The sequence below is a fragment of the Mytilus galloprovincialis genome, chromosome 12 (assembly GCF_965363235.1).
Source record: "Mytilus galloprovincialis chromosome 12, xbMytGall1.hap1.1, whole genome shotgun sequence".
Taxonomy (NCBI): Eukaryota; Metazoa; Mollusca; class Bivalvia; order Mytilida; family Mytilidae; genus Mytilus; species Mytilus galloprovincialis.
Window position 1 is genome coordinate 40,714,689 of NC_134849.1, and position 126,085 is coordinate 40,840,773.

Below are 126,085 nucleotides of genomic sequence, written 5' to 3' on the forward strand. Positions count from 1 at the left end.
AAATATTGGGGCCCTACTTCGAAGATAAATGTATTCTAAAATATTTGTTTTCCTTGTGGTTACTTTGTGAACAAATCATGCATGCACACTGCACTAGCCAATACATAAACACTTTAAAAACCTAATCTTGGTATTACCTCAGAAGCCATTTCATATGTTCATTAAACATGTGTAATATTATTCGGTATAGCTGGATTCTTCACAATACATTGATATGTGCTACAAATTTGTCAGGCATTGATGTATAAATCATGACATGTGTCTCTGCAAAACATATAATGGCTTCGTTTACAATTTCAGGTTTTCGTTTGACTGATTTTGAAATATTCATCTATAATCCGAGCATAAGTGATTGGACGAATTTTGATCAAGAGCAAGAACAACTATGTTTCTTTCACAAAGGAGCGGCTACAAGTATACTCAGTATCGCTTGCAATCGGATTTGTCGTGCAAGATATCTCAAAATATATAAGAAACGTCATTACTCTATTTATACAGACGCCTTAACTTTGTGTGAAGTGGAAGTTTTTGCTGATCAAAATCCTAATGAAGGTATTTTTAGCTTCTTTCTTAAATTCAGTTATTTAATTTTGCATTTAGCAAGAATCCGTTTTTTTTTGTTTAACTTTCAGATTGTAACAATTTGTATGTTTATTTTTTTAACATCTCCGGTTGTATTGCAATTCTGTTTTTACAACTAAAATACAGTCCTTGAATGCTGTAAACTATCCACTAAAACCATACACTATTACACCAAACACCCTGTGCCATTACACCATGCACTACACCATTAACCATACACCATTACACCATACAACCTGTGCCATTACACCATACACCATACACCATACACCATTCACCATACACCATTACACCATACAACCTGTGCCATTACACCATACACCATACACCATACACCATTCACCATACACCATTACACCATTCAACCTGTGCCATTGTACCATACGCGTTATACCTTAACACCATACACCTCACAAATTACACCATAATGCAATGTAAGTTCAAATTAAGAGTGCGACTACAAAACTATTTATTAATTTTAAAAAACTAATTTTTATCACAATATTGTAAATTAATGTATAAACACCATCCATTTAAGGGCATACGATACAGTTTTGATCCCGCATTTACATTTTGATACAAATTTCCATATAGACTATTTTTTACCTCATTAAACCAAATATGTAATAAAAAATATACCTCCATGTGCTACTTTTTGAGTAAAATGAGGTTGAAATTTTGTAGATTTGCTCAAAATTCGGATTTGTGGCCGTATTTTACCTTTCGAAAAAAAGACATAACTGTTTTGTTTTAAAAGATAAACACAAATTGTTTTTTTTTTTTAATAATTTGTAATTTCTGTATTTTATAAGTATTCTAAAAAAGTATGCATTTTTTATTCAGAAATAACTCATATTTATCAAATGGTCATGAATAAGGAAAACACGTAATTTTTTGCTGTAGATTTATCAAAATAAAAAAAATTGCACTTTTTACAGTTTTGTTAAATTTGGTCTACATAATCTCCCTGCAAAATGAAACAAAATGTCGTTTTAAAGAATAGGGGTCCATGCACTCCTTTTCAAATTAAATCACGTTGAATGATAAAAATCAGTCGAAAAATGCATCGTTTCCCGATATGTCACAGTTTGACGTCACGAAAATAACATTTTACGTTAGCAACTTAATTACTTCCCCTGTAACTGTATCGTATGCCCTTAAACCATTATCGATCACGTGCACGTTACACTATTACACAATACACCATAACGCCATTTGCCTTACACCATTACGTATACACCATACATGGTGCATTTTTGGAAGTTTACACCATCAAGGGCTGTAAGTATAGCATACTCCAAAACATTTATGAATTCCTCTGAAGCATCAACTTACCATTCCCAAAACAAACAAAAATAAATTTGAAAATAACGTTGGTAATCATTCGAAATATAAGCAAGTCACATTAATCAGCCTTTAAAAAACACTTTAAGTCTATTTTGTTTGATGTGTTTGAACATATATAAAACAACTATTTAAACAGTTCAGTCCGAGTTCGCGTCAACTAGGAGCATTGAATAGTATTTGCAAAAAATAATAGAATTATAAATCTGATTGAACAGCAACCTGAAAACTCTACGTCCCCAGTCTAACTCGCTAAAACAGACTACGGCTGGCGGTCCAAAGAATCAACACCAAAAAACAAATAACTTAATGTTGTAAAAATTAGACAAAAATTCTCTACAAACAATATAATTTACCTAGTATGTGTACTAGATATATAATTTGTTTTGGGTCATTCATTTTACGTTGGAATTGTCCTCATTTAAGCAACAACGATAACTATGCTTCATCATGAAGATACGAAGAGGTGACTTGATTGCCATTGAGACATGTATCAAAGTAAAGATGTTAGTAAGTTGTTCATGAAGACGCTTAACACATTTTATCTAATTAATGAAAAGTCATTAAAGTAACAAGCTGAAAATATGGTACCCTTAGATCTTAGATCTAAATTGTATGGCTGTCAGTGATGTTTTAATTAACATAAATATAAAACTAAATCAACAATTTTTGCACCTGTCATAAGTCAGGAATCTGATGTACAGTGGTTGTCCTCTGTTTATGTAGTTCATACGTCTTTCTCGTTTCTCGTTTTTATATAGATTAGACCGTTGTTTTCCCCGTTTGAATGGTTAATTGCTAGTAAATTTTTGGGGCCCTTTATAACTTGCTGTTCGGTGTGAGCCAATGCTCCATGTTAAAGAACGTTTCTTGACCTATAACGGTTTACTTTTTATAAATTGTAACTTGGATGGAGGGTTGTCTCATTGGCACTCATACCACATCTTCCTGTATCTAGTAAAGTCAATAAAGATATAAAAGGGGAAATCTGAAATAGTTCTGCCAAATTTGTTTTCGCTACATTGAAGACCTGTTGGTGACCTTCTGCTGTTCTTTTTTTCTATGGTCGGGTTGTTGTCTCTTTGGCACATTCCCCATTTCCATTCTTAATTTTATTGGTTATGCCTATATATGCCTTTGGAAGGAAAGCTAATTCACAATCAGCAAATTTAATTTAATAAACAATCAACTAATAGTAAAAATGAATGTTTGAAAGTGCATTAAGTACAAAAGTGCTTACTATTAGTCTAGTGATACTCAGGATGAAACATCAAATATCAATGCCTTTAACTCAGTGGTTGTAAAAACTCGTAAAAGATACCAGAATTACATTGTTGTACGCAATACATGCGTTTTGTCTGTAGCATTCTCATCATTGGCGCTCGAATCAAAATGATTGGAAAAAATCTAATGAATTAGTTAGTCTTTGGGCGAGGACAGTAAAAATTACTAGGCCATGCTAAAATCTCGCTTTGTCAATCTTTTTATTTTGCATATCGTAACAGACTATTTCGGTACATTTAAAATGAATGTGAAGTTAGCAGCCGGTTCGTTATTCGTTATTCTATATGCAATATCCAACCCGCTGCTAGCAGTCGGTTGGATATTAAAATTTATTTGAAAATCATTAAAAAATATAATATTTGATAACATTAAAAGCATGATTTTTATAGTTGAAAGGAGCGAAAAGAAACATAGGAAATCGTCTTATGACCCCATCAAGTTGTTTTAAACTCTCGTTGTCCTCGAATATAAACCATTATCAATGATTAAGTAAGTTCCATATTTGTCTTTATGATATATAGTTTTTTATCAATGAAACGACGCCCAAAATATTATTTTATACTTAATATTTCTTAAAAAAAAATCAAAAACCGATCACTCTAGAAACACATAGAACTATAAATAGAAAAAAATATGGAAAGCCCAAAAGACAGAAATATATAGTGAAAACCTATCTGAGACCTTTTCAATAACGGTCAAACCTCCCTGTTATTTCAATGTACATAAAATTAGACGAATATATAGACTCTGCATATATGAAGGTTGTGTCAAAAGGATTTCCCAGAATAATGTCATCTTCGATATCTACGGAAGGCTTAGATTGTCACTTTTTCGCTAAACAATTGTCAAAATTTCAAGACAAAGGGCACAGGGCAATGGTGAGAGCCCCCTGATATCTTAATCTTTCTAATATTATGCAGACAATTAGATAATAGGCAGATACAAACGTGACTAACAGGAACTTGGGTACACTTTCTGTCTTCCATGTTTACGGACCGCCCAAAGTGCCAGTTGGATATTCAAAATTTAAAGTGAAAATCTTTCTGAGACCGCTTAATTGAGGGTGAGACCCCCATGGTCTTTCAATGTTCATAAAATTCAACTCTATCATAAACTCTGTATATTTAAAGGTTGTATCAGAAGGATTTCCCAGAATAATGTCATCTTCGATATCTACGGAGGGCTTAGATTGTCACTTTTCAGCTGAAAATTGTCAAAATTTTAAATCAAAAGGGCACAGGGCAATGGTGAGATCCCCCTGATCTCTCAATCTTTCTAATATTATGCAGACATTTAGATAATTAGTAGATACAAACGTGACTAAACTGACTTTTGGTACACGTCCTGTCTTCTATGTTTAGGGAGCGCCCAAAGTGCCAGTTGGATATTCAAAATTTATAGTGAAAATCTACCTGAGACCGCTTAAATGAGAGTGAGACCCCCCTGGTCTTTCAAAGTCCATAAAATTCAATTAAATCCGTATATATGGAAGACAGGAAGACAACCCAAATTATACATAATATTAGAAAGATTGAGAGATCATGAGGATCTCACCATTGCCCTGTGCCCTCTGTCCTAAAATTTTGACAATTTTTACCTAAAAAGTGACAATCTAAGCCCTCCGTAGATATCGAAGATGACATTATTCTAGGGAATTCTTTTGACACAACCTTTATATATACAGAATCTATGATTTAGTTGAATTTTATGGACTTTGAAAGACCAGGGGGGTCTCACCCTCAATTAAGCCGTCTCAGGTAGATCTTCACAATAAATTTTGAATATCCAACTGGCACTTTGAGCGCTCCGTATAAATGGAAAACATGAATTGTACCCAAATTCCTATCGTCACGTTTGTATCCACCTATTAACTAAATGTCTGTATTATATAAGAAAGATTAATTGATCAGGGCTCTCATCATTGCCCTGTGCCCTTTGTCCTAAAATTTTGACATTTTATGGCTGAAAATTTGGGTTTTTTTATAGCTTTCCATATATATTTCTAACTATAATTAATAGATACAGTCATCGGTTTTTCTTCTGTCTTAAGAAATATTATATACAAAAGTACGTCTCTGAAGTAGTTTTATTGACAAAAATCTATATAACATAAAGACAAAATGTTTCTTAGAAAAGAGTTTATATTCGAGGACAACGAGAAATTACGACAGCTTGAAGAAGTCATTTACCGATTTTCTACGTATCTTATCAGTCCTTTTAACTATGAAAATCATGCTTTTAATGTTACATGCATCATGTATTTAGTTTTCTTATAATTTTTAACTAAATTTTGAATATCGAACCGACTGCTTGCAGCCTCTTGGATATTGAATATCGAATATCGAATAACGAACCGGCTGCTAACTTCACAAAAACTGAGTTAAACAGTATTTGCTTACTGATTTTATACATCGTTACAGGATTTTACTGCAAGCAGATAAACAAACAACCAATGATGAGAGTTCAAACGAATTTGACAAATTTCACAAATGTACAATGCGCCATTAGCTGCAGGAATATTGATAGCTGCCTTGGTTTCACGATGGCGTCAAATGGAACATGTTCTCTGTTTCAAACAAGCAAATATCTCCCCAGTGGTAGTAGTGACAGTAAATACTTTGAAAAATGCTAAAAATAAGTCACTGTTGGTACCTAAAGTGAAAGGAGACAGGTTTCAATGATTTAAAAAAAAAGAAACAGTAAATAGTAGAAATTAAAGAAACTGCTAGACAATAATATTTGGTTTAACTTTCTGGTCTGATGAATGGTTGTTTCATTAGAAATCATACGACATCTTTCAAGATTTGTTTAAACCTTTTAGAAAGTGATCTCAATTAAATATTTAATATTCTAAATTCCTCTCTTTGTTTCTGTAATTGAAAAATACATGGAGCCTCAATGTTGAAGTTCACAAATCAATTACTATTGTTTTCATATTCGGAGGACACACAGAAACATTTAAGTAAATCGAACATAGTCTTGTAACTGTCAAAATCGCATTTGTTCAATCGCATATGACGGCAAAAAGATCACATTCATCTAAAAGTTTTTGTTCATTGTCAACTTTTGATATGTTTGTAGGTTGTGCACAAATGTTTGAGGCTGGCAATCCATAATGTATGTCTTCGTTGAATATTTTTCTCTGATTTAGATTTATGTAGCTGCAACTAAGTTCTCAATGTTTGACATCGTTTTCCCCCGTTTAATTGCCGATAGTAAAGTTTTGTGTTAGTGTTTCATACTAATAAGATGATAAAAGCTTTTCTCAACTTATTTTTTCAGTTTAATCACATTTTAATGCATGTCATTATATGAGGGGATATTTGGGTTCAATGAACATTTTGAACCCCATCATATTAGTTATGTCTTTATCAAAAGTCAAGAGTCTATAGTCCAGCTGTTTTCAATCGATCGATTTTCGATATTATTGTTGTTGTTTTTTGGGGGTTTTTTTATGTTTATTTTTGGTTAATTTGACTAGTTTTGCATAATTCAGCCCGATGGCTATGATTTTGAATTAATATAACATTGTGTTATTCAAAGTGTTTATCTATAGTTTTCATTACGAAATGTTTCACGTTTTCATTCTTGTCCTCTTGTTCTCTAATTGATACTTTTGTATTCATCAATCATACCATATCTACTTTTTATCCAAATTTGAAATTTTGAACTCACTAAAAACTCAATGGTGATTTAAAAATGAAATATATAAACATTACCTTCGTTTTTTGTTTTTTTTTTGCAATTTCATCACACATGATTTGTCTTTCATGTTAGGTTTTAAACCAATAATCATTACTTCTCTGCTGACATGAATTATCATTGATAAAGTAAAAACCATAAATTAGCTGTTTACAAAACTTTGAATTTTTCAAGTTACTAAGGACTCTTTACCCCAGAAAGACTATATTACCTTGACTGTATATAGAAAGACCTTTCGCCATTGTTGCTCATTATGTCTTCAGTTTCGAACTTTATTTTTTTCCTTTTTTTATTCGTGCGTCACTGGTGAGTCTAATGTGGACAACACGTGCCTCGGACGAGCAAAATGTAATGTTTATAATCATGATAAATCTATTTTTATTAGTTTGTATAAAAATATTTAGCAGAAAAGTTATTCATATACTAGTAACACTTTCGCTGTTTGACTGAATTTCACGAAAAATGTTACCCAATGGCATCAACAATTAGAAGATGTATTGGTCTCACATGATAACCATCATTAAATACATACAAACCTTTTAAACTATATTTATAACTTGAATTAAGCCATATTTGTTTGCTGAATATAAATTTCATATCATTAGAATTTAGAATTTTAGATTATATATATTATAAATGTTTTGATTTTGTATAGCCTTATTCGTAATAATATTTTATTATGTGATTGTATGTATTCACTTGTACAGTTGCCGTTTTTGATTCAAATAAACATCTTATCTTAAAAAATAGTCAGTTTTGTTTCTTTGTAAATATTTATTTTGTCAAATAGTAGGATTTACTTAAATAAACGATCATTTATCCTTATCAGGAGTCGATAGTTAAATAACATATAGTCACACAACATCCCACATTGATACAACAGCAAAATAGACAAAACCATTTGAGAATGGACATTTGGAATTTCTCAAAGAGACAACAACCCGACAGAAGAGAAGAAAACAAAAAAAATAAGTAAGAGGGAATGATCATTCATTGATATTGAATTTAAACAATGATTTTTTAACATGAAAAACGAAGGAATCACATGTACATGATCGTTTAGTGGACAAATCGATATGGTCTTATTTATAAATTAACTGTTTACAAAATTTTAGAATTTTTAAAATAATAAGGCATTTCTACCTCAGAAAGAGATTATCTTAGCTGTATTTGGCAAAACTTTTAGGAATTTTGGTCCTCCAATCCCTTTAACTTTGTACTTTGTTTGGCCTTTTTTATTAATCGAACGTCACTGATAAATCTTTTGTTGACGAAACGTACGTCTGTCGTAAACACAAAATTTAATCCTGGTATCTATGATGAGTTTAATTTGTAGTCTGTAACTAGGTTTCCATGGTAATTGTTTGTCCGACAAAGGCAAAGTATGATTACCTCTAGATATCGTTTTGTGTCGTTGAGTTGCTGCGTATACTCCTTAGTTCTCTTAGTAACAGTTGTAAGTTGTTGTGTAATAACGATTTGTATTCATGGTTTCGTCTGTAAATGCACTAGTTTGGAATGCCTAACGGTGACTTTTTCATGTTAGAGTAGGGTTTTGCGCCCGTAAACATGTTTAGCCACGTCTCATTCTGTATTGGCTTGTAACCAAACAGGAGGCTGTTAGTAAGGAGTTATAGTTGAATCGTGTCTGTCGTATTTTTTTTTGTTATAAATTGTTTGACAATGTGCTTATGTCTCTTTTGGAGAGTGGTCTCATTGGCAGTCATACCACATCTTCTTTTTTTTTATATAAACAGTATTAAATATCATCACTACAAACTGTTCAGAGTCTGAAAAGTTCAGATTTCGTGCTCGACCAGTCAAGTCAATCACACATTTTACTCGACTAGTCTCGACATTATATCGACAGTACTTAACTGTACTTAACAGTTCTCGACTAGGTTACGACTTTACTAAATTAGTCTGATTCAGTACTTGATGATCTTGGTGTAGTCCGAAATGGTCTCCACCACGGCTTGACCAGTCTCGACCTGTCTCGACTAATCTCGACTCAGTCTCAACCAGTATCGACCTGTCTTGACTAGTCTGGACCTTCAAATTTAGTCTTGACTGGTGTCAATCATCCTATCTAACTGAATTAAATATAGATCTACCAAAATCTAGTTAATTTGGTAGTTTGTTCATTGCTGTGAACTTAAAGAAACTAATTAATAGGTAAAAAAACATTAGATTAAGGTAGGCATCTTTTATTATTTTTATAACTTATTCAAATCATCTTGGATTTTTCATCAAACTATGCAGCTATCTTAGTAATATATTGATCCCAGGTTGTTATGTAGTTTAGTATATTGCTGTCAAATTTAAGAATTAACTTAATCTAGGTCAAAAAAGCTAGAATTTGCAGTTTGGACAATTTTTAGATAGTACACTTCAAATCAACTTGGATTTTCATCAAACTATACAGCAATCTTAGTAATACAGTGATCTTACTGAATCACAGGTCGTGTTGTGATTTGGTCAATTGATGTTAAATTTAAGGATTAAATTAATCTAGGTAAAAAAAATTAGAATTTGCAGTTCTTACTATATTCAGATAGTACACTTTATTTCTTTTTATAACTTTTTCAAATAAACTTGGATTTTCATCAAACTATACAGCTACCTGGGTAATATATTGATCTCATGAATAACAGGTCGGTATGTAGTTTGGTGTTTTGCTGTCAAATTTCAGAATTACAGTGTTATATATATTTTTTTAAGTTATTGATTATTTGTATTTAACAGAGAAGACGTTCTACATGCTCTTACATGTATAAGTTTCCAATTCTGTGTCTAATGTCAATGTTTGTGTTTCAATTTTACAATACAGTGTGGTTTAACTAGCTATGTGTTGTTAAATTATGAAAATATAGGATGACAGGCACACTTAAATGCCGCCAGTATATCGATACAAACAGAAACATTCGGATATCTGAAAAATCAAAAACAAGAGCAGGGAATATCATTAGTCGTAATGTCGATAAGTTTTCATTTTTAGCCATGGCGTTGTCAGTTTATTTTCGATTTATGAGTTTGACTGTCCCTCTGGTATCTTTCGTCACTCTTTTAAGCGATCCTTATTCTCACATGAACTTGTATTTTATGAAATTAGTCATGCCCCAAAGAGGAGGATTGAAATACATAAAACAATGTTAAACCCTGATGTCAAATATATATATGTATACTTCAAAGCGTCATCTTCGCTAAACAAGGGTTTAACTAGCTATGTATTGTTAAATTATGAAAGTATAGGAGATGGCATTAACACTTAAATGACAGTATATCGATAAAATTAGAAACATTTGAATATCTGAAAAGTAAAAAACAAGAACAGGGAATATCATAAGTCGTTATGTCGATAAGTTTTTATTTTTAGCCATGGCGTTGTCAGTTTATCTTCGATTTATGAGTTTGGCTGTCCCTCTGGTATCTTTCGTCCCTCTTTTAGGCGATCCTTATTCTCACATGAACTTGTTTGTTATGAAATTAGTTATGCCCCAAAGAGGAGGATTGAAATACATAAATCAATATAAAACCCTGATACATGTGCATCGGGCTGTCAAATATATATATATATATATATATATAAACTTCAAAGCGTCATCTTCGCTAAACAAGGGTTATGATCCAGTTAGCTTCTCTCTTCATAACAATTAATTATGTAATAATTATGTCATAATAAAATTATCACAATTTGAAAGAATAATCTTTTTTCTTGCTTTTGGTACCTCATTTCTAAAATCTTAAGAAGAATGACATAAATGACATCGATTTAAAGTTGTCTGATCGGGAGTGTAAAAAATCATTTTGTATTGTGCTACCTTAAAATGTAAATATCAGATTTTAAAACTCTTTCTAAATGATCGTTGTGTTTGAAAAAAGCCATACTGAATACTTATTAAAGATACATGTAGTTGTTTTCAAATACCTTGATAATATGTCTTGTAAGGGTTGTGACATTGTGCAACATCTGTTCTTGGTTGGGGATTTATTGGAGAATCTTTGAACCTAACAGGAGAAAACAGTAGTGGCGCTGTGTAAGAATATATGGAGTACATATGGTCCATAACTCATACGCAAGCAGGAAAGAGTTTAATGTGAAAACAGTATAAAATGTGGATTTGACATTTAGCTGTGCATCATACATTTATGTTTTACAAGGTTAGGCACTCTAAAGGGGAACATGATGGGTCCAAATTCGACAAAAATCATTGAATATATTATAACACTTGCTAAACCAAAATACTTTTCAAATTTTTAATTTTACAATGAGTACTATAAAATAATTTGAAGAAATCTGGGTTTTTTTCTTTTCCGTAGTTATGTAATTAAGATTTGACAAAAAAAAACAAATGACATAAAAGTATGGTTGCCACTTTAATTAATAAAATTAACGATATCAATTTTCTTGCACCAGATGCGCATTTCGACAATACATGTCTCTTCAGTGTTGCTCGTGGCCAAAATATTTGAAATCCAAAGCTTGTATAAAAGATGAAGAGCTATAATCCATTAATTAAAATAGGATTTTAAATATCAGCAAATTTAATTATTTACGCAGTTTGGGAAAAATGTAGCGAAAAGTTTTAACTTCAGTTAATAACATATTTTGACAGCTGCAATACAGAATTTAAGCATTGTTTTAACAGTCACATTATGATAAACACTGCTATTTTGTAGCTATATTTTGAATATAAATGGCTATATGAAGATGGCGCTTCATAAACACACCATTGAATATTTTTAACCAAAACATATTGTGCAAACAAGTAGTTGCCATAATAGTATAAGGTTTACAAAAGTTCAAGTCAAAATAATAGTATTGCATTTCGACCCATTTGCGTTGGTTTCTGGCAGATTCACTCAAAGTTGTATATATGCAAATCCTAGAAGAAATACTATGGTATTACAAAATTCCTTTTTGATGTGATCGAACATTATTATTCTTTTATCAAGGTTTCTTTGTTTTACCTATACGTTATTGTTAATAGTAAGTGCATAAATATTCCATTCCTAAAATAAGATCTTTACTTTTGTTAGCAGTGCTTTCAAAAATGATTCGTAGACTGTTCAGAGACGTGTTTACATTGTTCTATGACTTTATCTGTTAAGTTATGAATATGAAATCATTTTAGGTCTGTATTACGATGTAATCCTGTCATTATGTAGTGGTTTATTTATTGAATAGATAGATAAAAGACCAGGAAATGCAATTCACTACCAAACCTGTTCATTTGCTGAAACATCAAACATGTTAAAATCTGTGTTCTGTTTTTTAAATCCTGACTGATTGCCGTGTGATAATTGGCTGCTGATCATCAATAAAATGCCAGTATTCATATACTGCCTTCATTATAATATTGCTATTTGCTTTCCTTGAAATTCAGCTATGCGGGTCCTAACCTACTGGATTACACTTTTAGGTCTTGTACACCCTTTTGGTAAGCAAAACGTATCTTAATATTAATTGGTCAAAATTTGAAATCTATAATTTAAATTAAACCAATATCATTTTTTTCAGAAAGAATTCTCAGAAATATCTTTTTACTTGTTTAATTTAGTTCAAATTTACCAGCTGGTTCAAATTGTGATATCTCTATTACATAGACCCTATCAAGAAAGAACAACTTTAAAAAACTGATATGATACATGTTGTATATGGAATTTGATTGATTTGGCTATATTCAATGTCATTTCTGGTTTATAGTTCTTCAATATTTCGGTCCTTACTCATCCCTGACTTTCAAATATTCGGGTTTGGGCGTAATGATGAAGTTAAATCCAGAAAAGAGCTTAGGAGGCATAAACTGCATAACGTGTTTTCAATTTTTTTTTTTCTTTGAGCAGCATTAAAGGAAAACATAGCGCTGTATAAGGACACAAGGCAAAGCTCAAACAAATACTCGTGGCGGGGTTCTTCTCTGGCTAATGATGGTTACATAGAGCAGAAGAACTACGGGATATGTTTGTTTTCACCTTACTGCAACCAAACATTAGAGAATCAAACAGATTATTGGTGGGCAGTGGACCTTGGACAGGTGTATAACATCAACACTATTACAACATACTTATACGAAAAAGAAGACTACTGTGGTATGTAATGTTTGATTTGTGTTTTTATATTTCCGTTATAGTCATTTCGTACACTAACCGTTTCGTACCCCTAATATCGTTTTCTGGCAAAAGTCATAATGTACTCTGAATTTGTAATTCGAGAAAGGTTTGTACAAGTTTTTTTATATACTTGTGAGCTGATCTATGCGAAGTGTTTGCGGGATAGTATAAGAAGAGGTAGCTGATACTCTTATTCAAAAGCATACTTCTGATGCAGTTCCGTTTTCAAAATCAAATGTATGAACGAAAGGCGATTGCTATCAAATATCTGCAATTGATATGTAATACCAAATTTCATCCAACACAAAAAATGTTACAATGTTATACATGAACTAAGCATAAATACCAGGATTGATATTTTGTATTTGCGCCAGACGCGCACTTCGTCTACAAAATATTTTTCAGTGACGCTCGAATAAAAAAGTTAAAAAAAAGTTAAATAAGACTACTGACAAACATACTGACTTTTTCCAGGTACATGAATAATGAAGGGTGTGCACAGGTTTCGTACACAATATTAGGGCGAAAGGGTCTAAATAGGGTCTACTTACTGGAGGTGTGCTGAGATGATTGAACCTGTTAATCTTCTCTTTGATAATGTTTACGTACATTTCGGCAACATAGTTTATCGACTGATTGTTGGTATTCTTATGTACACTAATTGCGCTCTTTTAATATAGACTTGTTTTTTGACTATTATGAATCACAGTTAATGGCCAAACTCAGTAAAGAACCATATAATTCTGTTGTGACGCTATAGATTTTAACGAACGTTATGGATGTATTTATTAAGTCAGGGATTTTGTCACCACACATTTCTTGAAACTTTTACTAAATTCTCCAATACATTTGTTTTTGAAGTTCGGTTGTACTTGTAACAAATTTATTTAAACGAAATAGAACATCATAATTTTTACTGGGATGTTGCTTACCTTGTCCGGAAATTAAGAACAATTCTGGTTAAATCATCAATCCATTAAATATAACTGTTCTAAAAGATTACCGATTCAACATTTTCACTAGCTGTTTGAATATTGTTTTTACTGGCATTAATATTGAATTAATTATCAGTAATTTAAAAGCAAACTAGACATAATTGTCGTATCCATATGCCCATTCATACATCTACAATTTGTCGACTCCCGTATCTTGGCATTGCATAATAAAATTAAGAATGTAAATGGAGAATGTGTCAAAGAGACAACAACCCAACCATAGAACACACAACAGCAGAAGGTCACCAACAGGTCTTCAATGCAGCAAAAAATTACTGCACCCGGGGGCGTCCTTCAGCTTGTCACTAAAAGAATATAGATACTAGTTTCGTGATAATAAATATAAGGTCATAGTATCTCCCAATTGATAAGGTATTCCCGTGATTGCATTTCTTATCATGCTTTTCTTGATAAAGGGTTGCTGATCACAAGGAATCTATTAAACCAAGAGTTCAAAATGGTGAAGTTGAAATCATCCATTCGTAAATTTTACAGACGCTATAACGAGTTGGTCGACCGTTATTGAATAACAGTTTTCACATATGATCGGATATGTTCCTTACGTCGTAACTACAATCCTCTCACATTCCATGAATGTGCACTACCGAATAAGACTATTTACCGGAATTGTTATAACATAAGCAACACGACGGGTGCCACATGTGGAGCAGGATCTGCTTACGCTTCCGGAGCACTTGAGATCAACCCTAGTTTTTTGTGATGTTCGTGTTGCTTATTCTTTAGTTTTCTGTGTTGTGTCACGTGTTTTATTGTTTGTCTATTTGTCTTTTTTCTTTTTTAGCCAGGCGATGCAGTTTATTTTTAACGTATGAGTTTGACTGTCCCTCTGGTGTCTTTTGTCCCTTGTTTTCTCAGAATGTTTCTGAAGTCTTAAACTAAATCAATTAAATGTTGGATGTGTACTGACCAAGCTAGTTGATAATATAGTCTTAAATATAGATGATATTTTTCTTATTAGTTCATGTTGTAATTTCTGTTGTCAGTTGCGAGTACTCTCAGATCTGTACTTAGTGTCTTTTTTGTTGTTGCGATTTACAAGTACCTGGTCACGTGCACTCTGTGTTTTTGGTATATGTATTTCTATGTATATCCATCTGATTAATGAGATAAGCCTTTTTCAACTGATTGAAATAGTTTGTTCTTATGTTGTACTGTGACACATCTGTCCCAGGTTAGAGGAGGACGGATTCTGCTAACAGGTTTAACCCCAATCCGATCTGTATGTATGTGCCTGTCCCTTTTCAGAAGCCTGTAACTCAGTTATTGGCGTTTGTCGCACTGTTACATATTTGTCTTTCGTTAATTGTTTAGTCCATGCATTAATTAGGCTGTTAAATTTCTCGTTCGAATTGTTTTTCATTTGTGAATTCGGGGCATTTTTAAGCTGACTATATTGTATTGGCTGTGTGCACTGTTGATAGCCGTACGGTGACGTATATAACCGTTCATTTCTGTGTCATTTGGTCTCTTTTGGATAGTTGTCTCATGGGCTATCATATCACATCTTTATTTTGACATACTTATATACAAGAAATCTATTTATTTTGTAAGAATATTTCCTTAATCCATGTATTCCTTACAACAAAATTATCATTTAAGGAATGACTGTAATATTTTTTTCTGTCTATGAAGAAATAACATAAAAAATTTGGTGCACACTGAATAACGCGCGTAGCGGGTTATTTAACAGTGTGCACCACATTTTTTATGTTATTTCGAATAGACAGAAAAAATATTACAGTCATTTCTTATAATTTAATTCTAAATTCCATTTTAAACCGTATAAAACCATGAAAAAACGTTGATGACGTCACGGTCATATGACTAAATTATGTCTATGGGCTCATAACAAAATAACGTCAGCCAATCAGAAGACGCGTTACATCCAAAATTAAATTATATTTATTTAACGCCATACGATCTAAGAATATAATTGTGTTTCTGAAATTGATTTACATCGCCAGACTCAATATGTATATGTCTTTTGATTGAGTTAAGCCATTTCAATTTTCACTTATGTTATTGTGTATTTATATGTTGTGATGGTACAATACTATGACAGGTAAGGGTGATTATTGGTGCCTGCTAAAACGTTTAAATCCGCTGCATTTTTTGCACCAGTCCTTAGTTGGGAATATGTTGTTTAGCGTTTGTTTTTTTATTCAAATGGTTCATAAGCGTTTCTTCGTTTTCGGTTTTATATAGATCAGACTGTTTTTTTCCATTATGAATGGTTTTACATTAGTCATTTTAGTGCCCTTTATAACTAGCTGTTCAATGTGATCCAATGCTCAGTATTGAAGGCCGTACTTTTATCTATGATGGTTTACTTTTACAAATAGTGACGTGGATTGAGAGTTGTCTCGATGGTACTTATACCAAATCTTCATAAATCTGTAAAGTCATGTTTTGTTGAAGGTAGCACTGTGTTTCTTTGGTCTTAAGAAACTTGTGCAATCAATACACTAAGATCAATACAGTAAATACGGAAATCCGAATCGACATAATTATGAAAAAAAGTAGGTATGAGTGTACTGAAACAGTAAGCACCAATTTTGACCGCTTGAAATTGGTTCAATGCATTTTAAACTATTTCAAATTTACACTATGCATTTTGAACAAAATTGAACTATGATCATCAGTTTACAAATTGAGTTGTTCAATATTTAAATTGGCAATTAATTGGTAGCAACGAAGCATTTTAGAAATTAAAACACTAAACAAATTATGTAGGTAGGTTAATGCAGGATCTCGGTAACTTTTCAGACATCTGTGGTTTTTTTCTTCTCTTCTTTAAAAAATATAAAATAGTTGATGTCATGGTGTTCATTTTACACATTTTGTCTAAATTGTCACATGATTTTACCATATAATTAAATTATTATCCATATTTTTTAATCTCGCGCCTTGAAAATTTACAATATGGTAAATATACCGTTAAATTGGAAACTGATTGTCGTTCCTTGAAAAATTGATTTCCTTTGTTTTAAAAACCTGACGACCAGAAATGCTGTCAGTTGTTGTGAGTTAGTCATAGGAAATTTAAGTATTCGATGTCTATGTTTATATCCGAATATCCTCAATTGATGTGACAACCAGTGACGAATTTATTAACTAAACGGGTTTTAATTGAAGACATTGAAGTAAAACATTCAAAATTGCGTTTATGTAAAATTCAATATAAAAAATTAAAACAAACCTGCGACTTTGCTTCTTGTTATATCATGTATATATATATATATGTATAAAGAAGATGTGGTATGATAACAAATGAGACTACTCACCACAAAAGACAAACTGACACATAAATTAACAACTATAGATCACCGGAAGGCCATCAACATTGAGCAAAATTTATACCGCACAGTCAGCTATGAAAGACCTCGAAATGACAATCTAAAACAATTAAAACAAGAAAGCTAACGGCTTAATTAATGTGCAAAAACTGAAGTTTGAAAAGGAGTGATTGTTTCATATTTCACACACAATGTGAGTATTCTTTACATTCACATATGATTTTTTTATGTTTTACTTATCCTCAACACATGTCCAGCAACTGCTGAATAAGATCAAATTAAAAAAACTAGAAATAATTTAAATCAAATGTTGTTTACTGGTACAAACGTTTGTTTTTATCTAAAAGTGTACTTGATTTCTAACAGTAATGAAATAAGTACATTGTATTTTCATGCGACTGTCGTACAAGTGAGAGGTTTAGCGGCATAAAACTCGGTTCAGTCCAGTTTTTTCTACATTTGATCATGCCTGTACCAAGTCAGGAATATGAAAGTTGTTGTCCATTCATTTGATGTGTTTTATCATTTGATTTTGCCATGTGATGAGGGACTTTCCTTTTTGAAATTTCCTCGAAGTTCAGGATGTTTGTGATTTTACTTTTTATGTTAAACAAAAATAATGCCATAATTTTTTAAGTTCATACAGAAGCTGTAATGACTGTTTTAAAAAAATATTTTTTCTGATCTAGATATTGTCGAAACATATTTTAAACATATTAGATCCTGCTACACTAATTGTGTATGCTTCCTAATGACTTTCAACGTCCTACATATTCCAAAATCAAATAAGTTTACAGTTCCTTCTTTTGATATTCATTTGTTATAATACTCTCATTTCCATGTTTTTCAATGTTCAAATCTTTTCATGCAACAGATCAGCTTATAACATTGTTACTAAAATATGCACATACCTAAGTCTGTATTGACATTTGAAAAATAATAGTCAAAATATTTTATATTTTTATAGATCAGCTTAATACATTGTTGTTTAACATGCACATCATTAAGTCTGTATTGACATTTGGGTGATAATTCTCACAAGATTTAATTTTTCATAGGTTTTACTTCGGTACAATAACATTCAAAGTTATTTACAATTTACTTTTACATGTTCACAGTCTTTTCCTCTGATTTGATACATTTATTTTCTTGTATACTATGTTTTCATAGATCTTTATTCTGCACAATACTATACGAATTACTTTACAATTTACTTTTATTTGTTAATCCTCAGAACAGTCCTTTCTTCTAATTTAAGACCCATATTTTCTCGTCTTCTGTGTTCTATCATCAATGTTCAGATTAATTCATCATTCATCTTTATCAAATTCATTTGTTGTCATACTGACAATTACTTGATCGGTTTATTTTTAATTACATGTGACATGCTATGAAATATCTTACATAATAGAATTTCAAATTAATAATCTCACATTTATATTTTAACAACCCTTTTTTCATACATAGATTCAAAATCCTCAATGTAATTTCTTTATGAGACACAAGTCCGGAATATTCCAGTTGTACTTAAATAAATCGTATAAATAGTTTTTTCGTGTGTTGGCGTTTTTTTTTTAGTTGCACTTCGATGAGCCTGTTGTTCCTTTGTTTTCTTCTAATAGTTGATGTGTTTCCATCTGATTGGTTAATAAGCCGGATTTGTTTGAAATTTTGAAACAGAGTAGCGAACATCATTAAAACAAACATTCAAACGCCATTGGGATCATTGGATACACGTCCTCAATATTAAAACAATAAATGTATGATCCTTTTGTCGTTGATATGTTTAATATGAGCTGTCAGAGAAAAAAAATTAATAAAGTCTAATTTCTAGTAGGTATGGTTTTCCCATTTAATGGGACCGTTGGCCACAGGAAGATTATTAGCACTGTGCATGTTCTAACTAAATGAAACATATAATTATGATAATAATTATAGAATGAATATCTTATTTCTATATACCCAAGCAAATGATTGTATTATATTTACAAGGAGCACTTTTTATTAACATGTATAACATGTACAAAGTTGTTATCACTTGAACATTAGAGGAAGCAAATACATTGAGTACTAGATTTGGGTTTGTGTCATGTAACATTTTTTATTACAAAGTGTTAATCAAAAATCATCCAATGAAGATAATTGGCCTGATGTTACCACATCGGCATTCAATCACCAGGAAAACGATAATTCACACTGATAAGACAATATCAACAAATGTCATATGTTAACTAAACAATGTAAAGAACTACATATGATCAGAATCCTAATTGTTACCAAATTAGGTCTTTAAAATATTGGGGGCCCTATTTCGAAGATAATTGTATTCTAATCATATTTGTTTTTCTTTTGGTTACTTTGTGAACAAATCATGCATACACACCGCACTAGCCAAAACATTAACACTTTAAAAACCTAATCTTGGTATTACCTCAGAAGCCATTTCATATGTTCATTAAACATGTTTAATACTATTAGTTATAGCTGGATTAATACATTGATTTGTGCTACACATTTGTCTGACATTGATGTATAAATCATAACATGTGTCTCTGCAAAACATATAATGGCTTCGTTTACAATTTCAGGTTTTCGTTTGACTGATTTTGAAATATTCATCTACAATCCGAGCATAAGCAGTTGGACGAATTTTGATCAAGAGCAAGAACAACTATGTTTCTTCCATAAGGGAGCGGCTCCAAGTGTACTCAGTATTGCTTGCAATCGAATTATCCGTGGAAGATATATTAAGTTATATAAGAATTATACTAAAGATTCCTTAACCTTGTGTGAATTGGAAGTTTTTGCTGAAAAAAATCCTAATGAAGGTATTTTTAGCCTCTTTCCTAAACTAGTTTTTTTTTATTTTGCATTTAGCAAACAAACTGTACGGTTACTATCAGATGATGACATTTAGTGTGCTCTTTTATATACTTCAATTATTATATGCTGGTTCATATTCTGGACGCCTATCTTTGCTCCTTTATTATATATTCATTATCACTGGACTAGTATATATTTGTTTAGGGGCCAGCTGAAGGACGCCTCCGGGTGCCGGAATTTCTCGCTACATTGAAGACCTGTTGGTGACCCTCTGCTGTTGTTTTTTGTTTTTTATTTGGGCGGGTTGTTGTCTATTTGACACATTCCCCATTTCCATTCTCAATTTTATTCTTATTTTTTTCTTTAAATCTCCGGTTGTATAACCATGCTTTTATTGCAACTGAAATACTGTCCTTGGAATGTGTAAACTTCCCACTAACACAATAGACAATAACACCATTCACCATACTCCATTTCCCCATACACTCGAGCCATCACACCATACACGTTACATCTTTGCACCATACGTCTCACAAATTACACCATGATGCAATGTAAATTTAAAGTAAGCGTGCGACTACAAAAATATTATTCTATTTTAAAAAACGAATTTTGATCACAATATTGTAAATCGATGTATAAACACCATCCATTTAAACCATTCTCGATCGCGCGCATTACACCGTTCCCTTACACAATACACCATAGCACAATTTGCCATACACCATTACATGTACGTATACACCATACACGTGTTTTGGGAAGTTTACACCATCAACATAATCAAGGGCTGTAAGTATAGCATACTTCAAAAAGCTGAAGCATCAACTTATCATTCCCAAAACAAACAAAAATAAGTTTGTAAATAACGTTGGTAATCATACGACATATTCGAAAATTACATTAATCAGCCTTTAAAAAAAACTAAGTCTATTCTGTTTGCTGTTTTTAAACTTATATAAAACAACTATTTAAACAGTTCAGTCCGAATTTGCCTCGTCTAGAAGCATTGAATATTATTTGCAAAAAGCAATAAAATTATAAATCTGATTAAAGAGCAACCTGAAAACTCTACGTCCCCAGTCTAGCTCGCCAAAACAGACTACGACTGGCGGTCCAAAGAATCAACACCAAACAAAAATTAACTTAAGATAGTAAAATGTAGACAAAATTCTTTACAAACAATATAATTCATCTAGTATGTGTATTAAATATATAATTGGTTTTGGGTCATTCATTTTACGTTGGAATTGTCCTCATTTAACCAACAACGATAACTATGCTTATATCATGAAGATACGAAGATGTGACATGATTTCCATTGAGACATGTCTCCAAGTAAAGGTGTTAGCACAATTCCTCTCTTTAAATCAAGAGTCGTTAAAGTAACAAACTGAAAATGTGGTACCCTTAAATCTTAGTTCTAAACTGTATGGCTGTCAGCGGTGTTTTAATCAACAATTGAGTAAATAAAGATATAAAAACAAAGAAATCTGAAATAGCTCTGCCAAATTTGGGTATGCCTATGTATGCCTTTGGAAGGAAAACTAATTCACAATCTGCAAATATAATTTGATAATAATTAATCAACTAACAGTAAAAACGAATGTCTGAAAGTGCATTTAACCATAAAAGTGCTTACTATTAGTCTGGTGTTACTCAGGACAAAACGTTTAAAACCAATGCCTTCGACTCAGTGGTTGTAAAAAATTGTGATATATACCGGAATAACCGTCAAAAAATTCCAAAAATCTCGCTTTGTTAATCTTTTTATTTTACATATCGAAACAAACTATTTGGGTTGAATTAAACAGGATGTTAACTGATTTTATACATCTTTAAAGGATTTTACTGCAAGCAGTTAAACAAACAGCCAGTGATGAGGGTGCAAACGAATTTGACAAATTTCACAGATGTACGATGCGCCATTAGCTGCAGAAATATTGAAAGCTGCCTTGGTTTCACGATGACGTTAGATGGGATATGTTCTCTGTTTCAAACAAGCAAATATCTACCCAGTGATGCCAGTGATAGTAGTGACAATGAATACTTTGAAAAATGCTGAAAAAAGTCATCGTTTTTATTGAAAAATTGATAGGAGACAGGTTTCAATATTTTAAAACAAAACTGTAAATAGTAAAAATTAAAGAAACGGCTAGACGATACAGTTTGGTTCACTTTGCTGGTATGATGAATAGTTGTTTCATTATAAATCACACCAATCTTTCAAGATTTATCTAAGCCTTTTAAAAAATATCTTAATTACACGTATATGTAGATAAATAACGGAATTTTGATTTAATATTCTATAGTTTTCTCTTTATTTCTGTAGGTGAAACATAAATGGACCCTTAATGTTGAAGTTACTCGTATCACAAATCAATAACTCTTGTTTTCATTTTCCGAGGACACACAGAAACATTTAAATAAATCGAACTTAGTCTTGTAACCGTCAAAAACGCATGTGTTCAATCGCCTATAAAAGCAAAAAGGTTACATTCATTTTAAAGTTTATGTCATCTTTTATGGTGTTTGTAAGTTGTGGACAATTGATTGAGGCTGATGTGCCATAATGTACACGGTGGGTAAATTAAAGTTGTCCTGTGAGTGAACATTCTGTGCTGGTGCTGGTGGGTTCGTATCAAAACGACAATGAACAACCGTTTTGTTGCTTAATGTTCTCCGATACGTCATTCAAACAATATTACACTATTTTTTATTGCAGAATTCGTGTAAATTTGCAAAACGAAATTGTCCTGACAATGTGCTAGTGATTAGAAAAACGGTCCTGGTTCTGTGCTCCTATGTCCTGGTTCTGTGCCTATATATTTCAGTTAAACATGGCAAATATTTAAGAACATTGACGCTTAACTTTTATTGACTAATGAGCGGTTATCTGTTGTTTTGAAGTTGACACTGTTGTGAATCTGTTCACTGTTTTTTCGAGAGAAAAAAAAATACCCCTATTCTTATTTACTGTTGTCTGTTTTCTCATTTAAGATTAATTAAACGCTGTAAACGATTATCAACATTTAAAATCAACTGTGATCTTAATTATTGATCATTAATAGAGCCCCTCTTGTCCCCTTATAAGATAAAACAAAATATGTTTGCGATTTTCGGGATTATGATCCTTTTGCATGATCATCATAATACGGTGTAAAATATACAATACCTATATAAAAAGATGATGGGGTATGTTTATCAATGGACAAATTTCCAATAAGAAACCTCAGGAAGAATGTGATAATACCATACGGCATTTTACGACATTCAACAATGACTCAAGAAATCAAAATAACAAAATGTTTGGAAAAAAAATGGAAAGCATTAATTTAGAACAAAAGACTTTTTTTTAGTAAGATTGAGAATGGGAGCGGGGAGTTGTCAGAGACGATAACCTGATCAAACAGCAGACAACAATCGAAGGCAACCAATGGGTTTTCAACACAGCGAAAAAAAACACCGCATCCAGAGGCGGGCTTCAGCCGGAACTTAAACAAAATGTAATCTAGTTCAATGAATATGGACGCCACACTCAACTTCATAACATATAAATGAACTAAAATAATAATAAAAAAAACACAATATAAAAAGGAAGATATGTGGTATTATTGTCAATGAGACAACTCTCCACAAGAGACCAAAATGACACAGATATTAACAACTATAGGTAACCATACGGCCTTCAAATATGAGCAAAGCCAATACCACATAGTATATAAAACAATTCAAACGAGAAAACTAACGGCCTTATTTATATAAAAAAATGAACGAATAACAAATATGTCACACCTAAACAAACGGCAAACACTGAATTACTGGCTCCTGACTTGGGACAGACACATACATAATTAACAAGAATTTCAAAGCCAATAGACTCCTCAATTTAGCCAGGCTCTACAATGCGTCGAGATTAAACATGTTGTGTAAGAATCATGCAGGCACAACTAAAGTTGATCAAGGCAACAATCAGGTGAGTCAGGACACTTCATACTTATATATAATATAGATGAGTTTAAATAATAAATTCAGTGTAACCTAAGCATCATGAATATTGTGTCTCTTTCAAACTTGTACGAAACTGTGGATAATTTTCTTTTTATTCAACCAAATAAAACTCATCTTTGTTTATCCACGTAAAAATCATGTGTCTTCAGCAGCTAAAATCAGATATCTTTGTGAACAATTTAGTGCTGACTAAAAGGATAACAATAGTATAGTTTTTTTTGGGGAATGGGGTGGGGGTCAAGGAACATAAAGTGGCAGTAAAAGTTTTATTCAATTATAACTTGGTGAAGGGTAAAAATACTTCATAAATTAAAGAAATGTCAAAGTACAAGTGATAAATCAAGTTTTAATATCGGTAAAACCTACTATTATATGTTTACAAAAATAATATATAATCGCTCGCCTTTACTTTTCAAGTTTCGCCTCAAAAATTTTCAAATTAAATATTTTTTTATTAAAATTTTCAAATCGCTCGCTCGCCCCAATTTATGGAGTCCAAAAATTCGTAGAACAAGATATTAAATTGGTGTGGCCTAAATATTAATTTGATGCAGATGTTCAAGAACGATTTTATTACTGCAGATGATAATTATAATGTTATCATAAAAACATTTTCAAAGAGTGGAAGGGAGTTTCAAGTGAGATTTAAAAGTTAAACTATAAAAGAAAACAGTATATAGTAGCTAAAAGCAGTACTTGCTGTATCTTAAAGATTGTTTAAACATAAATTTTGTCGAGATGATTGTCAGTTTTTTTTTTTTGAAACTTCGATGGAACACTAAAAAAAACTTTATTTTATTGAAGGGCAGACTAGAAATTGTCAGAGAATGAAGACGAGATAACCTAGATAACACTAACAGAAATAAGATGTTTTGATTTTTATAATTCAAAATTAAAGTTGAATTAAGGGGGAGGGAGTGAACAATGAGTCCTTTTTTGCTATATTTAAATATGTTTAATGATTAAAATAAAAGATATCTTAATTTTAATTGAAAATGAGTAAAAAATGAGTGAACGGAAAAAAGTACTAGACGAAGAAATACACTTTTATTTAAATATCGGTTATATCACAAAGTTTTTTGTGTGTCAAACACACCTTTTCTGTAGTAATTACTTGTTACTAAGGTATTTTACTTCACTTATTTATATATTTTTTTAAAAACTGTTAATTCTTAATATCATTTTATTAACAATTAACATGTAGCTTTAATTTATATTAAAAAAGTATATAAAAATCGGTTGCTTTTTCTTAAAAGCCATCGCAGTTTAAAACAATCAAAATTTACACAGTTTACAAAACTGGCTTTATTATCAACCCGTTCCACTACCAACTCACTTGTGTTGAGGGGCCGTGTGAGATACATATATTGAAATTACTTGCCAAATGTAACCAAATGATTTTGCAAGAGTGAATCTAGGAAAAACAATATTCTTCTTCAAACGTGACCACTGTCTGTTAAAATGTATTCGAGTTTTTAGTTAATTGAGGAGTTTCGCTACTCAGTTTCAAATAACAAGCTTTTTATAATACTAGATATAGGAAGATGTGGTGTGAGTGCCAATTAGACTACTCTGCATCCAATAACAATTTAAACCATTATAGTCAATAGTATAAATTGATACGGATTAATTAAGGAACCAAAAGAGTAAAAAAATGTATAGGTACTTGTTCTTGTTTTTGAGATGCTAGCCATTGACATTTTGGCCGGAAATTTTTCTCTCTTGCTTTTTCTTAATGAAACAAAGCTAACCACAACTTAAGCCTGAATGTTATGTATAGTAAACAGTTCCTGGTACATTCATGTGGTGGGGTAATAAGTAAATTACAAAACTATGCATACCATTTTAATAATTCTTTATTCTTTCAAAATAAATTTGCAGATTTTCTTAAGTGATATGTTAAAGATTGGTTGTTGATTAACAGACATCAATTAAAGCTACACGAAAAATATTCTACGTCAACGAATTGTTGTGTAAGTTTTAATTATCTACTCAAAGTGTATTCTTGTTAATGCACATGCTTCCGGATTCAATGCGTTTAATAATTTGTTGTATAAGTACAAATTATGCATTAGTTAACTTTTTTACCATACTGTATTACATTGATTCATTAGGGTTTATAACAAAAGATGTATAATTGACAAAAGAAAAACTTTTCACAAGAGTCAAAATGACGTAGAAGTTGGAATCTATAAGTAACATTGAGCAAAATGGATACCACATTGCAAGCGTTTTAAAATCCCAAAAATGACAAATATGAAACAGGTCAAACAAACAAAAACACAACACAACGGCCTGATCTATGTACAGATGCGAAAACAATCGACCACCACATAATAAGATGCATGGAGAATGCACGTTTGGGTTGCTTATTTTTACGCCGGGACGTTGGTATTACAGTCCTACATAACACTGTTATTTGGATGCAGAGTTGTCTCAATAGCACTCACACCACATATTCCTATAGCTACATAACAGCACACTCTATAGATTATTTGAAAATTTATATATGCAGGGAAAAAAAGATTTAAGACGAAATTCTATGGTTTTACAAAATTCCTTTTGATGTGATCGAGCATTTTTATTCTTTTATCAAGGTTTCTTCGTTTTACCTACACGCTATTGTTAATAGTTAGTGCATAAATATTCCATTCCTAAAATAAGATCTTTACTTTTGTTAGCAGTGCTTTCAAAAATGATTCGTAGGCTGTTCATAGACGTTTTACATTGTTTTTTATCTGTTAAGTTATGAATATGAAATCATTTTCGGTCTGTAATACAATGTAATCAAGTCATTATTTTAATGGTTTATTTATTGAAAAGATTGATAAAAGACCAAGAAATGCAATTCACTACCAAACCTGTTCATTCGCTGAAACATTAAACATGTTAAAATCTGTGTTCTGTTTTTTTTAAATCCTGACTAATTGCCGTGTGATAATTGGCTGCTGATCATCAATAAAATGCCAGTATTCAAATACTGCCTTCTTGGTAATATTGCTATTTGCTTTCCTTGAAATTCAGCAATGCGGATCCTAACCTTCTGGATTACACTTTTGAGTCTCGTACACCCTTTTGGTAAGCAAATTTATCTTAATAGCAATTTGTCAGAGTTTGAAATCTATAATTTAAATTTAACCAATATAATTATTTCAGAAAGAATTCTCAGAAATATCTTTTTACTTGTTTAATTAAGTTCAAATTTGCCAGTTGGTTCCAATTGTGTTATCTCTATTACAGAGACCCTATCAAGAGAGAACAACTTTAAAAATCTGATATCCTGCATGTTGTTTTTGGATCCAGATTGATTTGACTATCTTTTATGTCATTTCTGGTTTATAGTTCTTCAATATTGTCGGTCCTTACACATCCCTGATTTTCAAATATTCGGCTTTAAGCTTTTCTAATGATGCTGAATCCAGAGAAGTGCTTTGGAAGCATAAAAGGTATAACGTGTTTTTATTCTTTTTTGTCTTTGAGTAGCATTAAAGGAAAACATAGCGCTGAATAAGGACACAAGGCAAAGCTCGAACAGAAATTCGTTGACAGGTTCTTCTAAGGCTAATGATGGTTTCTGGGAAGATGACGTCTTTACATGTCGAACAGCTTTGTATTTTCCTTTCTGCAGCGAAACGTTGGAGAAGACAGAATATTGGTGGGCAGTAGACCTTGGACAAGTGTTTAATATCAACACTATTACAATTTACTTATACAAAGAAGAAGACTGTGGTAAGTAATGTTTGTTTGATGTTATTATATTTCGGAATTATAGTCATTTCGTACCTTAACAGTTTCGTACCCCTAATATTGTTCCCTGGCAAAAGTCATAATGTACTCCGAAAAAGGTTGGTATAAGTTTTTCATATACTTGTCAGCTGATCTATGCGAAGTGTTTGCGGGATAGTATAAGAAGAGGTAACTACTGATACTCTTATTCAAAGGCATACTTTTCTGATGCAGTTCCGTTTTCAAAATCAATTGTATGAACGAAAGGAGATTGATATAAAAGATCTGCAATAATATGTGATACCAAATTACATACAAGACAAATCATTTTACAATGTCATACATGAATAAAAGGATTGAATTTTTGTATTTGCGCCGGTCACTCGCTTCGTCTACAAAAAGACTCATAAGTGACGCTCGAATAAAAAAAAAGATGAAAAAGTTAAATAAGACAACCACTGACAAACGTACTGACTTTTTGCAGGAACATGAATAAATGAAGGATGTGCACAGGTTTCGTACACAATACAAGGGCGAAGAATATTGTCGAAAAAAGGCTACACTTACTGGAGGTGTGCTGAGATGATTGCAGCTGTTAATCTTCTCTTTGATAATGTTTATGTACATTTCGGCAACATAGTTTATCGACTGATTGTTGGTATTCTTATGTACACTAATTGCGCTCTTTTAATATAGACTTGTTTTTGTACTACTACTACTACAGTTAATGACCAAACTGAGTAAAGAACCGTATAATTCTGCATTTAATTGATAACTTCAACAACACATACCGTTATCTTGATGATATTTTATCGTTAAATAATCAAAAATTTTCTAAATATACTACAACAATTTAACGAAAGGAACTTAATTTAAATAATTCAGTTAAATACGGGAAACTCAACAATGATACAAATTATGACGAAATGAGCGATTTTTCGTTTCATATCGTTAATTATCTTTTTTAAATGGTGATGTTTTGCCACTATATTACGCTGTTTATATAATACAAATCGTTTGTTATGCTCGTGTCTGTTGTAACACTGTAGATTTTAACGAACGTTATCGATATGAATTATTAAGTCAGGAATTTTGTTAACACACATTTCTCCAAACTTTTACTAAACCCTTCAATACATTTGTTTTTGAAATTCGGTTGTACTTGTAATAAATTTTATTTAAACGAAATAGCACATCATTACTTTTACTGGGATGTTGTTTACCGTGTTCCGAATTTAAGAACGATTCTGGTTAAATCATCAATCCTTTAAATATAACTGTTCTAAAAGATTACCAATTCAACACTTTCACTAGCTCTTTGAATATTTTTTTTATTGGCATTAATATTAAATTTATTATGCCCATTCATACATCTACAATTTGTCGACTCCCGTATCTTGGCATTGCATAATAAAATCGGGAATGGAAATGGGGAATGTGTCAAAGAGATAACAACCCGACTATAGAACAGACAACAAAAGAAGGTCACCAACAGGTCTTCAACATGTTCAATACAGCGAAAAATTACCGCACCCGAAGGCGTCCTTCAGCTGGCCCCTAAACAAATATATGTACTATTTCAGTGATAATGAACGCCATACCAAACTCCAAAATGTACACAAGAAACTAAAATTTAAAATAATACAAAACTAACAAAGGCCAGAGGGTCCTGACTTTGGACAGGCGCAAAAATGCGGCAGGGTGAAACATGTTTAGGAGATCTCAACTCTCCCCTTATACCTCTAGCCAATGCAGAAAAGTATAGTCATAACAATAAGCACATTAAAATTCAGTTCTATAATGGTTTACTTTTACAATAGTGGCGTGGATAGAGAGTTGTCTCAATGGTACTTATACCAAATCTTCTTAAATCTATATAATCATGTGTTGTTGAAAGTAGCACTTTGTTTTCTTTGGTCTTTAGAAACTTGTGCAATCAATACACTAAAATCAATACAGTAGATAAGGAAATCTGGATCGACATAGTTATGAGAAAAAGTAGGTATGAGTGCACAGATACAGTAAGCAACAATTTTTACCGTTTGAAATTGGTTCAATGCATTTTAAACCATTTCAAATTTGAACTATGCATTTTGAAAAAAACTGAACTATGATCATCAGTTTACATATTGAGTTTTATCTTCTTAAGGAATAACTGTAATATAATTTTCCGTCTATGAAGAAATAACATAAAAAATGTGGTGCACACTGAATAACCCGCGTAGAGTCGAATAGACAGATACAATATTAGAACTAATTCTTATAATTTAATTCTAAATTGCATTTTAAACCGGAGTAAACTATGAAAAACAAACGATGGCGTCACGGTGACATAGCAAAATTATATCTATCACCTCATAAACAAAACAACGTCAGCCAATCAGAAAACGCTGTACATCCAACATTAAATTATAGTGTTTTAATTGGCAATTTATTTTTAGTAACAAAGCATTTTAATGATAAAAACGCCAATCAAATTACGCAGGTAGGTTATTGAAGGATCTTGTTAACTTTTCAGACATCCGTGTTTTTATTTTTTTTATTTTCTTGATTGATGTCATGGTGTTCAATCGACACACGTAGGTTCTAAGTCGTCACGTGATTTTACGATATAACTAATCATTTATCCATATACTGTCATATCTACAACAATTTGCCATACTGAAAATTTCACCTTTAAAATTTAAAGTATGGTAAAGATACCGTTTAATTAGAAACTGACTTGAAAAATATGATTTCCTTTGCTTCAAAAATCTGACGACAAGAAATACATGTCAGTTGTTGTGAGTTTATCATAGGAAAATAACGTATTCGACGCTTATGTTTGGATAATCTCAATTGGGGTGACAACCTGTGAAAAAATGATTTACTAAACGGGGTTTATTGAGGAAATTTATGTAAAACATTCCAAATTTGCGTTTACGGAAATTTCAATGTAAAAAATAAAAATACTTGTACCTTTGCTTTTGGCAATATCATGTTAATTAAAACAAAAAAAAACAAGATGTAGTATGATTGCCATTGAGACAACTCTCGAAAAGAGACCAAATGACACACAAATTAACTATAGTTCATCGTATGGCCTTCAACAATGTGCAAAACCATACCAGCTATCAGGGGCCCGACGTGAAAAATGTAAAACAATTAAAACGAGAAAACTAACGGCTTAATTTATGCACAAAAAATGAACGAAAAACAAATGTGTAACACATCAACAAACGACACCTACTGAATTACAGGCTCCTTACTTGGCACATACATACATAATACGGTGGGGTTGAACATGTTGGATGGATCCCAAACCCTCCCCGTAAAACAGTTTTTTATACAGATGTTTTAAAATCGTCAATATGTCTGATCTAGATATTGTCGAAACATATTTTGAAAATTTTAAACCCTGCTACACTTATTAATTGTATTCCACCTAATCACTTTCAACATCCTACATATTCCAGAATCGACGATTTTTACAGTTCCTTCTTTTGATATTCATTTGTTTTAATACTATCATCTCCATGGTTTTTTAACTTGTTTATGTTCAAGTCTTTTCATGCCACAGATCAGCTTAATGCATTGTTACTAAAATATGCACATCCCTAAGTCTATAATGACATTTGAAAAATAATAGTCAAAAGATTTCATATTTTCATAGATCAGCTTAATACATTGTAGTTTAACATGCACATCATTAAGTCTGTATTGACATTTGGGTGATAATCGTCACAAGATTACATTTTTTGTAAATCCTAATTCAATGCAATAACATATGGAGTACAGAACAATTTATTTGTGATTTGTTAATCCTCACAAGTAACTTTTTTCAATGTGTTTCCTCTGATTTGATACATTTATTACCTTGTATACTTTGTTTTCATAGATCTTAATTCATCGCAATACTATTTAAATTACCTTACAATTTACTTTTATTTGTTAATCTTCACAAGTTACAAGCATACAGTAATTTCCTCTAATTTAAGACTTCTATTTCCTGGTCTTCTTTGTTCTAAAATCAAAGTATAGATTAAGTCATTATTCATCTTTGTCAAATTCATTTTAATTTTCATAATGGCATGTACTCAGATTGCCATGATGTAATTTAATTAACAATCTCACATGCATATTTTAACAATCCTCTATTCGTACATAGATTCAAAATCCTCGATGTATTTTCTGTATGGGACACAAGTCCGGAATATCGCAGTTGTAATTAAATAAATTATTTCTTCGTGTGTTGGCGTTTGTTTTTGTTGCACTTCGGTTTTCCTGTTGTTCCTTTATTTTCCTCTTATAGATAATGTTGTTCTCTCAGATTTGGTTTATAACCCCGATTTGTTTTTTCTCAATCGATTTTGGAACTTCGTACACCGGTATACAACTGTTGCCTTTTTTCCTTGTGGATTTTTTGTATTGATTTTCTATCTTTCGGTTGTATTGTGCGGTAAAATATCATTATATCCCGTCATTATAACGTCGAAAGGAGTATCATTAACATCAATATTGTCAATTTTCTAATGTATTGCACAAAATGTCAGAAAACATCGGATCTGATTCAAAATAGTCCATTTTTATTTCATATTTTATCTTCCTAAATGGCACGAAAGTAACCTTGTTGAAGGTAGTACAAATGGTTATACTTGCTTAAATTCGCTTCATTTAAACGTTGGTGGATAAAAGACTTATTTGTAATCATACCTTATCTTTTTTTTTTTTGGAATTGAAAATAGTTCAGAATTGACGATTTCTTGATATTTACAAAATGTTTAAACTGCATAATACTAAATCAGCTTCATTTGAACGGGGGCGAATAGATGTCTCATTTGCAGATAAGAAGTTAGCAATATCCTTTAACTCTACTTTCCGCTATATAGATGACGTTCTTTCACTAAACAATTCAAAATTTGGTGACTATGTGGAACGCATCTATCCCATCGAATTGGAGATAAAGGATACTACAGATACAGTTAAGTCGGCTTCATATCTTGACTTACATCTAGAAATTCACAATGAGGGTCGGTTAAAAACAAAACTTTACGACAAAAGAGATGATTTCAGCTTTCCAATTGTGAACTTTCCATTTCTAACTAGCAACATTCCAGCAGCACCTGCATACGGGGTATATATCTCCCAATTGATACGATATCCCCTGTGCTTGTATTTCCTATCATGATTTTCTTGATAGAGGGTTACTGCTCACAAGGAAGCTATTAAACCAAGAGTTCCAAATGGTGAAGTTGAAATCATCCCTACGTAAATTTTACGGACGCCATCACGAGTTGGTTGACCGTTATGGAATAACCGTTTCACAAATGATATCGGATATGTTCCTTACGTCGTAACTACAATCCCCTTCCCTTTCATGAATGTGACCTACCGAATTAGACTATTTACAGGATTTGTAATCATATAAGCAACACGACGGGTGCCACATGTGGAGCAGGATCTGCTTACCCTTCCGGAGCACCTGAGATCACCCCTAGTTTTTGGTGGGGTTCGTGTTGTTTATTCTTTAGATTTCTATGTTGTGTCATGTGTACTGTTGTTTTTCTGTTTGTCTTTTTCATTTTTAGCCATGGCGTTGTCAGTTTGTTTTAGATTTATGAGTTTGACTGTCCCTTTGGTATCTTTCGTCCCTCTTTTGCAATTATAACATATCTATTTTTTTGTATTTAATTAATTCAGAATTTAAGATTTCTTTATATTTACAAAAATTGTAAACTGCATAAAACTAACACTGATACATTCAGAGATCTTATCACTGCCTAGTCAATCTGTTATTTATCGATTCCTAACAAAAACAAGTAATCATACACTGAACTAAATAATTTGATCTATAAAACATATTTCGTCTGAAGGTATAGTTCATTTCATTTTCTTGCGCTGTTTTGTGGTTTCGCAAGTAGTCTCTACGATAGTCGGTATATAATTACAAACAGCTTGTATACTCCTTTGTGATATATACACTGTGTTGTCTTTGCAACCGTAAAAAATAAAATCAACAATATTTCCTTCTTTAGAACATCAGGAATTATCTAAACCAAATCAGTGATTTGTGTACGTTTTCTTTTGTTTATTTGTGTGTTTGATGTGGTTTTTTTTTGGGGGAAGGGCTATTTAAACAAATGCAATCACCAGGAAAACGATATCTCACACTGATAAGACAATATCAACAAATTTCATATTTAATTCAAACAAATTAATGAAATACATATGATCAGATTCATTATTGGTACGAAATCAGGTCTTTAAAATATTGTGGCCATATTTCGAAGATAATTGTATTCTAATATAAAAAAGAAGATTTGGTATGATTGCGAATGAGACAACTCTCCACAAGAGACACAATAACACAGCAATAACGGTTAACAATTTTAGGTCATCGTACGTCCTTCAACAATGAGCACAGCCCATACTGCATAGTCAGCTATAAAAGGCCCCGAAATCAAAAAGTAAAACAATTCAAAAGAGAAAACTAACGGCTTATGTCAAAATAAACCGAAAAACAAATATGTAACACATTAACAAACGACAACCACTGAATTACTAGCACCTGACTTGGGACAGGCACATACATAAACACTCTTTTTTTTTCTTTTGACCACCGTGTGAACAAATCATGCATACACACCGCACTAGTCAAATTTAAACACTTTAGAAGCCTTATATTTGTATTACCTCAGAAGCTATTCTATGTGTTTATTGAACATGTTTTATACTATCATTTATAGCTGAATTAATTATAGTACATTGAGATGTGCTACTAATTTGTCATAAACATTGATGGATAAATCATGGCATTTGTCTCTGCTATACCTATAATGGTTTTGTATACAATTTTAGGGATTCGTTTAACTGATTTTGAAATATTCATCTACAATCCGAGCATAAACAATTGGACGAATTTTGATCAAGAACAAGAACAACTATGTTTCTTTCATGAAGGAGAGGCTCCAAATGTACTCAGTATTGCTTGTAATCGAATAATCCGTGGAAGATATATTAAGTTATATAAGAATTATACTAAAGATGCCTTAACTTTGTGTGAATTGGAAGTTTTTGCTGACCAAAATCCTAATGAAGGTATATTAAGCTTCTTTCTTAATTTTTTTGGGCATTTAATAAGAAACAGTATGGCTACTATCAGATGATAACATTTAGCTGGTTCATAACTTTTTTTACATCTCCGGTTGTATTGCCATGCTGTTATTGCAACTGAAATACAGTCCTTGGATAGTGTAAACTTCCCACTAAAACAATACACCATTACATCATTCACAATACTCCATTACACCTCTGTACCGTTGTACCTTATGGTTTATGAGAATAAAGATTATTATTATCATACACTCGTGCCATTACACCATACACGTTACACCTTTGCACCATATACCTCACAAGTTACATCATAATGCAATGTAATTTCAAAGTAAGCGTGCGACTACAAAATTATTTATTTAAACTTTGATCACAATATTGTAAATAAATGTATAAACACCATCCATTTAAACCATTTTCGATCGCGTGCACGTTACACCATTACACCATTCCCTTACACAATACACCATAGCACCATTTGTCATACACCACTACGTATACACCAAACACGTCTTTTTTGGAAATTTACAACATCAAGGGCTGTAAGTATAGTATACTCCAAAAGCAGATATGTATTCCTCTGAAGCGTCAACTTACCATTCCCAAAACAATCAAACATACATTTGTATATAACGTTGGTATCCATACGAAATATTAGCAAATTACATTAATCAGCCTTTAAAAAACACCTAAGTCTATTCTGTTAGCTGTGTTTAACATATATAAAATAATTATTTAAACAGTTCAGTCCGAATTTGCCTCAACGAGGAGCATTGAGTATTATTTGCTTAAAGTAATAGAATTATAAATATGATTGAACAGAAACCTGAAAACTCTACTTCCCCTGTCTAGCTCGCCAAAACAGACTACGACTGGCGGTCCAAAGAATCAACACCTAAAAAAATTAAACTTAAGGTAGTAAAATGTTGACAAAAATTCTCTACATTTTACAAACAATGTAATTCGTCTAGTATATGTATTAAATATATAATTTGTTTTGGGTCATTCATTTTACGTTGGAATTGTTCTCATTTAACCAACAACGATTAATATGTTTTTATCATGAAGATATGAAGATGTGACATGATTTCCATTGAGACATGTCTCCATGTAAAGGTGTTAGCAAGTTGTTTATAAAAACGCTTAACACAATTCCTCTATTTAATCAAGAGTCATTAAAGTAACAAACTGAAAATTTGGTACCCTTAGATCTTAGTTCTAAACTTTATGGCTGTCAGCGGTGTTTTAATCAACAATTGAGTCAATAAAGATATAAAAAAAAAGAAATCTGAAATAGCTCTGCCAAATTTGGTTATGCCTATATATGCCTTTGGAAGGAAAACTAATTCACAATCAGCAAATTTAATTTAATAAACAATATACTAATAGTAAAAACGAATGTTTGAAAGTGCGTTAAGCACAAAAGTGTTTACTATTAGTCTGGTGATACTCCGGGCGAAACGTTTATCATGTTTATATCAATGCCTTCAACTCAGTGGTTGTAAATCTCGTAAAAATACCGGAATTACATTGTTGTACGCGATACATGCGTTTTGTCTGTAGCATTCTCATCATTGGCGCTCGAATCAAAATGATTGGAAAAAATCAAATGAATTAGTTAGTCTTTGGGCGAGGACAGTAAAAGTTTCAAGACCATACTAAAATATGGCTTTGTCAATCTTTTTATTTTGCATATCGTAACAAACTATTTCGGTTGAATTAAACAGTATTTGCTTACTGATTTTATACATCGTTACAGGATTCTACTGCAAGCAGTTGAACAAACAGCCAATGATGAGGGTTCAAACGAATTTGACAAATTTCACAGATGTACGATGCGCCATTAGCTGCAGAAATATTGATAGCTGCCTTGGTTTCACGATGACGTTAGATGGATCATGTTCTCTGTTTCAAACAAGCAAATATCTACCCAGTGATAGTAGTGAAAGTGATAGTAGTGAAAGTGGTAGTAGTGACAATGAATACTTTGAAAAATGCTAAGAAAAAAGTCATAGTTTTATTGAAAAATTAGAAGGAGTAAGGTTTCAATAATTTAAAAAAAAATGTAAATAGTAAAAATTAAAGAAACGACTAGACGATACAGTTTGGTTCACTTTTCTAGTCTGATGAATGGTTGTTTCATTAGCAATCGCATCAAATCTTTCAAAATTTATCTAAGCCTTTTAAAAAGTTATCTTAATTACAAGTATATATGGAAATAAATAACGGAATTTTGATTTAATATTCTATAGTTTTCTTTTTGTTTCTGTAAATGAAAAATACATCGAGCCTCTATGTTGAAGTTAATTGTATCACAAATCAATTAATCTTGTTTTCATATTCCGAGGACACACAGAAATATTTAAGTAAATCGAAAATAGTCTTGTAACTGTCAAATAAAGGCAACAGTGGTATACCGCTGTTCAAAACTCGTAAATCTATGGACAAAAAACAAAATTGGGGTAACAAACTAAAACTGAGAGAAACACATTAAATATAAGAGGAGAACAACGACACAACATTAAAATGTAACATACACAGAAACGGACTAAGCATTAGACAAAATCCGATGAGAATAACAAATATAACATCAAAACCAAATACATGAATTTGGGATAGAAAGGTACCGTGACACGTCTTATAGTAATGTGAATTCACACTCAAATATAAGAGAAAACAAACGTCACAACGGAAACACAACGTTAAAATGTTACACACACAGAAACAAACTATAATATAACAAAAAACGCATTTGTTTAATTGCATATACAAGCAGAAAGGTCACATTCATTTTAAGACTGTTGATTGTGTACATTATTAACTTTAATTATCTTTGTAAGTTGTGCACAAATGTTTGAGGCTGGCGATCCATAAAGTATGTCTTCGTTGAATATTTTCTTCTGATTTAGATTTATGTAGCTTCAAGTTCTCAATGTTTGACATCATTTTTCCCAGTTTAATTGCTTCATGAATAACTGTTTTCCGACATATTAGTAAATTTTTGTGTTAGTGTTTCATACTAATAAGATGATAAAAGCTTTTCTCAACTGATTTTTACAGTTTAATCACATGTTACTGCATTTCATCATTTATGGGGACATTTGGGTCCAATAAACATTTTGAACCCCGTCATATAACATTTAATTAGTTATGTCGTTATCAAAAGCAAACCGTCTGTAGTCCATCTGTTCTTGTTTGGGTATTTTTGTTGATACTATTAGTTTTGCTTGAAGTAAGGCCGATGGCATCGATATCACATTATTTTACATTGTGTTATTCTAATACCTTTGATAGTTGTAACTACGGTATTGTAACCTGAAGTTGTTTACATTTCATTCTTCCAATTCTCTGATGGATACTTGTCTCCTCGTCAATCAAACCGTATATCTATATTTTTTATGTAACTTTGAAACCTAGAGCTATAAAAACGCAATGGTAAAACTAAAACAGAATATAAACATTAACACTAACTTAAAGGTGTTTTTTTGCAGTATAATCCCACAAATTTGTATAACATGTAAGGTTTTAAACCAATAGTCCTCCTCACTTCCTTGCTGGCAAGAACTATCATTGATAAATTAGATGTTTACCAAACTTGTAGTTTTTCAAATTAATAAGGACGGACTCTTTACCCTAGGAAAAAATGTAATTTTGGTATCTATAAGGAGTATACTAGTTTGTAATTAAGTTTTCCTGTTTTCCTGAAACTCACGGAAACCTTGTCCCTATATATGTCATCTACAATCAGAAGATGCATTGGTGTCAACCAAACCATTTAATAATTACAAGTAACCTTTAAACATGCCATATAATTATTTTTATATTATGTTTATAATTAAGTTGAATTAAGCCATTTTTGTTTACTGAATCTAAATTTCCTAACAATAGAATTTAATACCTTAAAATTCAATTTTATATTATATTCATTTTTTTTTATATTGTATAGCTTTATTCTTGATATTAACGTATTATGTTTCAGTATACATTTGTATAATGACCTGTTTTTGCTTTAAATAAACATCTTATCTTATAAAATAGTTGGTTTTATTTTTTTGTGGATGTTCATATTGTCAAAGAGTAGGATTTTCTTTAATAAACAATCGTTTATCCTTATCAGAAGCCAATCGTCAATAACAGCACAATAGACAAATACAATTGAGGATGGAAATGGAGAATGTGTGAAAGAGACGACAACCCGACCAAAGGGCAGATAACAAACAAATAAGTAAGAGGTAATGATAATCCATTCATATTGAATCAGAACAATGATTTTTGAACACGACAAACGAAGGAATCACACGATCGTTTAAGGACGGAACCCGGATGTATCGACACGGTATGCGTGCCCTTCTGTGCGTGTGTCATCTACATGACAATCTTGACTCACACAAAATGTCACTGTATGGTATATGACAAAGTCGGTACATTTACAAACTCATCTGGTACGTGATCTTATATTTCATAGCATTCGTTTAATAAATGGATATCTGGTGTTCAAGTTCATTCCACAGTTCATAATTCTGTGATACTGTCTTTGTGCATTGTCGTTAATTAATTTCAGGTGTTTGTTGTTATTCTGTGCACGTGATTTATATGTGGAAATGTACTAATATTTAATTTATTTGTGTATTTCTCAATCCTGATTGTTCTTGCATTTATTTGAACTATTTTAAATCATATAAATGGGATGTTTGGCTAGCTATCAAACCAGGTTCAACCCATCATTTTGTCCTGTACCAAGTCAGGAATATTGCAGTTGTTATCAAATACTTCGTTTTTATGTATGTGGCATTGGCAATTGATTTTTTTGAATTTCCATATTTCTGTTCTTCCGTGGTGTGGTCTTGCAGTTGTGTTTCCCTTTTTTTTAGTTTGTTACCCGGATTTGTTTTCTCTTAATCGAGTTATGACTTGTTCACAGCGGTATACTACTGTAGCTTTTATTTATAGTAGATTGTATATATAACTACTCATAATATCATGATATCTTTTGTAAGTAAACTCTTTATTATGCTGGGCAGAACAAACTCCCAATCAATAACATCCCGCACCACATGCTATCCAGTTCAAACTGTTCTTCACCAGCAATTGGTAGTACGCGAAACGAACACTATATGATAAAATTGAGAATGGAAATGGGGAATGTGTCAAAGCGACAACAACCCGACCATAGAGCAGACAACAGCCGAAGGCCACCAATGGGTCTTCAATGCAGCAACCGGAGGCATCCCTCAGCTGGCAATGGTGTATTTAATGAGCAAATTAGAAGGGTATAACTCCATTAATTTTTAAAGCGCTCATCATGATCAATTTATGTGTTATTTAAAGAAGATTGGATGTGATTGCCGATGAGATAACTCTTCACAAGACACCAAATAATACATAAATTAACAACTTTAGGTCACCGTACGGCCTACAACAATGAGAAAAGCCTAGACTGCTAAGGCTCCAAAATTACTTAAACAGCCACTGAGAAAACATTTCATTGTTTAGTAAGCTATACATATGTGGAACAATTGAATAAAGAAATCTAACTTATGCCAAGAATGTTAAACGGAAAACAAATATGGCGGACAGTAACCCACGACAACCACAGAATCACCGACTCCTAACTTGGGACATGAGGTAAAAGAATGCGGCGAAGTATTTGTTTAAATGGTATTTGCCATTCCGTTTTGCACGATTGTATACGTCCTAGAACTCATTATCGATTTATACATGATTGTTATAAGCACCGAAAATGAGAGATCGTTATCCAAATTGTTTACGTTTCTCTAAGATTGATTTACCCAAAGCAACTTTTTCTGTGATGAGAATGAGCTGTTGTTTTTAAAACTAGTTTCATTGGGTTAAGCTGGAGACAAACTGGATATAAGTTATTTTTCAATCAAAATGTGAAGGAAAAAATGCCTCAATTAAAAAGATAACCAAACCCTGGCCTAAACGAATTATAGATAAAAAAAATCAGACATACAATGACTCAATGTTTTGAACACCTAATGTCTCACAGATAATTAGCACAGGTCTGTCATTTAAAGACGTATCAACCGTATCTTATACGTTGACGTATAAGCATCTGCGGATATACCAAAAAACAGTATATGATCCCGAGCTTTAATTTTATGTACTTTCAATATTTAATGCAAATGAGCGACTGATTTATTTCTAATGCATAAATTTACAAAACAGTTAGGAAATATCGAGTTTTTGTGAAATATGTAACCCGACTTTTAAAGATATCCCGGATAGTTTGAACAGTTGACAGGCATGATAGGAGTGAATACGGTAATATCGTTTGTTTGTGTATGAACTTGTTCTCACGTAGAACCAAATTGTTAATTGGCAAATAGAGTAATACTCAGTTCTTCAAGTCTTTTTTACCAGTTATGATAAAATCGCAAATGAACAATATTCAAAGTTTCTTACATGTATATAAGTAGTACATTTGATTTTTGTTTGTGTTTTCATTTATATAAGATCTTGAAATATTTTTTAACTAGATTATCAAAAGATTGTGTACGATATTCGTGTACTTGCCCTACATTGGCTCCTTTTTAAGGGCATGTAAAAGTAGTTGATAGAACCCCTTATTTTTTTTAAATAAACACCTCTATCATACATATTGAAAGTGCATCTTTGATTGTTTCGAAGAGATTCCAATTAGTTTTTTTTAAATGAAGCATGGTCTTATTAATAAGCTCGGGATCACATAATATTTTTTGATATATCTGCAGATGCGGATACGCAACGTATACGATACAGTTGATACGTTTGTAAATGACTGACCTCTACTACCAGTTATCGAAATGGAAGCATATATGTAACTCACCTGGATACATTTGGCAATCTACAGTGCAATTCAACTAGTTATAAATATATGCATGCGTTCTATTTGTAGTTTAATAAGTTTGAACACAACTTGCAACACATTGAATCGGAAATCAATCTCAGATTTCTATGTTTTGAACTAAGGGAGCAATCGTTTAACTTAAAGAGGGGGCTGTTACGTTATTGGTTCCTTAGTCCGATTTTATTTAGTTTTTTAAGCTTTTCAACTCGATCAATCAGATTATTTTTATCAAAATTTATCACTATAAGGTAGGGGGCGGGGGTTAGCATACATTATATTTTTTACATTAAATTGGGGATCAGAATATTTTAGGAAATAAACCATACCCCCCCCCCTCCCAAACTCCTGGAAGTTAAATGGTTGATCCATGTTTTTGGTAAAAAAAAAACAGGTTGTGCGATTATTCACCACAGACCTAATGACGTGAAATTTAGAAACTTTAGGCTAACGTACGGGTGTTGTAGTCAAACTGAAAGTGAAATGAAAATCTCTACCATTGTTACGAGATGTTGTGCCATTTGTACTATTGTTTGTCTGTTTGTCTTTTTCATTTGTAGCCATGGCGTTGTCAGTTTGTTTTCGATATATATGAGTTTGACTGTCCCTCCGGTATCTTTCGCCCCTCTTTTACTTCACTTTTGAACAACAAGGGTTCAAACCTGCAGTTTTTAAAATACTCACATCTCTCAATTGCTATTGTACGCAAGTATAAGTCGTGATCAAAGGTTTTAGATTAGAACTTTTTATCAGAAATTAAAAAGATGCCAAAGGGACACCCAAAGTCATAAGAAGAAACTAAACTGACAACACCATGGCTATAATAGGGTAGGCCCACCACATCAGTAACAGTACATAAAAGCTAACAAAGAAAACTAAAGACTGAACAACAAAAGCCTCACCAAAATATTTATATATAAAAGTACTTCTCACTTTTCATTTTATTTTGTAATATATTCCGGTGGTAGTTTAAATGTCCATCCGTCTACCTTACCGACATCACCCAGGCTACACAATTGCACCCAACTTCCCACACACATACACACTAATTTTATAGATGTACAGTGGAGATCACTTCTAACCTCTCATTAGAACTGTCAGGAGAACTGTAATAGAATTGTTCTAACCTGTCCTAGAACAGTTCTACCTAGAACAGTTCTACCCTAGAACTGTTCTAAGTAGAACTGTCAGAATCAGTTCTAGGTAGAACTGACTAAATCAGTTCTAGGTAGAACTGTCAGGATCAGTTCTAGGGTAGAACTGTCTAAATCAGTTCTAGGTAGAACTGTCCAAATCAGTTCTAACCGTAGAACTGTCAGCAGAACTGACTAAATCAGTCAGGACTGTAGAACAGTTCTAAACTGACGTCACTGCAGTAAGGGCACTTTAGAATTTAGAAGAAATAAATCACTTCCAATTACTTTGCTATATAATAGCAGATTTTCTATATTTCTTTCTGATCATACGTTCTGAGCATACGTTACATGTACAAACATCGAAGTGAATAGGAGGTTATCCAACTCATCGGGGAAATATTTTTATAAGATTGCATAGGAAACATCATTGTTTACGTTTCTTCGTTCCCCGTTTTTAACAGTCTCTTCATACATGTCATAAATATATCTCTGCATTTAATTCATGGAATTTTAATCGTAATTTACCTTGTTTGCCTTGGATTTACATTCATTTAAGATTCTGTTTTGACAAATGTTCATACGAAAATTGTACAGTGAGTGGATGAATTATGGGATGTTAATGATAAAAGTGTTGTATTATAACGTAAAAAAACTATATACATTTGCACCATCTCGTCAATTTAGCCAGACTTATCCATAACGATTATAAATGATATCTGGGAGTCTGAAACTCAGAAAAATATACTCATCTGAACATGAATGAAGCATTTGCCACTGGACGTTCGGCTACAAACAAAATCATGCATTTTTCTTTGCCTTCTTCCACTTGTCTTCAAATTATATTAACAGTATACTATTCCAAGAAGAGAACTTCCCATACATGTACTTTTTATTTTAAAATAAAGTATATGAATCAGTCATGTGAGTGTTGGATGATGCCGTAAAATAGTTTTGTTTAAAAAAAACTTATCACAAACTAACTGACTTAAAAAGTCACTTTAGTGACGGTTTATTATTATGGATACCAAGGATTTGTATAGTTATACAAATCCTTGTGGATACAGAGAGAAAATAAGGGTGCGCTAATTTTTTAGATATGGTATAAATACACATTACCGCTATTTGTCTGCCATTACTGGATATCGCACAGGTTCCCGTAAAAATTTGACATCATAAAACAAAATATCTGACGCCACAATGGAAAAGTGATTGTTGTATGCTTCAAAAGTTCAAGAGGCCGGGTCAGCCAGGATTAGCAATATAGGTGTATTGTGTTCCAAAGTTGGTGTCATTTTTATCATACGATCCGTCCTGACATAGAAATATTATTGGTTTACAATGAGGCCATATATATTTACATGATAAGTGTAAATAAGTTCAGTTTTGGTTGATAGGGTCAAATAATTTTGTTAAAACGACTCAGTCTGATACATGTATATCATGCATATCGAAACTACTAAAATTTGTTTACAATTCAATATTTTGAATAAAAAGAGGACTTGCAGAAAATTGCTGGTACTCTAAATTGATGTGAAAATTTTTTTTTTAGCCAATGTGTTACAATATTGCTGTCAATTGAATTATACCAACCATCGTGATATGTAACTACATGTATAAGTGATTTACTATGCGGCTATATATATATATATATATTAAGATTTACATTATAAAGTGTAAATATGGTCAGTTTTGGTTGATGCTGTCACATATGGTCAGTTTTGGTTGATGCGGTCAAATATGGTCAGTTTTCATGGTTTTGGTTGATGCGGACAAATAATTTTGTTATATCCATGAGTCAGTCTGAGATATCAAAACTACTGAAATTAGTTTACGATTCAAAATTTTGATTAAAAAGAGGACATGCTGGCACTTTAAACTGATGCGAGCATAATTTTGTTTTCCAATGTTGCTTTCCATCCTGATATAAAAATATAAGCTCGCGCAATATAAAATTCTACTCGGAACAATATTCCCCAATATTCATGCAATAACCCTATAATATAGATCATTTGTATTATAATGATTATACACTCCATCCTTACATAAAAATATTACAGATTTACTATGCGACTATAAGAGTTGTATAAAAAAGAGCAAATATGGTCAGTTTTTGTTGATGTGGTCAAATATGGTTAGTTTTGGTTGATGCTGTCAAATATGGTCAGTTTTGATTGATACAGACAAATAATTTTGTAACATGAGTCAGTCTGAGGTATGAAAACTACTGATATTTGTTTCTGATGCGATATTTTGAATAAAAATAGGAAATGCTGGCACCCTCAATTAATTCTAAAAAAAATTTTGTGGTCATTGATTTCCAATATTGCAGTTATTTATATACTACAGTCCCTCTCGAACTAAAATTATAACTGAATCGCTGTGCAGCTATATAGATTTACATAATAAAAAGCAAATATGGTAAGTTTTGGTTGATGCAGTCAAAAGATTTTATTACACGACTCAGTCTGAAGTATAAAAACTACTGATATTTGTTTATGATTCAATATTTTGAATAAAACAAGGACATGCTCATTGGAGGATCAAGGGGAGGGGGTCCAGGGGTTGGAACCCCACTTTTTTTTTTAACATCAATGCATATGAATGGGAGCATATAGTTGGACCCCCAGCCTGGATCTAGCTGCCCCTGCATGCTGGCACTATAAATTGATGTAAACAATTACATTTTTTTCCAAAATTGCTGTTACTTGTATATTACATTCCCTCTAGACCTAAAATTAAAACTGAAGTACTGTGCAGCTATATAGATTTGCAGAAAGAAAAAGCAAATAAAGGCAATTTAGATTGATGCGGTCAAAAGAGTTTTATTAAACAGGTCGTCCGAGGTATGAAAACTACTCGTAAACAGATATTATATTGGTTATTGAGGTCCGATAATTTTGTTATGTGATAAAAAGCCATCCTGACTCCCGGAATAACAAATGTAAAACAATTCAAATAATAATGCCCCCCCCCCTAATCAGGGATGGGGTAATTAAAAATGTAATGGTAATTAAGTGTAATGCATTACAATTTTCCATGTAATTGAATGTAATGTGTAATTGAGCATTTTTTGAATTACATGTAATGGTAATTTAATTAATTACATTGAAAAAAGCATGTAATGCTCAATTACTTTTGAATTACATTTCAATTACATGTACTTTTATGGTTAGCCAGATAAGTTTTTATATCATTTATTTAACCTACAGATTTTTTTTTAATAGTCTAATTATAATCTATAATTTTTAAAAAAAATGTGAGAATCATATGTTAGTGTTTTTCAGTTTTTAAGAAAGATCTTTTAACTAAATAGATTGATAAGTAATTGATCACCTTGTTAAACAAAAGCAAAAAAAAAATGTGTCACTGTGAAACATCTTTTTTTAAATAGACTGTTCATTTAGAATTTAAAATCACTGCATACAATCATTTTGTCAAATAAGTATACACAAAAGGATTATAGAAATAAAAATTAACAGCTGTAAAAACAAACAGCAAGTAATCAGATTAAAATGTCCAGGGGCAATGCCATTGTTACATGTATTTTATCTAATTAGCAAAATATTGCTAATAGTTAGACATTATATACATTGTTTGTAATAAGAATTATTTTCAATATTGTGACAAGCACACTTTTTAATATTTTTAAAGTAAAATAAAAAAATATTTTTAATTTTTTATAATTTCTTTATTCATATTATGTTTAATTCAAATGAGTTCATTTCTGAGATGTCAAAATACCCCTTGGTGTATTGGCAAGTTAATAGAAACAAATTCCCTCCCCTTTCAATATAATGATCTTCTAATCGTAAAACTTCCATGTTCTGATCAAGCAATATTTTGCACATTAGCTCCCATCGAAAGACTATTTTAACAATTGCTGTTTTCAGACCAGACAAATTCAGACTAGTTGACAAAACATTAAAATAAATAAATTAAATGATTATCAAATGCAACGTTTAAACTATGCTTACATATGATTTTAGACATGCATTATATATACATGTAAAATATTGTTAAAAAATATCATGATGAAATGTAATGTGTAATTTAATTAATTACTTTAGTAAAGTAATTGTAATTTAATTAATTACATTTCAAAAACTGTGTAATGTGTAATTAGTGTAATTGATCATTTTTGCAATATAATGTGTAATTTAATTAATTACATTCCAATGTAATTGACCCCAAGTCTGCCCCTAATACTAACGGCCTAATTTATGTACAAATATTGAGAGAAAAACAAAAATTTATGTAACACATCAACAAAATAAAATCACTGAATTACATGCTCCTGACTTGGAACAGGCACATACATGCAGAATATGGCGGGGTTAACAGGTTAAACATGTTCTCTAAGGCAACAACCATTTGATTTTCGGGGGTGGAGCTATGGGGTTTTTTTCTGTACAAACTTTTTTTTTCGACTTCCGCGAAGAACAATCTATTTTTTTAGCGACAAACCGAAAACAAATTTTATTTTTTTCACCAAAAACTGGAAACAAACATTTTTTTCCAAAAAAAAACCAACCCTTTATATTAAGGCAAAGTGTTCTTAAAACTTACAAATCAACTCTAGCCGTAGAATTTATAAATCAATTTTAGCCGCAGAATTTATAAATCAATTTTAGCCGTAGAATTTATAAATCAATTCTGGCCGTAAAATTTATAAAAATCAATTTTAGCCGTAGAATTTATAAGTCAATTTTAGCCGTAGAATTTATAAATCAATTTTAGCCGTAGAATTTATAAATCAATTCTGGCCGTAAAATTTATAAAAATCAATTTTAGCCGTAGAATTTATAAATCAATTTTAGCCGTAGAATTTATAAATCAATTTTAGCCGTAGAATTTATAAATCAATTCTGGCCGTAGAATTTATAAAAATCAATTCTAGCCGTAGAATTAGAAATCAATTCTAACCGTAGAACTGTTCTAGAAGTAGAACTGACCAAATATCTGGTCAGTTCTAGCTAGAACTGTCAGGATCAGTTCTAGGGTAGAACTGTCAGGATCAGTTCTAGGGTAGAACTGTCAGGATCAGTTCTAGGGTAGAACTGTCAGGATCAGTTCTAGGTAGAACTGTCCAAATCAGTTCTAGGTAGAACTGACCAAATCAGTTCTAGCTAGAACAGTTCTAACCTAGAACTGACTAAAAGGTGTCAGGCTGACAGTTCTACGTACTGTTCTAGAACAGTTCTCCTGACAGATTTAATGAGAGGTTAGAAGTGATCTCCACTGTACCTATCATTAATAGCTATTCTTAAAGTTTCTGAATATGTTCGAAATACTTGCCACTGGACATGAATCTTGATTATGCAGAATATTCATGAAATATTTTCCCCTGAATTTTAATGAATATTTTCCACTAGACATTAACAACGATGTAAAGTGAAAGTACATTTCACAGTGTACATGTACGTTTGATTCAAGTACAAATAGCCACAAGGTCGGTGATGACGTAATCGATAGACACTCCCAATTCTTTCTGGACAAAACAGAAGGCATAAGAACCGAGACCTGTAATGAAATATAATGAAATTATCTTTAAGCAATGGTATGATAAGAATATTTATAGCATGGAGATCTTAACGGGGTTTAAGTTCTCATTTGCTGACTATAAAGATTCTACTTTTAATAGCGTAAGTGACATTTAAAAAATTTGTATGTGACGTTTTAAGGCGTGCATAATTAAAAGTTCTTTTCTTATCAATTACATGGATCTTAATTATTTACATTAAATTGTAAACCTGTATAGAACAATATTAAATGCATGAAGAATATCACTTAACTCTAAAAGTTCATGTGATTTTCAAACGAAAGTTCCATCTTTTTCTTATATGAGGGTCAGGAAAGGGTTCATTCATTTATGTTTCTTTGCTTTTTAAGCCTGTTTTTCTGTTCTTTTATATCTTAGCTCCTCATTATTTTCTTTTCTATAAATTTTCGCCTCTCTTCTCTCTTATTTGTTTTTAAGCATTTTATTCTGATTTAATCTTTTTTAACCAATTATTTTCTGTTCTAACAACCCAATCCAGACCCTCTAATACATACGATATCCCGCCAGTAGTATTATCGTTGAATAATTACCTAAATCATGAAACAGCATGTATCTAATTGTATACAACAAACAATTTCGACTTCCCATGTCGTACGAAGTATCGAAAAGAAAATCACTGAGGACAGAAATTAATGGCCTTGAAAAATTATTTTCAAAAAGTTAAAAGAAATTTAATGTAAATTTTGAGTTATTTTAAAGCTTCATTTACATGATCTAATTAGTTGGAATGGTGACTAACTTTTAAATTTGTTAAATTACACTTTATAAAATTACTCGTCTGTGGTCAACCAATAGCGGATACATATGTATATATATAGATACTCTAACATACCACTTTCATCTTGCGTACTTTTAGGCTAGAGTATCAACATGCTAGCTCTGTATCTGAGTTGTTTTTTAATAACATCACTGGCAAATGCTTTGCCATGGAAAGAAGGTAGGAAATGTGTTTAAGTGTGGCACTGCGTTGCAATTTATTTATTTGTTTGTTTGATTATTTTTTTATGTTTTTTTATGTTTAAAAAAAAATAATAATTGATAGATTAATTCATTAATTATTATTTTTTTTTTTTTTTTTTTGTGTTTTTGTTTTATAATACATGTAAAAAAAACAAGGTGCAATAATTTAAAAATCTCAGACAGCAATACCGTTAATCACTATCTCGGAGAAACTAATGGGATTGGAAGTACTTTAAATTTTATCTTGTCCTCGAATTATGTTTCGTGGTTAGTTTAGTTTCTTCGTTTGAGTGCTGTCGGTGATGATTATTTTAAATATTGTATATGTTTAATTGTATATTGTTCAGCTGTTAATCAATACGTGACACTTTAATAATTTATTTGTTATTACATATCCCCATAATTCTGTGATCAAAATGAAAATGTGTACACTGTGTTCGGTTCTGATTCAGAACAATGTGTCAGACAGTATAAATGTGTTTCAGCGCATCGATTATAAAAACCGATGAAACCTGTTGATGTTTTAGTGAGCTACCATTTAGTTTTATATGCGGGGGGAGGGGGATGAGGTAGGGGGGATTGCTAGGATGAAATTTGAAAAAAAGGCAGGACAGGAGTTTTGAGTAAAAAAGGCAGGATGAGACACTTAGCCAAAAATAAAAAGACATGGTGACAATTTATGAAAAAAACGTTAGGATAAACAAAATAAGAGGCAGGACCGAGTAAAGTGAAAAATTAATAGGTAGGACAGAGATTACAACTAAAAAAATGCAGGACAACATTTTTCATTCTAGCCCCCGCCACCCCCTAATCCCCCCCCCCCCAATCCCCAACCCCCCCCCCAATCCCCAAACTCCCCCAATCCCCCATTTCCCCCCCATAATAATTTAATGGTTGCTCCCTTATTAATATCACATTGATACCATGCTAGCGTCTTCCATATTCGCGCTGTACGTTAAACGACCAGTTAATTACCAAGAAATGAAGTGCATTATGTTTCAGTTTTAATTTTACTTTATTTCTAGCAAAATTCGATAGAAGAAACGAGATTAGAAATCTTCTTCGTGATGTCTCAAGACTGAAAGAGCGGGAAGGATACAATGCAGAAAGGGAGGTAAACGACAATGATTATATCATATAATTATAACCTTGACATTCAATAAGGTTTTCTCCTTTATGGTAGTAAAACTTATGTCAGAGTTTGCACTAACATGAGCAACACTAAACGGGTTTCACATGTGGAGCAGGATCTGCTTACCCTTCCCAAACACCTACGGTCATCCCAAGTTTTTGTTGCGGATATTCTTGTTGTTCAGTTTTTAGTTTTCTCTGTTATGTTTTGTGAACGTTTGCTTGTGTGATTCTTTAACCTTTTTTATCTTGTTTAGCCAAGACGTTATCAGGTTTGTTTGAATTATGAGTTTGAATGTCCCTTTGTCACAGAATAGAAGTTCCTTCATAATATAAGTTCCAAAAGGAAGAAATATTCTGAAATATTATTTCCACAGGAATAAATATTACAGTATAAGTTCCTAACGGAATAAATGGTATAGAATATTTGTTCCAACAGGAATAGGTATACTGTATTATGACATTGTTTATAACAAAGTTTCCAGTGGAACTTCTGTAAAGTGAAACAAATATACGTTGACACCTTTTGGTTTCTTTCGTCCCTTTTTTATCTTGACTTTATCAGGTCTGTTTGAATTATGAGTTTGAATGTCCCTTTTGGTTTCTTTCGTCCCTTTTTTATCTTGTTTAGCCAAGACGTTATCAGGTCTGTTTGAATTATGAGTTTGAATGTCCCTTTTGGTTTCTTTCGTCCCTTTTTATATCTTGTTTAGCCAAGACGTTATCAGGTCTGTTTGAATTATGTGTTTGAGTGTCCCTTTTGGTTTCTTTCGTCCCTTTTTTTATCTTGTTTAGCCAAGACGTTATCAGGTCTGTTTGAATTATGTGTTTGAGTGTCCCTTTTGGTTTCTTTCGTCCCTTTTTATATCTTGTTTAGCCAAGACGTTATCAGGTCTGTTTGAATTATGAGTTTGAGTGTCCCTTTTGGTTTCTTTCGTCCCTTTTTTTATCTTGTTTAGCCAAGACGTTATCAGGTCTGTTTGAATTATGAGTTTGAGTGTCCCTTTTGGTTTCTTTCGTCCCTTTTTATATCTTGTTTAGCCAAGACGTTATCATGTCTGTTTGAATTATGAGTTTGAGTGTCCCTTTTGGTTTCTTTCGTCCCTTTTTATATCTTGTTTAGCCAAGACGTTATCAGGTCTGTTTGAATTATGAGTTTGAGTGTCCCTTTTGGTTTCTTTTGCTCCATTTTTATCTTTTTTAGCCAAGACGTTATCAGGTCTGTTTGAATTATGAGTTTGAATGTCCCGTTTGTTTTTTTTCGTCCCTTTTTTATCTTGTTTAGCCAAGACGTTATCAGGTCTGTTTGAATTATGAGTTTGAATGTCCCTTTTGGTTTCTTTCGTCCCTTTTTATATCTTGTTTAGCCAAGACGTTATCAGGTCTGTTTGAATTATGAGTTTGAATGTCCCTTTTGGTTTCTTTCGTCCCTTTTTATATCTTGTTTAGCCAAGACGTTATCAGGTCTGTTTGAATTATGAGTTTGAATGTCCCTTTTGGTTTCTTTCGTCCCTTTTTATATCTTGTTTAGCCAAGACGTTATCATGTCTGTTTGAATTATGAGTTTGAGTGTCCCTTTTGGTTTCTTTCGTCCCTTTTTATATCTTGTTTAGCCAAGACGTTATCATGTCTGTTTGAATTATGAGTTTGAGTGTCCCTTTTGGTTTCTTTCGTCCCTTTTTATATCTTGTTTAGCCAAGACGTTATCATGTCTGTTTGAATTATGAGTTTGAGTGTCCCTTTTGGTTTCTTTCGTCCCTTTTTATATCTTGTTTAGCCAAGACGTTATCATGTCTGTTTGAATTATGAGTTTGAGTGTCCCTTTTGGTTTCTTTCGTCCCTTTTTTTATCTTGTTTAGCCAAGACGTTATCAGGTCTGTTTGAATTATGAGTTTGAGTGTCCCTTTTGGTTTCTTTCGTCCCTTTTTATATCTTGTTTAGCCAAGACGTTATCATGTCTGTTTGAATTATGAGTTTGAGTGTCCCTTTTGGTTTCTTTCGTCCCTTTTTATATCTTGTTTAGCCAAGACGTTATCATGTCTGTTTGAATTATGAGTTTGAGTGTCCCTTTTGGTTTCTTTCGTCCCTTTTTATATCTTGTTTAGCCAAGACGTTATCATGTCTGTTTGAATTATGAGTTTGAGTGTCCCTTTTGGTTTCTTTCGTCCCTTTTTATATCTTGTTTAGCCAAGACGTTATCATGTCTGTTTGAATTATGAGTTTGAGTGTCCCTTTTGGTTTCTTTCGTCCCTTTTTTATCTTGTTTAGCCAAGACGTTATCAGGTCTGTTTGAATTATGAGTTTGAGTGTCCCTTTTGGTTTCTTTCGTCCCTTTTTATATCTTGTTTAGCCAAGACGTTATCAGGTCTGTTTGAATTATGAGTTTGAGTGTCCCTTTTGGTTTCTTTCGTCCCTTTTTATATCTTGTTTAGCCAAGACGTTATCATGTCTGTTTGAATTATGAGTTTGAGTGTCCCTTTTGGTTTCTTTCGTCCCTTTTTATATCTTGTTTAGCCAAGACGTTATCATGTCTGTTTGAATTATGAGTTTGAGTGTCCCTTTTGGTTTCTTTCGTCCCTTTTTTTTTATCTTGTTTAGCCAAGACGTTATCAGGTCTGTTTGAATTATGAGTTTGAGTGTCCCTTTTGGTTTCTTTCGTCCCTTTTTATATCTTGTTTAGCCAAGACGTTATCATGTCTGTTTGAATTATGAGTTTGAGTGTCCCTTTTGGTTTCTTTCGTCCCTTTTTATATCTTGTTTAGCCAAGACGTTATCATGTCTGTTTGAATTATGAGTTTGAGTGTCCCTTTTGGTTTCTTTCGTCCCTTTTTATATCTTGTTTAGCCAAGACGTTATCAGGTCTGTTTGAATTATGAGTTTGAGTGTCCCTTTTGGTTTCTTTCGTCCCTTTTTATATCTTGTTTAGCCAAGACGTTATCATGTCTGTTTGAATTATGAGTTTGAGTGTCCCTTTTGGTTTCTTTCGTCCCTTTTTATATCTTGTTTAGCCAAGACGTTATCATGTCTGTTTGAATTATGAGTTTGAGTGTCCCTTTTGGTTTCTTTCGTCCCTTTTTATATCTTGTTTAGCCAAGACGTTATCAGGTCTGTTTGAATTATGAGTTTGAGTGTCCCTTTTGGTTTCTTTCGTCCCTTTTTATATCTTGTTTAGCCAAGACGTTATCATGTCTGTTTGAATTATGAGTTTGAGTGTCCCTTTTGGTTTCTTTCGTCCCTTTTTATATCTTGTTTAGCCAAGACGTTATCATGTCTGTTTGAATTATGAGTTTGAGTGTCCCTTTTGGTTTCTTTCGTCCCTTTTTATATCTTGTTTAGCCAAGACGTTATCAGGTCTGTTTGAATTATGAGTTTGAGTGTCCCTTTTGGTTTCTTTCGTCCCTTTTTATATCTTGTTTAGCCAAGACGTTATCATGTCTGTTTGAATTATGAGTTTGAGTGTCCCTTTTGGTTTCTTTCGTCCCTTTTTATATCTTGTTTAGCCAAGACGTTATCATGTCTGTTTGAATTATGAGTTTGAGTGTCCCTTTTGGTTTCTTTCGTCCCTTTTTATATCTTGTTTAGCCAAGACGTTATCATGTCTGTTTGAATTATGAGTTTGAGTGTCCCTTTTGGTTTCTTTCGTCCCTTTTTATATCTTGTTTAGCCAAGACGTTATCATGTCTGTTTGAATTATGAGTTTGAGTGTCCCTTTTGGTTTCTTTCGTCCCTTTTTATATCTTGTTTAGCCAAGACGTTATCATGTCTGTTTGAATTATGAGTTTGAATGTCCCTTTTGGTTTCTTTCGTCCCTTTTTATATCTTGTTTAGCCAAGACGTTATCAGGTCTGTTTGAATTATGAGTTTGAGTGTCCCTTTTGGTTTCTTTCGTCCCTTTTTATATCTTGTTTAGCCAAGACGTTATCATGTCTGTTTGAATTATGAGTTTGAGTGTCCCTTTTGGTTTCTTTCGTCCCTTTTTATATCTTGTTTAGCCAAGACGTTATCAGGTCTGTTTGAATTATGAGTTTGAGTGTCCCTTTTGGTTTCTTTCGTCCCTTTTTATATCTTGTTTAGCCAAGACGTTATCATGTCTGTTTGAATTATGAGTTTGAGTGTCCCTTTTGGTTTCTTTCGTCCCTTTTTATATCTTGTTTAGCCAAGACGTTATCAGGTCTGTTTGAATTATGAGTTTGAGTGTCCCTTTTGGTTTCTTTCGTCCCTTTTTATATCTTGTTTAGCCAAGACGTTATCAGGTCTGTTTGAATTATGAGTTTGAGTGTCCCTTTTGGTTTCTTTCGTCCCTTTTTATATCTTGTTTAGCCAAGACGTTATCATGTCTGTTTGAATTATGAGTTTGAGTGTCCCTTTTGGTTTCTTTCGTCCCTTTTTATATCTTGTTTAGCCAAGACGTTATCAGGTCTGTTTGAATTATGAGTTTGAATGTCCCTTTTGGTTTCTTTCGTCCCTTTTTATATCTTGTTTAGCCAAGACGTTATCAGGTCTGTTTGAATTATGAGTTTGAGTGTCCCTTTTGGTTTCTTTCGTCCCTTTTTTTTTATCTTGTTTAGCCAAGACGTTATCAGGTCTGTTTGAATTATGAGTTTGAGTGTCCCTTTTGGTTTCTTTCGTCCCTTTTTATATCTTGTTTAGCCAAGACGTTATCAGGTCTGTTTGAATTTCCCGTTTGATTTCTTTCGCCCCTTTTTTATCTTGTTTAGCCAAGACATTATCAGGTCTGTTAGAATTATGAGTTTGGATGTCCCGTTTGGTTTCTTTCGCCCCCTTTTTCTTATCCTTACATAGTACATTAGGTTTGATTTACTCGGTTTTTTGTGTTGTGTATTGTGAACTGATGTTCGTCGTTTCGTCGTTACTTTTTGGCCAAAGTGGCATCTGTTGTTTTCCCATTTGTGGTTTTTGATTACCCCCTTTTGTTGACTTTTGCTTGTCTGTTTGTCACTATTATTTTTGAAAATTTGTTGTTTTTTCGACTTCTCAGTTATTTTATTCCCCGTTTGTATTCTCTGTATATTTTTTGTACATGTTTTCGTTTAGATTTGAAGATACCTCACAAGTTGCGTTTTCATTTAATGAATGGCTGTCATTTATTTTGAATTTATTGAACCTTTATTATACAATGTGTCACTGAAGAGTCAAAAATTAATTTTATGGTTCAATAAATTCAAAATAAATTATTGCCATTCATTATAAATAAATTTCTATCAAAAATAAGGCTCAAAGATATATATTAATAAGGATAACAATGTACACAGATGTTTGAGTATGAATACACAACGTTAGAGTGGACGTGTCGCCATAAAAATTGATAACATTGAAAATAAACCCAATTCTTTTTACCAATCAGAAGACAGTAAATACACCAAATTTATTTATTGTCAAATGTATGTTTTCTGTATTGATATTAAATTAAAAAAAACTAAAATTCGACAGAAAGTGACACAGTTTCGAATAAGTTTGGATTCTTCAATTCATTAAATATGCGATATTAGTTTAAATTGCACTGAGGGTGCTTTAAAGAGACTAAATATAACTGCTGTTCTAATCCTTCTTAAAATTATATAGATAATTGTTTTTTTTTTTAAATCATTTTTTAGCGAAAATAAAGTAAATAATGAAAACTAATACCTGAGGGTGCAATGTGACTGTAGTTTTATTTTTATTTCTAGTCAGAAAAGCAGACGTCTTTATCAGATCTGGAAAGCGAAGATCTACGAAGATTAAAAGAAGTATTACATAGAGCGGAGTCCGACCTTGAAGAGAAAAATATTAAAGAATTTAACCTTACGCTCCAACAAAGTCCAAAACATAAACGTAGACTTTTAAGAGAAAGAAAAGGTCATCAAAAGCTACAACATAATCAACGCCGAAAACCACCAAAAAAGGATAAAAATAAAGGACGTAAAAGTGAAAAATATTATTTAGAAAACCCAAAGGTAACTATTACTCTTAACATGCAAATTTAAATTTCAAGCTAATTTAACTTCCGGGCCGCTAGCTTCTTTCATAATTTTAAATTGTCTTTGCCTTGAGTCTTTGCAGTCTGTTACTAGGATTCTATATTAACTGTACATGTTTGTCAGATATGAATTCCTTTGTCAGACAAAGTAGTACGTCAAAGGGTACATTTATTGACACATTGTATAGGACCAGCTATAAATGTTGAAAACAGTTTGCTGGCTATCAGAATGTGTTTGTGTATCTGTGCCGATTGGTTGCTATCTCGTGGATGTATAACGCATTTTACATCAAATTAAAGTTTGGTTACAGTTGTAAATTGTTGCTTAAACAGGATGGTCTCGTCTGTAATCGCAGTTTAAGAATCAATTGTATTCTTGGATATATTGTCGAAAAGTGTAAAACGAAGCGCTGTGATTGGCTAACACCACCTTAAACAATGGAGATTCACCACACGATGTGACGACATGTTCATTTTGGTATACAAATAATGATAATCAATTATCCTTTAATTACTGAAATGGTGTTGTACTATAGTATCACTATGATATTTTCAAACTTACTACATGTACTTTAAAACTAGCCCTACTAATTAATACCCGGATGAGCTGAACTACATTTTGTACTTTTAAAGTAAAAAGAAACTTCTTAGTTTATCGCTAAATACACCGAAAACGGATCTTAGCATGCTGGTTAATATTTGCAAAGAACTCCTCCCCTAATACAGTGATGATTCCAGGTGTTTTCAAATGGGTCCCTAGAACATCAAATTGGGAATTTTTATTCTATTTGGGAATTTTTTAAGCATAAAGTCTAAGACGAAATAACATTATTTTCCTGTAAAAACGCAAAATGTATATTATTAAGTTTAACCTGTACACTGATGTTCATGTAAGTTGTAACATTTTGAATAATTATGGATGGGGTACTGTTATTACATGAATATCATTGAACATGATGCACTAGTCTGCTAGTCATTGCTAGTCTATCATCTAAGCTATAGTTACGTAGGCCTATTACAAAAAAATATATTTCAGCTAACATATAAACCACTGAAAAAAATCATTCATCGGGTATTTTTTCCACAGCAGGTCATCTCTATAAATTTACCTTGATTTAAATGGATTTCAAATTGAACTGGTCAATTGTCGAATTCAGAAAAGCAATTACAAAAGTTCATATACTTAATTGATAAAATATTTAAAGCATTGAACCAGTGTTCTTTAAAATTATTTGGATCATATTCAAAACTTTTGAAATAGTTCCATAATGATGACATCGTATTTAATGAATGGTCTATCATCAACATTATTTTCAAAAAACTCTCAAACTTTTGTCTTTTGAGGAAATAATTTCTTTTATAAAACAAGTTTTCATCATATTATATAACCGGCTCTGCTGGGCGATCTGCTTTTACGAGATCGGTGACCATTAAACTTTATCCATCAATGTTATATCAAAATTTAAATTTGCTCTCTGCCGAGGTCTGCTTTGACACCCAATTTTATCAACCTGCTGGGCGATCTGCTTTTACAAGATCGAATACTCCCATAACATATTAATCAATTGAATTCGGCTGCTAAAATTGTTTGCCACATGTTGACATAATTAAATCGTTGTTACAAACTATGAAAAATTATAGTTGCCTTAATCAGTGAGAGAAACTTTTCCGGAAATATCGATTTTTATTTTATTTTCCTGAATTGGGAATTCATTTTCATGTAAATTTTTTTGGGCCGCTGGCCGATTTAAGGGCCGCTGGTCGATTTAAGGGCCGTTGAGCGGCCCTAAACTATATAGTGGAATCATCCCTGTAATAGATAAACATAAACTTTGATTTAAAAGAAAGAAATGAATAAACAAAACACTCCTAGTACAGATATTTCATTCATCTCAGATACAAGCAGTTATGCGTTACCATGCAAAATATATATATTTATATATTTCGAAATGATTATATGCAGAAACAGAAAATTCTTATGAACTACATGTCAAGGAATCATAAATTAATGGGTGGACAATTTGGATATTTTTTATGACAGCATTTTGCATAAAATTTCCTAAGTCCCATTTTTTTAGGGCTTTTCGGGTTTAACTTTCAGGGTTCTTGAATACAAAAAAGTGCGTACCGGTTTTGGCGGATCGATCAGAATCACGAGTAGTAAAAAGTTTGTAATGGTAGATAATTAAAATCTGGATCCTACTCCCACGAAGGATTTACATGTAATCTCCTTCGGGATCAAATCCAGGTTTTACCTTCATTCACATATGCTACAGCGTTATACACTCATGTTGTCTTTAACTGAAAAATGTTGTAAAGAAATGATTTTTCTTATCAACAATCTAGTCATGCGACTTTTTCTTTTATGTCAATTTTCTTCAAAATTAATGGTTCGTTTGTGAATGGATAATACGTTGTTTTTCTGTGTTTATATCTTTTTGACTGCAGTATATATAATAGGTCACTGTTAGCCAGATCGGCTTGGTGTATTTGGATAGACATAAATTTTGCCTTGCAACGGGTTACCTACGGACACCTCAAAGAGTTGTTGCAAGGTTTCTTTACGTGCGAAGAGCGTGGCACTCTCTTCAAACGAGACATCGGATCTTACTTTCTAATTCGGACCGTACTTGACTGAAAACCTTTGAATCCCGCACAACGAAACGGACAACCCACTTTATCAAGCGTTTTACTGCCAGACTGAAGAAGATCAAGTGACTATATTTCTATTTCTCAGTCACTTTTGAGGGTGGTTTAAGTACAACCGTGAGAATAGACTACCTGTAAAGGTAAAAAGACATACAAAATATATGCCTTATACCTATGACTATGTCCAGTGTTTTTGGTATCTATAAAGCGTATTGGTTTTTTTTTCTTCAAATATACCGCTGGGACACGAGGAAAAAATATTAAAATTCAATGCCTTTTTGAAATTTTATTGAGGCGTGAAAACGTTGATTAAAGAGTATTTTGTATGACTGCATCAACGCTTTACAACCCTATCAAATTGCAAAAAAAACATTGATTTCTTACAATTACTTTTTAACAACCGTGAAATTATAAGTGATATCACATTGTTCGTCTGTTTTTAATTTTCATTATTGTTGCGATATTGCGAAAACGCACGTTTTGTTATAAATTAGGTCTGTTGTTTTCACAGTGAATTGTTTTATATTTTGCATGTGGGGGGTCTTTTATAGCCGTTTTTCCGGTATATTTTGTTTTCTCATCGAAAAAGACCGTACAGATGGCTATAAATGTCCACATTTACTTTATTTGATCTTGAGTGATATTTGTTTCATTGGCAATCATACATGTGCCCCATCTTCTTATTTCTATATTACATATTTACATAATTGATACATAAATGAAACATGTATATATACAATTTGGGCCAAATGTAAACATCATATATATTCCTTTCAAAACATGTATAAAGCAGACTAGATATCAGTGTAAAAAGTTTTAATTCTCGGCGATATAATGATTAAGAACTTAAGGACACATAGTTCGTATTCATATATCCCCTTAAATATCAAAATTTTCTGTGTTTTGATCGATTTTGATCATGATAAACCAGGAAAAAGCACAAAGTTGGCCTACATGTTATAAACATGTACAGGAATCTGATGTTCAGTGGTTGTCGTCTGTTTATGTGGTTCATAAGTGTTTCTCGTTTTTCGTTTTTATATAGATATTCGACCGTTGGTTTTCCCGTTTGAATGGTTTTACAATTGTAATTTTGGGGCCTTTTATAACTTGCTGTTCAATTCGTTGTTAGCCAAGGCTCTGTGTTGAAGGCCGTAACTTGACCTATAATGGTTAACTTTTATAAATTGTTACTTGGATGGAGAGTTGTCTCATTTGCACTCATACCAAATCTTCCTATATCTACATACAAGGATACCTTTAACGTTTGAATATGTCAAAACTGGGATGTGTTTGTTTTGTAACTAATGTTAAAATCATAATCTTATTGCACTTTTTATTTCATTGTATAACCGTTATAATGTAATGTTCCTCTCTTTTATCTTTTAAATGAGATCAATAAAAGAAATATGAAATTGAATAAACTAATTCAAATTCATAAAATTAATCCAATTACAAATAACCATTTAGCATCGCAGTTGGTATTTATCAATATTCTACAAGCGAATTACAATTAAAAAATAAACTGAGAGTGCATATAGTTGCACTGATAGTTTTCATTCGCGATGGTAGTTTTCAACTGGCTCAAACAAATAAAAAAATAAATTAATGTGTACTTTTGAATCTTATTTAAAGGTTGTTTATTAAATTTGTTATGGACATTAATTTAATCATTTGCATTTTGTATGTCGCAAAGTGTTGACATTTATCTTTTATACACGATTTATGGGCATTTTAATGTTTACAGATATTATCTTCAAAAGATATTACAATAAAAGAGATTATGGCATATAAATAATATTACAAAAAAATAAATTATAAATTATAAATTATTTTTATAATTAGTATAGGATCAAACATATTTGCAGGAGTTTATTGGTGTATAAACTGGACCAATTAAATCATAAACAAATGACGAAGAAAATTTCAAAAGAGCTTTTAAATCAACATGACTTTTTTGTACAAAAGTTTGTGAATTATTTGGTCCGGTTTACAGACCAAATACAAACTCTGGAAAAATGCGACAAATCCTTATAGCATTGCAATAATTAAGTTGTTTTTTTCAACCATCTTAGGAACGACATCAAAAGATCAATGTAACTTAAAGATAAAAAAAAAAAAAACTTAATTCAAATAGTTTGGGGTGGGGGAGGGTGAACTGCTGCAAGATGTGGTTATCCGACGTTGATTTTTACATATATCTATATGGGTCAATCAATTTTTCCCAAATTAAGTTAAGAGGGGGTGGGGGTTCAATGAAAAAACTATGTGAATTTAGTTTTTTATCCTTCATTGAACTTTTGATGTCGTCCCTTACATCGTAAATAAAACTTGTTCACAAGGTTTATGTGTGTATTCAGGATGCCATATTGGTAACTGAAACGTGCGGGATCGGTGAATATAGGGTAGATAGAATGAAATTCAAAACAGTGTGGCTGTGGCCATTGATTGACACATTAAATTCATTCATTGACTGGGACAATTTACGTGAACGTTTGTCTGTAACGACCACTGTTCACGACGTACCTACGATAGACATTTAAACTGTGGGGTCACCAAAGGTTTCTTAACGCCTTTAATTATAAAATAATTCGAAAAATTAATCAGGAATAACCTTTATGTTTTGATTTATATAATTGTTATAAATCAAAACATCGTGTTATTTCTGATTAATTTTTCGAATTACTTTATTAAGGTGTTGAGAACCTTTGGTGACCCCATAGTTTAAGTGTCTTTAAAAAGTATATAGTGAGCAGTGATCGTTACATACAAACGTTCACCTAAATTGTCCCAGTTAATGGATGAATTTAATGTGTCAATCAATGGCCACAGCCACACTGTTTTGAATTTCATTCTATTAACGCTTCTCTCGTGAGGTCTAAATTATATTATCGGAGTATCATATAAAGCTTAATTACTATTAATTTTTATTAAAATATGATGCTAGATATTCCATTGTTACCATCATTCGGATCTTTAAAGTTGTAAAAATGGAAAATATCACTATTAGAGTTCTTGGGGTTGTTTTTTTTTTACTATTTCCTCTATAATATTTGCCGAACTTATATAGATCCAAACTTGTGAAATGAAAAAGACTTTCATTTTTCAGTTTTACAGAAAAAAAAATTATCATTTAGAATTCGTATGTGATTATTTGATAATACACAATGTATATTAATACGAATAAAAGGTGGATGGGTGTATACGTCAACAGTAAGCAAGTTATACAAAATGAAAATTTTAAAAGGATTAATCTAGAGGTCATTACAAAAATGTATAGTTTCGATTTTTTTTAATTCCTGCATTTGTGCGCAGAACCCAGAAATCTACTTCTTCTCCAGATCTCGTTGTCATGAGACTTTGAGTAGTCTAGTAAAATATAGGAACTCAAGGAACATAATAACAATATTTCATTTTAAAAATTCTTTGTCTTTGAAAGGATTTGACTCTCCTCTTTTTAATTTCGATAGTGCAGACTTATTTGTTCAAATAAAAATTTGATTGAAATCCCAATACATCATTTTTTATAACTGACGAATATATTTAAATGATTGATGAAAAGTTGACAAATCTTTCTAACAGGTTATTGTATACTGTTACATGTATTTGTTAGTTTGTGATAAAATCATGAGAAACCTACTGGCTTGTGATAATATTGAAGTGAATAAATATTAAACTAATTGTTTTTAATTTTGTTGAAACTTAAAGTTTTTGATCTAAAAGTCTTAAAAAAGACAACAACAAAAACGTTTAAATATTTGTGTGCGAATAATTCAAGTGTAAAGGACACTACAAATTTGAAGGCGAGGCCATGGCTTTACCTAAATTTTATTTCTTGACACTTTCAGTTTGTTTAATGAAAAAACATAAGCATGTTTATGGCTCATCATGAATTTAACTACTCTATACTAAAATCAATAATATACATGACTTTGTAGTAGTTGCTATTCTTCTATGTCATTTTGTCTCTAGTGGACAGTCTCATTCAGGATTCTTATTTTGATAGCTGTCTTCTTAATTTCAAGTACATCAACAAAAATTGTTTCTTATACATTTGGCTCTCCTAAGTCTTATTTCGATAGCGCACATTTGTATTTGAACTGGAATCCACTTGTATTACGCTAATATAAAAAAAAAAAAAAAAGCGCCATAGTTGTCAGCCCAGATCCAAGTTTAATTTGCACTTTATAAGTGAATAAAATTGAGAATGGAAATGGGAAATGTGTCAAAGAGACAACAACCCGACCATAGAAAAAACAACAGCAGAAGGTCACCAAACATTGAAAAATAGACATAGATGTCTCATTGGCAATCATAACACATCTTTTATATATATAAAACACACAACAAACATCCGTTCAGACATACACTATAGTTGTATGTGCCTGTTTCCAGTCAGGAGCCGGTAGTTATATGGTTTCCGGTGCATGGTAGCTGTCTGCAATATTTGTTTTTCAGTGAATTAATTTAGCTTAAATAAGCCTCGTTTTTTCTTTTGAACTATTCATTATGTCATGCCAGGGACTTTTGTAACTTACTTTTTGGTATGGGATTTGCTCATGTTTGAAAGCCGCATGGTTGGTTACATCTTTGAACTTTGGTCTTTGGTGGAGAGTCGTCTGTATGACACTCTAAGATCATCCCCTTATAATTATGCAATTTATATTATCGGTATAACAAAAAACTAGAGGCTCTAAAGAGCCTGTGTCGCTCACCTTGGTCTATGTGACTATTAAACAAAGGAAGCAGATGGATTCATTACAAAATTGTATTTTGGTGATGGTGATGTGTTTGTACGTCTTACTTTACTGAACATCCTTGCTGCTTACAATTATCTCTATCTATAATGAACTTGGCCCAGTAGTTTCAGTGGAAAATGTTAGTAAAAATTTACAAATTTTATAAAAATTGTTGAAAATTGACTATAAAGGACAATAACTCCTTAAGGGGTCAATTGACCATTTCGGTCATGTTGACTTATTTGTAAATCTTACTTTGCTGAACATTATTGCTGTTTACAGTTTATTTCTATCTATAATAATTTTCAAGATAATAACCAAAAACAGTAAAATTTCCTTAAAATTACCAATTCAGGGGCAGCAACCCAACAACGGGTTGTCCGATTCATCTGAAAATTTCGGGGCAGATAGATCTTGACCTGATAAACAATTTAACTCCTGTCAGATTTGCTCTAAACGCTTTGGTTTTTGAGTTATAAGCCAAAAACTGCATTTTACCCCTATGTTCTATTTTTAGCCATGGCGGCCATCTTGGTTGGATGGCCAGGTCATCGGACACATTTTTTAAACTAGATACCCCAAAGATGTTTGTGGATAAGTTTGGATTAATTTGGCCCAATAGTTTCAGAGGAGAAGATTTTTGTAAAAGATTACTAAGATTTACGAAAAATGGTTAAAAATTGACTATAAAGGGCAATAACTCCTAAAGGGGTCAACTGACCATTTCGGTCATGTGACTTATTTGTAAATCTTACTTTCCTGAACATAATGGCTGTTTACAGTTTATCTCTATCTATAATAATATACAAGATAATAACCAAAAACAGCAAAATTTCCTTAAAATTACCAATTCAGGGGCAGCAACCCAACAACAGGTTGTCAGATTCATCTGAAAATTTCAGGGTAGATAGATCTTGACCTGATAAACAATTTTACCAGAAGTCAGATTTGCTCTAAATGCTTTGGTTTTTAAGTTATAAGCCAAAAACTGCATTTTACCCCTATGTTCTATTTTTAGCCGTGTCGGCCATCTTGGTTGGTTGGCCGGGTCACCGGACACATTTTTTAAACTAGATACCCCAATGATGATTGTGGCCAAGTTTGGTTAAATTTGGCCCAGTAGTTTCAGAGGAGAAGATTTTTGTAAAAGTTAAAGCAGGACGACGACGGACGACGACGACGGACGCCGGACGCCAAGTGATGGGGAAAAGAGGCGGAAATATAGTCCCTTATACATATCAAAGACCGTTTAAGGTAACTGAAACCGTCCCAAAAGAATGCCTTTTTATTTCACCAAATGAATTTGATAGCGCACCTCGTCACCAAAAAATACGTGTTCAGTCTCAACCTTTATATATGTTATGTATTATTATCAAATGCATCTTACATTTAAATGTTAAGAATGCACACAAATGCTGCCACTTCCATGTTAGACGAAAACCGGCTAATTACTTTGAGTGTCATACCACCAATTACCTCAAATTTAGAACGTATGTGAAAGTAGGCCTACTCGGACAAAAAATAGTGCATTTGATGTCATTGTTTACTTAAACTAACCAACAAATTGGCAGAAATGAAACTTTTGGTGAAAGAGAAATATATTAAGACCATTTTTAGCTAAAATTTACTTGTTTGTGAGTTTGCATTCAAAATTGAAGATTAATGCACTCCATAGTAAACTAAAATAAGATTTCCAGAAAACCAGGGGTTATTTTTAGTGGTACCTCTATTCGGAAAACCTTTTCTTTTTTATATGATTTTAAACATCTGTTGGAAATTGGCATGTAGAAAGCTGATACATGTACGATTCAGGATATACCTGGTTTCTATGAAGTTAAACTTAAGGTAAAATATTTAGAAAGCTGTGAAAATTGTAAAATTTGGTTGAACAGATAGGGACATTTAATTGGTGGTATGACACCTTCAAATGCTAAAATTGTGAGGATTTCAGTAACTTAGCATGACTTATTGATGCTAGTACCCGATACATGTGAATTGTATTGTCAAAAACAGCCCATATTTGTGTAACAGAAGTATTCTACTTTCCAATAAATAGCTAAAAGTTTACATTTATTTTTACAATTTTGTAAAACTGCTATATTTATGGGGGCAAAAAAGGGTCCTACTGGGCCTACTACTTTGCTGTGCGGGCTGTATTTGTGCGTGTAAGCCTTACGATATATGGTCAAGATATACTAAACAAGTAAAAGGGGGAGGAAAGTAAAATTGCCGTTCTATATGTGTCATACCTTCAAAAATAAAGCATTGCTCCTATAAAAAGTGACATTTGTAAACATTCGAGCTTTGTTTAAATTTAAAAGATCCAAATTAAATATATTTTGAAAGATATGAAGATTTCAATCTTAATATGTATCATTTTAAATAACTTATGAAAATATTTAAGTGTCTATTAAAAAGCTGACAAATCATTTAAAAGGTTATTGAATACTGTTTGTTGATTTAATCATGAGAAAACTACTGGCTTGTGAAAATATAGACGTGAGGAAATATTATACTAATTGTTTTTAATTTTGATTATACATGTACGGAAAGTCTTAGATCAAAAGATTGAACGAAAAGGAAAAAAAACATGTGACTATGCAGTGGCGCACTGAGGGGGTCAAGGACATTATGTAAGGAGTTTCTATACTCGTGTTATTGCGTTATTTTCTGAAGTTTATATCTCAACGCTTTTTTTAAGGAAAAAAGATAAGCATGTTACATCTTCATTACTCAAGAACTCTAATTAAAAATAAATACATAAATATATAAAATTAAATAGAAATTAATGACGTACATAGCTGACTATGCTGTATGGGCTTTTGCTCATTGTTGAAGGTCGTACGGTGACCTGTAGCTGTTAATTTCTATGTCATTTTGGTCTCTTGTGGAGAGTTGTCTCATTGGCAATCATACCACATCTTCTTTTCGTATTCATAAATACCATATACAAAAAAAGCAAAACGCGTACATACTTTTTTTAAGAGTTATTAAATCCAAATATGTACTATGGCACTAATAAAAAAAAACGCTCAAAACCTCTGCCTTTATTTCCGGATTTTCTTGTAAACTTTGTCTAGTACATGGACCATTGTACATTGTATTGATACTTGTTTATGAATAAGGAAATTTTGAGAACAACTTTTTTTTTAAATTGTACGTTTAAATTTGGTCTTCTTTTTTATAAAAGAACAGAGGTCAAAATATTATACTGAACTTGTGTTATTATATATAGATTAATTGACATTTGATGGATTATTGTCCAGTAGCCAATATATCATACATTCTCAGGACGAGATCAAATTAGCGATACATACAGAAGGTTGTACTGAAATAGGAATATACCGACCGGGAAAAGGGCGGGAAATTTGGACTACCATTGGGAATTGAGCATATAAAGGATAGAGACGGACCGGATCAAATTTAATCTTCCAAGATGCCACGTTTGGATCCTTCTAAGAGTTGTTGCAAAGGTTCTTAACGTGTAGCGAACTTTGAAATCTCTCTACATGAGATAATTAGACGACTCTCCATCCAAATCACAATTTGTTAAAAAGTAAACCATTATAGGTCAAAGTACGGTCTTCAACACGGAGCCTGGCTCACGCCGAACAGCAAGCCATAAAGGGCCCCAAAAAGGCTACTGTAAAACCATTCAAATGGAAAAGCTAACGGTCTAATCTATTTAATAATCGAGAAATATTAATTATGTTTTCACTCCCTAGTAACCATTTGGGATTAATTAGCTATAGAAAAAGTAAAATCACAAAACGTACGTGTTAAAGGTAAAAATAATGTAATTTTAAAAAAAAATATCTAGGGAATAGAGTTTGTGCCATGTAGGACTATAATACGCACTTATTAGTGCTAGGTTTGTTTCTCTACATGAAAACAACTTTATGAGTTCGATTAAATTTAAGACGCTATAAAGATGAAAATTATATGATGAATCGAAATATCAATAAAAGGATTTTTATCTGACCACAATTTTGATACTTTTAGTTAATTATTAATAAAAATTTATATCGTTGATAAATCGTAAATGTAAACATATTATTTGATAAACACAAAATTATAATTTTATATGAACCATAACAATAACATATCTAGTTATTAAACATACTTCAATTTAAAGCAGCTATTAATTTTTGTTTTATCAATAAATCAAACCACATTAAAAGTTATCTTTACAGAATTTTTAATTTGAGAGAGAAAAACAAATTTTGAGTGCTTTTGCACGACTTTAAAGTCTCGACATACCCCGATGCATGCTTACTTGCCGTTTAACCGCTACCAATTAGAGCTTTCTTACAAATTAACGAAAGGTACGAACGAACGTAAAGGGAGCACGTATTTCATTTCTACAATAACAATTTAGAGTCTTTATTTTATCCGGTAAAACAGCATTCTTTTCTAAATCAAACTTATCTTTCAAAACTAAGCATATCGGAAATAATACACGCTTTTACTATCAGATAATAAGTATTAGATAAAATACAAAGGTAACAAAGAAACAGGCCGGTAACAACCGTTGCCGGATAGTTTTTCTGCACGAGTAGTCAGGTCAAGGTCCGAGGCGATAGCCGAGGACCTTGACCTGACTACAAGTGCAGAAAAACTATTCGGCTGGTTGTTACCGGCCTGTTTCTTTTGTTACTTTTGTTTTTTATCTGACTTGTACGACGTTTCAATAAAGTGATAATACATTTTGCAAGACTAAACATTTGAGAAACTTAGATAGCCATTCAGCAGTAAATCTAAGTTATAGTATAAACACTTTTTTTTTAATTTCCCTTCGACCGAGATTTTTTTTCAAGAAAAAAAATCAGGAATCTAATAATTTGATGAAAAAAAAAGAACCATTTTAAGTAAAAGATGAATGTTGTACACATTTAAGACTTTTTAAAATGCAACTTCGTAAGAAAGTAATATACTAAAGAAATATTTTAGTGGTAAGTAGGATAACGTTTGATTTTTATGGATGAAACGGAAAGCGGGGAAGGGGGGAGTTCTAATTCATTTTAAAATAAACAGGCTGTGATCTTTATTTTTGTTAAAAAAAAATGCAGGATGTGCCATTCCGTCCCCCCCATCCCCCTTAAAAAAATCGTAAAATCGCGCGTTTGTTGCCAAATACATGAATTTAATATTCAATGATTGGGGGTCCCGGGGGGTTGGAACAACCCTTCTTTTTTTGGATGATCAATGCATTTAAATGGGGACATAAAGTTGGACCCCCCTTCTGTTTTGTCCTGGATTTGGACCTGGATCCGCCACTGATATAAATTCGATAACAATATAAATGTATCAAAAGAATGAATTTCCTACTTCATTAGTGAATGATTTTTTTATGAAAAAATGGATTTTGTCTAAACATTATATATATTCAGGCAAATACTTTAATTTTTTTTTTAATTCATGCTCGTCTCTAGATCTGCAAGTGTTGATCGTGATTAAACACGTGTTACTATATGATCCAATTGCAGCTTACCGTCCAAAATTGATGACATAAGTTGAATGATTTTCTTCTAGATTTTCTGCTTATTTGGACGTGTATTACATGAACTCTTTTTTGTTTATAGGATCAATCGTCTATTGGTGAGTTGATAGGGATTTTATCTTTTGATAAAATTTGATTTTTATTTACTTATTTCCTGTCTTATTTTTATTGAAATATACACGTCAGTATCATCATTTCTTTACTTTCAGCATTGTCCAAAATACTATTCATGTCCATATATTGAAGAAAACATTTATTGACCGAATATTTTGCTTCATAAAGGGGGCGGTATGTTCTTTTTTGAGTATATTAATTATTTACTTTTCAAGCCACCACCCAAATGTTTTTGTTTAAATTAGCACTATTTACGGTATTCGGAAAATCAGGAATCATGCTAAACATTAATTTGTCATCTGCTTGACCATAATAAATTTTTTCTCATAAAATTTGGGATCAAAATATCTTTTTAAGGAGAAAACCATACCCCCTTCCCCTTTTGAAGTTAAATGTCTAATCCCTCAGTGTACTGATATGAATAGTATTTTACTGGAAATGTTTGAAAAAAGATATTGATGCTAACGTATATTTTGTTCAATAAGACAGGAAATAAGTCGGTAAACCAAAAAGTTCAAATCTAATTGAAAGTTAAAGTGCCCATGAACTCACTGATCATGCACGAGTGATTCTATTCATAAAAAGTGTCCGTGTAACAACTAAAAAGAGTCCGTGTAACACCCGTCAATGTACTGTTTTTCTATAGCTCTGCGGGGGGCAAAGTCGTACAAAGGAAAATAGTGTCAAATACACTTACGTCCGATACGTTACTTAGGTAAACCACGAGAACACACATTTCCGCGGGAACGATTAAAGCACGAGTTTCACGATTAAAATTTTAATGGCATTGTTGAAGTTCGTTAGTACAAATTTAACGACAAGATTCATATTTATTTTTATTTCGTATAGTACATTAACAGCAAATTGTGGACGTGGAATATCGATATTTGTAAAACAATGATGCTACAATGTTTGGAAAAAGTAATTCCAAATAAATCTAGTAAAACAGATTTTGTGATCCAGTTTTTTTGTATTAATGTAATGTTAAATGTTATAAAAGGTAATGTAACTCTTGTGATCGCAGCCGACAAATGTGAAACTATAAATTTAATTGCAAATTTAGGTTAATATTAACGTTACAAAGTTCACACTGTTAAACAAGTATAAAATGCGGGGGGAAGAGGGGAGAATAAAAACAAACCATTTATGAGAGCAACCATTGAACTTCAAAAGATGAGGGCTATGGGTTTTTCTTTTCTTAGTTTTTAGACGCTATCAATCAATTTATTTCTTTTTCAGGTAAAATCTTGATTAAGATTTTTTTGTTTGTAATCTGCTTCTTGACCACAATACTTTTTTGGGTCAAATTGGGAATCAGAGTATTTTAAAAGGAAAAAAAGCATAATCCTCTTGAAGTGAATTACTTGTTCCCTTACACTCAAAGCAAAAACGACAAAAAGGGCTGTTTTGGAAAATTAAACCGCCTTTCTCTCTATATATGACTTAATTGTATATAATAGATTAATAGATTAAGGCAAAGCTCTAGAATCTGAGGCTAGGAATGTGTCCGTTGAGTAGAGGCACTCTTGTGCGAATTCCCATTTTCTAAGGTTAAACAATGCAATATTGAAATTTTGGAAAGAGTAGATGGAGGGGGTTGGAGCACTTTTTTGTTTAGTTTTTATGGGCATTTTTTTCTGCCGGACTACCCTTTATTTAAGATATGTTTTAGAGTTATCTACTTCCACCTGGTGGTGTTATATTTTAACTTATCGTATGTCCCGAAATCCTGTAGATCTAAAAAAAAATCTAATTCAATAGGTGTCGTTGCATGTAGGTAAATGGTCCGAAGTTCATTGACTATTATCTAAATATGTCAAAATGTCAAAATAAAGGATCCCTAAAACGAGTCTTACGTATGATTCGTCCAGAGTACGTATCTTTCGTCATTTTGTAAGAAAGCTCTATTAAGAAACAAAATTACTTTAACGTGTGTTACCGATTGTGGTCCAACTGTTTGTTTTTTTTTAAATAAGAGTATTGCCTACTCAATGATGTACAACGATCACAGGCTAGCTGTCTTGGTATACAGTACACACTACAATTTGGTGTTTCCATACCGTTAATTTGACTGTTAAGGCAGACCTCTGTATATATATGATACATAGAAAAGGGATAAAAAAAAATGCCACTTACTAATCGATTTTGGACTGAAGCGGCCATTTTTATAAGATTAGGTCCTAAACGAATGAACGAAAAATAAGTACATGCAGTTTTCAGTCAAATTTTAGACCTACGCTCTGCTGTAAAGTCAGTACTGTTCACACATTTCGCTTGTGTTTAATTAAGATATACGCAGTATTATTGCGTGTTGGCTAGTAGCTTAATTGTCATATATAAAAGAATAACATATTAAATTGTCTGGAAAGCAATACATAAACAGCAACAGGTTTGCTGCAAGTGAAATGACTGAACGGTACTGAATATCAATCAGAATACATGTTTTAAAAAAACTCTTGCGAAAAACATTTCTGTCAAATAAACTGGAGAATACTATTCCTCGTTTTCATATCAAATGCTTGGCATAAAGTAATAACTCAGAAGTAAGATCAATAAGTGTATCATACATAAAGCACCATATCTAAGACGAACCATGAAGATTAAAAGCCTTATGATAACAAATCTTGAAATCAGGAACTTCAGTATAATAATAATATGATTGTTATATTTTATAACTTTTAGTGGAGATATGGGTTCAGATTCAGTGCTTGATATAAAACACTTACGAGGACTATGATCCTGTATCCACATGAAGATCCCAAATATCATATAACATGTCAATTCTACTATTTCCAGGAAATATCAGCTGAAAACCCTTTCGAGAAAGATGTTGAAGCTATGCAAATCGAGAAGAACGGAAAGTATCGTCAGGTTTGTCGTTATTTTGTATACTTAGAAGTAATAAGTGTGGACACATTTCAGTGTGGATAGTATGTTTGTGTTTGATAGTGTTTTCTGACATAAAGAGGTCTCTTGTATACTTATAAGTAACTTACGCTAAAAATGCTAAAATAAATATATCCTAAAAATCACAAATTGTATTACGAGAAAAACTTGTATAATAGTTAACTTAATTGTCATTGAATCATAATCTGATAATTGATTTTTTGCTTGTTAACGTTGAAAGACCCCCATGAAGACCATCAGCTGGGTAGTCAAAGTACGATTATATAAAAATGTATATATTCTGAATAATTATCAAAAATGTTTTTTATTACAGGCTGAAGGTGCTAAACCTAGACTGAAAGCGAAACTCAAGGGAGACAATAACGATGAACACTTGCTAGTCGAACAGGTAAGAATAAAGCGAAAACACCGTATTGTAACATAAATTGTATTTTTTCTTTTGATGTTTTAATGCAATAATTCTCTTAAAAAGCGTGTTTTCGGAAAACCATGGTATATTATATGCAAATTGATGTTGTACCATACTTTGCTAATTAAATATGCAACTCAACTAGAATCTAAAGGAACGAAGGCGGAGCTTAGCTATGGTACAAAATTTTCATGTTCATGCTATTCCATGGTTGAAGCTCCACCCTTTTTTTTTAAAGGTATCTGCCTCTGAAATATTTACGAAACCGAAAAACGTAAAAGCTCAAAAGATTTTCATCTGTTTTCATTTATAACAAAAACAATAAATCATGTGTACCATATCTTAAGAACCTTTTTCAAACTATTATAGGATTGTAACATAACAACGAGTTGCCTTAATTTTGGAAAATTACTAAAAGTTTCTTCTATCAGTTCTGAAAAAAAAAATTAAAATGTAATACCACAATGTACTACCATTTCCTTTACGAAAATTCAATTAAATTGCGAATAAAAAGGGGGGGTGTTAATTAAAGAATTCAAAGGAATAAATATCGGCTACACAAATTTGTGAAAAAAAACATGTTTCTATTTGCGATCAAAGACGGTACACTATCTACGCTCCCTAGATCCGCCACTGTTAAGTGTTTTATCGTTAAAATTGTGTTTAAATAAATAATCTAACAATCCAATTAATAAAATAACGAGAAGCAGTTTGTACGAAAACTTTAAATGTATAAACATGATAAATATGCAATTTCTATGAGATAAACAACCTGTAAAATATGATTAATTTGTATGATACCTTGAAAACCAAGAAAGAAAAAAACAATTCTTACCGTCATTAGAATAATTATTTAAACCTTGTCGCAGAGTCCGACATTATTGTTCACTTTGATGATATAATGAAATTACCTGCGTATACCTATACGGTCATACACGGGGCGCAAAACTAAAAAAATCGGGAAAATCCGACATTTTCTTTACTTTCTGCAAATTCTGGGGCTCTATTAAATTAATGGCATACAAGCAAGAGGCGCAAAAGGAACTTGCGCGAGCTTCTATTTTATTGGATAAAACTGTAACGTGATCAATTTCCAATAAAAGTTCAAGGTCTTCAAGCTGTCAATCATTTTATTTATATTACAAATTTTATATATCATGTGTCTTACTCATTAACATATTGAAACAAACTCATACTTCGGATTCGTTTGTTTAAATATGTTAACTCGTAAGAACCGTCGGCCTAGCCAAGATCAGATGTTCATTTCATAATGGGTCTATGTTATAGGCTTGTAAAGACAAGAAGATAAACTTAACACAAGTAATACATCTTTGAACTGAAGAAGAGAATGTAGGGTTTCACAATGAATATCAAATATCATGTATAGGTGTTACCGTTTTGAAAAAAACACTAAAATACCCGCTGAAAATGGGCAAAATTTCACGTTATGTTGTTTCATTTAAAATTAAGCTGTTTTTATCAATTGATAGTTAATAAGTGAATTTCATTTGAACTACATTATTGGTTCACTGTTATAGACAATTTATTCATCTTTCTTTTACTCTTGTTGCAACAAAAAATCTTCAGTGGTTACAAAGTTATGATAAAAAGTGGAATACTATGCAATCGTTATGCAATTTTGTACTTTTGTTTTTAGCTTGCTCAGTGTAGTGATAAAAGAGAAAAATTAATCAAATTTATGCTGTTATGTGTTTTGTTTTCTCTTCTAGTATATACATTATCAAAATCTACCTCATATATCAATATTGCAGTACCCTAGCTGGAGATATATGCCATCAAAGTTGGATATACAAAAAAAGTGAAAAAATGTCTTGTCCGTAGACATGCATTCCCTAGTAAACTGGAAGTATAACAGCATTAATGTTGCATTGCTAAGTTCCTGTCCTTTTGTAGATATGAAAACACTACTTACATTTTTTTCTACCATCTATTAATAGAGGAAGAATTTGAAAAATATGTCAGAATGTCTTGTCCGTGGACACATGTCTTGTCCGTAGACATGGCTTTTTATCAATATTGCTTGGCTTTATGGGTCTTAATTAGTCCTATGTGTTGTTTAAACTTAAAAATATCTTATTTTTAATTAATTAATGGCAATTTAAGTGTTCTAATTTTTTGTAAAATTAATTTACAGGAGTGGATTTTAAAAAGTGGCAGATTATCAGTCATAAAAAGCATACCTTACTTTACTTCAATATCTTTATTCCAGTTGCTGCTTACCTTAAAAGACTAACTAAATCAAATGAAGCAAAAGTATTTCTCCCTATCTGACTTTATTTTTCGCATTTCAGTATTACCAGTAGATGAGGAAGTGTCTACGGACAAGACACTTGTACATAACAAGTATTAAATTCAATTATTTGTCTGCTTTGGAACTTAAATCTTATTTATAGATGATGAAAGTTATCTATTCAAATTAAAACTCAGTATTTTCAAGATAAATATAGTCACAATTAAGTCTAACAGATTTTTTTTTAACTGGAATTGTCTTGTCCGTAGACATTACCACAATATATTTGTATCCAATTTCCTTGAGTTCAGCCTAATTTGATAGATAATATGTATGTCATTTTTTGAAGAGAACACATCCAACTATGTCAAAATTGAGTTTCAATAATAGTTTGATTGTTTAAAACAGTCAGATATATGGATTTCAGTAAAAAGAATGTGTCTTCATTTTGGCTTTATCAATAAATTATTGAGATATGTAAAGAATTATGGGTACATTTTTATATTTTCCAAAATTTAAAAAACACAGCTTAAAATTTATTTGGTAACTTTTATTCTTAACTTTAACAATCATCTTTGAAAGCATTTAATTGAATATCAATAAAATGTCTTGTCCGTAGACATTATCACAAGGTATTTGTTTCCATTTTCTTCAAAGTTAAGCATCATTTGATAGATAAACCTGATAAAATGTATGTTTTTTTTTCAAGAGAACACTTTCAACTATGTCAAAATTAGGTTTTAATAATGCATTTCATTAAATATGAATGCAATGTCTTGTCCGTAGACAAAACATATCAATTGTATTGCTAAGTTTGATTGTTTATTGTAAGAATATGCATCAAGTTATTTTAATGTTCTATACACCAAAAGAAAGGGATTTTTTGGAAGTTTTGTTATTTATAGATTAGTTTAAGTATAGTTTGATCAGATAAGATTAATGATCAAAGACAGCTACTGTTGCTTGAAATAACTGTGAGTTAAACATGTTCTTCTCATTTTTTTTTCAATTAAAATATTTGACATTCAATAATTCTAAACATATTTTGTTGTCTTTGTCATCGACCAAAAATCTAACACTGGTGACCATGTCTTGAAGGCAACCATTAAAGAAAATCATACAGTTTTTAAAAACCATTTATTTAATAAAAATTTAAAATATTTCTTTCAAAATCTGCATGTAATTATATAAATGCTTCCAGTGTTAGCCTAATGATGGCAATTTTTCATAATTTAAACCATTTCTGTACCAAAATATCAAAAGAGTTTTTTCCTGAGGTGACACTCAATTTTGACTTCATGTGAAACACAAAATGAACATCTGATTGTGGCTAGGCCGCATGGTATATATAGTACTTATTGGCTGTCGATACTGCAAATAGATTTACATATCCTTTTGGTATCTTTTTCAAGTTTTTCCTTGAGTTCTTTTGTTAAATCCTCTGAATTTGGTATTGCAATATGAAAGCAGAAAAAAAAACTTATAATATGCACATAATTCTACTTCATTGTGAGATTGTGTCATTGTAATGCTGCGTCATTGTATTGCGTCATTTGGATGCTGTATCATTGTAATGCTGCGTCATTGTATTGCGTCATTGGGATACTGTCTTTTTGTAATGCTGCGTCATTGTATTGCGTCATTGGGATGCTGTCTCATTGTAATGCTGCGTCATTGTATTGCGTCATTGGGATGCTGTCTTATTGTAATGCTGCGCCGGTCATTGCAATGCGTCATTTTGATGCTGTGTCATTGTAAACTGCATCGTTGTGATTTTGCTTCATTGAGGTGTATACTCCATTTATCTATTTGTCATCAATGTTAATTAAAAAAAGGTTTCATAGCTACTTTTTTGCTTCTAAAACGAAAAGCTAAGATATTTTCTTTATTTTCATTATAATATATTTATTATCTTTCAGCCTGGTGGAACAAAGAGGAATTTTGTCTTAAACCAATGGTATATATGGCCAAAAGGAATTATACCTTATGAAATAGCACCAAATACGTACAGTAAGTAGATATTATAATTTTTTTTTAAAAGTGAAGGTGATAAACGACTGAAAACACATATGTTATTCATAATTACTCTAAATATCAGCACAAAAATGTTAAATGTGGAAATTTGCTGAAGAAGATTTTTGTTCTTCTCTCGTCTGGATTCGAACTTATAATATTGGGATATCAAGACAATACTGTCTGCACACTCTTTACCAAACGTTTTATTTTTGAAGATGTAAAACAAGTAAAAAAAACTACTGACAAATCGAAAAATTTTAACATAAAAAAAATATTCACAGAATGTCCGAACGACACATACATTCATGAATGCGTATATGAATTATCACGTTGTTCTGTTATGAGATAAGTATTAATGATTTTTTTTTTGGATCATCTTATTTGCTATAAAAATAAAAATAGAACATGTAAGGAACCTTGTCTTTTTACACATCGTCAATGCATTCTGATGCAAAGTAGTCGACATGTTCTGGCAACACCCTTTGGTTTTATTCGTACAACTCGGCACATTGGGAAAGTAGCGGAATCACCCGAGGATTGCCGATTGCCATTGGTGTACGACGTCAAAATAATGAAGTTATCGGACCGTATCTATTTACCAGAAAATCAAGCTATTTCATTGCAACCAATGTTATAATAAGTTATAATCAAGAAATTATTTTATGGAAAACAATATTACTTCATTAATAGGTCTTAGTATTTTATGAAATATCAATGACATATTTTTTCAGCTGTAGACGAAGAAAATGCAATTTATGAGGGCATAAAACAGTTTGACGACCTTACTTGTATCAGATGGGTCCCAAGAGATGATCCTCTAGCTTCGTTTGACAATCTAGGACACATAGAGTTTGTCAGGATTATGAGACAAGTAGAGTAAGAACTCACATATCCTTCGTGATGATAAATGAATCACATTAAGAACACACCTATCCGTCATTATATTGAATGAATAGGAGTGAGAAGAAGTCATAATAATGATTGTATCGGAATAGGAACACACTTATTATTCATAATGAATGAATTTGAGTTAGAAAACACCTATCCATTTGAAGATGAATTAATTAGAAATAGAACACACCTATTTGTCGTGAAAATGAATAAATAAGAGTAAGAACACACCTATCCATCATGAAATAATTTAATAAGAGTAGTAACACACCTATCCGTCAGAATAATGAAGGCATTAGAGTAAAAACACACCTATCCGTCGTAAAAATGAATTAATTAGAAAAAGAACACATTTATCCGTCATGATAATAAATGAATCAGAGGAAGAACACATCTATCCGTCTTGAACAAGAATTAATTAGAAAAAGACCTCATCTGTCCGTCGTGATAAAGAAAATGTATGACTCGTTGTAAGAACACATTTATCTGTATATATAATGAATGAAACAGAGTTAGAACACACCTATCTGTCAATATAATGAATGAAACAGTGTTAGAACACACCTATCTGTCAATATAATGAATGTTATAGAGTAAGAATAACCTATCCGCCAGGATAATGTATGAACCATAGTAAGAACGTATCTATAAGATATAGGATGCATTTGAGTAAGAACAAAACCTATCCGCCAGGATAATGTATAAACCATAGTAAGAACTTATCTATAAGATATAGGATGCATTTGAGTAAGAACAAAACCTATCCGCCCGGATAATGTATAAACCATAGTAAGAACTTATCTATAAGATATAGGATGCATTTGAGTAAGAACAAAACCTATCCGCCAGGATAATGTATAAACCATAGTAAGAACTTATCTATAAGATATAGGATGCATTTGAGTAAGAACAAAAACTATCTCACATGGTAAGAATGCATCAGAGTGGGAACACACATATCCGTCAGAATAATGAATGCATAATTGGGTCAGAATATTCCTATCTGTAATCATAATGAATACAATTAGAGTAAGAACACATCTACCCGTCATGATTATGAATAAAAAAGAGTAAGAACACACCTATCCGTCACAATAATGAAGAATAAGGGTCAGAATATTCCTATCTGTAATGATAATGAATAAAATCAGAGTAAGAACATACACTAATCATGATACTGAATGAATAAGAGTAAGAACACAGCTTTCCGTCACAATTATGAATGAATAAGGGTCAGAATATTCCTATCTGTAATGATAATGAATAAAATAAGAGTAAGAACATACACTCGTCATGATACTGAATGAATAAGAGTAAGAACACAGCTTTCCGTTACAATAATGAATGAATAAGGGTCAGAATATTCCTATCTGTAAGGATAATGAATAAAATTATAGTAAGAACACACCTATCCGTCATGATAATAAATGAATAAGAATAAGAACACACCTTTCCGTCAGAATAATGAACAAATAAGGGTCAGAATATTCCTATCTGTAATAGTAATGATTAAAACTAGAGTAAGAACACATTTTCCCATCTTATTGTCAAGAATTTCAATAACGGCCGGGAAACAGACTAGGTGGTACCTAACACTACAGGGAGATAACTCTGTAAAATCAGCTAAACGTTTTAATGACGTTGCGTTGTAAGGGAATATTAAGCTTTTCAATGTCCAAATTTAGTGTTTGTCAAAGTGCTATATAACCAGTGTAATATTTCTGATCAAACGGTTGGTTCAATTTTTTTGAAATTTTTATATTTTTGTCAAAGGGTCAAATTAAATACTTTTATGAAATTTTATGAAAATTAAACGGGCCAGATTAATTTTAGTGAAGGTGTTGGGTACCACCTTAAAGAGCTATATAACTAAAAGGAGCATAAAATTAATTTTAATAACCAAATCCATCTACGCAACTTTGCTTGAAGGATCTAGTTAATGAGTATATATTTGTATTAATATAAATGGTAAAGAGTTTTTACAAACACATTCCAATCAAATGTGCATGTGTATCTATGGTCTCGAATTGAACCGATTAATAAATAAGGAGATGTGGTATGATTACAATTAAGACAACTATGCAGCTGAGCATACATTACGTTACAATAAGCAATTATATATCACAGCACGGCCTTCATTAGGGACCAAAACCAATACCATATAAACAGATATAAAAGGCAGCGATATTACAAAACGTATTGAAAAAAATCAAACGAGAAAAATGACGGCCTAATTTATAACAATTTAAAAAAAAACAAAACAAATACGACAGATATGAAACAAAGACATCAACTGAATTACAAGGCATATTTAGGACAGACACATACAAAATATGGCGGGGTTGGACATTTTAGAGAGCACCTTCCTCTAAAGCATGAACAGTGAAATAAAAGCATAGTTTACAGAAGAACAAACTTTCAAATGGTTTGACCTTAAACTGTAAACCAGCTGGTTTTCGCGGATACTTTAACATTTCGCGTTCAACACTTTCTAGCCCACTTTGCGACGATTTAATTTCCTGATTTTTGAATTCACTTAATGTAGTAAGATAAAGAAATAAATTTTCGCAATGATTTATATTCGCGTTATGTATGTTCTCGCGAATGTCCCGAAATTGAATCGCTCGCGAAAATAAGTTGGTTTACAGTAAATCGTTAAGAGACTAAACATCTGACATATGGTCCTTTGACTTTAAAACATTAATCAAAAGGTTAACATTGTATTAAACATATCGATTATATTTATAGTTATACTGGATGTAAATCATATGTTGGAAAAGTAGCTAGTGTTTTGAGTACAAATCCATACCAAGCACTTACTCTAACCCCAGGCAACTGTATGTCGGTGAGTAGATTTAAATCCAGATCAAGCATTCACTCTTGAGGGCCCTCATGGGGTTTTTGATTATGTGATTACTTGGCCGTTTTTTTTAATGATTATTTGATTATTAAGCCAAATATTTCATGATTATTTGATTACCTAGGACTGTATTTTTAGTTTATGATTATTTGATTACTAAAGATAAGCAAATATTTAATGATTATGTGATTATATTGGCAAAAAAATGGTGATTATGTGATTACTAGGACCCCCCCATGAGGGGCCTCACTCCTTATCAAAGCCTCTCATTAGTTATGGTTAATTGTCTTGTAATCGTTTTTCTTTTCGTTCATGTGTAATCTGTATTTGTATAGGTTTCAGTTATCTACAATAGTTCACAAGATGCTACATACTTAAAGTGTTCACCATGAATTTGTATTTGTTTCAGAGATCTACAGTAGTTCACGAAATGTTACATGCTTTGGGTGCGCAGCATGAACAAAGTCGACCAGACAGAGATAATTACTTAAATGTTCAATGGCAGCAAATTAAAGAAGACAAACGGAAGAACTTTAATATTAAGAACGTTGCAACAGATGTTTCATATGATGGGTCATCAGATCTGCAATACAGTGTATACGTGAGTTGATACGATGGTCATGACGGTCGTCCTCTATTTTTGTATTATCTCTTTTTCTATATGCTTGTTTTGTTCATTATTCCCTGTGCTTTTGTTGTTGTGTTTTTTTTTTTGTTGTTGTTGTTGGTTTTTTTTTTTTTTTTTTTTTTTTTTTTATTCAATTATTATTCTATTCTGTTACCCCCCGACAGACCATCTAATAAGAAATGCCTCTTTAACACGGACATTTAATTCGAATTGAATTCGAATCGAATGCGAATCGAAATCGCTAAACGCGTTCCCACACTCTTCTTTTTTAATTCGAATTGATTCGAATTGTCTAATTCGAATTAGAAATTCTTTTTTGTTAATACGAATTAAAAGTTAACGTCGTTTGGACAGTAAAGCGATTTTGACGCGCATTGTAATTCGAATTAGAATTGACGTTAGGACGTAAAACGTTTCGAATGTGAATTAAACTAATTCGAATTAGTTAATGCGAATCGAATTCGAATTACGTGTGAACTCAGCATAAGATTATCATTATATGCTCTTCCAGTGTGTATGACATTTAGGAAATGTGTTAAAATTTTAAATTATAAGTATTACCGATTTACAAAATAAAATTTTTTTAAAGATTTTAAAAATTAATAGAAATTCATATAATTTTTTTATTGATAATAAACATATCACACAATAGTATATCATTTCAATAACACTTTTTTAAGAGAAAATGCCTTTAAGTGAAACAATTACGACAATAGACTATTTGTAGATGTTTGTTAAAAAATGCATTAAAGAACACGATCGTCGGTATAGTCATGATAAAGGCAGTTATCACTGTAATACATGTACGACGTTCGACTAAAAGGTTTTAAAAGACATTAATTTTGTCCTAGCAATGCGCGTTCTTACATGATGAATTCCAACTAAAGCAAAACGTACCACCTTTGGTCTGGTCAAATATATTTTTTAATCAATCAAATTATATCTATTTGCTGTATTTTAGTGGGCTAACGATGTTTATCTAAGCAAAGTGGCAGCATTGAATTTTACCACAATTTATCAATTCAATTATAATGGATTACCATGTTTTTTTGTATACGAAATCTATTATGGATTTTCTTTACAGAAAAAGTTGTAATAACAATGATCTTGATTGTCAATCAAAATCATTGAAATTTGCAGAGTAAATAAACTCATCATAGATACCAGGATTATTACTATTTTGTACGCCAGAAGCGTCTACAAAAGATCATCATTAAGGCTTGAACCAAAAAGAAGAAACAAAACTTCAAATAAAGTACGAACTTGAAGAGCATTTAGATCCCAAATTCTTTTTTGCTTGGTATGGATAAGATGATATATTCCTGGGGTAGAAATCTGCTGTTTCACGAACAATTCTACGTTTTGTAAACAGTTGATTTATAATTATGACATCAGTGATAATTCATGTCAACACAGAAATGATAATGCAGAACTGTATTTTTGATTATTGTATTACCTTGTTTAAAGAAAGAAATAATGATTATGTGATTATATTTGCCAAAAAGTGTGATTTTGTGATTACTTGGATACTCCCATGAAGGGCCTCTTTATTTACAGGCTAGTTCGACTAACGGTGGAAAGACCATACCATTCAAAGACTACAGACTGGAATTTCTAGCGAGTATTGCTGATGGTCTGATGTTCTATGACGTACTTGAAGTTGACAACGCTTACGGATGTTCTGGTAATATCTGATATGAATAAACTTGGGTGTGGGGTAAACGTCAACGAAACCAGCAACCTAAAGAAAAATATAAATAAAATATATCTAGAATGTAAAAGACTACTGGAACTGATCCAGTCATTTTTTTAAAGTGGTTACAAACCATATCTCAAATTCAAAAACATTGATCGTCAATAAAAGGGAGATTCAATTCCCGGAACAAAACCTCGCTTTGAAGTTGTTATAAACACCAAATTATCCATGTAAAAACCTGACATAACCACTGACAAACTTCCTGACAAGGGAATAGCTCATGAATATGTGGCTGGGTCAAATACGTTTTTCGATATCTAAACCCTACTCCTTTAATCTCGATGGACGTATAGAATGAAATTTAAAACAGTGTGGCTGTGGCCATTGATTGACACATTAAATTCATCCATTGACTGGGACAATTTACGTGAACGTTTGTCTGTAACGACCACTGTTCACGACGTACCTACTATAGACATTTAAACTGTGGGGTCACCAAAGGTTTCTAAACGCCTTCAATTATCAAATAATTCGAAAAATTAATCAGGAATAACCTTTATGTTTTGATTTATATAATTGATATAAATCAAAACATCGTGTTATTTCTGATTAATTTTTCGAATTACTTTATTAAGGTATTGAGAACCTTTGGTGACCCCATAGTTTTTAGTGTCTTTAAAAAGTACATAGTGAGCAGTGGTCGTTACATACAAACGTTCACCTAAATTGTCCCAGTCAATGGATGAATTTAATGTGTCAATCAATGGCCACAGCCACACTGTTTTGAATTTCATTCTAAACGTATCTAAACGAACATTCAATAGAAACCAGTACTGGAAAACTACCAATAACAGTATAACATTTATAAAACAAAAAGAACAAGCAATATTACAGAATTCTACCGTAATTTTGAATGTAACACGTGTTCTGTTTGACTGAAAGGTTTTTGTCTATTAGCTCTTTGACACAATTTTATCATGTGACGGTGATGTCATCAAAGTTATTTTGTGATTTACTCCTTAAAAATGAAATTTAGAATTAATAGTTATCAAAGGTACCAGGATTATAATTTAGTACGCCAGACGCGCGTTTCGTCTACATAAGACTCATCAGTGACGCTCATATCAAAATATTCATAAAGCCAAACAAGTACAAAGTTGAAGAGCATTGAGGATCCAAAATTCCAAAAATTTGTGCCAAATACGGCTAAGGTAATCTATGCCTGGGATAAGAAAATCCATAGTTTTTCGATAATTCAAAGTATTGTAACAGGAAATTTATTAAAATGACCACATTATTGATATTCATGTCAACACCGAAGTGTTGACTACTGGGCTGGTGATACCCTCGGGGACGAAACGTCCACCAGCAGTGGCATCGACCCAGTGGTGTAAATAGTTATCAAAGGTACCAGGATTATAATTTAGTACGCCAGACGCGCGTTTCGTCTACATAAGACTCATCAGTGACGCTCATATCAAAATATTCATAAAGCCAAACAAGTACAAAGTTGAAGAGCATTGAGGATCCAAAATTCCAAAAATTTGTGCCAAATACGGCTAAGGTAATCTATGCCTGGGATAAGAAAATCCTAAGTTTTTCGATAATTCAAAGTTTTGTAACAGGAAATTTATTAAAATGACCACATTATTGATATTCATGTCAACACCGAAGTGTTGACTACTGGGCTGGTGATACCCTCGGGGACGAAACGTCCACCAGCAGTGGCATCGACCCAGTGGTGTAAATAGTTATCAAAGGTACCAGAATTATAATTTAGTACGCCAGACGCGCGTTTCGACTACATAAGACTCATCAGTGACGCTCATATCAAAATATTCATAAAGCCAAACAAGTACAAAGTTGAAGAGCATTGAGGATCCAAAATTCCAAAAAGTTGTGCCAAATACGGCTAAGGTAATCTATGCCTGGGATAAGACAATCCTTAGTTTTTCGAATTAAACTATTTGGAAATGACTAATAATTTTTCTGTCTATTCGAAATAACCTAAATAATGTGGTGCGCACTATTAAATAACACGCTACACGAGTAATTTAGTATGCACCACATTTTTAATGTTATTTAATTTTAGACAGAAAATATATTACACTCATTCTAAGACTTCTATATCACATGTGATAAAGTAGTCTCAGAGTCATTAAAAGTCCCCCGCCTACTTAACCAATATGGCCTATACACGGTCTCTACGCGATTGCTTTTAACCAATCATATTCATAGAATTGTATCTATTAGGAGGTAAAATAAATTTTTATATATATTTCTTTATATTTTTTGTTAGCTCAATGTACCGATCTTGGATGTCAGAATGGAGGGTTTATGAATTGGGAGTGCAAGTGTTATTGCCCTGACGTGTTAGGCGGTGACACATGTGAAGTACCAATATCAACCGGAAGTGAGTACTATGTGTTTTACTTACAAGTATCTAATATCATATAATGTATTACCAACAAGAATTTGTCCCAGTACACGAATGCCCCACTCGCATTATAATTTTCTATGTTCAGTAGACCGTGAAATTGGGGTAAAAACTCTAATTTGGCATAAAATTAGGAAGATCATATCATAAGGAACATGTGTAGTGTACTAAGTTTCAAGTTGATTGGACTTCAACTTCATCAAAAACTACCTTGACCAAAAAAGCGGGACGAACGAACGAATGGACGAACGGACAGACGAACGAACGGACGAACGGACCGACGAACGAACGGACAAACGGACGTACAGACCAGAAAACATAACGTCCCTCTACTATCGTAGGTGGGGCATAAAAACAAAACACACTATAACTTCTGTATACCATAAAACTAAAAAACAAATTGTTTAACTGAGTTTTCTTTTTTCTACACTACATGTTCACAAAAATAGAATTTTAATGTAATATAAAAATTAGAAGATGTGGTATGATTACCAATCAGATAACTATCTACTAAAGACAAAATGACGTAGACATAAGCAAGTTTTGGTCACCATACTACAGTAATAGTATATGATTATATATCGTATTCATTTAAATGATTTTAATTCATACAGAATTCAAACAAAAAAGGTCATAATAATGAAAAGGATAATCATGTGTTTAGGCTGTGGTGGAGTGGTGAATATAGGTGCAGGAGAGGAAATATATATCAACTCGCCTAACTATCCAAACAAATATGATACAGGTTTAATATGTACCTGGCTTATACAGGTAAGTACTGAGCGAATAAGGTTACTTTCATCAGAACAGATGTCGGCGATTCAGAGTTAGAAAGACAAGAATACAATAGCAGTACTTATCTGGATAAAATAGACAAGTAAAAGAAATTCCGTGTACACGTGTTACAGTAAATAAAGGCAACAGTAGTATATCACTGTTCGAAATTCATAAATCGATCGAGAGAAAACCGATCCGGGTAACTAAAATTGAGATAAACGCATCAACTATAAGAGAAAAACAACGAAACAACAGAAACAGTGAAGTGCAACAAAAAACCAAAACGACAATGCAACACACAGAGAAATGAACTATAAGATATTAACTGCAATTTTCCTGATTTGGAACGGAACACCTTGAGAAAAAATGGTGGGTTGAACCTTGTTTTGTGGCTAGTCAAACCTCGTGTTTTAATGCAATGTTAAATATAACACTAAAATGACAATATTACATGACCGGACTACGCCATTCGAGTGAAAAAAACAAACAATTTCATCTTTTTTTTTATTAATAGGTCCATATATAACCTTATTTCCAAACTTTTTACAATTGACGATTCATACAAAACAAATATGATGAAAACCAGTTAACCTAAATGAGATTTGAAGTCAAATAGTAGTTTTTAAGATACTTGCAGTTCTTTGGAGCTTATTTCGATGGTACGAACATTTGAAATAAGAGGTGTTTAGTCAGAAACCAGACACCTCTTGATTTTTCAGAGGGAAAATTGAATGTTCAACTGAATTAACTAAATCATGGTTAAAAATTATCAAGAAAATGTAAAAAGAAACATTCTAAAGTCGTTTCTTTTATAAATGTATTTGAATGAGGTTTACTCCATGTTGAAAATATAAAGTTTTTTACAGGGTGTGGAAAACAATATTTTACGTGGGACAATTGAAGATATGGATATCAGCAATAATGGAGAAGCTTGTTTTCATTGGTTACAGTTTAGATATAATTTACTAGGACAAACTGGACCTAAGTAAGTATAACATTCAAAAAGTGTAATCTCTTCTATCGTTGTAGATATAATGGAATTTGATGCGACTGTCATACAAGTGAGAGGTTTAGCGCTATAAACCCAGGTCCAATTCCCCATTTTCTCTTCATTTTGAGAATGCCTGTACAAAGTCAGGAATATGACAGTTGGTGTCCATTCGTTTGATACGTTTTATCATTTGCTTTTGACATTTGATTATGAACTTTCCGTTTTGAGATTGAATGTTCCTCTGAATTCAGTATATTTTGTTATTTTACTTTTTCAAAAAGTTTGATCTTTTCAGCCATATGATTATAAGACCCACATCATTTCTCTACGATGAAAAACTTGACAATTTTGACTTCGATACCAATGTGGTTATTAAATATTTCTAATACAAACCCCTGGTCAAAATGAGGATGTTAAATCTGATCTCTAATATTGATAAAGTGACACACTCGGCATGTTGAAGAACCCTTGCACATGTTGCAATAACTCTTTGATAGTCCGTAGGTTGCAAGTTATTGCTTTGAAATGCTTTATGTGTTTCCCTAATCCAACATATGGGTATCAGCTAATCACCTGTCATGAAGCTTGTACCTGTCAGAAGAAATAAACGTTTGTATCAAATTTATTTGATAAACAATGCATATCAAAGTAAAACATCATTACAAATGATAGGATACTATACACAAATGTAGTAAAAGATAAAAAGCGTATTAATTTTGAAGATTCCGGAGCTTAAACTGTAAATATATGATTTAGATTTAACTATTTTTCTTTGATATTTTTTCTTCCCTTTGATCGGATTGTTGTCTCTGTTACAAATGCCCAATTTCCATTTTCTTTTACAGTTGCCTTTTTAAGGTTTTTGTTAAATTGTACAATCTTAATGCTGTAGAAATTAAATGACTAAAATAACAACAGCTTAGATGTTAGGTTCGGAGTTTTGTATTTTTCATGTTTTTTGTTAAATTGTTTTCGCTTTTACCTGCACACTTATGCAATTTATGTTAAACAACTATTCAGTATTCAGAATATTACGGTAATCCTCTTATCTTAGAGTATGTATGGTAGTGGGAGTTTTATACCATCCTTTGGAAAATGTATGAGAACATTTTTTGCAGATATTTAGAGACAGAAGGCCTTAAACAACAGTGTGTCTGTCAATACGCTGGTAATGTTTAAACATATATAATACGATTGGAAGGATGACATTGTAAGATGAGGTTCCCTGGTACTTTCACACTCATCAAATATACCAGGATAAAAATTGTAAATGCCAGACTTGCGTTTCGTCTACAAAAGACAAGCCAGTTACGCTCGGATCTAAAAGTTAAAAAAGCCAATCTAACTAAGGCATGATTTCATAAATGGTCAAAAGGTTTTGGAAAATCCTACAAAATATATTTTACTTTCAATATTCAAAAATAAACAGTTATATGCCAAACAATTACCTTATATCATACCAGCAACGTTCTTATTAAAAATCTCATAGTTTTTATTTCTACTTTTGTACATTCCTAGGAGGTGCGGTACAACCACGAATGAGGAATGGAATGCGACGCCAGATGAATTTCCGAACAAAATGATTATCCAGTTTGACAGTCATATTGATGAACAAACATCAAGAGGATTTCGAATGAAGTTTAAATCTATTGGAACAGGTAAACATATTTAGAAAACAAGATCAGTTTTTACTTATTGTGTAAATCTTACAATTCCTGTTCAGATCAATTATTATGAGATGTTTGTAACATATTAGGAAATCCAAATGCTATAGAATAACTTAGAAAGAGCCTGCTCATGGGGTTTTGATAATGCGATTATTTGGCTGTTTTTACAGTAATTATATAATTACCAGGCCAAACATTTCATAAATATTAGATTTCTTGATAATCTAAGACTGTATTGATATATGATTATCGGCTTGTTTAAAAAATAATAAATCAGGATGTGATTATATTGGCAAACATGTGTGATAATGTGATTACTTGGAAACCCTAATGAGAGGCAACCTGAAAAATAATAGCCACAGAATTTGTTATTTAGTGTTTGCCAGGGGATGTTAAACCGATCTGTTGTATAGACAGAGTGATACACTCAGAATGTTAAAGAAATGCTGCAATAACTCTTTGATAGTCCGTTGGTTACAAATTGCAATTCTAAATGTATGTCCATAACTAGCAAATAACACTTATCTTGAATGTAACAACTAAAAATGTTGAGGGAAAGCAAGGTTAGTATTGTTATATATTTCATTAAACAGAAATACAAATCGTCATACTTTCATTTCTGCTCGTTATTATGTCAATGTTTTATACTGTAGCTGATAAAATATTTTGAATTGTTTAACTTTTTTTGAAAATAGCGGTTACAACGTGACATTAGTCAGGTCATGTTAAACATCCGAATTTTTTTTTTAGTTGTTTCTGTTGTTTATTTTTATTTGTGTTGTCTATCCGTACCTTTGTTTTTGATGTTATTTAGGTTGTATAAACAATCCATGTAAATTTGGATCATGTGACAGTCCATTGAATACAGACACCTACACATGCACATGTAACGAAGGATTCACAGGAACAAATTGTGAAGTACTAACAGGTAAATGTTTTGTTTGTAGGATTTATGCATAGATCATATAGACACCGCTAAAAGTTATTCACGTTGTAACCGTTTGTACTACAAGAGGGATTTGACTTCCTTAACGTGGATCTTAAAGCAAAGTTAGGTTCTGCGAGATGTCTAGATCTAACCATACAGTCATATCCCATCAAAATTTGTACGTTTATTACTATGCCTTACGTATTGAGAATGTCACGTTAAACATGCATTGAAACTCTTTGAGGTGGACTGTTACTTATAAAAGGTCTGCTGTCTTTATGATCTATGATGAGTTTATTTACCAGTAACATGTCTTCCGTCTTCAACGTACCATCATTTCTAGGTTGGAAATCCTTTACTTTATAGCGGTCGCACAACTTTGAAGAATCACCTTTTCGATTAATATTGTTCTCATTTGTGATAGGGCATGATATGTTTGTGCCTGAACATATATAAAAGCATTAGGCAATCAACCAAAGTCAGTAAAAGACCATCAAAATATCATATCCAGAATGGCTTTTTACTCGGGTGAGGATTATCAACTTTGAGTTGATCAGGACTTTTTTTCATTTCTTAGTTTACATTTATTCTTTATTAGACATGCGCGCCGAATTAATTTTTTGATACATATTCTTGTAGAAACTGCATCATTGGGATGTACGGCAGAGATTGGAGAATATTGTATGCTGGCACAAGAAGAGACAAATGACGACTTTGACTGGAATACCTATACGGTGATTGCAAATTCTTTATCTGCATTTATTTCAGCTGTTAACATTTGATAACAAAATATGATAGAAGAAACGGTTTATGTAACTGGATAAGAAAAAAAGCATTTCGGAACGAACAAAAAATAGTTTTTCATGTTTCTTGATAGAATATATGAAAAAAAATTATAAAATTTAAAATAGAAACTAATATGCTCTATTTAATTTTTTTAATGTTAGCTTTTCTTCCCAAACATGATTTTCGGTTTTTAAGCGAATTATAAGCATACATTTTAAAACTAGGATGAAAACTTAGAAATAGATAATAAAAAGCAAGCTAGTTGTGAATTTGATAAAATAAAAATGTCAGAAATGCAATGATGTGAAATGAATTTAATAAAAAGTGGCCCTGTATATATATTTCAAAATTTTAATTCATTTGGACAAACATATATAAAAAATATAATATAATATCATTTCGATGCATTAATGACTCTTTTCTCTCAATGTATACAGGCCGATACACCAACGACATATAGTGGCCCGGATAATGCCGTTGAAGGATATGTTTATTTGTATACTGAGGCATCATCACCAAGACAAGTCGGAGAAAAAGCTGTTATGTTCACAAACATATCTATGCCTAGTAAGAATTGTTTTATAATTTTCATCATTACGAGTACATACTAACCCTTGCTGTGACTCCATTGAAACGATACCTGTTACTCAAATGAAACGTTCACTAAAAATACAATAACATGTGACCAATTGCTTCAATGAAATTTCCCTGTCACCCAATTGACACATAATGTACAACTTATCCAAAAATTGTGTTTGAACATATTTTTTCTTCATTGTCTGCCACCATTTTTCTTTGTTTGCATTTATTAGTGCATTTATACGTTTTATCCTGGTAGAATAACGGGATAAATTTGGTCAAAGCAAACCTATATTGATAAGAGAAACTTATCTCCGTGAATCAATGAATGTGTTTGCATATTGATGTTTTTGTGTTCTGTTTAAAATTGTTCCTTTTAAAATTGTTACACGATGATGACTGCTGTACCCATATTTTGACTATTATATATAACGGAATTTGATGATGCTGCCATCAAAGTGAGAGGGTTAGCGCTATAAAACCAGTCTTAATCCACCATTTTCTACATTTGAAAATGCCTGTACCAAGTCAGGAATATGACAGTTCTAGTCCATTCGTTTTTGATGTGTTTTGTTATTTGATTTTGCCATGTGATTATGGACTTTCCGATTAGATTTTTCTCTAACTTCAGTATATTTGTGATTTTACTTTTTTGTAGGTATAAAGAGATGTTTTCATTTCTCGTATCATATGTACGGGTCTCAAATGGGTACTCTAAACGTATACTTCGAAGATGGACAAGGAACTAGATCGACAGTATTTACGAAAACAGGAAATCAAGGAGACGAATGGTTCTCAGAAAGTATGGTCAGTCCGGCAACAGATGGTCTTAAGGTAAGACAAGACGGTATGAGCTTGTTTGGCAGGCGAGGAAAGAGTTTTAGGAATTTCAATTTCTGTTTTTTGGCCTCAATGATCATTTACCTAATTCAACACTTATTTTTTTTTAATTTCAAAACAACTTATGATTTCAGAACACTATCTTCATATCTTTCTGCCCTTTTTGTATGGTATTGGTTTTTTTTTCAAATACTCAAATGTACATGTATTTGGTAAACTATTTAGTTAAAACAGAGAAAATAAATCCTTAAACAAAACCAGAGTGAAATTCATTATTCATAACACAACGTTATCTCCGTAATAAGATAATACATGGATATACAAGTTTGAAAATGGTCACAAAACATGTAAAGTCAATTTCAACAGAAACATTGAAAATGAGCTTAGGATGATAACGAGTTCATACTCTTTACCTTTTAGACATCCTATCATTTCAGATAGTATTTGAAAGTGTAATGGGAACAGGAAGTAGGTCTGACATGGCATTAGATGATGTATGGCTTAAACCATGGACTGTTTGTGGTGAGTTATAATGTTCAATGTGTTTCTCATATCCTTCCCAGTTAATTTTATACTGGTAGGTTGTATTTTTATGTTGTAATGTTACACCAATGTTTCAGGTAAGGATGCAGTTTTGCGCCTGTTGAAACGTTTAAAGTCGCTGTATTGATGCAACTGTCCCAAGTCTAAATAATCATGTTGTTCAGTGGTTGTTGTTTGTTGGTGTATTTCACAAGTGTTCTTGTTTTTAATATAGATGAGCCCGTTGGTTTTTCTGTTTTAATTGTTTTACACTAGTCATTTTGGAGTCCTTTATAGCTCTCTATTCGCAGTTAGCAAAGGCAACTACACATAATTGATGTTTTAACAGAATTTTAATAAATTGATGTACATACAAGCATTACAAAATACCATTTCAAATTGTGAAATGAAACTATCGGCACCATATGTATAAATTAATATGGGCATTGATTAAAATGCGATTCTTTCACGGAATAATGCAAAACTTCAAGAATTAGATCGAACAAACAATTATACTTCATTTTGTTGATATTTCCATTGCTGCCACCTTAAATGTATCAAGATTTCTTTTTCTCCATTTCCCAAATCTTCAGTTTTTGAGGTATTAATTTCAACATCGATCTTTGCAGCTTCATTGAAACATATCACAAAAGACCATCCCATAACGTTTTTTTTTTTAATTTTTGGACAAGGAATTATCACTTTGCTTTTAACATATGAGTTTCATTATACCTTTGGTACCTTTCGCCATGCTTTTGAAATAGAACTGATTCTTACATGTGTGTGAACTATCTGCACATTGATGACAATTAATTTTGTTCTGTAATAACTGAACATTGAGGAAGTCATACTATGTACACAATTCAATTTATCAATTAATAAGTACAGTTTATGGTGATACTTCTGACTGTCATTTTTCTATTGTGAAAAACCATTATTTCATGTCCTGTTAATTTGCTTTTTGTTTTATGGTTATTGTACAAGGAAAACATATTAACAATTTGTTATACTAATTTCTATGATCTAATGCAATTTTGATAACCCTCGCGTTATAGCTGAAAGGGGTATGATGAATCGTTCGGTGTCCTGTTAAAATTCAAAATGTTACTAACACCTTTACGATGTTTCTAATAAACTCTTCACAAGGAAGAGTAAACTAGGCTGTGTTTGACAATGTGAATAATATTCCTCCTCTTAAGAATCTTATACGTTTATGTTATCAATAGGATGCACAGATGATGAAAATACATGTGCATTTGGAACGTGTAACAGTGAATACAACAGTAACACATACACATGCTCATGTGATCAAGGGTTTACAGGAACCAATTGTGATATAATAACAGGTAAAATATTATTTCTATAAGTACAATATAGGAAGTAAAGTCACAAAAATACCGGACTCCAAAACGAATCTGAAAAGGAAAGTCCCTTATCAAATGGCAAACTCAAAAGCAGATTTACCTTTCAGTTAAAAATAATTCATTTTGGTATACGTGATACATATTGTCATTCATATTATGTCATGATGACGAAAATTTCAATTACTAAGTTAAGAATGATGCTTTTCTGTTGTTCTGTTTTATCAATAACTTTTTGTTTTCATAGAATTTATCATTATGATTTTTTTTTTAAAGTAAATACTGATGAATTGACTTGAAATTGTCTTTTGTTTTTATTCATACGATAATTTGATATGAAAGACGACTACTATTAATAATATTTTAAAGAAAACAAACTCTATCTGGAAACATTTCATTTAATGTTCTGTGCATATGGCAGGGATTTGAAAATCAAAAGACAAAATATATCAACATCAGAAGGTCATTCATAACGGTATGAGATTTATCATTGAATTTGCATTTTCTATGTCCATGAGTACAACGACGGTTGCAACAGTTAGGGAGAATTTTTTCATCCCTTGAGATCACCCCTGTTTTTGCAGAATTTATATTTTTATGCCCCAACTACGATAGTAGATGGGCATTATGTTTTCTGGTCTGTGGCTCCGTTCGTCCGTCTGTGCGTCCGTTCAGGTTAAAGTTTTTGGTCAAGGTAGTTTTTGATGAAGCTGAAGTCCAATCAACTTGAAACTTAGTAGACTTGTTGCTTATGATATGATCTTTCTAATTTTAAAGCCAAATTATACTTTTGACCCCAATTTCACGGTCCACTGAACATAGGAAATGAAAGTGGGAGTTTCAGGTTAAAGTTTTTGGTCAAGGTAGTTTTTGGTGAAATTTTAGTCCAATCAACTTGACACTTAGTAAACTTGTTGCTTATGATATAATATTTTTAACTTTGAAGCCAAATTAGACGTTTGACCCCAATTTCACGGTCCACTAAACATAGAAAATGAAAGTGGGAGTTTCAGGTTAAAGTTTTTGGTCAAGGTAGTTTTTGATAAAATTGAAGTCCAAACAACTTGAAACTTAGTACATATATATATATATGATCCCTATAGTATAATCTTTCTAATTTTAATACCAACTTAGATTATTACCCAATTTCACGGTCCATGGAACATGGAAAAGGATAGTGCGAGTGGGGCATCCGTGTACTTTGGACACATTCTTATTCTATTGTATCGTCATTTTAGTGCTTGTTGTTTACAATATTCATTTTATTATTGTAGGTTTTTCTTTGTCGTAAAGCTTGTGACTGTTAAATATCATTTTGATAAATTCTGTCTATTGTCTTTCCTTTTCTTCAGCAAATGGTGCCATAAATCGATCTATTGAATACCGTATTGCAGCGAATGTCAAATAACATTGGAATTTTAAATACAAAAGGGGCGAAACAAAAATGGAAAGAGTATACAAATATTCGGTCTCATCACATATTTAACCATTTGCATTTGATTTATTGATTCGATTTTCAACATTAATCTTCTTAATCAAACTAAAGTTGATCGTTCTCCTGTTTGATCATTGAAATAGCCACCCAGAAATCCCGAAATTGAGTAACTACAGATTACTACTTTTGTAGAATATGGAACAATCAGTTGTAATGGGGAAGCTAATGAGTATTGTGTGTTAGAGCAGGAGACACAGACTGACGACTTTGATTGGATATTTACAAATGTAAGTATCATAAACATTAAAAACTTTCATAATTACTAAAAAAATGTCAGTGTGTTTCCAAGGTAAAAGGATGGTCGAAATAAAATTCGTAGAAAAATTCAATTTTAAGTTATATTGAGATATGTTAACCAGAACCTTGTCTTTTCCATACTATGTTTTCATTATTTATCTTTTTAAGATTTCAAAATGTGTGTCAATATTTTCACCCTGCATTGTTTGAAATATTTATGAACAGCCTTCTTTTTTTTGTTACAAAAATTTCAAATCCAAAAATTTAAAATCCAAAAATTTAAACAAAGCAACACACAAAAACCATGAAAAAAAAAACAAAAATGAGACCTGCTATGTACACGTCCGATAATCAGTCGTAATTGACCAGAAAACAGGCTTTTGTTATATGTATGTTAAATGGTGCTATGTTAAACGTAAACAACTTCACAATAGCTATAAGTGCAACATGCGTTATTTAACTTTATTATTAAGAATGTGTTTGATTGAATATATATTTTAAACAGGCTAGAACTCCTTCTACTGGTACCGGCCCTGAGGAAGCAAAGGTTGGAAAAGTATTCATGTTTATTGAGGCATCAGATCAAAGCGATGACCAGAAAGCTATAATGGTCACTAAAATGTCTTTACCAAGTATGTATTACACTAGTGTACATAGATCACCAATTGAGTAGGACAATTTTGATAGTGTATATAGATACAGACGTTTTCTACAGTTCATAAAAATAGTTATAATCAAACACATTATCTGATCATACTAAAAAAAATGAATTATTCACTTATATATTATAAATTCAAGCATAAATATATAAAATTGGCTTATTCCACAATCAATGAATCAAAAAAGAACAACAAAAATATCGAACTCCTAGGCAAATTCGAAACCGGCAGGTACATCAATACTTCACTAACCCACACGCCATCAGTCATCGGAACCAGCGAAAAGCAACTGGTATATTTCTGCCAGGATAAAACATTTTCCAAATGAATTGGTGGGTTAAACAAAGGCAACAGTAGTATACCGCTGTTCAAAACTCATAAATCCATGGACAAAAAACAAAATAGGGGTAACAAACTAAAACCGAGGGAAAAGCATTTAAACCTGGTTTTATAGATAGCAAGACCTCATGCTGTATGACACTATCCTTAAGAAAATCTTATTAAGAAAATCGATTTTCAACAACATACTTAAATCATGCTAATTGATGAACAAGCTGAAGTGAATAAAGAAAGAATCTCCGTTTCAGAATCTGATGCATTATAATATTTTCAAAAATGTACACCAAAACGTCGTGATTGGTTAATCCAGTTTAAGTGAATAGAATAGTAACAGTCTGCTATATCACCCTTAGAGCTTCGTGTTATTTAATTTAGTATACTAAATGCCATGTTATTAGTTTCAATGAAATTTCAAATTCAAAGTGAACAACTGTGATGTCTTGTTCATTCAATCGTCCGTACAGCTGTATTTGATACAGCACACACTTGATCAAGGGTCGCCGTGAAGGGTATTTAAGTATTTGCTATGGGATACAGTAAATTTTAAGCTAATCTAAATCTGGCATTTTTACATGAAGTATGATGATAATGAATATCTTATGAATGTACACATGTCCCTATTATTACTTACTTACTTACTTACAGGGGTAGATAGATGTCTTCGTTTTTGGTATCATATGTACGGACAAACTATGGGTACCTTAAATGTGTACACAGAAAATGTTCAGGGTACATCGTCACGTACTCAGATATTTACAATGTCTGGTGACCAAGGAAACCAATGGAATGAAACAGCCGTCTTTATTCCAGAAACAGATGGATTAAAGGTAAATTGGTTTAGAATAGTTAAATTACAGATGATATAACTTGTAGCCTTAGCTAACTTTTTTTTCCGGTGTTGACTTCAAGGAATTGAGTTGTCATAAAAAATCTTATTTATTTCTGCGAATTTTATTCACAAATTGCGACGATTTTCTATTGGTATAACTGATATTAATCACGTATCACAAGTTGAAGACCATCCGTATGTTAACAGCGGTTGTTTATTTTCAACTTTTATTCCATCTGGATTAGCTATTGTGTATAACATCGTCATTAAGAATATTTAAGGAAATGCTAGAACTACAAAATTTGGCCAAATAAACTCGTAACAATGAAATAGTTTTGCAGATTGATTTAATTTTTAAAGAAGCCTTATTTGCACTTGTTGTTCAGTGATTGTCGTTTGTTGGTGTGGTTCATCAGTGTTTTTCGTTTTCATATAAACAAGACCGTTGTTTTTTCTTTTTGAATGGTTTTACACTAGTAATTTATGGAGACCTTGATAGCTTGCTGTTCGGTGTAAGCCAAAGCTGTATAATGACCTATGATGGTTTACTTTTACACATTGTGATATGCACGGCGAGTTGTCTCATTGCCATTCATACCAAATCTTCTTATATCTTCTTATGCATACGAAAGACTCAATCTCTGTAAGTTGTTTTCCTTCAGATGTCATTAAATATCTAAAAATGAAAACAACACGTTTTAAATTTAATTCGTCCAATTCGTCTATAATTACCTTCATCAGGAACGCCCAAAGCCGAATATTTGAAAACCAAGGCTGTATGCATACCGAAACAATTAAAGAGCTTTATATTATGATAAAAAAGGAACTTTAGATAGCCATATCCATCTAAGGTTAACTTTGCCTGAGGGAGTGTTTCGATAGATTCTTGATTCCTGGTTTTGTGTAGTGGAGGAAAAATAAAGTCACAGCATGACTAGTCTACAATCGTTAATCCAATTCTAGCTTATTCATGGATGAAATGAATTGCACTTTGATATGACACTGGCTTACCTGTACTGATGGCTTCTCTTGCGTTAAGCCCTTCCGAGATGTGGCGTTTCATTTAATATAATTTCTGAAAATATCATGTATCTATATCTTAGGTAATTTTTGAAGCAATTCGTGGCAGCAGCTATGCATCAGATATTTCCTTAGACGACATAAAGTTAATACCAGGCACATGTGGTACGTATTTGTCATATCAAAAATTATTTACATGTTTATGCGCATGACCTATTCATTTCATTGAATTCATTTTGTCAATAAGGCATAATTCGTTTGTAATAAAAATTCAAAAGTGCACTGTGTTTACCATACGAATTATTATAGTAACAAAATGGGTTTGTCGTACGGTTAACTGTAATATTAGGGAGAAGGTTGTAAATCTAAGTAGTCGAATGAATGATTTTAAAATGTATAAAGCAACCAACTATATATAGCTGCAGTTACTTTTCAATGGCACATAAGCACTCCCGATTTTTAATATTTTTATCAAGGTCCATGTACTTTAGATAACCGTTTACCGTTTGTGTTCAGTTATTATGCGTTATTTAAGACATCAAAGTTAAATATCCTTTTCAGCAGCTTTTTTTCCCTACCAAATGCCATTTGTACAGTTTAAAATATACGACAGGATAACCATAGCTATTATTATTAAAGTATACTCGACTTGATCAGTACGTGATGGATGCATATGCAGTTATTTTATTATCTCTGTAATCGATCAGTTAGTAATATGCTTTCCCATGGAAACACGTCCATCAATTGTTATCAAGCTAAATCTGTCATCGACAGTAAGCGATAAAAGCACAGGAAACTGTTATTGCATTGATTTTGTAATCGATCAATTAGAGATATCCTTTCCCATGGAATCACAAAAAGTTTGATAAAGGTAAATATGTCATTGATGAGTTAGCGATAATCTTTTAGTATCATTTTTATTTCCAGAGAATCCCCTTACAGAATCGGATACAACAACTACTACAACGACCACCACTACGCCCACAACAACAACTACGCCGACGACAACCACGACACCGACAACAACTACTACACCAACAACAACCACCACGCCGACGACAACCACTACACCGACGACGACCACGACACCGACGACAACCACTACACCGACAACGACAACTACACCAACGACCACAACAACGACACCAACGACAACCACTACACCCACGACGACAACTACTTCAATTGTTACAGGTTAGTCTACCAATACAGTGTAAATTGCCTAGTCAGACATTTGAGTATTTCAACATCCTGCTTTGACCGACAAATTTTCATGGTCCCAATATACATGATGTATGCCTATCCTTAGTGGTAAAAACTATTCCAACACTGTGCTTATGTATTCTTGTAGATATATTATGCAACGGCTTTACTTCATTTATGAAAATCTGTTGGTACTTAAAAAAGCTTTAAGATAGTTGTATTTAATCCAATAAACTATTATTTGAAATAAAAATATCTACTATTCTCAAGTTTAATTTAAATAAATGTATTTAATTTATCCCTCATTCTTTCTTAGTTTCATCGATTAAGTATGGAAAGATGTAAAAATGATATGTTTATCAGTAAATACTAAGTATTGTTAATTTGTGTATACGATGCATGCCCTACGAACAGATGTTCGTTCTTGACGAACAGGATAGACAGTTTTTTTTTGTATATCATTAAACATATAAATTGCATTGCTGTCATGTGTTCTTCATCATTTGTGTATTTTAAATCAGCAAATAAGTGGACACAATATTTATACAATCACTTTACAGAGTTTGATTTAATGTCATTCAGGTCCAGATTCCTTATGCAGATGTTCTTTCGAAGCTGACGAGACAGACTGTTGTTTATATGATGCCATTGACGATCAAATGAACTTTACAATTAACTCCGTATGTATAATGATATGTTTTAACAGTGCATAGTCTGTCATTTACTGAAAACAAATCCAGGTTGACATATAACAAGATTTCATCCTATTTCATAAACGACTGAAACTGTTTTGAACATACCAAATGTTATCACTTACTAGAAAAACCAAGAGCAAAATATAACAATGTTAACAAACCTATAGCAAATTTTTATTTATCAACGGCTGTTATTGCAGATTATGCATGTATATGAGGGATGCTTACATTGGCGATGCATCAAGTTTCGCTTATTGTTGAAGCTCATGCGAATCCCAGAGCGTTCGTTTGTAAGCTTGATTTATACATTCTAAATTGAATGGTTGGATTTGGGAGTCGTCCCGTTAAAAACTGTTGGAAAGACTCCAACATCAAAGGCGGATCAAGGAGGGCTGATGAGGATTTGGTTGGTTGTGTAGGGAATAACTGAGGCATGACTGTAGAGCCCCCTCCTTATGTCAGTCGACGCCCTCCCTTATGTTCTGGATCCGCCATTGAAGTTCCATGTATTATTCATGTTATATGCATAAAAAGAGTATATGCGAAAGGAAATCTAGAGAGTATTTGCAAGAAAAGACACTGTAGCAACATCAGGTGTGTCGATAGGGATGCGCGTTTCCTTTTGAACATTTCTGTTCCGTCCAACGCAGTTTGGATTTTACATGTGTCAACATTCAAATCAATTTTAAATTCATAAACTAATCCATTTACCAATGCCATTAGGCTTGCGTTATTCCTGTTTTTGGATTTTAAAAATCTTGATTTGTTTACTACTTTTAAGGGCAGTTTTAAGTATATTCTATTCATTTGCACTTATGTTTTGATTTTTTTCTGAGATGAAAAATAATTTATATTTCTATACTATAAGCGTGGTATCTTTCATGATTTCTGTTATTTTGTTTTAGGGACCTACTTCGTCTGTTAATACTGGACCAAATTCAGCATTTGAAGGATCTAACTATGCTTATATAGAGGTATCAGGACAATCAAATGCAGATAAAGCAAGTTTGGTATCAGATATTTCGTTTGAAGGTAAATATTTGACCAAACCGTAATAGCTTTTAGTAAAATAGCAATAGTAGATCCATTATTAAAATAGTCACTGTATTTGCACCAGAAATAAGACATCAGCTACTGTCGTTTGTGTGGGGTGTTCTATTGTGTTCATAGCGTATTACAATATGGTTATCAGGACTTTTCCGACTTAGCAAACAAAACATTATATATACATGTATAATTATTAGGAGGAACAGTGGAGATGTACATTGATAAGATTTACAGTTTCACCTTAAACGAATTCAAGTATGGAAGGGAAACCTATGGATCCCTCATAGAGTTGCTTCCATGATTCTTCAACATACCAAAACTTACCACAATAAGATTCTATACTAGATTCAATCATTACCTGCTCGACTTCCAAAATGGCAAATTTTATCTAACTATACTTGTTATGCTATTTTTGCAGGTTCCGTGTATTGTCTGTCGTTTGCTTATCATATGTATGGTAAAGAAGGATATATGGGAGACTTGGTTGTTGGGACAGGAACCAGTAGTACTGGTAGTGTCATAGATAATGTGTTACTTTCTAAGACAGGCAACAAAGGAAATGTATGGTATACAGCTGCTATAGACTTATCTGGTAGTACTGGACGAAAGGTATTTAAAAGTAAAATAACAAAAATACCAAACTCCTAAAACAAATGGCAAGAGATGAAACACATCAAACAAATGGATAAGAACTGTCATGTTCCTGACTTGTATAACATGGTGGATTAAATTTGGTTTGATAGCTGGCTAAATCTCTCACTTATATGGCAGTTCCATAAAATTCCATTGTACTGATATAGATATATGAACAAAACATTATAAATTAGATGTTAACCTTAACATGCCGTCAATTCCATCTTACCGTCCGTACCAATTTTGCAACAAAGCTTGATCTGGGACATTCCTGTCCTTAGATACATTATTCCTTTTTTTCATTTAGGTTTAAAGTCGTTCAATTTCAAATGTATCCTCTTTTTTGAATAAAAACATAATTACACGCACTTACTAGCTGTTAATTTTTACTGCTATAGTGATAATTAGTATTATATCTGGGGTATGTAGTTTTACTTATGATGGTTTGTATTATCTTAGAGATGATGAGAGTGTAAAATACCATGCCATTCATCCATTGTTAATGACTATTATACTATTAAAAGATATATGAAAATATAGCAATTAAAATTATAGCGCAGAGTTTATAGAGGTCTAACATTCGCTTCTTAAATTCTAGGTACTTGTCATTATAAATGACGTTGTCATTCATGCAACATAAAAGAAATGAAATAAATAGAATAATATAGGTTAAAGATATGTTCGGGGACATTTAATCAAACAATGCATAGATCTATTCAATCATCTGATTCATTGAAAAAAAACTAATGACACTAAAATGAATTTATATATGAAAGCTTGAACGAGGAGTACATAGGTAATAACTGTTAATGTCCCCCACTGTTTTGATTGGCTTGCAATTTGCTTGCTTTGTTTTGTACAATTATATTTGTTATGTGTTTTTCAATATACAAGATTTAATCTAGAATTACCATTACACTTCCAGCTCATCATAAGTGCATCAAAAGGATTCACTCTTCATGGTGACATAGCTATTGATGATCTTACTGTTCACCAAGGGACATGCAGTAAGTTTACTGGAACAACTCTGTCACATGTATGCAGTAAAGAAAGATTATGATATGCATTGATTCAAACCATTATTTTTTATGCTTTTTTCTATTTTTAACCTGATCACTCTGATTTGGCCACAACGTCTTTACTGGTAATTGATTTACCTTCTTAATTGAGTATCATATTGATGAATTGTTTAAGGTTTCCCACGTACTTCCTATAAAAATTTAAATTAGATTTATTTGGTAAAACCTTTCGGAATGTTGGGTCGTCAATGCTCCTCAACTTCGTACCTTTGTTTAGTATTTTTAACTTTTTGATTTAAGTGTCACTGGTGAGTCGTTTTTACACCAAACGCGCATCTTGCGTACAACAATGTAATCCTGATATCTTTGATTTTTATTATTAAAAACAAACAGAAAAAAATAATAATGCTTTGAATTTACAGGTAACAATGTAGACCCATGTTACAGTCAGCCTTGTAATATGGGTGGAACTTGTTCAAGTACTGGTGGTACATTTTCATGTGATTGTAACCAGGGTTATCTAGAGAATGACTGTTCTGTTATAGGTTTGTAATTGATATCATAATACACGTACTGTTAACAGTGTTTGCCTTTTTGTTTTTGTTTAAGGGAGTTCGCTTCTCAATTTCAAAGTAATTAACTTTTCAAAACACTAGTTTATATTGATAAGGAATTAATAAAGGAATCCAAAGAGCAAAAAAAATATATAGGTCACCGTGCTTGTTTTCGAGATATGAGCCATTGAAATTTTGGCGGGAAAATATTCTCTCTTGACTTTTCATAGCTTTATCATTGACAAGTTAAAGTTCTCAAAGACTGTTAAAGAATTTCAAAAAGAAAAATGGGGGTCACCGGGCAAATTTTTTCAAGGCACTCAAATGGATAAAAACAGAGGATTCTGAAAAGCTGACAAAAAATCCAAAACATGACAAGCCAGCTTCCTTAACTCGACGTTTCTGATACTAATGCAAGATTTTCAAAAGCGTACAACAAAACTTTGTGTTTGGATTGAGATGTACTAAACAATAAAAAAAATCGCAAATGATGCCATGTCAATTTTCATTTTGGACTACGAACAATGCATTTACTCATAGTGTTTAAAATTCTGAAAAGGTAAATTCCACTTCGTGTTTGAACATTTACTGAGATATATAGGTGGTTTATGTACGTCAATCATTTAACCGAAAATACACTAGTCTTATGTCTGATTGTTACTTTCATCAAAAACAATTTTGAGAAAAAAAAATCTCTTTTAATATACTGAAGACATGATGGTTTTGAAAGTCCTCAGTCGAAGTACAGACATGAGGAGGTAAGTACATGAATCTCTTGTCGTTAAATTAAGGTGGTACCCAACACTTTAACTAAAATTAATTTGGCTCGTTTAATTTTCTTAAAATTTTGACAAAATATTTACTTTGACCCTTTTACAAAAATATAAAAATTTCAAAAAATTTGAACAAACCGTTTTATCAGAAAAATTACACTGGTTATATAGCAGTTTGACAAACACTTATTGTGATCATTGAAAAGCCTAATATTCCCTTTACAACACAAAGTAATCAAAACGTTTAGTTTAGAGTTATCTCCCTGTAGTGTTAGGTACCACCTTAAGCAAAACAATTATTACGATTCAGACATCACATGATAACAATACAAATATAGAAGAAAGAAAGAAAATCATTTCTTTATAGAGAGCGACATGAAAACATTTGGATTTTACTATGTTGTTTGTTTCTTAAAACAAAGAATGACTGTTATTATATCAATGCTGACGGATGAGAATCACTTTAACTTTTTGCAATTATGAATATCATTCATGAATATAATTTTATCAATTTAAAGATAAGTCTAACAGTGACAACTTTCTATGTGATTATGAGGCAGATACAAATTGCATTTTCAATAACGTGGAAGGGGATGATCTTGATTGGCGTCCAATCCAAGTAAGTAAAAACAACTGGCCTTTTTTATTTAATAACAAGAATTTTGCTTTACTTTGAGAATCAATTGTGGAAATCTACTAAAAAGTAAAAAAGGGCCTTGTTAATGACGAATCGGTGATAATAAATACATTCAATATTTCTATAGTTTGGGTTTTTTTTTAAAGGCTAGAATTTGTTAACGAAATAATATGAAACTATCATTTGAGACCCATTTCATAAAAAACATACCAGGATTAAATTTTGTATTTACGCCAGATGAGCGTTTCATCTATGAAAGACTCATCAGTGACGCTTGATCAAAAAAGTAAAAAGGCTAAATAAAGGCCGACGTGAACAGTTGAAAGAGCATGTGTTTAAACAAATGGCATAATCTTATAGATAAACATATCTAATGATTTGTGATTTCATACGGCTGTCATACAAGTGAGAGGTTTACTTAGCTATAAACCAGGTTTAATCCATCATCTTTTTAAACAAGAAAATGCCTTTACCAAGTCAGGAATATGACAGTTGTTATCCATTTGTTTGATGTGTTCTAACTTTTGATTTTTCCAATTGATTAGAAACTTTCCATTTTTAATTTTCCTCACAGTTCAGTATTTTTGTAATTGTACTTTTTATTGTATTTTTTTCAACACAGGGATCTACACCAAGTAGTAGTACGGGGCCAAATGCTGCTGCCGCTGGGACGAAGTACATGTATCTGGAAGCCTCTCTACCTAGTGCTCAAGACGACGTTGCAGTCATGGACTCAACTAAATATAAACTTCCAAGTATGTTGTCTTTCAAATAAAAATAACAAACAACTAGCAATATTAAAAAGCAAACATAAATTAATTTAAAAGATTACGTTACAATACAAAAATACATACTTTCAATAAGGTGATATAAGAATTAGCGTTTGCTGATTTGCATCTATCGACTGTCTATCAAATGCACACTCGGTCAAAATGTCACAATAAGGAATACGACATGTTTTGTATGTGCAACAGGAATACATAAACTAAAATAATGGTAACTGACGTAATTCGTTATCACCTCATTAAAGATGCATATCGGTAATAGACATAGGGACAGTTGAAGGACTGCTCCGAGTGCGTGAGTTTCTTTCTGCATTGAAGACTTATAGGTGCATTAGGCTCTATGGTTGGGTTATTGTCTCTTTGACACATTCCCCATTTTCATTCTCAATTTTTATAGCGCTATTATTACATGTATGTTGCATTATTTGTTATACACGTTCATGTTAACGATTTATTGTAGGTGGCGCATTCTGTTTGTCATTTTCCTTTCACATGTTGGGGAATCCTGGCAGTCTTGTTGTATCAGCTGGTGAAAGGAATGGCAATATGAATTCAATTCTGACTCGAACTGGTGACCATGGGGATTTGTGGCAACAGACACAGACAACAATTATTCCGTATGACGATCTCGTGGTAAGGAGTTTTATATATAAATGATTAATGATTCTACGTCATTTGGTTGTCTCATTGGCAATCTTACCATATCTTCTTATTTTCTATATCTTCAACATAGTGAAGTATCAGGTTATCAGGTTATCAGTGATTTATTTTTTAAGTTTGTCGTTATGACCTTTGTCGACGGTTCTATGGTTTGTTCTAGTATTCTGCATTTCGTGTTTTCTTTAAAAGATCATGTTTCACTTTTTTTGGTTTAAGACTTTCATTACATCATTTAAGCATTATTTTTCAGATTTCAGTTAGAGGTATTAGGGGATCAAGCTGGCAAGGAGATATAGCTCTTGATAATATTTTACTTACAAAAGGCCCCTGTAAGTAAAATTTATTGATCAAATAATGCATCTTGAAAACAAATCAAAGCCATTAAATTTATTTCGTTACAGGATCAACCTACAAAACATATATTACCTACTATGGACTTATTCGGTGATTCACTATCTCAAAACAATAACGGCTTATTTGAATACATAGTACATTAACAGAGAAATATGTATATATATATATATATATGGTTTCGATGATATAGCCTCTAGTTTGTATGACAGATTTTATTAAAGATCCTTTAACCCTCTGTTAATATTAGAATATTGGCATTTGTGACGAATTGAAGTTATAGAATTGTTCATAAAAGGCAACGCTTTAATTTATTTTAAGAAAAGAAAGATTGAACACTTATTCTAATGTCTAAATTATAATTCTACATTTGTTCTATTATGAAATTTTATAAATACCTTGTACAGGTTCAAACATAGATCCCTGTGGGCAATCACCATGTGTAAATGGCGGACAGTGTTCCCCGAACTACAGTGATGGTACCTTTACATGTTCGTGTACCTCTGGATGGGTAGGGGATACATGCCAATTACAAGGTAAGAAGCCAGAAACATTTTTTAATTCAGATAGATATAAGAAGATGTGGTATGAGTTCCAATGACACAACTCTGCATCCAAGCATCAATGTGTAAAAAGTGAACAATTATAGGTCAAAGTACGGCCTTCAATTCAGATGTCTTATTTTATAAGTTTAAAATGTTTGTCTATCAGAATCTGAAATTACCTAGAAAGACCGATTTACTATATGGGACAATCTTAGTAAAGCGTTTTAAAATGTTTAATGTAATTTCTAACGATTTATTGATAAATATATATAATCTATTCGAGCTTTCCATGTAATGCGAGAAAATTAGTCTTTGTACCACGTGGATTTACAATCATTGATTAGTTTGTTCGCCGGCCAATTTCGAATGTATTTCCTGTGTTACAAAATACAGTTTAAAAGAAAGGGGTGAATAAACAAACTCAATGAATATACTCTCAAGACTTTTTTTATGTATTTAGTCATTTAAGCATTATAATTAGTTATCAAAGGTACCAGGATTATAATTTAGTACGCCAGACGCGCGTTTCGTCTTCATAAGACTCATCAGTGACGCTCATATCAAAATATTTATAAAGCCACACAAGTACAAAGTTGAAGAACATTGAGGATCCAAAATTCCAAAAAGATTTGCTAAGGTAATCTATGCCTCGGATACGAAAATCCTTAGTTTTTCGAAAAATTCAAAGTTTTGCAACGAGAAGTTTATTTAAATGGCCACATTATAAATGATTCAGTGTCAAAATAGAAATTTTATCAAACATAGACACTCAAATCACATCTTCTTTTTTATGTGTGAGAGATAGCATTTGATAATTTGCAATATAAGATTACAAACAGTGCAATAATGTGAAAAAAATCAAAAGAAAATAATAATTATATATTTCAGACACCTTTAAAAAAACTCTTGCAACTACGTTTTGTTTTGATGTGTGATTCAATTCCAGTTTGTTTTTATATCACTGACTTTACATTACTACAAAGCATTTGATTTTAATGATGATCTCATGTATTCAATTACTAGTACTGTATATTGTATATTTTGTCTTTAAATATAGAAATACATAATCTTATTGTAGACGTCACAATGGGGGTAACCTATACATGTGAATTTACGCCAGGCGAAAATGAATGTGTTTTTACTAATACCCAAACTGGAGATGACTTTGACTGGACACTAACAAATGTAAGATTAATATACATAATATTTATTGTAATTAAATGTAATCTTTCTACATACATACGGAGATCGTTGAATTATCATAAATTACGTCAACATGGAGCAACATTTGTTTATAGAGTGTTGAGTCCAATGTTGTTAATTTATTATTGTTCTTCCATCTTCACTGCTTTGGGAAAGGTTTTTTTTATTATATATCTCATTTTAGTTATAATCGTGCTAAAATTGAATAAAACTAGTGCCATGATGCGAATCAAAACCAAATTAAAATTAATTTATTATATTAAATTCCGATGATTTATCAATTAATTTAAAATTCACTTCTTGCGCCTAGTGATCAATATAAAGGTGCCGCGGCAGGCAATACATAGACAGGTCAACCAATAAATGCAAAAAACTAATCTTTACTGAGGTGCCAGATCGGACTTTAAATACACATGCTATATTTCCCCTTATCTTCTGTTATCCGGGACACGTTCCCAAGTCTTTATCTCATTCGTGTCAATAGAATATTCCCTACATCATGAGGAAACCAATGAGAAACTCTATCTATCACGTTATATTTTCAAGGTGGTTTGAATATCGTATGAAATTAATAGGTTCAAACCGTTATGCTAAGCAGAACAAAACAATTACCATTACCATATAAAACATTAGCCAAAAAATGTTATTGAGTTTATGGTTGTCGTAAATCTTAAACATTTAAAATTTAATTTAGAAAATAACTTCAATATCAATACCAAATAATCTGGCCAACTTAATACTTATATACCTAGTAACAGGAATAATACATATGCACATACATTTGTGCGTTTAATCTCAATTTATGAGCTTGTCTTACATTTTTAGGTGAAAACTCTTAGTTCTAGTACAGGCCCTGATGTTGCATACTCTGGAGAATACTACGCTTTCACTGAAGCATCATCACCCAGACAGCCGGGTGATGTGGCAACTTTTTCTTCCTCAACATTCAAACTGCCAGGTATTGTGGAAAGGTTTTAAATCCGCAAAAGTAAATCACCACCAAAAAATTTTGTTCATCTTATTCAATGAAATCGAGAAATTTTACAACCCCGAAAATAATCCGCTATACGGAACTCTAAATTTGCTGCTCATTAGATGAAAATTATTGGTTTGTTAGAAATAAGAAGCTTGCATGACATGTTTGTCAGACAAAACAAATAATTGAGTTTTGAATGGAAACACATTTTGCTCAAATTTTAAGAAATTCAATGCAAAAGTACTAAGTACATACGTTTAAAAAATTATAACAAATCCGAATAAATACTTTTTTCTATAATCTACTGACCCAAGACAATAAAAACTATTTTTTAATTAAAATACTATGGTTTATTATATTTGTTATTATTGTAAATAATTTCACACTTTGTCTGTTAACTTACCTGTTTCTTTCAGATTCACCGTTGTGTATGCAATATCACTATCACATGTATAGTGAGCCTGGTTCCTTGATCATCAATGCAGGTGAAAGAGGAAACAGTGAAAATCAAATTGAAATGTGGACTGGAAACCAGGGGGAGCAGTGGCACTCAAGCATTGTTCAGATACCGCAATTTTCAGATGCAGTAGTAAACGTCATTTAACAAATATCACATTGCATTGCTATTTATCGCTATTTTACGAAATTTTTCTTTGAAGTCTCTTTACAATGACTGATGATTTCCAATGATCTAAAATTATGGTCTGTACAATACATTTTCAAAGGAAACGGTTAAATTCTAAAATTATTATCGCTATTACGATGTAAATTTCCCATAAATATTATTTTGTGTTTGTAAGACTTAAACGTAATAATGACAAATTACAAGTTAGTCATGCGTAATCATGACATAAACCAACAAAATACTAGGTAAAACGGGGAATGTGCCAAAGATACAACAACCTGACCATAGAGCAGACAACAGCCGAAGGCCACCAATGGGTCTTTAATGTAGCGAGAAACCCCCGCACCCGGAGGCGTCCTTCAGCTGGCACCTAAATAAATATTTATACTAGTTCAGTGATAATTAGCATCTATAAAGTGGGTTGACCAGGATGAAGGTATAATGCCCTTGTATACAATTCAATAAATGTCAAATACAATTGACTACGGTCACATAATGACTTGATGGTGACGAGTTAGTTCAGTTTGATTTTGCTCTTTGATTATAATTATGTGTAGTACCCTATGATTACAGTTTAAACCTGCCTGTTCATCTAATTCAAGTGTTGTCCATACTTTAGATCTCAATACAAGGTGTAAGAGGACCTACCAGTAAAGGAGACATTGGGCTGGACTTGATCACTCTACAGAAGGGACTTTGTAAGTTCATGTTAATAACTATAGGTTGCATTTCTGTAAATATTGTTAATGCATTCTTCCAAAGGAACTCCCTTTACGGCTAAAACTGTACCACTTTTGCTATGAAGTTTTGAAAAAAATTATATCCTGGAATGGAAAGTTCATATGCACTACTATTTTTTTCAAAGGTCAAAATATAGGGCTGTGCGTTTATATACCCCGAACTTCTAAGAGTTTAACTTGCAATTAATTTCTAAACTTTTCCTACCTCAACTGTAGGGTTACCATAGATTTCAATATAAACAATATTCACATGTATATTTTCTGGTAACTTTCCCAAGTTATGTCTCTATGAGATGGAACCTACAGATCAGAACTGGGAACCAGTATGTAAACAAAATTTATTTTCTATGAATATTCTAAATCTACCCAAAAGAGGCGTGGTTTGAGAAACAGCTGTAATAAAAAAAAGTGCCAACTTTAACAATAAATATTGTTTTGTAAAATCAATTTGAATATTTATGTAAACGACTTTATCACTTTTAAAAAAATATATTTCTTAATCATGGCAATGCAAACAATTTATTGGTGGAAGGGGTCAATGCAAACAATTATTCCTACATAATCATACTTTTTTTAATCAAATATCAGGTTCATCTCCATGTGGCAGTTTTCCTTGTCAAAATGGTGGTATATGTACAGGGAACCAGGACGGCACTTATCAGTGTAGTTGTAAATCAGAATTTACTGGTTCCGAATGTCAGTTAACAGGTATACGTCAACTTCTTACATTGATGTGAGGGTTTTATAACGTGATTGTTATGTACATATTTTCAACATAACCAATCAATGTTTCTCATTTCATAATAGTACAAAATTAGAGCGTATTCTGTTTTTTTAATATATATTTTGATAATTGTTACCTGTAATGTCATCCCTAAGTTTCCAGGGAAGCAACTAATGGGGTTAAAATTTTCAGTCTCATGTGTCGAGGAAAATGCAAATGAGGAACAACAAACTCCAACTATAAACATGTATCCATATAATTATAATATATCTATATATTTACACATCACATTATATATATTCATTTATTTAACGTATTCATTATACCTATATATGTTTTCTCACAGGAGCAACTTATAAACAATTTATAAATATATATTAAGCAGTTTCAATCTTATAGCACTTCATTCAGTTCTTTTGATATGCTAATTTCTATTACATTCCGGTAGAGTGATCTTTTGCCACGTGCTTCTTGTTTAAATTCATTTGAAAGGAAATATATAATTCATCCATAAAAAGTAGGATTTATTATTTTGTTTTCTGAAAAGGAGTTATTAAAAGATATGGTGAGTAAATATATGCATATGATATGTACCTGTTGACATAATCTGTCTTTGTTATAAGTATACAATAGACATAGCTTATATCCCGGGGCTTATATACACAATAGGAAAATGCATAGTTTAAAGGGGGAGTTGATTGCAATGTTAATGATGTTTTATTCAGTATTGACCCTGATCACGCAAAAATATTAAGTTCTCTTCAAAATGTCTCACATTTAGCAGAGAAGGTTTCATTGTTAAATGTAATTTAAAGAGATTTGAACAAAATAATCCTTTTCATGTTTTGTCTTATTCAAAATTCTCAATTTTGTTATCCCGTTCATTTGATAGTTTGCGATGTTTCCTAAATCCATATAAATACAATTTGAAAATAACATATTTTTGCGTTTGTGACACCTGATACTCAATTTAACAATTTTTTCAAAAATTTCCCGCCAAATTTCTTCCACCATTTTACAGTATATAAAAAAAAGTAAAATAGTGATTATTTTTCATTACAAAATTGACAATTTTCGTTTTAGCGATTATTTTTTTTTTTATTTTTCTGTCGAGTAAATTAAAAATCATGAATTAACTTCCATTGTTTTGCTTTCCTCATAGCTTAATTCTTATTCAAATTGTCCCACATTTCTCCCCATTGTAGTTCCATCCCAATATGTAAATCCCCATTAAACTGACTATTTGGAGTTGTATTACTTTCCTTAAAGCATCGAGTATCTTTAAGACACAATTTTGGGCACACACGATAACTCTTTATTTCTAAGTTTCATATTGATGCAGCAAGTGGTTCTGCTTGCAGAATATATAACATATATTTTGCTATTTATTTTCTGCAGCATCCCTATGCACCACTAGGACGTAAAATAATTGTTTGTAGAATGCTACTTGTTTTTCTAGAATAGATTCCTTATCATCTTTATACCTCCAATCTGAAGCCTTTATTCTAGTGATTAGTTTTTCCTCGCCCCTCTTATTATCGAGTTTCTGATGATTTTTCACCTCTCTCTACCAATCAACCTTGGACCTAATTCTGGCTGCTTCGGCTTTTTTTGTCGTAAAAATCTGGAATTTTAGCTTTCAAATTATGTAATTATTTAATTCGTTTTCACTATTGGGAGGATCGTTTCCTGTAGTATTATCCAATCTTTTTTTCTCACTCCTTTGTTTGTTTTCTTTTAACATTAAATTGCTTTGCCACTTCTATAGTAATCCTTATTATTTCTATCTTAGTTTCCATTACCAATTTTTTTCCAATTAATTTTTTTCTAATTTTCGGTTTCCTAAGCTTTCGAACGTATTTCTAGATAAATCCGATTGGAAAACTGATGAGTTCATTTTCCACGTTTAGGTACCGCTTACTGGTTCATTTCTTCAACACATTGTCTTGGTGACTGAACGAGAAATTCACTAGAGTTAACCCGACAAAAAGTGTCGCTTGAGTTGTGCTTTATGAGAGTCTCTCACCATCATGATACATATAGATTCTATCACTGTATCGAGTGTGATGCGATATTTATCCACTCGAGACAGTTTAATTTTCAAATTTAAAACGCGAGGCTTGCCGAGCGTTTTAAATATTTAAAATTTAACTGGCGAGAGTGGATAAATATCGTATTACACGAGATTTGGTGATGGAATCTGTTTCTCTAATGATTTTCAAACAATACGTAGGAAAAGTTTTCCTTCTTCGCGACTGATCTGCAAAAAGATGTGTTCTTTCTATGTGACGTCATCAGGCATGGTCGCCTTTTTTCATGCCGTCACAATTGGAAAATCAGAGGAAAACAAGAAAATTCCACGTCATAATCAGATTTTAACCAATGAAGAACTGAGATCAAACGAACCACACGTTGATTAATTTTTTTTATACAATGGGTGCAGAAAGGGATTAATTGACGAATTAGAGAAACGAAAATAACTAACGGGTAACATACATTGATATCTTCTCAGGTTATAAGATTCCAACAAATAAATAAACGGATTCTGAAACAAGTAAATTCTTCTGTTTAAATCCACAAATGACTGCAACAAGATGACTGCCTGGACTTGGCACATCAAGGGCACATTACACCTTATCGTCATCATTATTCATAAACGTATAATACAACTAACTATATCAACAGCTATGAATTCGCCGTTTCAGAATCTAAAGGACTATAGGTAATCTCATTGTTCGTACACCAAAATGAAAATAACGTTACGTCATTGGTTGAATTTCCATTGTTTAGAGCGTTAGGGTAAACAATATTTTATTATGAATAATACAAGTTTAATTATTAACACATTCACAATTAGGATTCAGAAACACGCATCAAGTGCTTATATTAATCTGTCTCCTTGTTTAGAGCGTTTTAAACCAATCACAACGTTTTGGTGAACGCTTTTGTAAATATTACCCAGAATGCATTAGATTCTGAAATGGCGAATTGTACAGACTGATAAATCAGATGCTGGATGTCCTTTATTTTATTGTGTCGTTGAGGTACTATATATTTGACGTATATCCCAATAATAAGGATTTTGCAGTTCAGAAATGCATGCGATAAAAGAGGGACGAAAGATACCAGAGGGACAGTCAAACTCATAAATTGAAAATAGCTTACAACGCCATGGCTAAAAATAACAAAAAAGATAAACAAACAATAGTGCACGTGACACAACATAGAAAACTAAAGAATAAGCAACATGAACCCCACCAAAAACTAGGGGTGATATCTGCTCCGGAAGGTGAAGCAGATTCTGCTCCACATGTGGCACCCGTTGTGTTGCCAGAAATGACATTAAACGTATACTGAACAGTAACAGAAAATTAAAAAGTATGCTATTACAGTTATAAAACAATATGGATAACATTCTTGTATAAATGAAGGCAACAGTAGTATACTGCTCTTCCATAGTCAATAATCGATTAATCGAGAAAACAAATCAGGTCATAAACCAAAACCGAGGGAAACACATCAACTATAAAAGAAAAACAACAGATTAACTGTAATATAGAACTGTTACAAAAACAAACTCAAACATATATAGAAAACTGTAACATAGAATCCCAACTCATCAAATGATATTACAGGGAATAGAAAGAATTTATTATAAATATACTATATTTGTCATTTAAAAATTTTGAATTTTACATTCTTTTATTGCAGACAAAAGATTAGAGACATCTATGGCATGTGATTTCGAGGACAATGAAGTTGGTTGTATATTTGAAAATTCTTTATCTTACGATGATTTTGATTGGAGAAGACGAACAGTGAGTTAAAATTCATCCATATATGTGTTTATGCTATCATCATCTAATTGGCATGTAATCATACTATATCTTCTTTTTAGCAATTAGACAATGTCCTTTAGCGTAGTGGTATTAACCATATGCTGGAGTTTCTTATTGACAACATATTTGTTGAATTTGGAGGTAGACTTTTTCAACAAATTGTCGGCATTCCTATGGGAACGAACTGTGCGCCTCGCCTTGCCGACCTCTTCTTATTTTCATATGAATCGGAGTTCCTTCAGACACTTGTCAAAAACAAAAAGATCAAAGAAGCCAAGTTATTTAATTTCACTTTCAGATATATTGATGATGTTCTTTCCATTAACAATCCGAACTTTTCTGATTGGGTTCCATTAATATACCCACCAGAACTAGAAATTAAAGAGACAACAGACTTGGCTTCCTCCGCCTCATTTTTAGACTTATACCCCGAATTTGACATACACAGTGAACTCAGTACCAGAATCTATAACAAACGAGACGATTTTAATTTTGAAATTATCAATTTCCCCCACCTTAGTAGTAATATACCTACTTCACCTGCATATGGAATATACATTTCCCAACTTATTCAATATTCAAGAGCTTGCAGCTCCTATTCAGACTTTGTAAAACGTCACCAGTGTCTGAGCAGAAAGTTGATGAACCATGGGTATGTCAAAGAACGTCTCGTCCTTTTTCTAAAAAAGTTCATCGGAAGATACCAAGAACTTGTTGATAAATATTCCGTATCAACTTCACAAATAATACAAGATGGTCTTGAAGTATAGATTTTGCGTACTGACGTTGGTTATCATCTTAATAACGTGTTATAGTATTCTTTTATTTGTCTTTATTAATAATACTTTTACGTGATTCTGTGCTTATGTAAAACATCATACTCTGAACGACAAAATTATTTCATTTATTAATATTACTTTTACTTATGGATCTTGTCATACTTTGAATGACAAAACTATTTTATTCATTAATACTACTTTTTCTGTTAAGTCTGGTTTTCATGATATACATTTGACGTGACTCTGTATCCCGTCATACTTTGAACCACACAATTATTTTATTCATTATTATTACTTTTACTGTTAAGTCTGTTTTTTGTTATATCTACTTTACGTGACTCTGCATTCATGTATGCCGTCATACTTTGAACGACAACATATTTTATGTCTACCTGTGCGAATTTCAAACGCGCAATTTTACACCAGTACTGAAAACCTTCCATCCTTTACGGGTAGACTTTAAATAGATAAATAAAATCGTATAAGATAAGCAAAATGAGGATGTTAAATTTGATGTATGCCTTTTTGTGCTTCTTCGTTACATTTGTTGTTTTTATAGTGATTAAGATGATAACACAATGTTGACTGCTGTACCCCTATTTTTGACATTTTTACTCTTTGAGTATGTTTGTTTTGTTCACGCATCGTTGACAATGTAATGGAATTTGATGCGACTGTCATACAAGTTAGAGGTTTAGCTAGCTATAACACCAGGTTCAATCCACCATTTTCTACATTAGAAAATGCCTGTACCAAGTCAGGAATATGACAGTTGTTATCCATTCGTTTGATGTGTTTGGACTTTTGATTTTGCCTTTTGATTTTGGACTTTCCTTTTTGAATTTTCCTCGGAGTTCTGTATTTTTGGTTTTTTACTTTTTAATGTAAGAAAATATTATAAGTTATCTTAGTGAATTTGCATTCTTTTGTGTCATGGAAGGTGTTCTTGCTATCGTAAAATATTAACTTACGTCAATGGTTTTAGACAAACTTTTATTGATTATCGAGTTGATTCTCATATTTCCTTTAAGGAATGACTGTGATAAATTTTTTTATGAAGAAATCACATAAAAAAATTGGTGCACACAGAATAAAACCGACTAAACACTTTTTAAAAAGAAAACAAAACCATATAATTTCACTATAACCATGATACTTGGTAAACACAATATGACGCTAATGATATCAATGTGAAATAATATTCTTTGCTTCATACAATAATGTATGTCTAACAACAGGAAAAGCTGACTTGCAGTTCAATTTCTTTATGTCAGCATCTCGATGCATTTAATAAAATAAAACACATTCTAAACCCTACCCCTGAAGTTGTTTGTCATATTGGAGGAGTCTTCATTTAACAGTTTTAAGAAATTAGGGGGTCAGACCCATGTCAGACAGTTTTATAATTGTGTGTTTACATGAATTTGTTAATTTAAATATGTTCTTCAGTATTTCCATTGTATTGTTTGATTATATTGCTTTGACCCTTATGGGTGTAATTTCACAATACAGATTATATCTATAAATAGGGTACGACTTCAAGTGTTAATACGGGACCAATTAATGGGGCCGAATCTGGATCCTACTACATGTATACAGAGGCATCCTCCCCTCGGAATGAAGGAGATTTTGCAGTTATGGATACTATCAAATATAGACTCAAAGGTAATATTTATAGGATTTGAGTTTGCATGACATGTTTTTTCTGTGGTTTTGTTCATTGAATACGCCCAATTTAAAATCGCTTAGAAGACCAAAACCTGGTTTAAAACCTTATCAATCAAATCAGCTTTGAACCGGTAAAATACGTGCAACGAACAATATGTGGTGGATAACAACTATCAACAAATTGTATTTTCCTCGCGAAAAGAAAACGGCCTCGTAAATAAGTTTTTATATGTAGAAAACTGAATTTTTACTTTCTGGAAAGTTAGGAAATATCCACAGTATGAGGACATCGATAACAATGGTGTGCCCCTCACTTTAACTCCTCCAACTGAGAATAAACAAGAATGTGTCCCCAGTACACGGATGCCCCATCCGCAATATCATTTTCTATGTTCAGTGGACCGTGAAAATGGGGGAAAATATCTACTTAGGCATTTAAATTAGAAAGATCATATCATAGGCGACATGTTTACTAAGTTTCAAGTTGATCGGACATGAACTTCATCAAAAACTACCTCGACCGAAAAAAACTTTAACCAAAACTTTAAGCTAAAACGGGAAGAACGGACGGACGAACGGACGGACGAACGGACGAACGGATGGTCGCACAGACCAGAAAACATAATGCCCATAAATGGGGCATACAAAACTAAAATTGAAATTACAGAAGATCTACGACCCCCTTCACGAGTTGGTGGACAAATACTCTATGTCTGTGTCTCGTCTCTCGTCTTAATAACGCCATAAGCCGCCTTTACCTATAAGTTTAGACGTATGTTTTCTAATTTATTGTGTCCTACGTAACTTGGCATTTCCAATGAGCATCGAATTATTGATGTATGCATAAGGCAAAAGCTAGCCCTTTCAATGAAGCCGGTCTCACTCTTTTGATTCGCACGGTTTTTTTACTGTTACCTTGTTTGTTTTTTCTACTACAATTTATTGCTTTGATCATCTTAAATCAATTGTTGCCTATATTTTGTGGCCTATTTATTGCCCATATTGTATCGTCTTAACATTTTTATCTCGTATAAAAGAGGGACGAAAGATACCAGGGGGAGAGTCAAACTCATAGATAGAAAATAAACAGACAACGCCATGGGATCTCGTGTAAAAGAGGTACGAAAGATACCGGGGGGAGAGTCAAACTCATAGATAGAAAATAAACAGACAACGCCATGGGTAAAAATGAAAAGACAAACAGACAAATAATAGTACAGAAGACACAACATAGAAAACTAAAGACTAAGCAACACGAACCCCACCAAAAACTTGGGGTGATCTCAGGTGCTCCGGAAGGGTAAGCAGATCCTGCTCCACATCTGGCATAATATTTACTGTGTAATGAATGTTGCATACAAAAAATACACATTTTTTTATTTTAGATTCTGCATATTGTCTTTCGTTGTCTATCAATATGAGGGGACAACCTGGAGAATTAGTCATTTCAGCTGAAGAACGTACTGGTAGCTGGTATGGTGAGGCGTCATATTTGGGATACCAAGGAGATGATTGGTTTAACGCCAATATCAACATACCGCAGATTTCGGACCCAATAGTAAGTACATATTGTGTTTATAAACATTCATGTCCAATGTCGTATCTTTGGTTGAGTATATAATGCGAAATTATCTTATGGTTCACCATGCGATAAACCAGTTATCTAATTTTGTTTTGAAGGAGATTGAGTGATTTGAAAAAAAACACCAATATAACTCTACAACATGTTACTGTGTGTCTGAAGACTTTTTCTTTCATCATCAATAAATTGATCTTCTCTGTGATTTGATATTGAAGGCATTTGGATGACTAAACTATTTTTTTTTAAATATGTCTGGTTTTAGTAATTAAAGATAATGCTGTATTATTCGTCCGAAGCACGTTTCATAATTGTTTTTATATCATAATTTAATACTAGGACATGACTGAAGATTTTTAGGTTTATGAATGTTTATACGAATTCAATGCTTACAAAATATGTCTAGAATAACATTTATCAAGTATGCTTTGAAATCTGAGAGCATGATAACTGTTTCATATATTTATGCTTTTGCTATTGTTTAATTCTATAGGTTTCAATTGTAGTCTTATAACCCATGTCAAAGTCAGTAAATGAATGTTCTGCTAATGTATTGTTTTCACAGGAACTTTAGTTTACTCATTTAACTTCAGTATGTAAAATGTTCAAGTTGTCATAATATTTTACAGATTTCAATAATAGGATATATAGGCAGCACTTCTAAAGGAGACATAGCAGTTGACCACATGATCCTGACAGAAGGACAATGTAAGTATATAGTTGACTAATAGTTTATTTACAGGATAAACAACATTGCTGCAGTCATATTAGAAGGGAGAATGATTTATCAGTATGTTAAGTGCAAAAATAGAATAAAGCTGACGTAATGGAAGGTGATTTAGAGTACTACAGGACAAAGGCAAATTTCTCCATTGAATTATTCTATTAAAACCATTGGAAGTTTGCATTCCAACATCCTGTTCCTTGAATAAAATGGTGAAATCAAATAAAATAAATCCAGCACACTATTGATTGGTTCTAAAATCTTTTCACATGTGGTGAAGTGCATGCGTTTGATTATTTTTTAATCAATTTTCAAAGCGATGATATAATTACAATAACAGAACTTTGAACATAAACAACTGAATCGTCTACATAAACCAAAACATTCATGCCAAATTAACTGATTTTTTTCTGGTAACCACTGAATTAAGTCTGCAAAACTTATAACTTTGGATTTATTTATTTTAATTTTCGTGGATTGAGAAAAAAATGTCTGCATACAACTTATAGAAAATTCAAAAGTTTAAGACCGTTTTAATTCGTGGTTATAAAAATTGGTACCCCACGAAATCTAAAGAATCCATAGTATTCAAACTTTTAGTGGACTTACCTAAAACCAAATATCAAGGATATTTTTTTAAGTTTTAGTGTATTCTAGAAAGAGATTGTGAAAGTTTCTATAAGTAAACTCAAATTCTTGCGCAGACGTATTTATACATGACTTTCTCCTTCAATTCAGCAAAAGGGTATGCTTTATCTATCTGAGAGTGTTGCATTTCTGAATCATCTGTTATTTTTGGCGTGCAAATGTTACATATTTTGTGTATCAACATGAATAGTTTATCTTATATTTTTCAGGTTAATTATATATAAGAAGAAAACGACAACATGAACGATGGACAACCGAGACATTTTTAATCTACAATAATTTATTTGTGCAACTTTACATAAATATGACTTTTTATGTGTTTTTGAAAGATTGTCAATTATGATTTTAACAATTTTTTTGCAGTAAACAATTGTTCAAAATCTTATTAAAGCTGTACTCTACAATGCATCGATTAGTTTTATTCACATATGTGTTTGCAAGATTGCTTGACTGTTCATTGCTAATAGTCACGTCTTGTTATATAGTTGAAACCCGCTGCATTTGTTTGCACCTGTCCTAAGTCAGGGAACTAATGTTCAGTGATTGCCGTTTGTTGGTGTGGTTCGTAAGTGTTTTTCATTTCTCTTATTTATGTATAGATTTGACCTATAGCTTTCCTGTTTGAATGGTTTTGCATTAGTTATTTTGGGGCCCAGTATATATTGCTGTTCGGTGTGAGCCAATGCTCCGTGTTGAAAGCCGTACTTTGACATATAATGGTTTTTTTTTTAAATTGTGATTTGGATGGAGAGTCGTCTCATTGGCACTCAAACCACATCTTCTTGTATCTATAATTATATATTAGAGTGAGGAATGACTAACAAGAATAGAGTCGCTCGCTAGAAAAAGTTTGTTTGCTTTTAGAAAGTTAAATTTTTGCTCTAATCTTTTATGAAATGAAAACAGTACTTGGAGTATGACGGGCTTTCAAAAAAAAACTATCATTAACAATATTTTAACTTTCTTTCCGGTAAAGTAAAAAAACGGATGGTATTATACCGGTAAACTATAATCACTCATCCGCAATATATCAACATAACATGTATTAAATGTCAAATTTTAGTCATTTAAATGTATTAGAGGCAGTCAAAGTATAAGAAACTCGAACTCTACTGATAACTTGGGGTGATATCATGTGCTCTGGAAAACAGTCGGATCCTGTTCTATCTTAAAGAGCACTCGTTGTGCTACACTTGTGTCGCTGATGGGATCAAAACAATAAAAAAAAAAGTGACAACTAAAAATAGAAAATATCGGCTATTGTTATTTAATTAAGCAAAATACATCAAATGAATTAACGAAAAATATAGCTTCGGTCGATTAAATATGACTAAACTTGTATGGTTTGTTTGTATACGCTTGATGACTTGATTTCTATTATTTTTCATGATCAAACCTGATAAGCATATTTTTTTTTTGGGGGGGGGGTGACATTGTTGTAGACTGACGGCATGACACCAATATAACGCATGCTTGCGGGATTGACATTTGGCAATATACACATCCAAATATCATATGCTATATTTAAATTTTAAGAATTATATATTTAACACTTTTCATAGGATTAAAATATTATTTTTACTGTAAAGAATCAATATATTTCAATTTTTTATTTTGCTTCATCATGAACTTACGACTTCTTTCCATTCGAAGTCGATCTTTAAAATTGCCATTCAATCGTTATAAAGACAACATTGTTTTAACCCGTATCAAAGGTTAATAAATGTTATACGTCATGTTTAACAAATGTTTAGTTCATACGATTAACAAGTCTAACATGGCAAATTGACCTTTTACATTTTTCCTTTTTAATTTTTTGTGTGGAGGGGGATTTCTACACGTGATATAATCAGATTTTGGAAATTAACAAATTTTCAGCTATTTATTATCATAACCTCAAACATATATATAAAGGTAATAATGGATAAAATTTGCATTAGAGTAATCAGAAAAAAATGAATATAAGATTTACAGCTGTGTTTTGATTTCCCTTGACGAACTTAAACTGGTAGCATAACTAGCAATTTGAACAGTCCCATCCTCAAATCCAATCCATATATTGTCCTGCTCATCTACGGAACAACACGTTGGGTTTTTGTCAAGTTTATCTTTCTGAAAGCATTTGCCTTCTAAATTAAATATGCATTGCTCACATCTTTCTTGGCAGGAAATGGTGATTGTGCCGTCAGCCATAAATCCAGCACCGACAATGTTGAAACTTTCTTGCACGCCCAATTTTGGAAATCTTGTCTGAATCTGTCCAGTTTTGTCTACGACAAGAACCCACGAATCGTTGTCTGGACGACAAAGCACACAAATCAGTTTATCCTTTTGTTCGCATATTTGTACAGGATTGACAATTTCACTTGTTATGGATAATAACGAGAGCTTTCTTGAAGCAATTTTATTTCCGCTTCTATGCCATTGAACTACATACGAGTCAAACATTGTGTCATAAAGACATAAAATAATTTCATCTGTCGTTACAGCTTTTGATATGCAACATAATTTTAAATCGCCATAGTTTATGTCTGCAACAAAATTATAGGATGATCTGCGAAGGAATTTCGATGTTGTTGTTTGCAATTGCTTTAAAGCTTTCTTTTGTTTAAATCCTAAAAGAAGGTTACTTTTACCATCTGTACACACTGAGGTTGGTTTTTCATTCAATGTTTTAACCGTTTCAAACTTTGTTTCTTCCGCACTACAATCGATTTCTATGACGTTGTTGTTTATCAGCCATGCCGAAAACCTAACATGCTTTGGAACAATAAACGATACCTGTTTTTCTGTAGTAGAGATAGTTCGCAATATTTGAAAAATTTTCTTATTGTCTTGTGTTGCGGAACAATAGAAATCGCTTGAATTGTCTTCAACAGACTGTTCAATTGGACTGTCCATTACCGTTTTAGGAATCGTTTCTTCTTTGATAGGTTGCACGACGTCATATGTTCCGCAGTCCATTTGACCCATAATATGTTGTAACTTGTTCCTGGTAGCAATTTCCTTAGTAAACTGGTAGACTGGATGTTGTATATTAGGGACTGTGTCATAATAAGGATCAAATTCACAAAGCTTATCTAATGTAACATGATACAAGACCACATCTGTATCAAGCAAATTAGTTCCCTTGGATTCGACATTTTCTATGATATCCTCTATTTCTACTCTTCGTTTGTTTTGCCTCTGGAAAAATCTTTCGAATTCTTCAACGGCAGCTTTGTTCTCATTCTGAAAACTTTCGACTAACTGTTTCTGTAATTCATTTAATGTACAATTTATTGTTTCCCGCGTAGAATTTATCAATGTAATTTGCTGTTCTATCGATTTCTGAAATTCAATCTTGCCTTTCTCCGCCTTTAATACCGCAGCACAAGTTTCCGGAATATTGGATTCTTTCGCAGCGCTCAATATTTTTGATAAACTTTTTTTTTCTGTGTACCTAATTCCTTCAGTTTTATGAAGTCATGGTTCTTATGTGGCCCTGTTATACAATCGTCACACAACGTGATATTGCAATTTTTACAATAAAATCGGACTTCTTCTTGCCTATGTTGGTCGCACAATGGCACTGAGGCTGTAGACATAGTGACTGTAAACATAATAATTGAACTTAATTATGATAATTTACTAGTATATTATCGCGTTTATATGATAGAAACCATTCAGTGAGGTAAAGCGCATATTGCCTTATTAAACATGGATGACTGCTCAATACTCTGGATTCATAATTTGTTCGTGGAATATCAATTTTCATGGATTTCGTATGTCAAAGTAAACCTCGGATTTTTTAATGATGGGAAAATGTATATATACTTGTATGCAGATTGTAGCAAAACCCCAAAATATAATACCTGTCAAAATAATTTTCCATCAATGCATTAAAAAGTATGCACATTACCACAAGAATCCACTGTATTCAGAACCATGACAGTTTTAAATCACTTTACATTCAGTAGTCTGACCTAGAAAAAAAAGATTGGACGAATGATTGGTGTTCAACGCTACTTTCAACACTTTTTTTTTTTGAGTGCACCTACACACCGTGGAAGTTCAAATAAGCTTGATCACTAAATGCAATTCACATTTCTTTATGTAAATAAACAATTATGTGATCAAGATGTAGTTGTAAAAGAATTAAAAACGATATATCATTTGGCCTAAGACAAATATTGTTTAAAAAGAAAAACATACGAGTAAATATAAAAACAAACATACATCTAAAAATAAAACTTGCAATATAGTAAATAAAAGTGTAATCTATGATGTCACATAATTTGTACAAAATTGTATTTAAAAACAAGAGTGCTTCCTACTCTTCGTCCTTTTTTCAAGTTTGCTTCTGGAAATTGAGATTCTTCATGTTCACTTGAGATGACCCCCTGTTGGTGGGGTTTGTATTGCTCAGTATTTAATTTCTATGTTGTGTTTTAAAGACTGTTGATTGTCTTTTGGCGGTTTTTCGTTTTCAGACTTTTAAGACTGATCCCTTTGTATCTTCCGCCTGTCTTTTTTTAAATGATAAAATAAAACCAGAATGAGATTTGTCATGCTTATAATACATCCACTTGTAATTCGACGTAAAAATTTTAAATATCAGGAAGAAGATTTCTAACAAAAAGGTGTTTAAATTTTTCACTATCTAGCTGCTTACCAAATATGAAGTTATTATGTTTAGTTGTACCAAAGAAAAGTAAAAAAAGTATTTGTTGAAAGATAGTACTAGGTAATAGTCCCACTCTTCTTTTATTGGGGTATAAAAACTGATGTGTTTACTACCGTATATGTGCTATGACGTCAGTTACTACTAGTATTTACATTATTATGTAAATCATTTGAGGTGCTCCTAATCTGCAGTTTAATAGATTGAAACTCATAAATCAAATTCATGAATTAAAAAAGACAGGTTTACGGACGTAACTTAAGATGTGATTTATATATCTATTGATT

At 32.1% G+C, this 126,085-nt stretch overlaps 1 protein-coding gene across 1 annotated transcript; it reads left to right on the forward strand.

Moving 5' to 3' along the window:
- The first annotated feature begins 50,522 nt into the window (after positions 1 to 50,522).
- LOC143053580 (MAM and LDL-receptor class A domain-containing protein 1-like) lies at positions 50,523 to 121,543 on the forward strand. The gene is made up of 44 exons (XM_076226378.1): positions 50,523 to 50,607; positions 56,312 to 56,578; positions 72,400 to 72,474; positions 72,824 to 72,898; positions 77,090 to 77,180; positions 77,918 to 78,062; positions 80,826 to 80,922; positions 81,347 to 81,538; positions 83,123 to 83,249; positions 85,561 to 85,674; positions 86,363 to 86,469; positions 87,342 to 87,460; positions 88,985 to 89,124; positions 89,948 to 90,061; positions 90,701 to 90,795; positions 91,285 to 91,414; positions 92,085 to 92,260; positions 92,704 to 92,788; positions 94,015 to 94,134; positions 95,777 to 95,871; positions 96,387 to 96,513; positions 97,525 to 97,706; positions 98,812 to 98,893; positions 99,656 to 99,922; positions 100,514 to 100,611; positions 101,532 to 101,658; positions 102,092 to 102,282; positions 103,232 to 103,313; positions 103,748 to 103,870; positions 105,171 to 105,271; positions 105,912 to 106,044; positions 106,535 to 106,707; positions 106,985 to 107,063; positions 107,493 to 107,621; positions 108,709 to 108,815; positions 109,659 to 109,791; positions 110,226 to 110,398; positions 111,054 to 111,132; positions 111,763 to 111,882; positions 115,610 to 115,716; positions 118,046 to 118,181; positions 119,570 to 119,742; positions 120,393 to 120,471; positions 121,345 to 121,543. The coding sequence occupies exons 3-44, from the start codon at positions 72,442 to 72,444 to the stop codon at positions 121,347 to 121,349; spliced, it is 5,061 nt and encodes a 1,686-aa protein (XP_076082493.1). The 5' UTR covers positions 50,523 to 50,607; positions 56,312 to 56,578; positions 72,400 to 72,441; the 3' UTR covers positions 121,350 to 121,543.
- The last annotated feature ends 4,542 nt before the right edge of the window (positions 121,544 to 126,085 follow it).

What these genes read in the sequence shown, in the direction of transcription:
- LOC143053580 (XM_076226378.1), top strand. Translation starts at nt 72,442, where the DNA reads ATGCAAATCGAGAAGAACGGAAAGTATCGTCAG. An exon ending in AGAACGGAAAGTATCGTCAG is followed by an intron (nt 72,475 to 72,823) that starts GTTTGTCGTTAT and finishes TTTTTATTACAG; the next exon opens with GCTGAAGGTGCTAAACCTAG. An exon ending in CAATTGTGATATAATAACAG is followed by an intron (nt 94,135 to 95,776) that starts GTAAAATATTAT and finishes CTACTTTTGTAG; the next exon opens with AATATGGAACAATCAGTTGT.